Source organism: Lepisma saccharinum, chromosome 20, assembly GCF_977018435.1.
Source record: "Lepisma saccharinum chromosome 20, izLepSacc3.1, whole genome shotgun sequence".
Classification (NCBI taxonomy): domain Eukaryota; kingdom Metazoa; phylum Arthropoda; class Insecta; order Zygentoma; family Lepismatidae; genus Lepisma; species Lepisma saccharinum.
In genome coordinates this window covers 16,496,266-16,640,444 of record NC_139248.1, presented here as the reverse complement: position 1 = coordinate 16,640,444, position 144,179 = coordinate 16,496,266, and the positions used below count along the sequence as shown (strand labels likewise).

Below are 144,179 nucleotides of genomic sequence, written 5' to 3'. Positions count from 1 at the left end.
ACTTATCTGCACAGCTCGCACACAGAAACGAGCTGTTGGAGTGATGGTTCTTTACAAGGTTTGAAAGCACCAATCTCTAAAGGCCAAAGATTGATAATCGTGCATGCAGGTTCTCAAGCAGGTTTCGTGCCCAATGCCTTGTTAGTTTTCAAATCCCACCAAAAAACTGGAGACTATCACGACGAGATGAACTACAAAAACTATGAAAGATGGTTGACAGAGAAATTAATTCCTAATTTGCCACCCAGTTCTGTAGTCGTAATGGATAATGCTTCGTACCTTAATGTGCAATGTGAACGTGCACCTACGTCATCCTCTCGTAAGGCAGTTATGCAGGACTGGTTGACACAGAAGGGAATTCCGTATTCTGATGAGATGTTGAAACCTGAGTTGTACGCCTTGGTTAAGACCCACAAACCCTCATACAAGACATACCAAATTGACAGACTGCTAGCCAGCTATGGCCACACTGTCCTCCGCCTCCCTCCGTATCATCCGGACTTAAACCCGGTGGAAATGATTTGGGCTGAAATTAAAAATTATGTAGCTCAAAAGAATGTCACTTTCAACCTCGATGATGCAAGAACGTTCTTATGGAAAGGATAGAGTCAATTGGAGCAGAGGATTGGGCAGCTCGCTGTAGCCATGTAAACAGCATTTGGAGGAGAGGATTGGGCAGCTCGCTGTAGCCATGTAAACAGCATTGAAAACAAGTACATTGAGAGTGATCATATATTGGATGAAGCATCCGAACGGATTGTCATCAACCTGGGAGCCGACAGCGACACTGATAGCGATAATGATAGCACCATGGATTATGATGGCAGTGAAGATGAAATGAGTTGGATTCATCCACTTCAAGAAGATGCAGACTAGGAACATTATGTAAGTATTATTATTAAAATTTTTACTATTATTCATAATTGTAATAAAGTACTAAATTCGCTGCCCCTCTTACAGTTTTCAATTTGTGTGTTAACATTCAGTCGGTCGAGACCCCTAGATCGGCTGTCGCCTTGCAAACATCCGTCTACGCGTCAACCTTCGTTTGGACGAAGGGCGAAGCTACCGAGTTGACCCGAATGTTGGCGAAAGTCCGCGCAGATTTTTGTGGCAAGCTCTTCTTGTGACTACTCTACCTCATTACTTCCACCTTCCTTATTCAAAACTTTAAGCCCCCCCCCCTCTTTATTCTCCTCATTTCCTCTACTTTGTAACCATTTCTTAACCCCACCTTCATTATCCAATTTTCTTCTTTCTCTCTTTCCTCCCTACAATTACAGAGCCTCCCGGCCCAAGAAGTTCATGTATAGATTACTCTTAATTCTGTTTGCGTGTTCAGAATCTTGGTGTATATATCTATCCCCTGCCACATTCTATATACCCATATACCCTTTTATATATATATATATACCCATATGCCCATATTACATTCTATATCCCAATAACCTTTTTTACCTAATCCTGGATTTATTTATATATATGACAAAGTATTTTATTTACTGATAAGAAAACCTGAAGAAGTGAAGCGTTACGACTATTATACTCACTCATGTAAGTTTTTTATACTTTTTATACTGTGATTATACATTCATATTGTGAATTAACAATGGGCTATATTCACACCGCTATACTTGTGCACGTATGTTACAAAACTTCTCTCAAATTCCAACTACTAGATGACGCGTGTTCATTGTTTCCATTGCTCCGGGGCTGTACTTGTATTTGTGTGAAATTACGTTGAGCTTTTGTTTATGCTCTTTAGAGTGGCACTAAACAGTTTAGATGCTAATCACATTGTATATTCCACTTTGGATTTCAAAGTTAGTGGCAATTTCATTTCTGAAGAGGAAGTGGTGTATTTAGTGTTTAGGTTATTTTTCATTGAATATTTGTAATGGTAACACTGTTAAGCCTTGTTTTCATATTAAAAACATTACATTTGCTGACCAAAGCAGTTTGATTATGAACAAAAAACACTTTACATTTTACACATGACACTTCCACCCTATAGCAGGGTCTTCCTCAGACCAAAACTAATCTAAAATTAAATATAGCACAAACAGAAAGGTATTTATGCACATAGAATGGTGTCTAGGCACACAGAAACTCATGATGTTGCCAGTCCTTGCATGTATGCAAATTCCTTTATAGAAAACATTCAAGATATGGACTGACAACCTCATGTGTTTTTGTGTGTCTAGACACCCTTCTATGTGTATAAATACCTTTCTGTTTGTACTTTATTTAATTTTAGATTAGTTTTTTGTCTGAGGAAGACCCTGATAGAGGGTGGAAATGTCACGTGTAAAGTAGTTTTCTAGTTTACAATAAAACAACCTTGGTTGGCAACTGTAGAGCAATTATTTCTATATTACATATTGAAAACATGTTTTCAATAACTTTCATTACAAAGTTGTAATTTTTCTCAAAAAAAATTGTTAGAGAAAATCGTTCTTAAATGTGACAAAATGTAACATTATATTTAGGGGAAACAGCATGTTTTGTATATTTAGGATAGGTTTGATTAACCCTTAAATGCATGAATTATTTTTTGTCAATGTTTTTCCTGTTTCTAGTCTAATATCTGTTGGTATGTACTAATAATCGATTTTGAATCATTTTTTGAAAATTTTCATTCTTCATTTTCGAATTATGCCCCGTTACCATATGGTAACGCTATGCATTCATGGACGTCTGCAGGATTTTTTCCAGGGAGGGGCAAGGAAGGTATTTTTTTCCAGGGGAGGGGGCAAACAAGTCACATTTTCCCCCCAAATAGTGTAGTTCCCTAAAAAAACATTGCTTAAATTTGAATTTATGATGTTAATGCAATAATTAACACATATTAATGTGGCTAAAATGAAATTATATGAGTGAAATACATAATTTTTGGTTGACTTTCATTTTCCAGGGGGGGGGGGCATGGCCCCCCTAGCCCCCCCTTCCGGACGCCCATGTATGCATTCACCCCTATAAATTGGTTTATTTTTGAACACTTGGAAATTTCTGAATTAACCTTAAAATTACTTTCAAAATTTGATTATTTTTTATATAATACAAATATTATAGATCCATGGTACATTAATCTCCCATTTTGTGACCTAAATGCGCTCAGGTAACTAACTATTTATTACATAATCATTACTCTATATTCACATATTGTATATCACTCTTGAGTATACACTTGTCATACAAACTTCGAATTGATTTGAATTTAAGTTTTAAGTCCACTTTATGCACAGAATAGATAAACGGGACTGGACCTAGAGTTTAAAGTGGGATCGGAACCACTGTGCTAAGTACCTCCACTGTGTATCGAACCTGGGACCCCATGATTACAAAGCATCGACTTTACTACTATGCCATCGAGGATGCCCTTGTCATATGCCATGCGAAGTTCAACAACATATACATGTCCAATGTGAATACTCCTGTTGGACCACCAGCATACCACACATCTTTCAAAACCTTCCCACCATGCCCCCTTCGGTGCAACATGAAATGATGCCACATAGTTTTGAACGATATCCATCCAAATCTAAGCTGGGAGAATTCTTGCCTCTGAAATTCTTGTAGAATATGCATAAGAGGGGCTGCAGTCTTTCTAAATTTGTTTTCAATATCAGTGAAATCTTCTTATACTGTTTTCAAAACAAATTAGGCATCCACGGAAGGTTTTCAACCACAAGGCAGGCTTTGTAACCAAATCTTAACTATCTAATAAATAGCTTGCAGGAATGTTTTCCATAATATGGGGTCACAGACGTTGAGCTACTGAATAGGCACAAAATGTTCCACGAAATAGTAATCTATTATTAGTTTTATTACTATTATTTTATTATATTTATTGTTATTATTATTATTAATAAAATAACAAATTATAAGCAATAGAAAAAAAGAAACCATACAAAAGACGACAAGAGACTTTACAACTTAAATTTCTTGGTCTACATGCAATAATAATAGAATAAATGAAGTAATTGTTGAAAAGGTACTGTATCTGCATAGCGTTATCATATGGTAACGCCATGGTTATGAGCAAAAATTGAACAAGTGATGCAAATTCTTGAACAGAAAACATCATTAGTTTTGAGTTACATGTGTTTACTAAATGCTGAAAACATTCAGAACTCCATAATGAAAGACAATCAGATAAAAACACCATATTTAGTTTCCAGCGTATGACATTTTTAATAATAAAAAATCGAAGGTCGAAATATATCACAACAATGCCGTTGTCTGGATTGAAACTAATGGTCTCAAACACAAGCTTTATGCTTCCTAGAGCGACTTCTGGCAGTAGGTTTGCCTACACACTCAATATAGACTAGCCTCTAGCATGAAAGTGTGCAAATGTTGAGCGTTACCATATGGTAACTCTATGCGTTTAACGGTTAATAACAACAACTTATAGTTGCTGACCAAGGCAGTTTTATTTACACATATACACTAATAACCCTTTACACATGATGTTTCTACCCTATATGAGGGTCTTTGTTTGACGGAGAACTGCAATGGAGATAGGAACTGTAGTTAATTAACTCTGACACACTTACTATTCATTTTTCCACGTAAGTTTTTTTCAGCGAGACAGTTCACGCCTGACGAAGCCACCAGACAAGTGGCGAAATCGATCACTGTAAAAAACTTACGCGGAAAAATTAATAGTAAGTGTATCAGAGTTACGTGTATCTCCACGTAACCGCCAAACTGATATCTTTAGATACAATAGGAACTGTAGTGTTTTTAACATGGATACAAGGCTTGTAGTGTTACTATTGGACAACAACTTAGTAATGTTTTCTATGATGTTTTTTAAAAACAGCAAAAAAAATCCAGTCTACAGAAAAATGTGATATTTTCAGGTTCATCAGTCAGGTCAGTGTGAAAGAACTATTTTCTCAGAATATTGTTTGTTTAATGTAGGTATACTCTTCAAATCTGAGGAGTCATCTTATGCAGAGACAGTTTTAGTCAAAGAAAGTGTTTACCTGTAAAAGATCAGAAATTGTCAACACTATCTCATCTAGTTCTCTCCCAACAATGCTTTGGGCTACATTTTTGTGTTTCAGCTGTCACCATTGTGCTCTCCATGTGAGACAAGTGGTGACAACATGCCTCTTCACACTTTGACAAGATTGTGCGATGATGACAAGGTCCAACTTTTCTTTATATTGGTTTATTCTTACCTGTATTAAAATCAGGACAGAAACACAACACACCATGCAGTACAAAAATAATGTATAGAGCTGCAAAGGGCTATTGATGATTAGGGGATGAGTTAGCCCTTTGTGGCATTACATTTTCATGTTGAGGTGCATTGTGTTTGTGTCCTAATCTGTATGCTTTCACATACAGATTGATGGAGCAGAGTTCACATAGCTCATGTAAGTACTTTAAATAAGCATACTGTCATTTTGCACCCTGACTTCAAAACACTATCACTTCGAAATTTGCAAGTGCAGACACCGGAAAGAAAAATGGGACACCTAGATCCTGAAATACTCGCTTCCCTGCAAAGCATTATGTGTGTTGCCTAAATCTACGGTGGTGGTAGAATATGCCATTGAAATTTTGCTATTAACCTTTAAACAGCCAATGGGTCATATATGACCCATAGAAAGTATAGGTGAAAACAGCCAATGGGTCATATATGACCCATGGTGCCGATTACAACATTCACATGCTTTTAGGACCTTCATACTTGTATGTGAGGTTGTAAACGCTGACAGATGTTGAGATAAGACTTTGAAATGTCAAGTGGAAGAAAACCCACCCCCTCCCCCTTTCTCTAATATGCAAATTAGCTATTTTTTAGCCAAAATCCAGGATTGTACATATTGCATCATATTTCAGCCTGTATGAGAACTAGGGACTTGAAACAAGTTTCACTTTGTTGCAAAAGGTCTACTCTTTGAAAACAATGCAAAAGTTTGCATTCTCTTTCCAAAATAACGGGAGAAGAGGGGGCGTTGCCAGATTTTTTTCATTGAAATTTGGGGACTTGGCCTCTCACAACCCCGTTTTTCTCACTTGGGCTTTCTGAATTGTACACGGTCGTGTGCTCCGATGTTTTTGCTTTCAAACAAAAGCAAATCCCATGGCAAGAGAGGGGTTGCTTTCGAAAACCGGCTCGGCTGTTTAAAGGTTAAATATTCTATTATCACCGTAGAGTTAGGCAACACACACAATGCCTTGCAGGGAAGTGGGCATTTCAGGATCTAGGCATCCCATTTTTATTGCAGTGACTACATATCATGAAGCAATGATCACTTCTAAATAGTACCTGCTATGCCAATATTCATTGTAATCCTGAATTTATTTTACAACAAAAATATAATGAAAATAAAAGTCTAATAGCATTATATCATGAGATGGAGTACGTTGAAATTCACCCAACAAAAAGCACTGCAACTAATACTGGGTGATCTAGTACCAGAGATCTTGCTAATGTAACATTTTCCAAAGATATGTACTTAAATGCATCTTCTCTGATATGCTAAAACTAAAGTACAATCCATAGAGTAACGACCTGTTGAAGGCCTGACCTGCAAAGTGTCTTTCTTTCTGTGGGTGGTGCATGATCAACATAATAAGAGTACTTAAAAAATACTATAAAATGAACTACTTACGATTTGTGAGTATACGTTTTTACAAAAAAAAACAGCATTTCAAGACCCAACTGGTCCCTTCATCAGGTGCACAATCTTGGCGAGTGGAATCACTTCATGGCCACGTCAATTAGAATAAAAGACAAGGAGTAAGGTAATGGTAAAAATTATAGATAAAAAGGTATTTCGTAAGAACTGGCCCCTGTACACATAAAACTTCATATTCCCTTCTTTCCCTTGTAAGAACTTCGAATCTAAAAATGAACCATAAAACTTCATTACATTAACATGTTGAAACCCCACATCGTGCCATGCATGACCGTATGGCAACACTTGAGTCTTGAAACGTTGTTTTTTTTTTAAAAAAAATGTATACTCACAAATCGTAAGTAGTTCATTTTATAGTATTTTTTAAGTACTTTTATTATATTATCGTGAGTAAGTCGCACACGCCTTAAATATGAGCATCATCAACACATTGAGTTCCATCACAGCTGTGTTATTGCTGTCCAGACCAGAACCATTTTGGAGCCCCTACCACCGAATGCTCATACTATAGGCATGAATGATAACTGTTTGAACAAAAATGAATGTTTTTATTCTTCGTGCACAATACTGGTCACATGTTTTTGCTATCGTTTATGTAAATTTCATAAATAAAATAATTGAATATTGTATTTTTCTATTCTATTATATGTAAGTAGCGTCATAAATAAGGTAATAAGTTCTGTCCTGTGAATAAGAAACCTTATTTATTGAAGTCCTTGTACTTTTATAAATTAGGATTTATGTTCGTTTTATTTATTTCAGGGAATCGTTGAAGATAACTATCTTGAAATAAAAAACAGATGAAGTGGAGGAAAGAGTGTCCATTGTGTACATAATGTACTTATACCAGTGTGTACAGGTTAATGTTTTCTAATGCATATAAGAAAAATAAATAAATGAGTGCAGTGAAGTTTCTGGAACTAACAAACCAAGGCATGGGTAACCAAGCCAGAACTGCAAAGAAGATAAGGATTTTTTTTACACTTTATGCTTCATTCATCATTGTGGTTGCATTTAGTGTATTTTATGTTTAGGAAACTGTCATCATGGCTAATAATAAAAAAATAAACTGAGTGTAAGAAATTTATCAGGAGATGGAAACGCTGTGTTGTAGTGGCGGGGATTAGTGTTGGTGGAACTCTTACGGTGTGGTTAGTGAGCATTAGCGCGAAGAACTCCTGCTGAAGTATCTCTGGCATTGGGTGTACAAGTGTGAGTGTATATGACAAGTGTGTAAATGTGTTCGTGTGCCTGCATGCGGTGTGTTAACTGCCAGTGGTGACACCAAGACTGGTCAAGAGACAAACGAGCGTTCTTTCCCTTTTGCGTTCCTTGTCATTTTTAGTATTGTTTAATGATGTTAGTGTCATCGGAACACTGAACAATAGTGACGTATGTGATTTGTCGGTCGATGCAGCCAGGTGATTGAAAGTAGAATACAGTGACCATTTTATTTTAAAACAAAATGTCTATAAAATGGACAGTAGTGATTCATTCACGAGGCAAGGCAAAAAATCCTATATTTAATTACATTACAACATCTTCCAAAGTAAGATCAGCATTGTATCCAGGCTACAGTGTAGAGTGAGTAATGCAAAAATATGGTGGAAGAAGACAAAATTGACAAATTTATCAAAACAAAAAAATCTTATAAAATGTTTGCAGAAAAAGGAAAGGTGTGCAGGATTTTTTGGGCTTTGCTGGACCATTAGCCAAAGCCCTTTTTGAAATTTCCTATCCTTTCGAAACATTGTTGTGATATTCCAAAATCTGAAAATTTTGTTCTGCTTAGAATTCCTTCCAGAGAATTTACTTGAATATTTGTGGGGTTTGCGTTCACTTTTGTCGATATTTTCAATAGTTTAATATGCTTAAGAGCCACGAAACTGTTGTGAACATCTAGACAACAGCCAAAGCAAACCATGTAATGAATGCTCTAGAAAGGACTCTAAGCAGATGTAATTTCAGATTTTAGAATATCATAGCAGAGTGGAAATTTCGAAATCAGCTTGGCCAAAGGTCGAGCCGAGCCTTAAACATCACAAGTGAAAGAAAGATATTCATTCATGAGGCAAGGTAAAAGGTGTTATATTTTGTAGCATTACCACATCTTTCAATGCAGGATAAAGATTCTATCCACACTACAGTGTATTTGGATCTATCTAACCTTCTAATTCAACTACCATATTTAACCTTACCTTGGAAGTTTCACAATATATGACTTTTTGAATTGTCTGGTAAATATATCTTTCTTTCACGCAGCTAGGATGTGGATGATACCATATTTTTTTAAAAAAATTATATTTGGACTGTTGAGTGTTAACTATTTCCTTTACTTCGTTTTATTTATTTTTACCTTTCTGCCACTCTCCTTGCTCGCACTTACCTAAATATATGAGGGTAAGTCATTAAATAACAGGAATTTTATTCTAAACTTCATGAAGATTTATGCACAATGAAAACTTGTATTTCGGGACTCAAAATGGTTCCTTAGCAACACGCCTAAAGGTGCTGTGACGATCGAGCATTATGCACCTGTGCAGTAGCTCGTACAACATGGCTGCTCCACTGTTGACTTGCACCGTAGAAGAGCAACAAAGTGTTATTCGTTTTTTGTAGTCAAAGGGGGTGAAACTTTTTGAAATCTACAGCAGAATAAAGGTTCAGTACGGAGACAAATGTTTGTCAGGGGAGAGTGTATGAATAGGTTTAAAAACTGAAGACGAAATGTCAGTGATGAACACCAGAGTGGGAGGCCAGTTTGCGTGGCAACTGAGGCAGTGAAACAGAAGATAGACCAGCGAATCTGTTAATTTAATTTAGTACACTCTCGCCTGACGTAAACAATTGTCTCCGTACTGAACTTTCATTTTGCTGTAGATTTCAGAAGATTTTACTCCCTCAGATCACAAAAAAATGATAACACTTCGTTGCTCTTCTATGGTGCAAGTCAACAGTGGAGCAGCCATGTTGCATGAGCTACTGCGCAGGTGTATACTGCTCGGTTGTCAAGACACCTTTATGGTGTGTTTCTAAGGAACCACTTCAAGGCCCGAAATACAAATTTTCATTGTGCATAAATCTCCATGAAGTTTAAAATAAAAATTCCTGTTATTTAATGACTTACCCTCATATATGTAAGTTCATACAGAGAAAAGGGAACTAAAAGAGGTAAAACAAAATATAAAAATTGGGAAGGAATTTGAAAAAAAGAACTATTTTGTTGCCTTGCACATTGGTATATGCACACAATATAATTTTATAACAAATTTTCACACACTTGAAAAATTATACTTGTTGCATTTTGTTTTGAAGAAACGATGTCATTTGACATCACCTGCCTACATCATAAGTGTTACAAATCAACTACTGTATTATGTGGATAGTTCATATTCTCTTGACGGACAGCATTGAAAAATCTCTCGTATAGGAATGTTCAAAAAGTATTTGAAACTTAGAATAATGCTATAAAGAATGCATGTAACGTCAGGGCAGAGTATGTATTGTGCTACATACATTCTGTTAGCAGACTTCTAGAAATTGAAGAGTTTATATACTTTTCTTGATATAATACAAGAGTTCTTTCTTTTTGTTTGTTTCTTCATTTTGTATGTGCGTGAGTGGCTGTGTGTGTCTTTTATATGTTTATGAAGCCAAACTTGTTTGTGCTATACAGCAAATCGTTGTTAGTTGATAAAGTTTAATAGCATGAAAACAAAGAATTTTTAAGGATTATAATATTCTTTTCTATCGTATGAAATTTTTTTAGAGATACTGAAAGAGTAAAGTATTCTGAGACATAAAATTACCAAAAAAAATGTATAGTTATCATTGTTTTCATCCAAACATTTTGTCAAATTAACAGAATAACAAAGGTACACCTGTGTAGTTTTGTGTGAAATAAATACAAGGAAGACTGCTATATACATATATATATAAATATATCTACTATCATATGCCTTTAATGTGTTCATAGGCAATATTTGCCATGTTACATGTCTGTCTTGTCTCGTACAATAATCTATCATTATAACTTCTTGTGGCATGTTTAATATTAAAAGGAAAGATACATTGTATTTCCTCTGTCGAATTGCATAATCTTCTTATATTTTTTTTCGAACTTAGAATGTTTTACCTCTGTTTGGAGATAATATGTTGTGTTCCTGGACATCGCTCGATTAAATTTCAAATGGCTTTATTTAATGTTGTGCAACAGTTTCAACATATATAAGTATTGTAAAAGTAAATATTGTACGCTCTTTCATCTTAGAGAAACACTAAATAAATGCTGTAAAAATTCTTTGTAGGACATTCTCTACTCGTGCAAATATTTTAAAGTTATTATTAGTTTTCTCGAACTTGCATTTACAGTATTAAAGACACAAATAATAATAAAAAAATGCTTTGTATAATATCTTTGCTCTAAATAGTGTCTCCCTCGCTTTCTACTTCCTTTTCTTGGAGACAAATTTTTACATCTGACTGTTTCACCATTTGTGCATTTTCTTCTCATGTGACTGCCATTTTCCACATATATTTGCAACATTGCATTAATTTTAATCAAGACACAAAGAAAGAAATTTGTCATACAGGTTGTGCACATCAGCTTATCAATCTTACATTTATTTTGATTAAAAATCTTTAACTGTTACAAAATAAAGCATAGTTCAAATCTTGAAAATATAATATTTCTTACCAAAGTGTATATCTATAACTAGCAAGCACTCATCATTCTTACATTGAAGTCATGATATATTTCTTCATATCCCATTTATTCTACATGATGAGGCATCATTTTTTAATTTGAATTTGAGATATAACTATTAAAATTGTTTTAAAAGTTGTTGTTAATACATTTAATTCAAAATGTGTGTAAATTTTCCAAGTGATACAATATTGGTGAATAATAAGAAAGTGTGGTAAATGAAAAATCACCCAATTTATAAAATAAAACAAATAATGTTTTTTATCTTATACAAAGGAAATCGAGTAAACTGACACTTCCAAGAATTTTACAGTAATTACAGTTTTCCATTCAATACTATAAAAATGTACACATTATCAGTATTAGTAAACTTACTTTGAGGTTATTTAAAGAAAGTAAATCTATACAGTAAAAATAATTAAATGCAAAAATATGGAATATATTAATAAGTGTGTTTTACTTTTTATTATTTTTAAAACCAAGCAGTTCAAAAAATTAAGAAACAGATTTTTTTTTTAAAAAAAATATATATTCTTTTCATAATTGGGAAAAGAGATGCGGTAGTATATAAATATGGAGAAACTAGTACTACTCACTTTATCCGCAAAACTATTTTTTTCTTCTTTGATCTATTAATTTCAGTGGCCACTGCCACCATCCTCATTGAAACTCGCTATACTATTACACACCAAGCAAAGTGAGTACTAGTTTCTCTACATTTAAGTATCCTTGTTCACATATTTCTCAGACATTTAAGTATTCTTGTTCACATATTTCTCAGACATTTGCTTTAGAAGTTATGTAACTGCCAAGATAGGAATAAGAAACAATGAATTTTGATAAACACACAAAGATCAAATTTGATATAATTTAACTACATAACTGTATATTTACCAATCATTAGTTAATATGTCTGTTCGGAATGACAGTAAGAAAATAACATTTTAGTTGTTAATGAGAGTCTGAAAATCTACTGCGTATGTATATTATTTTTAAAAATTGTTTTCTTTTTTTTTACATGATTTGAACTGAGTGTATATGACCATGTTTTATGATAATAATATTTGAAGAAAAGGTGTAAATATATGTGTGTCACTTAATTCTCAAAATCAATTCTATCTACAGACATAATTAATTTTGCCCAATCAGTATGTTGTGGTATGCAGTTTTCCTCATGAACAATGAATGACATCTGTTGACTTATTTTATACTTGCCATGACAGATGTGTGTCTTGGACTGTATAGTGGATTAAGTTATAATAAATAACTACAGTATCTATATGTTATGTTATTTTGTATATAGTGCATGTACTAACCCTGTTTATTGTTAGTTCGAAAAGCTGAAAAATCCTAAGAAATAGCTTATTCACGAATTTTACTCATGAAACTATTTTACTGGATGTGTCCATAATGGAATATTGTATAGTATTTTTATAGTCTCAATCCTCCGTAGATTTGGGAGCTCAGTAATTAGCAAAAAATGGCAAAAAATGGACCCAAATCAATCAATCAAGCAACTTTCAGACCATAATGTGGCTTAAATAATGTTAGGCGTTCGTGTTTCTATTGGTTCTTGAGCTTCAGGGTGTGCCATGACTTTTATCGTAGAGCCATATGGCATATAGGGGTGTGCAGGAACCTGCAACTGGATGACCACCTGTTCAATGTAAACAAGACACCTGAACTTGGTTTGCTTTCCTAAGCAAACAGATGACCCCCCCCCCTTCCCCTCCATTCAATGATGTAGTGATAACATCGTCACCCTGTAATCATGAGGTCTCTGGCTCAATGTGGAAGCACATAGTGGTTCAGATCCCACTTTAAACTGTAGGTCCAGTCGCAATTAACCTTTCTGTGCATGAAGTGGATCCAAGCAGGAAAACAGGTGGAGGGGAGATAGAAGGGTTGCAGTGAGGAGAAGACTTCAGTTGTGGAGGAGAAACGCATGCCATAACTTACACCACGTGCCATCATTTTACTAAGTAGCTGACGTCCTGATTAGGCATGTACTTACTTTTCAGTTACTCAAGCTTTCACCACATCATGTGACTTTGTAAGGAGTTAGGACAAGAACAGTGAGTTTAAAACATGTGAAGGTAAGTTGGATTAAAAAAGGTTAAAGACAATACATGTCACTACTCCTTACTCCATCTTAGGCACAAAGATAAATGTACGTTATGTGTCGTCAGAAAATATGCACCTTTTTGTAGAGTACATCCAACAATCCCACTAACATCATCGGGCTATTTTTCTTCAAAGAGCTGACAATCGGAAAATTCCTATCTGTATATCCTTCAAGAATTTACAGTACTACAGTTAGCCTTTGTGCCACCAACTGTTATCTTGAAAGCATTCCCCAGATAGAGAATCAGAAATGGGAATTTTACATGCATTATGTGATACGGTTACATGGTGTTTATGGTCACCAATACTTCTAGGAGACAATGCATGCATTCAGTAGTGCACCTGAGAGTTTATTTGCGAGGGGCTGAGTCTGGAGTGTAATGTATCCCATGTAGGAAAAGCTGGTACAAAATTCAAGTACAAATGAATTGGTGCAATTGTAATTAAATATAACCTCTGAGCAATTTGCTGGTGTAAAAGATGCACTTCTTTCCTTTAAAAGCAGGTCTGAAGAACAGGGTGTGTCTTTCATGCCGTTACTCCGTTTTTCATTACATTAATTTCTGCAAATTTTATCTCTTCTGAGTTAGAAGATTTCCTTACAGTGCATGACGAAGAAGATTAAAATGTATTCTTTCCCAGTTACATGTTGAATGTAGTCCTACATATTACATTAAATTTGAAATACTGTAAATTAATTATAAATTCAGTGATAAAGATTTTTCCTCAAAAATGCATATGAAAAAAGAAGAATGCGTCGGCGAGTCTTGTACATCGGCAAATACAGTATATCCCATTTGATTTTGAGTTAACTAGCTTCCCCCATGATGCACAAATAACAGTGTCACCTTGTAATAATTGGGTCTCACGTTTGATCCCTTGTGCAGATACATTGCACACGGTGGTTAAGATTTTTTTCCACTGGTTCAAGCGGCTCCGGTGCCGACCCAACGTCTTATAAACTGGGTACCTGGAGGGAACTTTGGGGGTTAAATGTGGCCAGGGGCATGGTGCTGATCACATCAGTGAACCATTATATGTAGGCCATGTTAAAAGTGTAAACATCAACATTGTTGCAGGCCCGTAGTTAGAATTGATCTCAAGGTGGGGGCTTTGTAAACAAAGTCAATTTTTAAAAGTTAGCAGTATTAAATGAAGGTAAATTATGTGTGTAGGGGGGGTCATTAAGTTAATTTAAAATTTAGAAATATCATACAAATACTACCGTTTTTCTCTGTATCTTCTAAAAGATCTCTATGAAGTGGTAATCGACTGCTACTGAAATCATCCTTTACTACACGCTACTTTTGATGATACAGATATTTATATCGAACAAGAAAAAATGCACAATATTCAATAATAGCGATTAACATATATTCCACCCATAGCAATAAAACTCCCATTTGTTCCCCAAACGTCAGATCTGTTGACCTTGGATGCAGATGTGGAAGGAATGTGGATGATGACGTCGAAGTCAACAGATTTCTGTCCAAGCTGAAGGCCACAACTGGGGCAGCAGAGGTACAGATAAAGAAGCTCCCCTATGAAAGAACTTTCTACAATCTAGAGAATCTTCTAAATACTTGCCTCTACTTACACTTCGGCTCATAAACAAGATGAACGAAAGTAATAGCTGCTGTTCACATTATCTTTCACCAAAAGCAAAATAGTATCTGCTGTCTATATTTTTACTGCATACAAATTATATAAAATAGTTTTATCTAATATCAAGGGGGCTGACGGCAGTGCCAGGGATGACTGAGCCCCACCTTTGACCTACCATGCTACAGGCCTGAGTTGGTGATGTTTTTCTGGTATCCCCCAGAACTTCTGGTTTAGGCCAGTCGCATTGTTTCCAGTGCAGATACAGCGGCATAAGAAGGAAGAAATGAGCACTTATTTTCAGCAGTTGTGTGATGATTGTCAAGAAAAGTATTTGTTAAAGCTTTACCATGAAGGAGCAAACTTTTTCAGCAATTGTGTGATGATTGTCAAGAAAAGTATTTGTTAAAGCTTTACCATGAAGGAGCGAACTTTTTGAATTCTTTCGATGATCACATGCGGTGCAGATTATTCATAAATATAGCCCGGAAGTTTGGCAAAATGCCTCTTTTTATCTACTGCATATATTGATAAAATTTTTCCGGATATATGTTTTTTATGTTGTTTCGAATGTTTTAGAAGCCTTTTCATTTTGCCTATTTGGGACCCTACTGCCTATTTTTAATTATAATGCCTTTTTTTGCCTTTTTTAATGAAATTTGACCTTTTTAAAAAAAACCGTTGTTGGCATTTATTTTTCTTCCGTTTATTATGTGAATAATTTTTGCCTTATTTAAGTAATATTGAACTCATGCATGTTTCAACATTGCTGAAGGGGCCTTCCCCATGGTGTAGTGGTAGCGTCATTGCCTTGTAATCTAGGGGTCCCGGGTTCGATACCCGGTACAAGTGGTTCGGATCCCACTTTAAACTGTAGGTCTAGTCCTGATTAGCCTTACTGTGCATAAAGTGGACTTAAAACACCAACTCAAACCAAAACATTGCTGAAGGAGAAAAGTGTGAGAAAAATGTATTTCATGCTGAGTTAGGATATTGCCTTTCAGTTAACATTTCCTTGTGCATGATTGACTGCTGAAGTGGAGAGGTTGATTTCGAACACAAAGAGATATTTCTGAAATCTCCCTCTCAAACCCGAAAATTTAAGGAAGTTGCATCTGAGCTTAGTTTACCTCCGCAACCAGTCTTGACAAGATGGGGAACCTGGATATCAGCAGCTATATATTATGCTAACAACCTTGAAAAAATCATTGAGTTGATAGATGCTCTTCCAGAAAATGAAGCAGCTTCAATTCGTGAAGTGAAAAAACTCCTGTGCTATTCAAGTTTATTTTTGCACATTATGGTGCATTGCCAGAGACAATTACAATTATAGCATCCATGAAAATCTACGAGGAATCTATGCAGCAGATGATGGAAGTGCCAGGAGAAAAGGGGTCGGCTGTTGCGGAAAAGTGCAAACGGGTAGTGAGTGCAAATGAGGACTTGAAACAATTGAAAACAATTTGTGATATTCTAATAGGTGAAAATGCTGTTACCAAAATGAGTACAGCTACATTAGATTGTTATATGTATGCTCCAATAACTTCTGTCCAAGTAGAAAGATCATTTTCTATTATGAAAAACATTCTCTCTGACAGACTACTATCAATGAATGTTGAGAACTTTAAAAAACACCTTGTAGTTATATGCAATCAAGACGGAGAGAATTGAAATGCTCTTCCCAATGTAGATTTTAACATTTTGCCAGAAATTATAGATAAAAGTAAGCGACTTCCAAATGTGCCTTTTTTCAGTTTATTTTGCCTTTTTTTCATTTTTAGTGCCTATTTTCCACATTATAAATGCCTTTTAGCCTGCCTATTTTAACGAAAATAAATGCCTGAACTTCCGAGCTCTATTCATAAACAATGGGTCTTTGTGGCTGATAATTGTATATGCAGACAAATGCAAGTATATCATGTACACTGCGGGGCAGTGCATGCACAATGAACTCAAAGCATACAAAAATTTAGATAGAATTTTCAGCGAAAACTGCAGGCTCTACCAGAACTCTAACCTGAGTCTCTGGCATACCGTGCCATTGCTCACCTGCTGAGCTACCGAGCTGGCCTGGCTTGCCTGATTTTTTGCTGTCTCTGTTTTACCTGCGTGGAAGCATCTCTGTCCAAGCAGGGAAAATGGAGACAGCAAAAAATCACGTGAAGCTAGGCCGGCTCAGTAGCTCACTGGTTGAGCAATGGCACGGTATGCCAGAGATCCAAACGTATGCTAAAGTGGAGCCTTGGTAACAAATCTGAAGGAGAAATAATAAATGATACAAATGCTGGTAAATTATGTGAGATATCAACTTCGCCTTTGCACCTGAGGTGTTTAGACAAAACATACCACCTTTTCCTGCATGAAATTACTTAAAAGAGTAAGGGAGCTCTCAGACCCAAGGGACACGCAACATGCAGATTTCACACTGTAGCGACAAGCAAAATGGGCCCCTTCAATCTAAAGCAAACCATATTTGCCTCAGCAGTGGCATGCCCAAGGTGGTTTTGTGGGGGTCATAACCCCCCCCCACCCCTTTTGGCTCAGTATTCCTAAAAAAAAAGAACAAAGGCAGAAAAATATGTCAAAATGAGAGCAGACTTCCAAAAAAAGTGTACATAACCCATCCCTCTCGAAAATCCTAGGCACGCCACTGCACCATAACATAATCAAAGTAAACTTTGAAATCAAAGCAACAAGACAAGAGCTGCACTTCCTGCTTGCATGTTGCTCAGTGTGTGCCGTTTTTTCAATGGTGCTGTTACCCTGCCCCCGTGTCAGGGCAACAGTGTTTCTTTTCCTTATTGAAATATTTATAAATAAGTTAATTAATTGGGTAATCAAGTGTATAAACATATATATGTGTGATTAGTGTAAATCAATTTATTATGCATTTTTAGGTTCGTATTATTCCATGTATAAATACCATGTAGCTCTCTGTTCTTTCTTCGTGTTTCGAACGTTCAAAAAAAAGGCAAGCAGTTTAGGTGTTAAAGCTTAAAAATTTTGAAAGAAGGGCAACAGACGCCAACAAAACGTATATAAACTCCCAGATGAGAGTGGGTGAGGTCGGCTGTTGGAACTGAGACTTGGAAGGGAGAGGCTGTTTTTGCTTCGGTCAGCTAGGACCGGAGGACAGGTCTCCCGAAACGGATGCTGTAAGAGATTGGATTGCCGGGCAAGCTAGTGCCTTGGTATCCAGTTTACAGGTAAAAAGGTAGTTTGTACTGGATGTTATTTTGAAGTAATTATGGTGCGCCGGGCAGCCTAGTGCCTTGTCACCGTGGAGGTTGAGAAATGTACACGTCGGGCGGCCTCGCGCCTGTTAAGACGTTTCTTGGAGTAACGCGAGTCTAACTTGTGACATGCGTACTTCAGATGTAATTCATGAAATGTAAAGCATACAGGTACAAAGAATAGAGATTCCAACATCAAAATTGGAGTTTTGGCCCGATAATTAGAAATGAACGTTCGGATACGACTTGTATATACTTCAAACTTTACGTTAATTAAATTATAGAAAATATCCAAAATTTCCGTTTTTAATTTCACAGATGCTGGACAAGGTAATTTATCCCCCTATAGCAATAAGGTTTCGCAAAAGTTATCCGTTATCTCTTGTAGTTAATTATATAATTATGTTGACTTGTAGCAACCCACGTGCATTGTCGTACAAAGAAAGATACCCCTAGACACATCTGAGCCGAGTACGAAGTGCACCGAACCTAGAGTACGGAGGTAAAGTGTGTGTGTGGGGGGGGGGGGGGTTCAGGCGAGTAACATAATTAATGGGGGCCTGTCGCAGGATATTGAACTAGATTTTTGAATTGAAAGTTAAGGAGAGAAACGGACGAGGATCGAACCGATGATCTTGCGAAACAGAAAAGGGGAAGTTACAAGAATGTCGCTTGGTAACTCGAGCAGGTCCCGCTCGACCGCGACAGAATTTTCTGTTGTTGAGGAACAGAGGTGCGTTCCAAGAGTGACAGTGGAGGAAATTCGTTTGCCGCTTCCGACATTTGAGGGAAATGTAAGGAAGGAAGATGCTTTTTCGTATCTTGACAGGATTCAAGATTAAGCGAGAACGCTGAAAATTGCTGAAGATGATCTTCTGAAGCAGTTTATTCCTCTTTCGTTGCGAAAGGAAGCGAGAGAGTGGTTTTTGTTCACAGAACCGTTCGGTGATTTTTCACAATTCAGGCATAAATTCTTGCAGGCATTTCATGGATTGGATTATCAGAGAGAAGCAGAGTTATTTTTGTCGCAACGGTTTCAACTTGCTAACGAGGGATTGACGGAATACGTTCGCAAAGTTGACAGGCATTTTAGCAGGATAAGGAATTCGGTTTCTGCACAGGAGAGAATTGACTTTGTGAAATCGCACTGCAATCCGGTATTTAGGGATTATTTGTACAACAAGACATTTACTTCTATGTGAGAAATGAACGAATACGCGCTGGAATTGCAAGCGGAGTTTTTGGAAAGGCAGAGATTCAAGTCTTTCGTTTCGGAAGACGAAATTCGCAGCTGGTCGCTAAGAAAGTCAGTTAATCAGGAATGCGAAGAGGAGGGGGGAAGAAAGAAATCTGATATTTTCTTGGACCCTGTGAGCATTGCTTTTGACCGCCCGAAAGTCGAGCGCTTGAGGGCTGAACATGTGGTTTCACGCCCTCCACCCTCGCGGCTTGCGGTGAGGGATGAAATCAAACAGAACCGCTTTTCGAAGGAAGATTGCCAGAGAAATAAATTATGCTACACTTGTGGACAAAAAGGTTGCAGAACTTCAAATCACAAATCAAATCAAAACAAGATAAATGAACGTGGAAAAGAAGTAACAAAAAACGCGTAGAGTCGCCACGAATTTGTCAAGTTCGTGGCGTGGAAACAGCAAATTTTACACAAAAGGAAAATTTTTCACCTCACAATGTAAATGTTAAAGAGATAAGGGAACCTATCGTTTTATGCAACGTGGCTAACGTGGAAGTACACGCATGTATTGATACGGCGTCGTCCAATAACTTTGTGTCTTTGGAGGTTTTCGAGAAGATGAAGACTAATGGAGTGAAATTGAAGGGTTGTAAAACTAAAGTAATACTTGCGGAAGGAAATGTGGAATCTCTGGGAAGCGCTTACGTGAATATTAAGTTTCACGGACACAAGGCTCGGGATCAGATATTTGTGTTATCTAATGCTAATCATGAAATGTTAATGGGAAGGACATTAATGGCTAAGCTGGGACCTATACCCATGATTCATCGCAACGGGTGGGCAATTGAGCCTGATCTTTCGAAAATCGTGCCTTTTGATGCGCCGCCGACACTTGACAGCGTTGATGCTGTTGGTTCTAGGGGACTGGGTTCGACCACGGATGGAGTCGAAGGAGTCCGAGAGAACGTTTATGCTTGCGGAGCGGAGACACGTAGCAGCGACATCAAGGAGGAGGGGGTTAAAGAAGAGAGAAGGATTGCCATGTTGATGGAGGGTACTGATATCTCAGAGGAAAACAAGCCGAAATTGATTGCCATACTGAGAAGGCATATTGATGTTTTTCAAGATAAACCGGGATTAGCAAAGGATTACGAGGTTCGTTTGGATGTGAATAATGAGAAGCCGTTCCGAGCGAAACCTAGGCCACTTTCTAAGCAAAAGAAGGAATTAATGAATCAGGCGATTGAGCAGATGCTTGAAGGAGGAATTCTCCGAGAGGGAGAATTACATTGGATCTTCGGATGCAGAAGAGAATTATCCGATAGAGGATATCAAGCCTGAAGGATATTTCAGATTAGAGATGCCGGATGGGACGATAAAGGAACACCATGAGATTCCTAAAGTCGAAGGCAAAGTGTGTCAGAAATTCTACCAGAAACAGAAAAGGAAAACGGAAGCGATGTTTACAGATGCAGCTGGCAACACTGTAAGCGGAAGACAGAAAGAAACTTCGCCGCCCGTAGATCTTAACGATAAAGAAATGTGGAAAAGAGGACAACAGAGTGATCCTTATTTGTCAAAATTAATTGGATGGAGAAGAAATTGAAATAAAGGATGCTCGAGAGAAGAAAAAATTTGACTTTTATCTGAAACATTCCTGTCTCGATGATTTTGCACTGTTTTACCGTTTCGTTGACGAAAACACTGGACTTTATCCACCGTTTAGCTCCAGATTGAAGCTGTGGGTACAAGAGAAGTTGAAGAGTGAAGTACTTAAATATTCGCATGATGATTTATTATCTGCGCACTTAGGACATGGAAAGACATTGTTTAAGGTCCTAGAGAATTATACTTGGGACGGAGTAGTCAGAGATGTCAGTAACTATTGCAAAAGTTGTATCATTTGTCTTCAGTATAATCCTGACAACAGCAGAAAGATGGGATTTATGAACTCGAGAAAATCTACTGCGCCTGGATACAAAGTGTTTCTGGACATTTTTGGGCTACAAGTACGAAGGGGAGATACAAGTACTGTTTAGTCATTCAAGATGAGTTCTCAAGGCACATTAGTTTGACACCACTTAGAACTACAACGGCGAGGACGATCTCGCAAGCATTCTTGAAGTACTGTTTTCAGTCAGGTTCCCGAAATACGTTGTCAGTGACAACCAGAGTGTATTTCGAAGCAAACTGTATTCACAAACGTTGCGTTCTGTGAATTGCAAGCCTGTCTATATTACGCCATATAGACCGAAGGGAAACAAATCAGAAGCAGCTATTAAGATAATCAAGCAAGCACTAGGGACGTTCTGCAAGGAACACTCGTCGTGGGCTGAAAACTTGGACACGATAAGTTTTGCCATTAATAATGCAACGAATTCGATGACTGGATTGAAGCCGTCATTCTTGTTCTTTGGACGTGATTTGTACACGCCGCATGACACTCGGAAAATGGAGCTTCAGAGGGAAGATGGAACCGGGGAGGACGTCACGGCGGAGAGACAGATGGATTACGTCATGCAGTTAAAGGAAAGAATGGGCGCGGCTTTTGAATTTGCAAGAGAAAAAGAAGAAAAGACGAGGCAAAAAGCGTCAAACGCCTACAATAAGGGCAGAAGAAGGGTTAATCTTCGTGTCGGAAATAGAGTACAGCTTCAAGAGCATAGAATTTCGTCTGCTTTTAATAAGCAAACTGCGTGCTTTTTCCCGAAGTTCAAAGGGATCTACAGAATTCTGAATTTCACTACTCCAAATAATGTTGTCTTGGAAAAGGAGGGTGAGGGGAAGAGAGTTCTGGCTAACGTTGACCAGCTGAAGGTCATTCCGAGAAGAAATTTGAGAAGTGAGAGAGGAAAGCACTCGTCCCTGAATTCTACCCTGAGAATACATCTCAATGGGGAGGGGGTAGAACGGCAGTGAAAAATGATGGAAAGGAAGCCGAGTGACCGACTTCTAGTTTGTACAGTAGTAATTAAGTTCCTGATTTATTGTAGCTACACATTAGAGTTCTTGTAAATTTATTTCTTCTGAATGATAGATTTAAATTACGGACTGTTGGATTTTATGTTATGTCAACCTTTTGCCGATAAAGGGTGGTGACAATTGTGAACATGAAGCCATGAGATTTTCATCGATAAGAAAATGCTGAGGATGGCAGTTTGATGCCCGGAAAAGGAAGGGAAGGTTTCCTTATAGATGAAAAATGGGAAAGCCAATTTCAAGTCGGGTCGTGTGATCGAACGATAGAACTTTTTGTAAGCATTTGAAGCTGAAATTCGGCAGGAGTCGAACCGAGTACAAGGACTAGGGGACTAAGGAGCCGGTGAATCTTCGGATGGACCGAGGAGGAGGCTGAGTCGACCCTAGAGCGGGAGCCGGACATGTTCTTTGGAAGGTGGAGGAGCTGAATCCGTCTGCACCTGGGAGCAGTCCTGCGGCGCGATTCACGAACTGTTAGTAGTCCGATATGTAGTCTAATATGTAGCCGCGTCAGGCTTGTGGTCAAATTTGTAGTCATTTCCTGAATTTGCGATTCTTGAAACTGTCTACAGCGGTCTACAGGCTACAGTCGACTACATATCGGGCTACAGTTGTAGACAGTTCTTGTAGGACCCTTTTTAACCCTCCTAGAGCGGGCTACAGCGAACTACATTCGTCATATTCTGTGTTTGTGTATGACATCCAACTTCAAAGAAGAAAATAGAGCTTCCAAAATGGCCCATAATCTGTGTTTTCACGTTTTCGAAAAGCAGAAGGAAATGACAGTGGGCATTTGCGTGTACTTAAAACACATCTTAGAGATATCGGAAATCCTTTTTCTGTTTCGAAAATATCTTCATAGTAATTTGTCACTGAACAGGAGGTGCCGGATTGATCAAAATTGTGGAACCTCATTTTCCCAACAAAAGGATTGTTTCTCTCTCAACCTCCTGTAATCCAAGTTAGTAATAATAATAATTATCCATATCTTGCACTAATTTATATGAAAATACACTTCCACGAGCAGATTAAGTTTGGTAGGCATAATTTGTTAGCACCTCTTTGCAGGCATTCCTGCTCTTGCACAATACATTTCAAAACATAATTTATCTTGTAATTAATACTTTGTGCAACTTTTAACTGTGCTAATTAGTTTCTCCAAGTTTCTAACTTACTCCCACAATCATTTCCAGTTTTGTAAACACTTCCTAATACTCCTATAAAATTTGTGAAAAATCATGAAACATTCGGAACTGTTACCTAGGATTTCATGCGATTTAAAAACAGCAATTTCATCTTCTACAGACCATAAATAATAACGACTCATTTTGAATCTTATGCATCCCATAAGCCATGACAAAATCGTAATTATACGGAAGTCAAGCCCTAACAGTATGCAGTTTGGTTTTGTACGAACGTGCTTCCAGGCAGACGGATGAGAAGCAGCAGCACAAACTTAAGTGAAAAAAAAATGTGCATAGGTTATTGATGGCTGTAACAGGACAAAAGTAAATAGTGAAAACATTTCTGAAAAGAAATGAAAACTCTTGATAGGCTACTTAAGGTTGCTAAATCATACAAACGCATGCATCGAAAATGTTCACAGTACACACACCACTTATCATAGCAGCCTATATTTTTGCCAGTTATGTACAATCGTTGTGATGATGTTTTTATTATTGTTATTTATCCATGCCATTCCATTCGCCTTCTCAATTGCCAACGATGTGGTTAGCACATCGTGCTATGATGCTAGGGGTCCCGGGTTCGAATCCTGACCTGGGCATGGCTGTTTCTGATTGTTCATCCATCAATTTCATCATATCATCCCTCATTCCAATCTTCGCAAATTAGCCAAAAGTGAAGCAAAATAAAGCAAATCAAATCAACCTAACCGTCTCAATTGTTAACATGGGCTTCAATGAAGTCCCATGAGAGCTATTTTTCTTCTTTGTGCAGTGCTCAAGATTTGTGTGAAATATAGTTTTACTTTTACATAAATTTATTAAGCATTTACTTAATTTATAACTAAATTTCACAGCACAATAATTATGCATTTATTATGAAATAATTTTTATAATGATCATGCATTAATACAAATTGTTGAAACATATGTCATTTAAAAATTAGATGTGGATAAAAATTGTACTTTACAGCAGGTTTTATTTACACATTGTATACTTAGGACATAGTGTAGATAGAGCACGTTGTATACTTAGGGCATAGTGTAGATAGAGCACATATTATCTGCTAGAACAAAACAGTACACTGTACTGACACAAACACATGTAAACATTTAGAGTTTGTTGTGTCGATTATGTGTTCATTACCATGTGCAAACTATATATATATTTTTTATTTTTCTCAGGTTCCAAGTTCATTCTGGCTTCCCTGGGATCCAGACTCAGAAGCATTAATGCAAGGCACGGTATGGGATTTGTGCTTGGGAAGTGTATTGTACATAAACTTCTCAGTTCAAATCCTGTATCAGCCAGCATAAAACATCTTTCGATGCATATAAAATATTAGGGATATCACTATTATAAACAAGAAGCACTATATTTCCTCTATTGGCAACCCCTCAGCACATTCATGTTTAATTATGTAACACTACTTATCTTTTAACGGTTAAAAAATTGTGGTAGCAATTATTGTAAAACAACATAACTTTCAAAATAGTTAATACATGAGAGGAAATATTTTCCTGTAGTTTACGGTTATTACAAGCATAAGAAAACAGTTTTTCTTTCTGACGTTTCAGGAGAACACACGCTCCTTTCATCAGACATTTATTTTTGTTTTGACTAAAGATACAGTTATAACAATGGTTAGTATTTTTTTAAACAATGAGAGGAAATTGCATTAGAACATGATTTTTAAAAAATTAATTTGGTGCACCAAAGCATTCTAGTGTAAATAGGTAAAGAGTTTAGGGTAACAGTTCGTTATATCGGAGACACATTAAAATTGGATATTTTGTGTTTCGCATGGTTCGTACTTACCAATTGTGTATTGTGAAACATAGTTCAAGGTGCCATTATGCTTTTTACACAAAAACAAACACAATTTTTCATAGAGAGTAGTTTTTATTATTCCTTTTTTCGCTTCCATAACACACAATATGGTGGGCAGAGGTTGACTACTGTTGTAGGTATGCAGTGTTTCCAACCTTCTTTACCGAAAAATACCTACTATCATGTTCGTCACGTGTGCAAATTGTATATTATTCATGGGTAGCTGACGGATAGCCCCACAAACCATTTCTGATAAGGTTAGGTTAGGTTAGGCAAGCTTAGTTAAAAAAAGGGGGGTTGGAAACTGACGGGGTTACATCATCAAACGTATGTAGCATCCAGTTCACGTAGCAAAAGCAATGGCACTTGTGCGTTGCTGAGATGTTTCTCTTGAAAAATACATGATTTCCCTTTCAAATAGATTCCAGGATGAAAGAAAATACCTCGACGAACGTTGTAAGTAGTTTCTTCTGTAAAAATTAAGAAATGTGTCTCCGATATAACGAACTGTTATCGAGGTTAGCAAAGTTTGCTATGATGCCAGGAGTTAAGGCTTCAAATCCTTCCCAGGACATGGATGTTATTGTGAGTGTCCTTTCGTCAATTTAAATATGTCATTCCTCATCCCCATCTTCATGATTAGCCAAAAGTAGCAGAAGACCAATGCAATAAATAAATCAATAAATAGGTTAAAAAAATATGTGAACAGAGCATTTTTATTTTAAATCTATAATCCCATATAGTTGGTTCTTTCATTATTGTGTGATTTTAGGTATGACTTGAGATGACCGGACCCCTCTCCGATTTTCTTCATATTTGACATACTCACTAATTGAGGCCTCCTAAACACGAATCTGAAGTTAAAATTTGTCGGTCACGTCTAGAAATTGCGAACCATTGACGCTAGCCTCACGAACCATTGGCACGTGATTAGGTTAGTTTCGGTTAGGTTAGGCAAACATAGTTAAAATTTGGTGTCGTGGTAGTATCAGGATCTAGAAATTGGAAATAATTGCGAACCATTGGCACATGGTTAGGATAGTTCTGTTAGGTTAGGCAAACATAGTTAAAATTTGGTGTCGTGGTAGTATCAGGCATATATATATTTGTTTGTGAAACAAAAAAATTCTCGAAAATCGACAGTTTCCATTCCGAAAACTAACGCCTTATTTTAGCTTATTTTGCAATTTCTAGACGTTTCCGACAAATTTTAACTTCAGATTCGTGATTTGGAGGCCTCAATTAGTGAGTATGCCAAATGTGAAGAAAATCGGAGAGGGGTCCGGTCATCTCAAGTCGTTCCGTGATTTCTAATCCAAATTGTTACAAATGTCAACATTTCTTTTTTGTTATCAACAGGAATGCAAGGTATATTCTGGAGTGTATCAAATTGTGATGTGTGTAACTTTTAAGAATTTCTTGAAATTCTCATTGAATGAAATTTCTGTAAATTTGAGGTGTAAGCAAATGTGATGTAAGTGGTTGTCTTATACATAGATATTACATGAGCAGCTAACAGCAGCTTGGTGTTACATGCTAAAAACACCAAACCTACTAGCATATGCATCTGATAGCAAAAACAAACATCTGAAAAGATTAGGGTGGTTATGTTTGATTTATTTCTGATCTCAGATGCAGGTGTGAGTAGGTTAGGTATGTCACGGTTTGGTGCTTTTACCATACTCCAAGTTGCTGTCACTAGCTGCTTATAGATAATGCAAATGTATGTTGTTGTTTTTTTGCCAGGTGGTGGCAGTAGTAGTCCATCTTCTTGGCAACAAACAATGAATAACTGTCTGCTGAGAATTCCATACAGTATAACATGGGATATGAAAATCGTCCTTAAAGAAAAAAGAAGTAACATGTAGGCCTATCTTTTATGTTTCCGTAGTATGTGCATTCAGTCAGAAATGAAATTCATATGTACAAATGTAGCATGTAACATGACAATATTTTATTCATCAATTAAAAGTTTGGCCAAGTTCAAGGCATGAACAATTTTTGAGCACAAAAACATTCAAATGTTTGTTCTAATAATTAGTGACATTTGTAATCCGTGAACCTTGAACTTAATTTTCGCTAGTGATTCCAATTGTTCAGATTCTACTTTACTAGGTTTGATACTCAGTGGAGGTACATAGTGGCCCGATTAGCTGGGAATTTCTATTTACAACTGTTAGGCCTATCAATTGTACTCTACTGTTTTCTTGGAAATCTACTGAAACTGAATGGTTTTCTACCAAACACCTACAGTAGATCTAATGTACAGTAAAGAGAAAAAAATAATAGGCAAATAGTTCATATCTTTTAATTTTTTTCATTCCACATCATATGTTGCTTTAAAGAATGGAATTCTGTTGAAGTGAAGCACATATTGTCCTCCACTTTTTTTACATTTTCATTTAAATTTCACATTGTGTAGAACAGACCAAATAAAAACTGTTATGGACAACTCGCCTACCATTTCTTTAACATATTGGCTGTAAATATAAATTGTCATTCCTCATGATAAACGATTTGTTTTCATATCTGCTTGAAAATCTACACACAGTAGATGTTTCAAAACACCTGTTGATGTACTGAAAACAGTACAGAAGAGACACTAAAAGTGTAAATAATTTCTTTAGTATTATTTTTAATGTGTATGTCATGTGCTTAGCATAAGATGATGGCTGCTCAGCAGGGCTATTTGTGCATAAAGTTGAGTAAAGAGAAACAGTTCGTACAAAACTGGCAACGTCAATCTTAATGGGTTTGAACAGGTTAAGAAAACGTAGACGTTCCTGCTATGAATGACTAACTTAAGAAAATGTAATGCCAAACAACTAAAAATTTGACATTTGTAAAAAGAAGAAAATTGAGTTTTCACGAGATATTCAATGGGTGGATAATTTAATGGTTTCTTACTCCCTGCATTATAGATAATAATGGCAAAGCATGAAAAATCAGCTGCCTGATCCTGTGGCCGAGTGGTTAGCACATCGCGCTGCGATGCCAAGGGTCCCGGGTTCAAATCCCGGTCGGGCTTGGTTGTTTGTGAATGTCCATTCATCTATTTCATCACTCATCCCATCTTCGCAAATTAGCCAAGAGGCACAACACGCGAAGTAAAATAAACTGGTACTACTTTACTATACCGGAGACACCTATCAATGTTTTATTTCGCAAATTTTTTACATTGCTAACGTACTATTCTGCATTGCGGAACATTTGTTTAGGTGAAATAATGAATTTCTAACGAAAATAATGTATATATTTCTTACAATAATGAGTACTTACTGTTGTTCCTTATTTCCCACAAACTTTCACGGGCAGCCCCAAAAATTCACGATAGCCTCACGAACCATCACGGGGACGAGGTATGCCTATTAGGTTAGGTTAGGCCTGTTAGGTTAGGTTCCATTAGCACTCCTTTCGTTCAATTTAGCATATACGGAAAATACGAGAGCGTATTGTGCTCTCGTGCAGAAAGGAAATGGCGGCAGCAGCAATAGCGCGTCGGAAATAGATTTTCGTAGAAAACCACATGCTTTCGCATTAAAATGGATCAAAACTACATTCCCGAACATCAACAACGCTACAGAAAATGATTTGCGTAAGTACTTTCTCCTGTAAATTTGAAGAACTCCGTCTCCGGTATAGTAAAGTGTTACCAATAAACTAAATCAATCAATCATGAAAAATCAGCTGCCTTTACATTTTGCATCATCATCATTCAATTGCAACACATAAGAAAAATAGTATTCCTTAGTTCTGCCGCATATTGTTTCAAGGTAAGGTAAAACCATAGGTAAAACATTGCATCTGTTATTAAATTTCGTGTATTTACACACAATTGCTTTAATTCAAAGAGTATTTTCACTTTATACAAATTACTTTACGGTTACGCGTACATTACGATTACTTCGCAGTTTTAACAAACTAAACTAGTTTTCTATTCATTCTGCCTAAACAAACAACTCTCGGAATCTCGAAGTACGACATGCATCGATAATGTCAAGGAAATAGCACAACAATCGATAAAAATATCGATTATTTCCATAGATATTGCTTAGTTTCGCCAAGTTCACCACTTTCCTTGTAGCCGTGCGCTGTAGACAATTAAAGATGTAGTCGATTCTTAGTAGACGGTTTCGTGAATCGCACTTTACTACATCTTTTACTACTAAAAACGACTACTTCGTTGTAGACTCGATTTTGTAGTCATTTTCGTGAATCGCCCTGCTGATGACCACATGACCGAGATGTCCAGGAGATTCCAGGATTCCCGAAGGAAGAATCCGTGTGGAAATACGATATTTAGTGAAGTGAAATCGAGACTCTTCTGTTTCAGAGAGACGGTTGTGATGTGTAGTGAAAATTACATTTTTCGGTGAACTTTTCTTTTCAGATACAGTGCTTAACTTTTCTCAGTGATTTTAAGACAATTCACATAGACTGAAATTTAAATTTCAAATTGAATTGTAACGCTGGGGAAGGGGAATCTTGTTACCCTGCCCCCTGTCAGGGCAACAATGTTTCTTTTCTTTATTGAAATATTTATTAATATGTTAATTAATTGGGTAATCAAGTGTATAAACATATATATGTGTGTGATTAGTGTAAATCAATTTATTATGCATTTTTAGGTTCGTATTATTCCATGTATAAATACCATGTAGCTCTCTGTTCTTTCTTCGTGTTTCGAACGTTCAAAAAAAAGGCAAGCAGTTTAGGTGTTAAAGCTTAAAAATTTTGAAAGAAGGGCAACAGACGCCAACAAAACGTATATAAACTCCCAGATGAGAGTGGGTGAGGTCGGCTGTTGGAACTGAGACTTGGAAGGGAGAGGCTGTTTTTGCTTCGGTCAGCTAGGACCGGAGGACAGGTCTCCCGAAACGGATGCTGTAAGAGATTGGATTGCCGGGCAAGCTAGCCAACATCCTTCACCGAAAAATACCTACTATCGTGTTTGTCACTTGTGCAAATTGTACATTATGCACAAGTAGTTGACGGATAGCCCCACAAACCATTCATAGATAGCCCCACGAACCAATATGAACGTTAGCTGACCGATAGCCCCACGAACCATTTCCGACAAGGTTAGGTTTGGTTACGTTAGGCAAGCATAGTAAAAAAAAGGTGGGTTGAAACACTGACAGGGGCTGACGTCATCAAACGTATGCAGCGTCTGGTTGTCGTAGGGCAAGCAAATGAAAGCAATGGCAATTGTGTGTCGGTGAGATATTGCTCTTGAAAAATAAATGATTTCCAGGTCAAATATATTCCACCATGAAAGAAAATACCTCGACGAACGTTGTAAACCTTGGAGAAACTCATTTCCGTAAGTAGTTTCTTGTGTAAAATTGAAGAAATGTGTCTCCGATGTATGAAACTGTTACCAACTTTTGATATCGCCTTCTAGACCATTTTCTAGACGTCAAATATTTGTGCACATGGGCATAATTTGAGACCTAACCAACTTTGGGGTCACAGGATCCAACTTGGGGCTTGACCTTAGAGGGGCAGAATCGAAAAGCTTTCTATTCTATAAAAAATAGCGTCCAGGAATATTCTGCTACTGTTAAATTTGCAAAATCATAAAAAATTACTCCTTACTTTACTTCTCAGCTCAGGTGCGAGAAGATTAACAAAAGTGTCCATAACTTCTTAATAAACCTGCAAATTTAGAAAGGGGGTCAGGTTCCCTCATTGCCTCAGATAAGTTATGCCTAAATTTGTGGGGAAATATAGCAGTTCTCGAAAATATGACAGGAGGGTCTATGGAGAACATACCGTGCGCGCCGCAATCGCACACACACGCACACAAACACGGCGGTGTTTGTGTGATTCAGATCAGAGAGGTCTCATCGCACAATTCCCAAACACCACTTGAGTGAACTCGCACTCTTTCCGATTAAAATTAACCGATATGCCATCTGGTGGGATTTCCAGGAAGTACTCTAAGTAGGATACGTTGTGTTGAAGTCGTTTAAAGCATGGGGGATATGCGAGAGAGTAAGGTCTACTGTTCAGTTTTTTTTTGCTCTAATTCGTTTTTTGAGTCAGAACAAATTAAAAGTTTTCATGTGTTTCCACTCCGTGGAATCAACAAAATGAAATTTGTTAATAAATCAGGGAAAACGTAATTGACAGAAGATTGGTATGGGGGATATCTATAACACTGTAATTCGGCAAGGAAATTACGAAGATGCACGAGTGTGCTTACTTTATTTTTCGAGAGATAAATATATGTTACCATGAAAGTAAAGTTTTAAATTGTACTTTATAAATAAAGCTTTTTTTAAAAAAAAATCATGAAGCGTCTTAACCAATGCGTCCATGTATTACCGGTGTTACGTATGTGTGAAATTTGGAACAGGTGCAAGTCGACTAAGAGCGAAGATGAAAATAGTTTGAGAATGAATTAATGTCAAATGTAACCAGAAAAAAGGTGGACATGCTAATGTTACTGTTTCATTCAGTACGATGTCCTTTTTCAGTGAGTATAGCCTGGTCATGAAATCGTGAATATTATTATTAAACCAGCCTTTCTCTTTTGAGAAAGAACTGCAGCGATATGTTTGCAATTTTCTCCTGTCCCAGCTTTTCAAGTACAGGCCAATTTCAATTCCTTTATTTTCAAATAATTTCCGAGAACCCCAGTTACAACATGACGTGCAGATGATACAGCACTGCTTTGGACAACCAGTGCGTATACAGAGTTTCGTCTGCATTTTCCGTGTTATTTTTGCCTATCATAATTAAATGCTTCGTTCTCAGTACAGCCATAGAAACTATTCTATGGTACAGCTTCACGTTCGTTAGAGTACCTGCAATTCACATCGCATTCGCAATATTTAAAAATAATGCGTAATTTAAACGTTTTCTACCATACCAGTCATGACAACACGCTGCTATTTTGCAAGGTTATTAGAAGTATATATTTTGTACTACTGCTGAATGTAAACAAAGATTTATCCTACTTAGAGGGGCCATATTGGAAGCGACACTAGCGCTCAGGTGGTAATTTTTGAAGGGAAATTCAGACCGAAATATTAGCTAAAAGGGAAAAGGGAATTTTGATTAAAAATATCACAATTTCAGGGAAATTTTAAGACTTCTGACTCTACATTATTACAGTTTATGTAAAGTTCCAGTTTCATATTCACATTTTTTTCCTGTTCCTTCTTATTTCTGCTCTCTTGAATATAAGCCTGTATCTATTTATATTTCTTTTAAGTTTATTGAACGTCGCTTTTCTGTATCTTCGGATAATTGTAACGATGAGAATTAACGATTTAATGGATTCATGACCATGATTCAAACCTGGTACATCTGACCAGAAAGCAATGAAGATGACATGTATGCAGGGACGTCGTTAGGGGGGACACGCGGGGCACTGGCCCCAGCAAACGTCCACGTGGCCCCGGGAAACTGATCTGTATTTACTGGAAATTTTACTTTGATGACAAATATTGCAAAATAATCCTTCATTAAATTTTGCTTGCAGTTTGAAACACTTCTTCAATTTTCAGTAGCACGAACCCAAGCAAGGCATTTCTTTCCTATTTCCCTGTTTTTTGCTTGTTGAATACAAAGAGATGTATTGGGAGAGGATGCAGTTAATGGTTTTGTGGTCCGCCCCGGTCAGGGAAGTCTGAGATCTATTGAAAATGCACGTTTCTTCCCTGCTGCACACCATATCCAGGATCCCCCAAAACCCGCACTTTCTCTTCATCTGGCCCTGCACTGGCACCATGGGCGCTGAAAAGAGGACACAAATAGGAAGATTTAGCTTCGAGTGGCTAGAACTTTCTGGGTTAATTATTTTATGGTTCAGAAAAGATATCCCCATGCGTTTCAAATCCCAAGAACGGAATTCTATTGCATGTCCCTTTTTCGGCGCGGGAATGAATGACATAGCGGTTCTTCTCACATGCACTCAACCCTCTTGCTAATGACCTGTTCTGCAAATTATGGGAAAGGCCACGTTCTGAAAATTCGGAGAAACATCGAAGCGGTCGGTTTGACGAAGTGTTTGTGATCTCGTTTTCCTACATCGCGAGTAAAATGTCGAATGAGAAGCTGCCAGATTGTCTTCCTCTGCAAACAATGGATCAGGATCTACTGATCGACCAAATATCCAACATATTGGCATTCTAAAAGAGAGTCTGGCTACCACAAAAGATCCTGGGTTCGACTCCCAGGGTGGTTGATCTCGTGTATAATGAAGAATAAACCACGTTTCAATTAAGGAAGGAAACTAGGCATAGCAATTATTTTTACAGCCGTCTGTATGCTCTTTAAGTATTATGTTACAAAATTTGTATATCTTTTTGACATTCTGTGATTTGTCTTCATTTAGCCTCCACCTGCAAATGCGGAAGCTGCTGCTGCTTAGGTTGCTAGGTTGGCTAGACATACAAATATAATTAATGTCTAGTCATGCAGCGAATAATACTTATAATATAATCATGAGTTATGGAAAAGCAAATAACTTATCAAGCATTATCTGTTTCAATTTGTTGTGCAGTGGTTAACAAGGTGCATTACGATGCCAGGAGTCCTGGTTGGAATCCCGGACTGGGCGTGTGTGTTCTTTATCATGGTCCTCTCATCAATTTCACATCACTCTTTGTAATCTTCATCTTCATAATTAGCCAAAAGTGTCAGAAAAGCGAAGTAAAATAAACCAAATCAATGATTTATATATTTCTATATTACGTCGCTTTTCTACCTCTTGGGTTAAATGCGACGATGAGGATGAATGATGAGCCGAAGGAATGGCGATGGGACAGACATGATTCAACCATACTTGTCCAATGTCCGAACCTTGGACCTCTGGTTTCGTAGCGTGTTATACTCAGTGGAATTCTTAGGAAGAAAAACTGTAAAATTAGGGTGAAAAGAAAGTTGTACGATGCATAAAAAGCCATGTTTAGTTCTTCTAAAACCTTCCAATTATCGAGTTCGTGTTTTAAGTCTACTGTATGCACAGTAAGGCTAATCGGGGATCCGAACCACTATGTGCCTCCACCGGGTACCGAATCCGGGACCCCTTGATTACAAGGTGGCGACGCTACCACTGCGTCATCGAGGAGGTCAAGAAAAACTTACAATTAGTCAGTAAAATTAATATTGAGGGACAAGGCCTGTGAAGAGTTCTTTCATTCGGTTGCACGTGGTCATCACATCGAGTCCCATAGTTTCGAGAGCAGAATTTGCTTCCATATCGCTTTCAAGGAATTGCCAAATTGTCCTCACGATGTTGGAACAGCACAGAAATTTTGGAACTAATACAAGCAGGCACATACCCAGGGAAGGGGCTCGGGGACTGCAGTCCTCTCCCGAAATCATACAAATATCTGATTTTAATAATGTGTAGTAGTAATTAAATTTACTTCATTAACAGGATTAAACATCTTGTATATGGTAAGTTGCAATATACCAAGAAATTCATCTTCAGCGCATTTACTCCTCCCCCCAACCTTTTCGTCTTTAGATGGCGGCTGCCGATAAGGTATAAGCCTCTTCCGAAATCAAATTCTGGCTACCGGCCTGACCACCAGGGATCGAACCTTGAACCTTTCGATTGATTGATTAATTGAACTGGTGTTTTAAGTCCACTTTATACACAGTAAGGCTAATCGGGAGTGGACCTACAGTTTAAAATGAGATCCGAACAACTATGTGCCTCCATCGGGAATCGAATCCGGGCAGGTTCTTGAACCTGCCGAACCAAAGACGAGAGTGTAATCATTTGAGCGTGTGGGAACTTTGTTTTATCCAGTGCCATCATATATTCAGTTTTCCACACACAAATAAGATTAATTTTAAGGAATTAGACGTGTGCATATAATTTCTTATCGTCATCATTTCCGAAGTGAACAATCAGTCGCCTCGCCTTGAACTAAGAGATACCGTATTCGATTCCGGTATGAACTGTATATATGAGAAGCCTAGCTTGAACTCATTACGCACACATTTCATATTTGCACTGTTGCCAATACTTGTAAACCTGCTTACAGCATTTTATATCTAAAACCACGGAAAAGGGTTTTATCTACTTCTCAATTTTCTTCCAGCAAATTTACAAATCTAAAAACTAATAACATTGTTTTTGGTGTATCAGCCATTAAGCTAATGAGTTCATTCTGCATTTAGTTTCCCGAATAATGGCTGTGGATTTCGCGAGAGTATATCCGTAGACTGTTGGGGGCTACAGAAGAAAATGATGTTCCTTTCCAATTTATTGATTGATTTTGGTGTTTTAACCCCACTTTATACACAGTAAGGCTTATCGGGACTGGTTCTACAGTGTAAAGTGGGATCCGAATCACTATGAGCATCCACCGGGTATCGAACTCGGAACCCCTTGAATACAAGGCGACGATGCTACCATGCACCACCGAGGAGGACCTTGCTCCTTTTCTTTCCAAGACTATATACATAGGCGTAGCTACGGGGTGTGCCGGGTGTGCCTAGGCACACCCTAATGGGCTCCTTTATCAAAGAGAATTAAAGACATATTTAAATAAGAGAGAAAATAAGCGACAGTTTGTAAGAAGTTGAAAATGTCATTACTTGGTACAAACGTGTGCATTATCGCTGATGAAACGAGTGTTTATAGATTTTCGATTTTTTGATGTCATTGGAGAAAGAAGATATTTACTGCATTCTACTCTGTACTACAAAGCTTTCTTCTATACCTGTCACAAGCTACACGTGTGAGAGAGCTTTCTCCAAGCTTATGCAAGTTAAAACTAAATTAAGAGCAACTCAGAAGCAGGATAGATTGGAAGCCCTGCTCTTGCTATTTGTGGAACAGGAAAAAGCTTCGTCTATTGATATAAGTTAAGTTATTGATGAGTTTAAGAACATTGTACCTTTTGACAGACGTCTCTTGTTATAGATGACATGTATTTTGATGTATTTGTTTGTAACATTTATGAACATTTTGCGTGTGTGTAATTTCTATGCAATTTGATTTTTCTACTACATATATTCAGAAATTTTCAACACTGTCATTTAGTGAATTTATATTCCTTTACAAACATCAGTGCAGTTAAAGAGCCAAGTGATTGTGTTGCAAAATAGGCTATTAAAAAGGTCCAAGACCTCAGTTTTTTCTCTTTGTGCACACTCAAATATAAAGTTCTAGCTACGCCTATGACTGTATATATACACACACACAAACAAACACATACATATATAATGTATGTATATAGTATAGGCCTATATGGTGTATAAATAGTTTGTTAATTTATAATAGTTTGATAGAAAAAAATCTTACGTTTGGGCCCTCCCAAACTGATCAACGTAGCTACGTCCCTGCATGTATGTGAAAAATTTGTGGAACATTTTTTATTCATACGAACATGGACCAACGGAAATTTTACTACTACTGCTTCTGCTGCTGCTGCTACTACTACTACTACTACCTCTGCTAATAATAATTATTATTATTATTATATTTGTTTAGGTGAAGGCAAAAAATGGTCCAAAAAGGGAAATTGTGTCCTCAGATTGGGGCAACACTGACTCTTTCTCCTCTGACGTCAGGTGAAATAAGTTTGATGTTAGGTTAGGCATGTTATTTAAGGTTTATTAGCATAAATAATACCTTTCTGAGTAAGACTAAAAAATTGTAGTGTATTTATGGTAAGATCCCTAACCATGACATGCCTTATGTAACCATATGACCAAACATCGAAATCAAAATCCAATTACGTCAGATGGCGAAGGGCGGGACTTGACCAGAAAAAAAGGGTTTGAGAAGCCTACGATAAGTGAGACCATAGACATACTAAGTGAGACCTGCTAAGAGAACTGGTAACACTGGAGAAGAGGGCATTTGATGTAGAAGTTTCATTATCAGTTTTGTAGCAGATATACTCGCCTTTACATAGTTAAATAGTTATTAAGTACGCAATTGACATAAAACCGCACAATTCTACTGTTGGTAAAAATTTACTATTCCACTAACACCTTTAACTTCTTCGTTTCGTCACTTTTAACATTCGTACTTATCTATCTGCTTCGCGGAACATTCTTTAAGGTGTATTCACGTTTTTTTGATGAAAGTAATGTTAGTCTTTCACATTACGAGTACTTCTTTATGTGCGTTGTCTCGCTTGCGTATGACAGTATGACGCGTACACCTTCGTAGATAATCGCGCGTCGTGCTTGTGTTTTGTGGATTTTCATTCGGTATCCAGTGTTTCCAACCTTCGTAACACAAAAAACACCATTCACGGATAGCCCCACGAACCATTTCCGGCAAGGTTAGGTTAGGCAAGCATAGTTAAAATTTTGGTTAACAGTTTCATATATCGGAGACACATTTCTTCAATTTTACACAATATACTATTTACGGAAATGAGAGTTTCTCGAAGGTTTACAACGTTCGTCGAGGTATTTTCTTTCATTGTGTAATATATTTGACCTGGAAGTCATGTATTTTTTAAGAGCAATATCTCACCGACGTACAATTATCATTGCTTTCATTTGCTTGCCCTACGACAACCGGATGCTGCGTGTGTTTGATGACCAGGCTAGTGTGAGAGAGAGAAAAAGAAGAGAAAAGTGGTTTCTCACTACCATACAAGGATTAAATGTGCCATGTTTCATCAAAATCTAAGTGCATTGGTTCTGAAACCCCCTTTTTTCAGTTGAATTGACATGGAACGACCCTTACTCCAACACTAGAATCACTTTAATGTAGCTATACTTTCTTATTTTCTTCTAGGTACATTGCACATCACTGAATTTGTAACTGAAGGAAATAGTTCACTAGAAAATGCTGCGGAGTTTAGGACTTTTGCTGTGGAAAAACCATGCAAGTCGCACAAGGCATTGTGTGTGGACATTGGTAGAGATATTTCTACCAACAATAATTTGCTTTATAGTGTGTTACAGCTATGCAATGAGTAATGAAAGCATGTATGATCCAGTGGACACACTTATCGTCCACCCAATGAAAAATAGTTCTCTCACAAGTTCTTCTGGGCTTAAAAGTGGTATGTGTGTATATTTTTGTTATTTTATGTTGTTTTTCTGCTTCTTTGTGCTAATGATGATTGTAAGTATGAATAATGATTAGATTTTGTTGATGAAGAGATACATGCACTCACGTTCAGTTCCACCAACCTCCATGGTGTAGTGGTTAGCATAGGAAGCTATGATGCCAGGAATCCTCGCCTGGGCATGAGTATTCTATGCGAGTGTTCTTTCATCAATTTCATTATATCTTTACTCATTCTCATTCTCGTGATTAGCCAAAAGTGGCAGAAAAGCAAAGTAGCTAATATAAAGCAAATCAATAATGTTCAGTTCCGAACCTTAAGACTTTAGTGGTAAGTTAATGGGTTAACTAACAACTCCATGAACTTGACCAGGGGTAGACAAATACACTATGGTACCTGAAAATCTTCACCTAGTGCCTGAATTTTCAAATCCAGTTAAGAAAAAAAATGGATTGGCCTATTGATATTTCCATTACCTTTTTTTTGTATAATGACCACAGTATATATGCTTTCTTAGTGAATCTGTGTCACGTGTATAATTAAATCAGAATTATAAGCATGGCATTATATATTTTTCACTGTTGTTAGTCGAATTTTAAAATCTGCAGTCATGTGATGGAGTCATCCTTTTTTTTGGCCACCCTGTATTTGAATGTATCATGTAGTTATATATGCTGTTGAGACTTCTATGGGAAGTCCACTCCAGCACTACAATTAATTACTTTTAATCTAATCTTATTTTAATTAATAAGTGAAATGTTTTAAGATTACATTTCAAAATGTGTAGCTTTCTCTTCATTGGATTAGCTCATATTTAAAAAAAAAAAAAAAATATGCTGGCTCCTGAGAAAAATGGGCTGGCACCTGAATTATTTAAAGTTTTGTATACTCCTACCCGTGAACTTGACAATCGAAGTAGTATGCAATGTTGTGGGGGAAAAAATTAAGGGGAGGATAGGTTTGGAAATGTAGCCTTGCTTCTTAATTGAGTTGTTTGTCAGAAATGCGACTTGTAGCTTTCCTGGTGACATGATTCAAACAAGTGTTCTCGGGTTACCAGTCAAGTTATGACAGCGTTACTTCCAATGTTCCATCAGTTAAGGAATGTAAACAATACCCATATATTTATTCTATACTTATTAAACTTATTGTTGTTATTTTCTGCAGGATTGAACACACAGCCTAGAGTGCCAGATAAATTTTCATCTTTAGTTCCATTGACTCGTCAGGTAAGTAGGGGAAATCGGAGATAGACTAATACAGTCTTTACTACCACTGTGAACCGATACCAATACTCTTATAAATTCCCACCGATACCCATGCTTCAAAATTGTAACATTTAAAAGTTGTTCAAAATATTGATTAATATTACAGTGCTTTTCACAGTCGAGTCGTCCGTGGAGTGGCGGCTAGCATACCAGGCAGTGAGAGCGCATCTGCTGCCAAACTGGATGCAACATCCGCGTAACTTGAACCACTAGCTATATAATGAAATAAGCTTGTACAATTACATTGACAGTTACAATTAAAGTGAGCATGTACCTTCTTACAAAAAGTGTTGGAAGTGTCATCCACACATTTACAGCATCTTTTTTAGGAAATTTTCACTAACACATATCAGTTCCTCTTCCGAAATTGCTTCAATTTCTCTCCTCACATTTACTTTCAATTTTTCTAATGTGTGGCTTCAGGTTTATAAGCTTGGTAGTTCGGCACACATATGTCATGGAAATTTCTGTTTCTTGTGCATGACGCCAGAGGGAACAGATCTTGTTTTCCTAAATTTGTTCACAAGTATTCGAACACTGTCTCTGTGTGAAACATGGACGTCTTGGAATTTTGATGCAAATCGTCTTCCAACCACAAGAATTCGTAATGACTTAAGAGTCACACATAAAAATACATTGTTTTAAATTTCATGTGTAGTGTGCCATTATTCGAGTGCAGAAGAGCACCAGTAATATGCCAAGTAAAACAAAACAATCTAAAACACATTAACTCTTCACAAACATGTGCAAACTGGACACCAGCTATCTGGATACTGAAGCACTGACGCATCCAGTGCCAAGGTCAGTGTAAAGCTGTGGGTATAAATGCTGGCAGAAGAGTTCTCGCTGCCTGGCATGCTAGCTGCCTTTCCAGAGACAACTCGACAGTGAAAAATACTGTATTATAATACAGGGTGTCCATTAATTATCTTTACAACTTTAGACTTGAATAACTTGAAAACTATACTAGATAATGACAAACGGTTTTCAACAAGTGACAAGAAAACTCATAAAGTTTTTTTTTAATTTCCAGGTGATGCAGATTTGACGAAAAATGTGGATGCCACAGGAAAAAGCTCAGTGTGTATCCTGGTTTATAGAGACAAAGTCCGATACCCAAGTGCAATGAAACTTTCGGACAGTATGGAAGGGAACCACCATCCTGACCCACCATTTGGGCTTGGCATACGTCATTCATGGAAACGAGTAATGTCCTCCATAAACAGGGGGCGGGTCGGCCATCTGTGTCAGATGCCAACGTGGACATGGTGTGGCGAGCGTTTGCAAGGAGTCCGACGAAATCAGTGCATACGGTGGCCAGAGAGTTGGCAATGCCACGAGCAACAGTACACAAAGTCTTGCATAAGAGGTTACGTCTGTATGTCTACAAGGTTTCAGCTGCTTCAGGCACTAAAGCCTACGGACAAATCTCTATAAATCAGGCTACACACTGAGCTTTTTCCTGTGGAATCCACATTTTTCGTCAAATCTGCATCACCTGGAAAATAAAATACTTTGTGAGTTTTCTTGTCACATGTTGAAAACTGCTTGTCATTATCTAGTATAGTTTTCAAGTTATTCACATCTAAAGTTGTAAAGATAATTTATGGACACCCTGTACATTATTGGAGTATTCAACTACATTTATAGGCATAAATATGCCATTGTTTTTCTTTAAAATATTAAGAAAAGAAAGTATCAGAGTATTAAAATACACATACTATTGGTGCAAAATCAATTGAAACTGATTTTTGCAGAACTTCCAAGATAATCGACTCTGCGAAAGTGTCACACAGCATGTTTTGAGTACCCTGTGTATGATCAAAGTGCCGGAAAAGTATTAGTAAATAAAATGCAATGGATACCTTCAGATACAAATACAGCTGGTATCGGCCGAAACCGATATATCGGCACAGCACTAACTAACATACCAAATTCTTGTACAATTCTTACGCCAAACTATTTCCATGTCATCTACACGTGTACAAGCTAGTTTGAATTACAGTTAATTATGTGATAGTCATATGTATGAATTATGTTTAATATTCAATATCCATGTGCCGGCCCCTGCGACGGAGTGGGTAGCACATCGTGCTACGACGCCAGGGGTCCCGATTCTAATCCCGGCCTGGTCATGGATGTTTGTGAGTGTCCATTTATCAATTTCATCATATCATCACTCATTCCTATCTTCGCAAATTAACCTAAAGTGGCACAAGAAGCTAAGTAAAATTAAGCAAATCAATCAATCAATGTCGATGTGTAAATTTAGTTACATGAAAATGTGCCTTCTCTAAAGAATAACACTCATTTGCCGACCTCTGTGGCAGAGTGGTTAGCACAGCATGCTAGCTGTATTCAAATCCCAGCTTGGGCATGACTGTTCTTTCTGTGTCTTCCTTCATCAATTCCTTCATCATCCCCATCTTCGCAATTAGCCTAAAGTGGTAGAGAAGTGAAGTAAAATAAATCAATCAATCAGTCTAAACCAAACGTACATTGTCTCAATATTGCTGCAAATTAATTACCATAACATTGATAACCATTGAATTTCTATTTCCTCTGAATTACATAAGGCTGTAAATGCTGTGACGAACTACAAGGCATCTGATAAGTCACATCCTATTTTTTAAATGACTACAACTTCTTTGTTTGCTAGTAAATTTTGTTGAAACTACTTTTATTGTGCACGTAAATGCTATTTTAAATATCTCTAGGTGATGCATTTATAGTGAAAACAATACTTTTTTTTTTTAGGGATGTTCAAATGGTGTGCTCAATGATGCTCAATATAAGTACGATGCCTTTGAATACCATGCTGCTCAACGATCAAAAACATTCTCTGTTGTTATAGTAATAGCGTACCTTTTACTTATACCTTCAGTGACGAAGAGAGTCGTTGAGGAGGAGGAAAAGGGAATTAAGGTTAGATTGCTATTTAACCTTCAGTAGCTAGGTCATTTGTTATTATTGTAAATCTCTTTGGTTTGTGTTTGTTTCTTTTAACCCCTTAATTGTGCATATATATGTGCCATTCACAATATGCTGTTGCAGTGAGGAAGGCTTATACGTGGGCTGTTCAAAAAGAAGGCCAGACTTTTGCAATACCACATTACACATGCTTGTCCCCTTCAAACTACTCCCCCCATGCTTGCAATGCAGTGTTCCCATTGTTTCTGCCAATGTTCAGATGCCTCCTGGGCCGCGTTTTTTGGATTAGCTCTCATGTTTGTTGTCACGTTCTTCTGAATTTCATCTATTCTTTCAAGGTTTTTCAACTAGGGAAACAAAGAAATCCACAGGGGCCAAGTCTGGAGAGTAAGGTGGACAGGGGACAATGGTTATCACATTAGCAGTCAAAAGCTGGCCGACAAGCAGTGATGTGTGACTTGGCATGTTTTCATGGTGCAACAATAACTCTTGTTTTTCCACAGCTAGGCATTTCTCTGCGCACAGCATCCCTCAAAATTGTGTGACATTACCCGATCCTGATGTTGACTTCTTCAGCAACCCTTCTGACAGTCAAACAACGATTTGCACGAATAATGGACCGAACAGCATCAATGTGTTCATTGTTTGTTGACATCGAAGGTCATCCCGATCTTGAATTTACCTTGATCGATGGTCTGCCTTCTTTGAAACACTGATACCACTCATGACACTGCAGTCGGCTAATACAGTCCCTCCCATAGGCTTTCTGTAGCATTTGCAGTTACACTTACATATTTACCCAGTTTAAAGCAAAATTTTGCACAAACACGCTGCTCCGCCTGGACCTTCATATTCACTGCTGTGAAGCGAATACGACGAGAACTTACTGCACGTGTTTACTTTGGTGGCTCTAACTGGGCTACTGGTGATCGTAGCTTGTTTCTGAAGGTTTCTGCTGGAGAATGCCACCTGCCGGAACTCACTACGAATAATGGTTCGCGCACTATGACAAAAGTCTGGTCTTTTTTTTAACAGGCCACGTATACGAGGGGGTGCCCAAAAAACCCTGGAATAACGCTATCCTGGGCGGAGCTTCCGTAGTACGAATTTTTCCCTCTAGGCAAGCATTGAGCAACTCGTTGGGAGTTCAGTGCATCCAGTGTCTTTGCCGGGGAAGGTTGTCTCTGGTCACGGTGATTTTTTCGTAAAAGCAGTTTCGCTCGCACCTCGTTTTTTGAGATGGCCGCAGAAATGATTGTGATGTTGAACACATCTTACAAGGACAGTGCTATGGGGAAAACTCAAGTGTACGAGTGGTTTTCTCGCTTCAAGAAAAGTGACATGTCGATTGAAGATAAACCCCGTTCTGGACATCCGTCAACTTCCAGAACGGACGAAAATGTCGATAAAATTCGTGAACTTGTGCTCGAAGACCGACGACGGACCATTGAAGAGCTGGTGAAGTTGTCTGGACTATCTTGTACCTCGGCTTAGCGAATTTTAACAGAATGAAAAGGGTCACTGCAAAATTTGTGCCTCGGAATCTGAGTGACCAGCAAAAAGTGTGTCAAGTGGAAACATGCCTTGCTTTGAAAGAAGATCTCCGAAGCCCAAGTTTTTGGCAAGGAACAGCATGACTCTCTTGCACCACGCCCCTTACTCACCTGACCTTGCTCCGTGCAACTTTTTTTGTTTCCCCGAATGAAGAGGGATATGAAGGGACAGCAATTTGACGACGTAGAAGAGGTGAAGAAAAAAACGAGGAAGGAGCTGTCAGCCATCACAACAGATGAGTTTAAAAAATGTTTCCAAGAATGGAATCACAGATTGCACAAATGTATTAAGTGTCATGGAGAGTACTTTGAAGGTGATAAGGTTGTTTTGTAAAATAAAAGAAAAATAACAGCTTTTTTAAAAAAAAATCTGGTTTCTTTTGGGTACACCCTCGTATATGCTTTGTGTTTGCTTTGACTAGATACGACTTCGGGTGGCATATATATACACCCAGTTGTTGAGAACATAACCATCATGCTAGGTGAGATTATGCTAGCTGTAGTAAAAGTAAAAAAAGTAGCAGAAGTGGAACAAGATAAGGAAAGAAAATAAAAGTTAAAAGTAAGAAAAGTTGTATTCTATTGTATGGTGTAGTTCGTGCATAATAGAAAACCGAAATATGGCTCCGAAATCAAATATTTGTGATTCGAACATTGGGTTACACTTGTTTGAAGTTTTGTTATAAGTATACTTTATGCACATATAGGCTAATCAGGACTGAACCTACATTTAAAGTGGAATCTGAACCACTGTGCAATGTGAATCCACTGGGTATCGAACCCTGAACCTCTTGATTACAAGGTAACGATGTTACCATTACACCGTTGAAAAGCCTGAGTTCCACTTGTTGTTGACCTCTGAATGTAGTGATATTGAATCTCAATTGGAAAATGAAAAAGAAGAAGAGTATTGAAAGGGAATTTTTCTAAAAAAAAAAAACTAAAAAAAAACAAGTTGACTTGTTCAGACAATTCCACACTTAAGGGGTTAAGGTCACTTTTTTCACATAAAGACTATTCCGAAATGGACCTACAGTTCAAAGTACGATCCGTACAAGTATGTACCTCACTGGGCATCTTACCTGGGTCCCCTTGATTACAAGGCAACTACAATTACAACTATGCCATCGAGGAGACATGTAGGCTTGTCTGGATGGCAGGGTTTCAACCTTTTGAAACGTGTAGTGGGTATATAATCATTGAATTATCACCTGTAGTTTTCAAGAAATGATGTGTGAAAGGCATGAGGGAAGGTTTCTTCGAAGTTCTTCCCTCTGTGGCAGCTGCGTGCACTGTTGCCAAATTAGCTCTTTTGGAGCCAGGACTGGTTCTTTCATGCAATTGTTTGGCTGTGAACTGGGATCCCTGCCCCACTATGGTGCCATCACTGGCTCTTGCCCACATAGGCCAACTTTTGCCATAAATATACATTTTGCATCTTGATATTGTTATATTGAAGAACAGAGTGTTCAGTATAAGCAATGGATGCATTTAACATAGAGGTGGGGAAGAAGATAGGAGAGGAAGAGATGAAGACCCTGTTGTTCGCTGATGACTTAGTAATAAGGAGAAACAGGAAAGAAGTCTGAATGAAGAAGATAAGAGAGAGAGAGAGAGAGACGTCTTTCTTTCCTTCGTGTTTGAGGGTCTCTCTCTGTCTGTAAGATATCTTTTTTTCCTTTCTCAATGAAGGAAGAAAGAAGAAAAGAAAAGTACAGAGACAGCTTGATAGTTGGAATGGGAAATCAGAAGAGCAGGACTGAAATTCAGTGCAGAGAAGAGCGAGGTGCTAATAACAACAAGAAACAGAGCCAGAAATGAACCAAGAATAAAGATTGACACGGAATAGTTGAGGGTAGTGGAGAGCTACAAATATCTAGGAAGCATAATTGAGAGAAGTGGAAGAATAGATGAGGGGGTAAACAGAAGAGGACAATTGGTGATGCACTATATCAAAGCGTTCGAAGATTAATATGGAATAGGGATGTACTATGAAATGCAAGAAGATAATATGTAATACATACTATGTGCCAATAATTATGTACGGAGCAGAGACTTGGACAATGACAGAGAGACAAAGGAAAGATGCCGGCAGTGGAGATGACATTTTTAAGGAGTATAGTGGGGACGACTAGAAGGGATGGAATAAAGAATGAGGCGATCCGACAGTGGGTGTGGTCAAGCTTCAGGACTGGATAGATGAGGCACAGATGAGATGGTTTGGACACATGAAGAAGATGGACGCAGAAAGACTATCCGTAAGAACTTACAATGCACAAGGAGTGGGAATAAGGCCATGGGGGGAGACCAAGATGTCTGTGGAAAGAGCAGATAGCGGAGAGTGTTAGGAGAAGAGGACAAGATTAGAACACCGTGGAAAGAGAGGAGTGGTGGAAGACCAGGAAAAAATGGAGAGGTTTGACTTCTATGCCGATCCAGCCAGAGGCAGGAAACGGCAGAGGATGATGATGATCGTTATATTAGCTATCGCCCCACCCCCTGTTATCTCCCCAGCTATTTTTTTATTGCACGGTGGCTGATGTGTAGATGATGCAATATTGTTATCCGGGAATACTTTGTTTTCGATTTCATACAACCATCAGTGGGTTATTGAGATGGGTGATGCTGCCAGATCTAGACGGTGAAAACTAAAAATTAATGTCTGGTGAAGAAAGCATGTGTTCTCTTGAAATGTCACAAGAAAAACTGTATTTTTATGCTTGTGAGAGAAATAATTGTCTTCACTTTAAAGTTAATGATAGTAGCAGCAGCTCCTTCCCCTTTTCCTCCCTTTGGAAGCTAAAATTACCCTAGCAGGCACTTTATCGAGCATTCAAGAATCTAGTCAGTTTTAACTCCAGTTAAGGTGAAATTTAGCTCTTTTATGCACATCAGGTTTGGCAACACTGTTGCAGAGAGAAATACACTACACTTATGGGTGTATCAAACTTGCAGTGGCGTAGAAAAGTACATGAATGGAAAAAGGATACGTTGGACAATTTCTTGGTAGTTGGAAAAGTTGAAACTCCCATTTGATTAGTCGTAACTTCATAAGGAATACATGATATTCTGTAAACACTTGTTCATCATATTTTTACACATCGTATCTCGCTTAATAATCAACTTTAAAAAATGTGTGCACTTGCAACATGGGGAGAAATTCATACTCTTGCATACTGGTGTTTTTTTTTTTGGTAGCAGTTCCCATTCTGATGATACTCAAATCAATGTAGAACTGGTGCGTAACTGTCACTCCTCCCCTTAATTGTTGCCATGTAGTGCTGGTTTTGTTCAAAACCAACTGCCCCAAAGTGTCAACCCCTATAGTACTTACTGTGAGTTTTTCCTCACTGATTAATTCAAATTTTTATAAATCGCTAATGAAATGTGAGCAGTATTTCACCATATTTTTCTTTCTTTATTTATTTCAGCAACTGTTGGTTGTTATGGGTTTCCAAGTGCAAATAATCTGGCTGGCCTGGCTCATTCACTACATGCTCATCGTAATTGTGTCTGCGTCGCTCATCACTGTTTTGTGGACAGCCCCATTCAACAAGAGTTTGGGTGCATTTATTCCCCACACAGACTGGAGTCTCTTGTGGACCTTTCTCATGCTGTATGGTATAGCAGGAGTTGTCTTCTGTTTTGCTCTGAGCACATTCTTTTCAAATCGTAAGTTTTCGCTGAAAAAGTTCATCAATAGAACCCAGGTGGCATTGAAGTGATGTTGTGCTCATTTCATAATGTTCTTCGGTGTTAGGATAATTTATTACAAGAAGAGTATTGCACATACCGAAGTGAAACCAGTACCAGGAAACAACGGGATGATACATCGTGTCGACGGTCCAGAGCTCGGCCAATGGATTAGGACGAATACATTCCTTATACATTGGTCTTCATTCACGAGCCAAGTTCATGCCAAAATTATTATTACAAGAAGAAATCAGAACACTGAAACATATTATAACATAGTACTTAATAGACTGAAGTTGACATACTTACAACACCTCGCCACTCATCTCCACACACACACCTTGCAGACAAAACACGATCACTTAACAGTGATACACTGGGTCAAAACAATTTAGCAGCGGAGATCGCTGATGGCCAGCGTTGCATACAAACACTAGTCTTTACTTACGCACCATTTCCTAACAAGTTAAAAAGTTAAAGTTGAAAACTGAGTTCAAAACCAAAAGTCTAAACTTTGTCGGGTGAGGAGAAAATATTTTCCTCTCCGATACGTAAAGGTGCTGGAGCGAGAGTGTTTTTGAAGTTCTTTCTTCATTCTTTATTTCCAGACAATTCCTTGCTGCGTTAGGAATTATCCCCTTTCTCTATTGGTCGTCGAACTTTTAACTCCTCCCACACGTAGTCATGTTTACACTGAAGAGTGATAATCGCGTAGCACAAAAACACAATAACACCTTGTTTGAGAGCTGATTTCGAGGACGAAAAGTATCTCGCTCGAATTAATTTTTACTGCTCACAGCTCAACACTTCGTTAAAGTTATGCTTTCTGTGGCTGTCTAAACTTCACTGAGGCGAAGATATATTTTTGGGCAGGGTTGTAGTTCAAGATTCCATATTATTATTTACCCTTGTCACTTCACTGTCACTGAGCCAGACTGGCGGACACGCTTGCCGAAATTATGTCGTCTCTTCGAGCCTGTTATGTGTAGGATGATTGTTTTGATTCCGGACCTGACCGGCTGCGCACTCCCTTGAGAACAGAGGGTCCTTGTTCAGGACGAGGGCAAGAGTCTCGTTAGGGGTTTTAAATTTTAAAATGCCTGAAGTTCCGTGATTAGCTGCTTCTCTAAATTTCAACCATCACGCTGAACTTGAATTGATGGTGACGTGAGCCGAATGTGGACTGGATGGATATCAGAGTTTATTGCGGGAACACACTGGCTTCTTTCTGTGGAAGTAGGTGCGGTGATATATTGCTGGGCTTCATGGGAAAGAATGCTGGTTTGTTTGAAACTGTTGTCCTTTTCTGAGAGAGCAGAAATAATGAAATCTTGGGCAGAAGTGCATAGAAAGACCGATGGTAATGGTAAATGGTAATTTGTACATCGGTTATATATTTCTTTCTTTTCTTTTCTCCCACTCATGCCGTCATGCCATATTTCGCATGCCCGAAACTATACAAAGCTACTTTTGTGCATTATTGAAATTGGTTGCTACACCTGTCAAGAAATGTTTTTGCATGTTGGAATTCCATGCAACAAAGTCCGCAATCAGCATGCATTTCCATTGAAATTTGGTAAGGACCCACCTAGTGACAATTCAATTCATGCCTGGTATAAACAGTTTAGTGAAACAGGATGCTTGTGTATGTGCAAATCAACTGGTCACCCGTCTATGACCTCAGAAGAAGACATGGAATGCATTTGCACAAGTTTTCTGCATAGCCCAAAGAAATCATTTGCACGTGCAGCTACAGAGCTGGACATGTCAAAAACCATTGTGTGGAAGCTTCTTCACAAACTTTTGTGCTTCATACCATACTGACTTCAAATACTGCAATTTTTCGACAATTGTAGCAGCCATTTTCACGAATGCACTAAACTAGCTCCACATAGTGGCAGGTATGTGAACTATGGTGCGATGACGTGAGCTTCTGTTTCGACTTGTGCTGGTTTCATTGCGGTAATTTCCAATATTCTTCTTGTAATGAATTATCCTAACTGTGAAGAACATTATGAAACATCCTGTATATAGGATTGGGTTATAAAAACTAGGGCTAAGCCGAAACCCATAACGATATTGATTCTCACCAATAGCGATGCTTGGAAATTGTAATAATTAAAAGTTGTTCAATATATTTATTAATATTAGTGTGTAAGTATTCCACTACAATACACATGCTTCAAAATATTCAAGAATTACATCAGAATATTAAAGTACCTTTTATGTAATCTCAAAATCCATTTTTTCACATTACTGATGCAAAATAAACAGGAATTGAGCATGTGACTACTAATAACAAAGGAAAAGGTCCTAACCATTTGGCTATGAGGGAGCTCCACATTATTCTTATGAAACCATGGCCACTCAAGTGGCTCTGGCAATGTAAGTGACTCTCAGCCAATCTGGCAGCCTGGGAACATCTTATTGAGATATACTGACATCATCAAACTCATGATCGCATAGGTTTGATGATATCGAGCAATAAAAATGAGTTTTACAGATATTCACCATTTTTTTCATTCTTTGAAACATTAACATTGATGTCAGTTCAACCCAAACAGTACAAGGTTCCAGGCTAAACGTATCCAAAAATAACAAATTATAATACAAGAACAACACTGTATATTCTCACTTGTGAGGTCACTGGTGCAGGCACATCTCCACAAGTCGATGGTTATCGGTGTAACATATGTGTAATCTACAGTGCCTTGAGTCGGGGGGAACTGGCAGCACTGCCAGAGGAAGATGGCTGAGGGTGAAGGTGTGGATCGGACAGAGAGCAGCTCGATTGCTTGTAGAGGTCTTGTGATAATAAAGTATGTTGGTGACTAAGGGAAGTCTTTTTTAAGAGATAGAAGACCACGAGACATGGCGCAGTCGTGTGGAAATGTTGCGAACCGAAAATAAAACTCGGGCTTCAGACAGGCGGAAGAACGGGTGAGTTGAGTGCCTACGTGTGAATTTTGTTCGCCGTCATGGAATCGGCCAAGATTCCCAAGGAATTGCAGCTTTCGGGTAATCTAAGTGAAAACTGGCGTCGCTTTCGACAGAACTTCGAAATATATATGAAAGCAGCAGGGCATAACACGAAGTCTAGTGACGTAAAAGTTGCCATATTACTTAATGCAATAGGTGAGGAGGCTGTTGACTTGTTGAGTACTTTTAGTTTGTCGGAAGAGTCCAAGAGTAATTATGAACACGTTTTGCTAGCATATGAAAATTACGCAAATCCGAGAAAAAATACTGTGGTGGAGAGGTATGTTTTCAACTCTCGTGTACAAAGTGAAGGAGAGTTCTTCGATAATTTTGTAACTGATCTCAAAAAACTGGTAAAGTCGTGTAATTTTGGTGACCAAGCAGATAGCGTGGTCCGAGATCGTATAGTTTTGGGTGTTCATGACAGAAGCCTACAAGAAAGAATGTTACGAGAGGGAGACTTGTCACTCGAAAAAGCTGTGGAAATGGGACGTTCAGCAGAAAGAAGCAAGCAACAAGCAACCACGATTCAGAATAGGAATCCAGGTATGAATGCTGTGATGGTCGTGAAAGCCCATAAGGAAGAAGAAACTCGTCCAGTAGGAGGTATGGTAAATCCTCATAAGTCGTACCAGAATAAGACGAACAGGAATAAGAAAAATGAAGAGGAATTATATCAGTGCAAGAGGTGTGGTTATAAGCATAAAAAATCAGCATGCCCAGCATTTGGTAAGCGTTGTAAAAAGTGTAATCGGTATAATCATTTTGCAGTTGGGTGTAAAGTGAAACAAGTAAAAAATGTGGAATTGCAAGATGACACGTCAGACAGTGGTGGTGAGGTGTTAAGTGTTACTGCTGTATTTGCAGCAAGTGGAAGTGCAAGTACCCACAATAAAGAAGACGGTCGGAAGGAGTGGTTAGAAAAAATAATGGTAGAGAATGAGGAGATTCAGTTCAAACTAGATACTGGTGCTGAAGTTAATGTGATGCCACTAAGGGTATTGAGTGAAATTAAAAGTAAGGACAAGCTAAGGCCAACAAGGGTGGTCATAGAAAGCTTTGGAGGTGCAAAAATTCGTCCATTAGGTGTGGCAAAGTTAAGCTGTGCGTCACAATTGTCTGAAATGGAGTTAGAGTTTGTAATAATTAAAGATGAGTTCAGGCAATGTAAGCCAATATTAGGTGTAAATGCATGTGTCAGCCTAAATCTAGTGAAAAGGGTGCAGGTTAATCCAGTATCCGCAAGTGACAAAATTGAGTTCATTGAAAGTAATAAAGATGTTTTTGAAGGAGTAGGTAAATGCTCAGGTAAATTAAGAATAGAAATAGATGAAAATGTAAAACCAGTTGCTAAGCCTCCACGAAGAGTGCCTCATTCATTGAGGCCTAAATTAAAACAAAGCTTAGAAGTGTTGGAAAAACAAGGTATAATAGTTAAAGAGGAGAATCCTCAAGCATGGGTCAGTAATTTAGTAATTATTGAAAAACCAAATGGCTCACTAAGGTTGTGTTTAGATCCTCAGGATTTGAATAAGGCCATTAAAAGAAACTTTGTGTTAATACCAACAGTGGAAGAGTTAAGTGCAAGGCTAAGTAACAAGTCACTTTATTCAGTACTTGACTTGAAAGATGGATTTTACCATGTAGAGTTAGATGAAGATTCAAGTAAATTGTGTACCTTCAATACTCCTTTTGGGTGCTACAGGTTTACTAGATTGGCATTTGGTTTGTCAATAGCACCGGAGGTTTTTCAGAAAATCAATGAAAAGAATTTTGGTGATATTTCAGGTGTAAGTATATACTTTGATGATTTGTTAATCGCTGCAAAAAGTGAGACTGAGCATGATATAATATTGCAACAAGTGTTAGAAAGAGCTAGAAAGTTGAATATAAAATTCAATCCAGCAAAAGTACAGTACAAGGTCAGTGAAGTGAAGTATGTGGGTCATGTGTTTTGCAAAGAAGGTGTAAAGGCAGATCAAGAACAAGTCAAAGCCATTATCAGCATTGAGGAACCCCGAGGTAGGAAAGAATTACAAAGAATTCTAGGTATGGTGAATTACTTAAGTAAGTTTATATCAGGTATGTCTACTGTAACAGCTCCACTACGAGAACTTCTTAAAGATAAAGTTCATTGGCAATGGTTATCTCATCATAGTCAAGCATTACGGAAGTTAAAAGACAAGGTGTCTACAACTCCAGTGCTAGCCGTGTTTAATAACAAAAGGAAAGTTGTCATTCAGTGCGATGCCTCTAGTGAAGGGCTAGGGTGTTGCTTATTGCAAGAAGGTAGACCAGTAGCGTATGCTTCTCGTAGTCTAACAGAGACTGAAAAGTCATATGCTCAAATAGAAAAAGAAATGTTAGCAATTGTGTTTGCAGTAGAAAAGTTTCATTATTACATTTATGGTAGGCAAACTGAAATTCATACAGATCATAAGCCATTAGTCTCTATAATGCAGAAATATGTAGCAAATGTTATGTCAAATAGGTTACAAAGGATGAAGGTGAGATTGTTGAAGTATAATCTGAATGTGGTGTATATTCCAGGTGTAAATATGCACATTGCAGACTTGTTGTCTAGGTCGTTCATAAAGGACAAAGTACAGAGTGATCCATTCTTAGCAGAAGTTGTCCATAGTGTAACCAACCATTTGCAAATCAGTGAATCACGAAAACAAGAATTTTGTGAACACACCAAAAAAGATCCAGTTCTTTGTAAAATAATGGAGTACCATACAAATGGTTGGCCAGTGGAAAAGAAATATGTGCCAGATGAAGTAAAAGTGTACTACAAGTTACGTAGTGATATTCATGTAGAAGGTGGATTAGTGTTTTTGGGACATAAAGTAGTTGTACCATTAAACTTAAGAGAAAAGGTTCTAATGTTACTGCATGAAGGTCATTTTGGCATTGCTAAAACTAAACTGAAAGCAAGAAAAGTGGTATATTGGCCAGGGCTAGCAACAGATATTCAAAATTTAGTCCAAAATTGTAGAGTATGTGAAAAACATCAGAGGTCAAATTGTAAAGAACCATTAATCTCGCATACTATTCCAGAATTGCCATTTGAAAGGTTAGGGGTAGATATTTGTGAGTATGGAGGTAGATCTTATCTAGTAGTTATGGATTATTACTCTAAGTGGTTGGAAATTAGGCCACTAAAGTCTAAAACATCGACAGAAATAATAGATAAACTGAAGTCTATATTTGTAACTCCTGGGATTCCACAAGTTGTAGTTGGTGATAATATGCCTTTTGGATCATTAGAGTGTAAAAAATTTGCAAAACAATGGGATTTTAATTTTATAACCAGCAGTCCCAGGTATCCGCAATCAAATGGACTTGCTGAGAAAGCTGTAGGAATTGCTAAGTCATTGTTTAAAAAATGTAATGAAGAAAACAGTGATGTGTTGTTAGCTCTTCTAGAGTACAGGAATTCTCCTGTAGCTGGTTTAGATATAACACCAGCTCAGATGTTGATGAGTCGAAGAGTAAGAACTGGTTTAGATATAACACCAGCTCAGATGTTGATGAGTCGAAGAGTAAGAACTAGGTTGCCTATTCATAAAGAATTATTAAATCCGGAAGTACAGTTGAATGTAAAAAAAGTACTAAAGGAAAAACAGGATAAATCTAGGAGTTACTATAATAAGTCAGCTCATGAAAGACCTAAGTTTAAGCCTGGTGAAAACTGTTTAATTCAGAGGGATAAGGTGTGGGTACCAGGTCAGGTAGTTGCAAGTCATGATTCTCCAAGGTCATACATGGTTAGAGATGAAAACAATCAATTGCTTAGAAGAAATAAGGTACATTTAAAAAAATCTAACAATGCTCCAATTTTTAAAAATGTCTTAGATGATGAACCTTGTAATGTCAAGACATCTGTAGTGTGTCCAACATATGAACCTTGTAATGTCAGAACGTCAGTAGAATCTCCAAACTCTGTAAAAAGTGGAACTGAGACTGAAACAAACAGCAGTAAAAATATGTATGTAACCAGGTCTGGTCGAACTGTAAAACAGCCAGTCAGACTTCATGATTATGTTTAGTAATTTGTGTATAAGGAATTATTGTAAAGGGGAAGATGTAACATATGTGTAATCTACAGTGCCTTGAGTCGGGGGGAACTGGCAGCACTGCCAGAGGAAGATGGCTGAGGGTGAAGGTGTGGATCGGACAGAGAGCAGCTCGATTGCTTGTAGAGGTCTTGTGATAATAAAGTATGTTGTTGACTAAGGGAAGTCTTTTTTAAGAGATAGAAGACCACGAGACAATCGGGTCAGTCAAGATGCGAATGCCACAGCAAAAGGTTCGAACCAAAGAGACATAACAAGTTGCATGTCGCTCTAACTGGGCTGTTTTCTCAGTCTGTTCGCACATGCACAATGAATGTTTTGCTTTAGACTGAAAGGGCTTTTGTCAATTGCCAGTTCAGTCTGAATCTTGTGCGTCACCTGTCGCTTCGGTCTAAAACATCCCTAAAACCTGGTGCGTTATCTTTTGTAGTAATCAAATATGCATTTTAATAAACCTTATACTGGCTGACAGTGCTGAAAGTGGCGATTCCTAGCTGGGGGAATGCTTGTTTGAGTTTGGGGATAGGAGGGGGGTGCATGTATATATCAACATGGAGACAGTGCTGACATCCACGGTGGAGTGGTCAGAACAGCGTTCTACAATGCCAAGGAATCGCGGAGTCAAATCCAAGCCTGAGCGTACGTGTTTTTCATGATTGTCCATTCATCATATCATCACCCATCCTCATTGTCGTGATTACCCAAAAGTAGCAGAAAAGCGACGCTAAATAACAAAAATTATATCAAAACATGAAGACAATGCAGTATGTGGGGCTGAGTGCTTATACAAATTATGCTAGTTGGAGGGATACTTTGTAAATATTTTACATGTTCAGTTCTGTATACCTTTATCCCTTATACCCTGTAATAATAGTGCAGACAGTTATAATACTTTCTTTCCCCCACCTGCTATCAGCACATTGTACTAAAACATGCTTCTCTGTTCTAGCATCCAATGCTATGGTGCTTGGTGTATTACTGTGGAACATAACCTTAATCATGCCTCTTCTGCCAGCTGAAGAAATGTCAATGTCTCTCTCCAGGATGCTCATATTTTGTATCCTGCCAAATGAAGCTCTTTACATAGGTTTTCATCTTTTCTATGAATTCGAAGTAGAAAGTAAGTCATAACATCCAAATACGCAGTATGACTAAACTAATGTAAGATCTGTCACATGGTTACATAGAAATTTAAGCGAAAAATGAGGTCTCGACCAGGACTTGGGCCTGGATCTCTGACCAACTGTTTGCATGATTTTTCGCTCTTGTTGATTTACCTGTGTGAAATTGTCCCCGTCGGTGCTAATTGCAGAGTGTCTACCAGTCTGGAAAACTGGTATATCCTGGAAGATCGTGGAAATGTCAGGGAAATTTACTGTCTTTTTGGAAAAAATCAACATTTTTGTAGCAGTGCACTAAAAGTAGGTTTCTCGGCAACGAAGAAAAGGACAAGCAAGACATTTTGAATTTGCTGTAGACAAACTTATTTCAATTTTATGTACTGAATATTACCGGTAGTTACAGTATTAAACTGCATTTAGTGCAACCTGTCACGTTTCTCACACTTGTCGATTGGTGGCATTTCTAGCAGAAGCGAAATGGCGTTGCCACTGTAGTCCATGTGAATTCATCACTGGGGGAAGCCGAGGCCAGGATGCAATTAAGATACGCTTATTAAGATTACACCACACTAACCAGCAGCGCAGTTACAAAACAAGTTTCTTCAACAGGACACAAACAAAGCATGTGTGAGTTACACTACAATCTGAGTAACCACCTCTCTTCTGGCTTCCATTCACTCCTCGCAGTGTAGAAGATGACTTTTTCCTTGTTTCCCATTGGTGCAGAACCTGTCGAGCAATTGATGGAGTGGGAAACATGACAGGTTGTACCAAACACAGTTTAAATACTAGGAAATGGGGTTATGTTCTGAACTGTACTGTAATTATATATTATTTATGCTATAATTGTATTTTTTTTAAAGAAAGTAATTCTTTATTAACCATTAGTCAATACATGGCAAGCATTATGCAAAAGCTCACCTCTGATGTTCCTATCCAACAATCACTTTCTGTTCAATTTTCCTTCTCATTGTTAATTTTATCATGTGAAGTGAATATTCTAAAACACTTGGTTAAACGGGATTCTAAGTGTTGTACTTAGCTAAAATGTAGCGACATTCTTACATACATGTTTAACCTTTTGCCGCCCAAGGCCTTTTCACATGTAAGCCTCTCTGGCCCGAGCCGATTTTGAGCAAAATGCAGAGTTTCAATTAAATGAGTGTAGATCGGAGGCTAATTGCCCTAGAGAGATGAGTGTATACCGTTGTACGCGGAATGAACCAGAGATTCAGACTATATGAAATTTTTGCAAATTCGGCGTATATGTGGTGGGGGGAGGGGGCTAACTCTCAAAATTCCAAAATTTCGGGAAAAAAATTTAGTTCCCCCACTCTCCCCCCAAGAAAAAAGTACATGACAGTGTCGACATGCACATGGAAATGATCGCTGACATGTAAGAAACACAAAAATATTTGCATTATTATCATATGACCAATGTAACTTGAGTTGTAACCCCAAGCTTCAAAATGCAGCGGTACCTTGAAATGACTATAGCTCAGAAACTAAATGCCCTAGAGATATAAAAGATATACCGTTGTACGCAGAATGAATCACATATTCAGACGATATATAATTTATGCACATTTGGCGTATATATGGAGGGGGAAAGGGGGAAAATTCCCTGAAAATACTTTTTTTTAAAATGGGGTTTCGCCCCCCCCCCCCCCCCCCCGCCCGCACGAAAAAAAGGATATGAAAAGTTCAAAATGCACATACAAATTATCGCTGGCATGTAAGAAACAGAAAAATATTTGCATCATTGTCCTCCTCCGTAGTCGAGCGGGTTAAGGCGTTCACTCGTCTTGAGATCGTTCGCTGCGGGATGGCGTAGGTTCGAATCCGGCTCTGGTCGGAATTTATTCGGCCTACGTATAGGGCCGGTGGCAACCCACCATCGTGAGGAAATTGGGAAGCTCCGAGTGAGTGAGCGTAACCCAATCAAGAAGACCTGCAACGTCTGGGGGCTCGTCGGGCTGATCCCCCGACACTCCAATACTGGTCTAAGATCTCCACGCTACAACAGGTGACGGAGGAACAGTGTGGGAGGGAGACCAGCAGTCGGTAGGTAAGCCAAGGCCCTCACGGGCTGTAGAGCTATGGGTTATTATGTCGTATGACCAATGTAACTTGAGTTGTACCCCCAAAAGGAATGGCCACTGATTCAAGTTTCAAAATGCAGCGGTATCTTGAAATGACTATAGCTCAGAAACTAAATGCCCTAGAGATATGAAAGAAATACCGTTGTACGCAGAATGAATCACAGATTCAGACGATATATAATTTATGCACATTCGGCGGGGGGAAAGGGGGGAAATCCCCTCAAAAATACTTTTCTTTAAAAAAAATGGTGTTTCCCCCCGCCCCCCGAAAAATGTCAAAATGCACAAAATGCAAAATTTATGCAAATTTGGTGTATATATGGAGGGGGAAGGGAGAAAACCCCCAAAAATTATTTTAAAAAAATTGTCACTTCACCCAAAAAATGTCCTCGCACTTGTGCACAAAACGACACCTACGCACAACATTCACGGACGAAAATCTAGAACGTAGTGAAAAATGAGCACCAATTCTTGCAGCTGCTTGAAATTCTATTTTTTAGACAATGCTGGGTAACCCCTGTTGCCACTTGTGGACACTTGTGCTAAAAAAAAAAAAACAAAGGTTTCCTTCAGCACGCTTCAAAATTCCATTCTCACAACGCAGATTCAACAACCAGTCTTCCCCCTCCCCCCTGTTTGCGCCCTCACGGAAAACTTTCATTTTGACATCGGATACTGATAAACAAGCTTCCTTCGAATGCAGTTCACAGGAGGGAGTGAAAAGCATTGCTTTAGAACAACAAAGCAGGTCTTCCTTTGTCGGAAAAATTTAACCTTGAAAAGAGACGCAAAAGAGAAGTCCCTTTTCCCACCTTTCCCCCTCCATTTTCATGACAAAAAAATGCAAAAACCCATTTCTGTTAAATACATGTGTTAGGAACAATATAAAAAAATAAAATCGAAATTCTAGCCAAAAATAGAAAAGTTATAACGTAAAAACTACAACCTTGACAGCATCTCGACCTTGGGCCATTGGGTATCTCGTTCGAGACGCTTGGGCAGCAAAAGGTTAAATATGAGGGGCATGTAAAAAAAGGGCCGATTGGTTATTATAGAGAATAAAATCAAGCAAGAAAATTTTTATTTTGATGCTATACAAGTGCATACCCTGGCTATTTTTCTACGTAGTCACCATGATGCTCCAAGCAGTTTTGGTACCGTGGGACAAGTTTACATAGACCCTCTGTGTAGAAATCTGCCGCCTGGGATCTCAGCCAGTCGAGAACTGATGTCTTGAGAACATTACTATCATCGAAACGTTGCGAAGAAAGCCACTTTTTGAGATGAAGGAACAGAAAGTAATCACTTGGTGCAAGATCGAGACTGTGTGATGGGTGATTAAAACGTTCCCATCGGAATTTTTGAATTGTCGCAACAGTACTGTCATCTGTGTGTGGCCGGGCGTTGTCATGAATAAGCAGAATTCCAGACCGAAACATTCCTCTTTGCCGGTTTGGGATGGCACGTCGCAGATTAGACAGTGTTTGGGAATACACATCTGCTGTGATGGTTCGTCCCGGTTCCAGGAATTCCACGAGGATTACACCTTTTTGGTCCCAAAACACGGTTGCCATGGTTTTGCAATGTGATGGTGTTTGCTTGAATTTCTTCGGTTTCGGTGAACTGGAGTGACACCATTGCATGGACTGCTGCTTCGACTCACCTGTGACGTACGATATCCTGGCTTTGTCTCCAGTCACTATGTGAGAAAACAAGTCATCCCCATCCTTCTCCCAGAAAATCATGTGCTGATTTCATTCTTTCATCTTTGTGAGTGTTTGTCAATATTTTTTGCACCAACCTCGCACACAGTTTGCGATAACCGAGATTGTCCGTTACAGTTCGGTGCAATGTTTTATCAGACACTTCAGGAAACTCCTTGCCTAGATCAGTAATGGTGAAACGGCGATTGGATCCCACTTTCTCATCAACATGTTGAAAAAGTTTGTCTGTCTGAACACTAGGCCTGCCACTCCGCTCGTCATCATGAACATTTGAACGTCCTTCCCGAAAAGCACAGCACCATTGTCTTACATTTCCTTCACTCATTACTGTTGGTCCGTAAATGCCACACAATTCCCAATGAATGTCAGCTGCACTCAGTCCTTTTGCATTGAGATATCTAATTACTGACCTCACCTCGCATTTGGCAGGATTTTCTATTACAGCAGCCATTTCAACTTCCTGCTACTCGCACGTACGCACCTCCATGCTTAGAAATATACCTCTGTTGCAGGCACAGAATACTAAAGCATGCTTCCGTGCACGCGCAGTGTTGCCAGTCCCAAGTAAAAAAAAATTATCGACCCTTTTTTTTTTGACATGTGCCTCGTATATGAATTGTCCTAATGACTTGATCTGGAATATTTTGGTTCTTTGTCTGGAAAACCAGGAATAGTCGGGGAATTTTGTTTCACAAAATTGTAGGAACCCTCTAATGCAACAGGATCTATTTGTTGCCTTTGAAACACTGTTGACGTTGACTGTGCCTGGTTTCTCCTAGCATAGAGTGTAAATTACATACCTCTGTCGGTAGAGCAATAGCACGTTATGCCAGACACCCAGGTTCAAGGGAAGGTTGAGCTTGCATTTTTCACTGAAACTTCTGTGTGTGCCAAACAATAACATCCTTTTTTGTTGTGATATTTAAGCTTAAAGTGAAAATCAATTATATTTATTAGAAATTGGGCAGATTAATCAGTATTCTATTTATTTGTATTGGCCAATAATACGTTTATTCGTAAAATTAGCAATAACTTTAGTGATCCATAAATAGATTGAAAATTAGTGCTATTTTGTTAGTATTCTAATGGATAGAAAGTGGTAATTCAAATAACTGTTTGGCTGCCTTAGCTGAGACATGGACAGAAGTGCTCATGCGCCAACTGGACGTGTTGGGTGGCTAAGTAGGGGTGAGTAGGTAAAGTGGATTTTGGGCAGGAAGAGGAGTTCAGTGAAAATCGTCTCCTCATGAAAGAACAATGAAAGAACATCGCTGGCAAAATACGCTGAGAGATATTTATGAAGGAAAGAGCTTGGAATTAAATTAAGCAAACAGAACATATCTGGAAAGTATTCATCATGTCACATTAGCAAATTAATTTGTTTGTAAACTAGTAACTTAATTTTAGATCCTTCAATTAAATTGATCTCTTTAGCAAATATTAGGTGCATCCAGAAAGTGAGTTTCCAACTCACCCACAGGTGGCAGGCCATGCGTATTGAAACCGGTTTTGCCCATGTGTGAGAGGGACATGCCTTGGCTAGTGAATGTCCTAGAACATGCCTCCCGAAAGTCATCAGTAGTGTTGCGGCAGCGACGAAACATGGTGGCTCTTATTCCATATCCCGCCACGTGCGAGGTTTGATCAGGGATCAAGTTCTTGAATGCTCTTATGGACAAGCTTGTGGAGAGGTGCAGCAGCAAATATTGGAGGATTGTCGCGTCACGTTCACGGAACTCAGCAGCCATTTCCCGCAGATTTCTTGGTCGTCGTTGCACGACATTGTTACCAAACGCCTCTTGTTCCAAAAATTGTGTGCCTGGTGGGTGCCGAAACAACTAACACCCGAACACAAAGGAAAATGCATGGGCACGGTGCTGACATTTCTGCACCGTTACCATGATGATGATGATTTTCTCAACCGGATCATCACAGGGGACGAAACGTGGGTTGCATACAGCACCCCAGAAAGCAACGGCAGTCCATGCATTGGACGAAGTTCAAACAGAATGTGTCTGCACGAAAAGTGATGTGCACGGTGTTCTGGGACAGACAAGGCATTCCATTCATAGACTTTCTGCCCAGAGGTGAGACTGTAAACGCTAACCATTACTGTGAAACACTGGGGACATTGCGACAAGCCATTCAGAATAAGCGACTCAATAAGCTCAGTGCCGGGGTGATCTTGCTGCACGACAATGCGAAGCCGCATATGGCTAGGCACACTGCAGCCCTTCTGGACAGGTTCGGTTGGGAGGTGTTCGATCATCCATCATACAGCCTGGATCTCGCTCCCAGTGATTACCACCTGTTCTTGCACCTGAAAAAGTTCCTGTTCAGTCAACATTTTCACAGCGATGAAGAGGTTCAGATGGCTGTCACACAGTGGTTCGGTGCCCAGGTGGCGAACTTCTATGATGCAGGTATACAGAAGTTGGTCCCACACTATGACAAGTGCCTGAATTCCGGTGGGAATTATGTTTACAAGTAACTGGACAAGTGCTGTATCTGTGCCACTAAATCATTGAATGAAATAATGTTTCCTTTTTGTGCATGACCCCAGGGAAACTTACTTTTTAGATGCGCCTTATATAATGAACACAAATGCGGTACATGTGATGTGTGTGTATGATGTGTTTGTATATTTGCATGTAATTTGTACTGTATGAACAAAAAACAGCCTACGCCTTCTGTGATTGTATGTTTAATCCTCTGTAGAAGTGTAAAGAATAAATCAATAAATTTACGCAACGTTAATCAGGATAATCACTAATAATATCTAACTGTTATAAATATCATGAGTTAAAAAAAGGGTAGTTACTGAATGGTTTGTGGCATTATCTATTATAACAAGGGCATTTTGTGCCAAATTTGGGACGAGTTTTTATTTTGCTTATTCGGACTTGCTATGTTTTGTAGAATATGCAACAGGGACCAAAACGTCACCGTTCTTGTTCCACTTCGAAATGGTTTGTTACGAATTGTAAGAGCCATCACAAACACAACAGAGTGAGCTATAATAAACAAAACAAGCGAACCCATGCAAGCAAAATATCACTGCATAGTTTCACGAGTGCTTCTACCTGCATCCTCTGTCACGTTTGGAATCGTCCTTTCCTGCTAGTTTTGTCTTCCGACTATATGCCCATGGCTTTCAATGACGATTAAACCTGGGACCACTTGCATCAGAGATAAGGACAACAACCATTTAGTTATACTGGGTCTCTCTTATACTTTATATTATTCACATCCAATGAATCATGGTGCATGTTACATCCTGGCTTGGTAATGTTGTACATGTATTATGTATTTCAGAGAATGGGCTCTTTTGGCATCATTTCCTGGAAGGTGCACCTGGGCACAGAGGCACTTCAATGGCACATGTATTCCTTATGTTCATAACTGGCATCATCATCTTTGGATTAATCACGTTCTGTGCAGAACGAGCAAAAATGGGGAAGTCGGAGATACCAAGAGCATGGTACAAGTTACGTTCAGTAAGTAATTAAAACAGAATTTTTCTAGGGGATGTATTGATACAAAGAAAGGTGTTAGTATCAGCCCATACAGAATCACTGAAATCGGGCAGAGTGCTCCCGTGTAGCCAAGTGGTTAGTGATCTTGCCTTTGCTGCACATGATTCTAGGTTCAATTTATTATTATTATTATTATTATTATTATTATTATTTATTATTTCCATAGGGTTACAATTAAGCCATACAACATTTCATTTTGAACAAAATTAATACAAATAATGACTTGATGCCCTATATAGTAAAAAAAAAATTGCAAAAGATACATCTAAGGAAAATGTGATGAATTTACATTAGTGTATATATAGTGTTCTATAGTAGCAATGAAATAAAGAAAGTTTGAGAGTTATACACATTTAGAAGAAAAGAAAGTGTAAAGGTTTGTGGGTTTGGATATGAGTGTGTACGGAATTGCTGTTCGAAGTACAGGGATGAAAATTTTAAAATATATGTGTGTGGGTGGGGGATGGTGAGAGGGGGGGGGTAAGCACTGAAAACAATATTACTGGAGTTAGAATTTATAGACATGTGAACGTAGAAGATGCCAGAACTGCGCTTTGCTGGTACTGAGTTTGATCTTTGTCGGGAGTGAATTCCAGGTTACCGCTGCTAAGTACGAGAAAGACTTCTGACCAAATCTGCTTTTGTTGGGTTTGGGGATTACTAGGTCTCTATGTAAGGACGATCTGGTGTTTCGGGTGCTGAACTCTGAGAAGAGCTTAATCCTATGATGCAATGGAGATGATTTGTTATGTATTCTATGGAATACCTTATTCAAGTAGATGTAGTATATTCTCGAAGTGACTGTAGGTATATTGTAAATCTTGCGCAATTGTTGGGAATTATATTCTTGGGGGTGCATGTGTATGATTCTTAAGCAAATGTTTTGGATAGTTTCAAGTTTCTTCAGATGAGTTATGTTACTGCCAAAAATAAGACTAGCACCATACTCGAATACGGGACGAATAAATGAAAGGTAGAAATGTCTACTCAGATTTCTATTGAGATATTTACGAATTTTTCGAAATATGTAAATATGGTGATAGATTCTACGAATATAGTTATTATAGTTAATATAGTTAGCCGGGATTCCCTTACCGGTGTGAAGCACTATGGCCTTCGTCTTTGCAACGTTAAGTTTCAGGTTGTTCATGTTGTACCACGTTAATACTTTGGGGAATGAGTTTTCCATTTTCTCCTTTACATCCTGGTACGTATCTCCAACATGGACGAGAAGGCAGTCATCTACGTACAGAGTAATCGATGAATCTGAATTTATTAGTGTGATATCATCAATAAATAGGTTGAATAATTTTGGGCCAAGTATAGAGCCTTGTGGAATGCCTGCAGACACTGACTGCTCGGTGGAAAGTGAACATCCTACTTTCGTTGAGATTTTTCTATTCGCGAGAAAAGTTTCCATCCAGAGAATTGTTTTGCTATTGAAACCAAATCTGTTCTTTAATTTTTCTATTAGCAAATTGTGATCAACGGTATCGAAGGCTTTGCATACCTCCAGGGAAATTAATCCAACTGGGGAATTGCTTTTTTTTTGTCCAGTGTCTCGCGCATTCATTAATTAAACTAAGTAATAATAATTCCGAGGATACATCCTTCCTGAATCCATACTGTCGATCAGACATCAGATTGTTGGCTTCCAGGAAAGTTGTCAGTTGCTTCTCTATTACTTTTTCCATAACTCGACTTAATGTTGGGGTTAAGGAAATCGGCCTGTAGTTACACGCTAGGGTAGGAGATCCAGATTTGTGAATTGGGGTTATTATGGAGTGCTTCCAGCTCGTTGGAAATTGGCCACGTTTGAAGGACGTGTTTATTATGTCGGCGAGGGGCTCCGCTATAAGTGGGGCCAAAACCACCAGAACGCTGTTGGGAATGCCGTCCGAACCTCCTGCCTTTTTTACGTTTAATTTATTAAGAATTGCCAAAACTTCATCGACTGTAACAGATTTTAATGTGAACTCTTCAATTTGTTGGACAACAGCTGAATTGGAGTCTTTTCTTAGAATATTTATGTTCGAATTGCGAGGATTAACGTGCGCTGATGCTTTGCATATATTAGAAAAATGAATATTTAAATAATGAGCTATGTCGGACGGGCTCGTTAGGAGGACATTGTCGACTAGTAAATGATTAATTGTAGTTTTTGATTCTCTACCCGTGATTTCATTGATAACCTTCCATTTGCAGTTGTTATTGCTAGTGGTCTGGTTCACCATATCTCCTTTTGCCTGCCTAGTAATTGTTGTGCAATGATTTCTAAAAGATTTGTATTGCTCCCGCGTATAGTCACAAGAAGGATCCACCGCTTTCTTGAAAAAGCGGTTCTTCTGTGAAATTAATTTAATAATTTGAGGGGTGCAGCTGTGAGCTGCAAAATATCGATATTCCAGCATAGCTAAGACAATTGGGGAGCTATTTTAAAAGAAGTAGCAGACTGTGTCTTCGAAACACAAAGAACAGCAGCGAACGGACTTATTTCTCCTACTCCCTTCTTTCTTAAATTCTTCCCTAAAAGAAACCCTATGACACAACAATCCTTTGAGGGCCAGGACTTGCCAAGCATCTCTTTCGTTGGGTGCATGAGGCCCATTGCCACTGTTTTCTGACTGTGAAGCACAAAGCCCACTCTTTCTTTTCAAGTAGCTCTCCACTTGTCCTCTCAATGCTGCGTCAACACTGAAATTTTTGAACTCCCATCGGGAATCGAACCTGGGACCTAGAGAGTGCTAACTAGGGATGGCCAGATATGAATCCTGAAATATACGGATCCCAGGTAATAATGGAACCAGCATCCTTACCTTGTAATCAAGGGGTCCTGGGTTCAATACCCTGTGGAGGTTTGGATCCCACTTTAAACTGTAGGTCCAATCCCGAGTAGCCTATCTGTGCATAAAGTGGACTTAGAACAAAGATTCAAAATTCAAATGATGGAATCAGCTACTCAGTTCTTGGATCTGGCTCCAGATACCCAGTTCTCTGATCCAGATTGAGGTACCCGGTTGTGGGATCCAATTTAAATAGTGAAAGTGAGCAGCTTAAAAACTTTGGTTTCAGTACGCTTGGCAAGTTCAGCATTATTCAACTGAATTAATGTTTTATTGCTGGGCAAGGTTCAGCATACACTGGTCTACCACCTAGACCCCCCTCCCACTATTTTAAATTTCTAGGACAAAATCTCGACATACAAGGGTCGTTCAATAAATAAATTTCCCTGTAGCATAAAATTTGTTACAAAAATAATTGAATTACACTATGCACATGGTTGACGAGCCCTATCTGTTGCCTTCAAGAAACAATAGCTATTTCTCCCGCAGACATGAAGGTGCATGCGCAGAGGGGAAGGAAATGACGGAACATCGTGAAACGTCCGGCTCGCACCATTAGAGAGGTGGGCTGCATGGCAGGTGCACATGTATTGGACAGCTGGTGTCAGGAAGAAGTGCATGCTGTGATTCGGTACGAATGGGCAAATGGCTCGACATCCACAGGAAGCTGGTTGCCGTGTACGGTGACACTGTGGCCAACACATTTAACATTTCCCTTGGGACCACTCACGGCATCATCCATGAGGACTTGCGTGGAGGAGTGTTGCAAGGCCTGAGCCCGGACTTTTTGCACAGGACTCGATAAGCTGGTGCAGCGTTAGGACAAATGCCTCAATGTGCAAGGCGATTATGTTGAAAAGTAGTACAGGTATGTACTTATCTGGACATGTAAAGTTTGCATGTATACAGGGTGTATCATAAGTGATGGTCATAATTGAAACCAGAGAGCACATAAGTTTCCTTTATGATTTCTTTGGAACCGCCTTTCTAACTTCAATACTACTCGTCCTACAGAGATGTGAACTCTACTTTCCCACACTTTCGGTGGTGTCTAGCTCCGACACTGAGCATCTCTCGGAAAAGTGGAAGAGGAACTTTCATCTGGGTTTGATGCGTTGTATCTCTGGTTTCATTTATGACCATCACTTATGATACACCCTGTATATTACCAAATAAAAATATTACAACATAGGGAAACTTATTTTTTTGAACAACCCTCGTAATACTACTTGCAACCAAAAAGCAAGTGTGAGTGTGTGTTCATAATTTTCAAAAATAATATAAAAATCTAATCATGTGTTCCCTTATGTGAGCCAAATCTGCAGAAAATAGAGCTCATGAGAACTGCAAGGGAATATTTCTTATGAGAAAATAAAATAATGTAATCAGAGGACAGATGGACATTGATACTGCATTTCTAATGTATTATAGTGTCAGTATTGGAATTGAAATATTACATTGGCATAAATACGTTGATTTCCTATCTATAATGTTTCATCTCAGTAGTGATAGGAGCATTGGACATTATTGCTCTGGGAGGGTCAAGTGTTGGTCTCAATGTATCATTCATGTAAAATTCATATACCAAAATCCAGGTAACATGGAAAATCGTTGCAAGGGGATGGTGGGGGTGGGGGTGGGGGGTAGGGCCCCACACATTCTTCGATCTCAACCATTTTGGAGCTGATGTGATCATCACCATGCTCCATCTGCCTTTACCACCCAGGGTTGCCCAAGTACCCATTTAATGTAACTAAGCAAGAACTTTTACAGTCTTCCCTGCCTTCTCTAATTTATTTCTTTTCTGTTCATTAGATGTGTACAGAAAAGTTTAGTCCGAGCCTGCGTAGCCGTTGTAGTGATATAGAGGTTGCCCCAAGTGATGAAGAGATATGCATGAGGGTAGAAAATATCAGCAAGGCATTTTTTTCTCTTGGAGGAGACATGAAAATTATAGTGGATGGAATCTGCATGAATATCTACAAGAACAAGATAACTGTCATTCTTGGTCATAATGGGGCAGGGAAGACCACTTTTCTGTCTTTACTTTCTGGTAATTATGTATTAAGTACCGTATTTCACCATGTAATTGTTGCACCCTGTTTTTTGAGTTCAAAAATTGGTTTGTTAAGTTTCATTGCATCAGCATGTCAGATAACGAAACCAATGATAGTAGTGCATAATCTTTAGACTAACTAAAGTGTAAATCACCAACTTTGAGACCTGTAAACAAACCGTCTCACCGATTTGATGTATCACTCCGCGTCAGCTGATTCATGACCGCTGACTACCGCATAGAACTCGCCATGTTGAAAGTGTCACTACTTCCTTGCTGTTCACATGATTATTTTTAGAAAATAACCAATGTTATAAAATATCATTATGTACACAAATCTCTAAGCTCATTGAAAGTTACAATGCATATTCCTACAAAATGTTCACACTTATCTTGCCTTGCCATGTCACAAAGTTATTTTACGAAGTACTCTATATTTGGCAGAACAAAAATCGTTATTAGGATGCTTGTCAAAGTTTCCAACTGCAATAAATTTACGAACTTTCTTTGTCTTGTTTTGATCATCATCATCAATATATTTATTGGACTTACAGCATTGCATATGGCTGTTTATGCCCATTACATATTTTATTTACATAAGATACAATTTACATAAAATCTACAAACAAATTTCAAATACACTCCTATCTACATATATCAAACCTTAGAAATATACATTACCATGTTATATCATTTTGTCTAAAAAAAATGCAAGTAAAATATATTCAATTCGCATGCAAGAAAGAAGCCAAATTTATGGGAAATGATTACTGGTACAAAGAGTTAACCATAAAGGTGAAACAATAAGTACAAGGAAAGAGCATTGGGTTTAAAGTGAGACGTCACTTGCGGCGGCGTATCCCATACTACAAATTGGCCGTTGTTTTACCTTACGTAATGAATCCTGTAACAACGCTGGATTTTCGTGTGGATTATTTTACTTCTATGAGTTTGCAATGCTTTCTGCATGCACGTGGTTTTGTTTACAGAAGGTCTCAGGGTTGGTGATTTGAACTTTAACTAACTCTCTAGTCAACACAAATATTTATGGTTGGAGCAACACAAGCCTTCCATCTGTCCCAATCCTGGACAAGTTCAAGCAAATCTTTTCCATCCTTACCAATTTCATTTAAATCTCAACATTATGCTTCCATCTTCGTCTTGGCCTTCCTACAGGTCTCTTACCATCAGGTTTGCCAACAAGAATCCTGTACACCAGTGGTTCTCAAACTGTGGTACGCGTACCCCAAGGGGTACATGAACAACTTAAAGGGGGTATGCGATCAGCTAGGAAGAGAAAAGTTGAGAATACGCACTTGACAATATTTGTGTAGAGCAGACTTCATAGCTTTAACACGCAACAGGAAAATAAGGCTGATTCTGTCACTGACACTTATCTTTGTTTCACATGTTTTGAAACAAAATACTCATTTGAAATCAATAATAGACTAAATTTGAAGCCGGGTCTCCACTTTAAAGTTTCAAGTGCACAGCCAGACATCAAGAAACTGTGTCAGGCTATGCAGGCACATCCTTCTCACTAGAAACTCTGAGGATTTACGATAACTCCAAAATTGTGCTTGGTGGTATGTTTACAAACTTATTTTTGTTCTTCACTTTTTGTTCACCCAAAAAAATAATAAACATAGGATTCTAATGTTTATTTGTTTACAGCTCAAATGCCATTTTCCTCTATTGCATATACATGCCTCCAACATATCGAAAACGCCTCACCTATCAGGGAGTCAAAAAAATTCCCCAAAACCCACTATTCGGAGAAAACGTATAGTGGGAATACATTAGACATTTAGTTACGACTAAAGGGTACAATGAGAAAAACGTTTGAGAACCACTGCTGTACACTCTTCTTTCCTATCTCATTCATGCCACATGGCATGACCACCTAAGTCTTCATGATTTAATCTTCTTCTTCCGACACAGAAGATTAAATTTTGTAATTCCAAACTTTGCAACACTGTAGTAAATTTTCTACAGTACAATATTTCAAGTATAATGCACAAAATCAATAACAACAAATGTATTAACTTTTTATTTTCAGACCAGAAATATGTTCGCTAAACTGTCAACAAAGAAATTATGTGTGTCAAGTTGGACTATTCAATTCTAACATGTATTCCATTCATCGTGATCTTGCACTGAAGTTTTAATGCGATGATGTTCACTTTATGCACAGAAAGGGTAATCAATACTGGACTGACAGTTTAAAATGCTATCCGAACCATTGTGCAATGTTCTCCCACTGGTGATCAAATGAGGCATCTAATTTGTAGATTGTTCTTGTAGTTACAAAATAATTAAAAATTGGCAAAGTATCCAGTTGAGAACGACTTCATTTGCAAAAGTGTGGGCTTTGGTGCTCATAAATACACATTATGTATCTTTAGGAATGCGAAGGGCAACCTCTGGCACTGTGTTCATAAATGAAGTGGACATCTTAAAGAAACGGCATAAAATAAGACAGAGCATTGGATTTTGTCCCCAGGAGAGTATATTTTTGCCAGACTTAACTGTGTTCTTGTAGTTACAAAATAATTAAAAATTGGCAAAGTATCCAGTTGAGAACGACTTCATTTGCAAAAGTGTTGGCTTTGGTGCTCATAAATACACTTTCTGTATCTTTAGGAATGCGAAGGGCAACCTCTGGCACTGTGTTCATAAATGAAGTGGACATCTTAAAGAAACGGCATAAAATAAGACAGAGCATTGGATTTTGTCCCCAGGAGAGTATATTTTTGCCAGACTTAACTGTGTTCTTGTAGTTACAAAATAATTAAAAATTGGCAAAGTATCCAGTTGAGAACGACTTCATTTGCAAAAGTGTTGGCTTTGGTGCTCATAAATACACTTTCTGTATCTTTAGGAATGCGAAGGGCAACCTCTGGCACTGTGTTCATAAATGAAGTGGACATCTTAAAGAAACGGCATAAAATAAGACAGAGCATTGGATTTTGTCCCCAGGAGAGTATATTTTTGCCAGACTTAACTGTGTTGGAACAAATTCAATTTTTTGCAATGGTAAGTCATAATATCTATTAATGTTCGAGATAAAAATTACTAGCTGGGGGGATGGTGTTCACCTAGTTTGAGAATATGTAAGGGATGCTTGTATGGATCAACATGGAGACAGTGCATTAAGTGGGGGATGATAGCATCCCCCCACTCCATTGCTAGCACTGACGGAGAGAGAAATATCCTAATGAGATATGATTAGGAGGTGGATTTATAAACAGCATACAGTGTGTTTCTGTGACCTTGAGTGAAACTGGCAAGGTGGATGGAGACTGACCCAAGTACCAATATGAGTTACAAAACACCGGTCCGGAAATGCAACATTAAAAAGTTATAAGCGAAAACTAATTGGGGCTGCCTATGACAGTGAAGTAAGACAACTGAAAGATGCGGTTTGTAGATATAATACAGAAATTACTACAGTGTATCGTAACACTTTATGATGAAAGCGTTAGAGCAGGGACACTCCTTGCGTCCCCTCCTGGCAAGAATCCTTGCTGCCTGTGATATCGTCAGAACGTCTCCAAGGATGTTAGAGCGAATGCGACAGAGCTTCTTATGATGCTGTTATGCCTGCATCGACGCTGGGGGCAACCATTTTGAATACCTACTGTAACATTTTTGTCATAGAGTTCTACGATACAGTGTACTAACGTCCGTATTAAATCTACAAGCCGCATCTTTCAGTTATCTTATTCCACTGTCTGTAACGTAGTAGGTGGGCAATTACAAATACCAAGTGGAAGGTGACCCAGAGCAAATGAATCGTAATTAATATGCCACTAACCTACCCCTCACTAAGTCGTATGCAGTCTATGGGACACTTGGCACGTTGTTCATATCGCCCCAGTCTCTTTAGAGAACCAACGATCCAACAAATACATGCGATCCTAACAAAAAAAACTATTTTTATGGACAACAATAGTACGATTAAATTGACATTTAAGACACGTTCTCCAAAATTGCATTGTAGTAAACTCCCAATGCTGCAAGCCCTCCTCAAGAGTCACGCATACATTTAAATGGACATCAAAGTATACGATTAAGAAGGCTGTCAATAGCATACATTAAAGAAAATGGTTTAAGACCAGTCTGTGTTATACAGGCTAACAAAAGGCACAACTCAAAGGTGTATATAAGATGTAAACAAGTTACTAAATATATATCCGCGAAACTTGAACCGGAAGTCAACTTAGCAGTGAAGCATCGAGTTCCCAAGTGGATGGTGGCAGAGGCCACCGAAATTAATAGAACATTTACAAGTAAGTTTCACGGATATATCTTTAGTAACTCATTTACATCTCATATTATCAACCGCGTTGTTTATTCCCCTCAACATGAAATCAAAGGTTTAATCGTCAATTTTACTTTTATTCCGAATAGTCGGCTATACGAAGTATGACTATCGGCTATCAACAATACATTCATAAACAAACATCATTTTTTAACATCCAGCATTTTCATTCAAACCGTATATTACAACACATCATTCAAGATTGTAATTTCAATCAACAATTATTACAATATCTATCAATTATGAAAATCAACAAAGGCGTTGCAACCTGTCATAGAGATATTGAATGAATTTAAAGGTTATATTTAATTATCAATTACCAGTAATACAACTAGCTTAAGTGAGTTATCTGATGCTCTCGACAACCTTTACATGATAGTGATTGTTCTCTTGATTTAAGGGGAAATTAACAATTCTTTCATTCCATAATGTATTTGACAAAAGGCCACCGCATTAACTGATACTCGTAAGGGATTTTTCACTATCCAAAACTCACGCAACACTTCGCTGAATTACGCATCGTGATGAAAAATCAACACGTTCAAAAATCTAGTTTAGAATCGTCGAACGTGAGTTGGGAATTACAAAACATATTTAATCGTTCACACTCAATTCAATACAGTCGGAGCAATTTAGAATGCAATCACAGTACATACCTCAATTAACTTTCGATGACTCGTGGTCGTTTTCTTTAAACCTTGGCTCCACTCATTCTCGACCACAGTAGCAAACTTTGTTGCATAATCTTCCTTTCCTGGATTAAGCGGCTACATCTAATTGAATGGCTTCATGGGTTGCTCGTCTATTCGGGGTAACCTTTTCCCTTATGGTTACGTTTCTTGACTCGAAGAATATGTCGTCTATTTTCGGTAACCTCTTCCGTTACGGTTACGTTTTCTTGACTCGAAGAATCGGTTGTCTAACTGCTGTAACCTCTTCCCATACAGTTACGTTTCTTGACTCAAAGAATATATTATCTACTGGCTTCGCTACAATTCAACGACGTCCAATTTGGCTTATAAAACACAGTCAAAAGTTTGTATCGTCTACGACATATCCTATTCGACGAACGGTCAAAAACTGGCACTTATTTACAATTGCTTAATTATTGGTGATGCCGTCAAAATATGATCTAGCAGTACCAACAGTTCAAAATGCACCAAACACTGTCTGTTCATTTTACTAACCCAGATTAGTATCAAGTGACGAAAAGATACCAAACTTGCACTTTAAAATAGCACTAAACGCAACTTTCGACAAAACAATACCTGGTTCACAAGACATTTATTCATTCACCAATTCGTGCACAATACTTTGTTGTGGAAATAACTAGTAAAGTTCCATTTCATTGGTAACATCACCACAAACCAAGATGCATTCGACTTCCAATATCCCCCCCCCCCCCCCAAACGTGACTCCACGCTGCCATGTTGCGAGTAAGAGCAGTCAGGCTGGTCGCTGCGAACATCCTGTGTTCGTGCAGAATCGAACGGTAGTTGCCGGGGCAAGAAGAGACTGTGAGGACCTCTATCGGAGCTTTCTAAAACTGTGTCAACAAATGACTGATGCATACTGCATACGAGTCGTAAGAGTCGAACGAAGTTGTGAAGCGTTTTGGGAGATGATTTAATATTTTAATTCTCTCTTTTTTGGAATTCTAGACCAAAATGCGTCACATGTCGTAGTCAGCCCAAACTATTTTTGGATTATAACTTTTAAATGAAGTGTTTCTTGACCTGGGATCCTTATATTGGTACTTGGGTCAGTCTCCATCTGACATAGTGTTAGGCAAAGACAATATTCACAGCACAGAGAAATAAAATCACATTATTGCAGTATATATAAACTGAAAGGTTTTATTCTTTATTCATTGCAATTATAATGCGAATATACTTGAGATGAAAGCGAGGATTTCGCTTTGTCGATGAATTGACTCAACTAAAACGCATAAACTCAATGCGTGGCTATCGGCAAGCCTATGATCACATAGACCTAGCTTGCGCCCCGAACTACCACACCAAGAGATAAGAGATATGCAATGATAACTGAGCCAATATTTGCTCTTTAGCCTTTTATTTCCAAATTAATCTTTAGGCTAGCTTTATTATTTAACATAGAATGGTTGCAGTATTGTGCATATCATCAATGCATGGCTATCGGCGTACCTATGTTCACATAGGCCTAGCTTGCGCCCCGAACTACCATACCAGGATGTATGCACAACACCGAGGAGTTCTTTTTAAGTTAAAAAGCTTCGACGATCCGTGGCGAAAGTGTGATGATTCTTACGCGATATCCTCGCTTTTATACTATTTTTGAGAACACAGATTAAAGTACAGATGAATCACTCACTATCTACAAAAGGATACTACAACAAAACTGACATCTATACATGTTTAGAAATACAAATTCGTATAGTGAACTCTCGCAAACATGAAGATACATTAAATTACCCATAATGTAGCATAAAATACAATAAACATTAAACAAAAAATATAAATTACTAATAAGGCGCAATATTACATAGAATAACAAGGAGGTTACGCTTTCTTTCACAAAATAAATATATTAGTGACACATTTTCTACTGATGACGTCACACAAAAATATGGATCATATCACATCCACCCTGCCAGCTTGATTCAAGGTCACGGAAACACCCTGTATGAGTCACTTAAAAAGGCACCATAAAATAAAAAAGTTACTAAATTATTCAGTGAACATAAACTTCTTTTTTTTTCAGTTGCGCACTTATTGATTGCATTTGCATTATGATTCTAAATTTTAAAATCATTATGTTTCTAAATTTTAAAATTTTTACATTGTAATTGCTGTAGAGTCTGTTAAAATGTTCTTAAATTGTGAAAGAGTTGTGTCCACTTTACACAAAGTTGGGGAACAATACTTGAAGTACTTGTACTTTTATAATTTTGCTTTATCTTCTATTTCAGCTGAAAGGTGTTCGTCGCCCAAGAGCAAAGAAAAGAGCCAAGAAAATCACAAGGGTCTTACAGCTCGATTATGGAAATAACCTTTTGCCTCAAGAACTTTCGCTGGAGGCCCGGAGAGGCCTTAGCCTTGCAATCGCATTGGCTGGAAAGCCTGATGTAAGTAAATTTGACTTCAAAAACAAGTACACTTATTAACATCAGAGAAGTTTTCAGTTTTCATGCAGATTGATTTTTTTCATGGAAGATTGATGCTGTGTGTCGTCATTATTTTCAGCCTAAAGTATGTTTCGTTAACATTCTGAGAAGAATTAAGTGTAGTCGTTAAGTAGGGGCATTGTACTTAATTGGCACTACCTGATTTCATTTTTGTTATTTATCATCTCTTTTCTGCCACTTTTGGGTAATTGTAACGTTGAGGATGATGATGAAATTTATGAAAGGACACTCACAAAGAATGTCCATGCTCGGCTGGATTCCAACCCAGGACCCCTTGCATTGTAGCATGCTGTGTTTACCACTCCATCACGAGGTCAGCAAGAATCATCTTGTACACCATTTTATAAATTCCTCATCGTAGATACACCTGCATGTTGAAACCTCAAATTTTCGTACACACATGTATTCCTGACAAGATGGAGGGTAACAATCTTCTGCCTCCCTGATTGCATAGTGGTAAAGTCATCACCCTATAATCAAGGGTCCCACGTTCGGCACAAGTGGTTTGAATCCCACTTTAAATTGTAGGTCCAGTCCCAATTAAACCAAAACTCAAACTTTTGAAGTTGATCATTGACGTAACAATTCTCAAATGCATAAGTAAATCTGTTTTAATGGTTAATTTTGTCTCCTCTTTGACTTATCTAAATCATATATCGCATGGAATTGGTCAGAGTTTTATTTAGTCTCTTTATTGTTTAATATTACGTATAGTACTATATGTCCAGAGACCAAATGCTCAGTGGCTGTGGCCAAATCTGGAACTAACGATGGTATGACAAATTTTTTGCAACATGTAACAATGCCCCTTCATATTTACAATACGTGAGTTTTGTCACAGTAATGTAGACATGAGAGAATAAATTGCCACAGAAGTCTAGTTCTGAGTTGCAGACTTTGTCTATTCCAGCTTGTAAAAATAAACTAATGTATGTTAACAAAGTTTGCAAGATTGCTGACGATCTGTAAGACAAAATTTCAAGTTATTTTGTTGGAGTGGGAAAGTGGTAAAGGCCTGGCCCAGTTGTCTGAAGAACACACGTTCAAATCTCTTTTAGAGCCGATTGTTTTTTTTATTAAGTAGAATTAGTGTATTGTCTACATTTATAAGATGCAAAATACGATAAATTAATTCCTTGTCGATGCCACTTAGGATGTGTTTTTCGTGTAGTTTCTCCAAAACTAAATTACTTCTAACAGGAGGCAATAGGGTGGACAGAGAAATATTGTCAAAAATCTTAACCCTTTGAGGCCCACCCTGTGAGGTAAAATATGAGTTGATTGTTTTTAAATAAAATATAAGAACAATGACAACCCACATACCCAGTGGTGTAGCAACATATCGCGAGGTCCTGGGTGAGATGATAATACAAGCCTCCAACCTGTTGTTAAATTTGAAATCTCAATGTGACTCGATAGAAAATCTTCAGAGATACGTCAGCAAATTATCATATTTATTGTAATAATAAATTATTCAAGAAAATTATATTTAATAATTTCACTCACTCTAATAATGTATTTCTTTGTTTTCCGGGAACTGAAATATGAAGCTGTAGGAAGGAAGTATTATTGTATTATCAATTGCCTTCTTGAGTTGCAAAAGACCCAAGCATTTAAATGCCTTGCACTTGCTTCATGGCAGTTGGAGGTGCTTTATTGTTAACATATTAAAATCGGGAGTGCAAGGTCGGGAGAAAGAAGAAAAGACAAGACAAATTGCTTTTTATTTGAGAAATGAATAAATGGGTAAAAATGTCCACGCAAGATATTGTGAATTTTTGCGAAAATGTTATACATGAGAAATATGACAATAATTTTTCCGGGCACCCTTAGGCTTAGAGCCTGTATTGTAACTTTTAACTAGAGTTTAAATCCAGATAAAAACAGAATGTTTTAATTTTATTGCCTACAAAAATTAGCCTGTTCCATCTTTTTCCCCCCTCACTTCTATTTAATACATTTTTTGTATCATCCCCATGAGACGCGTGGCCCCGGATGGTTGCCCACTTCACCCACCCCTTGATACGCCACTGCATATACCTCCTTTACAAATTCTTGAGCACCCCGCTGCAATACAGCCAAGGATGACGTCATACTGCTGAGAGAACCTTCGCGTTCACTGTGTGAATTGTGGGCTCAGACAGAGATCACGAAGCTTGCCAATCGTAGAACTGTGCATGCTCAGCTCGCAGTCTTCTTAGGTATACTTTTGAATCATACACGACATGGGCCATCCTACATGTGACCGAATTCTAAATGTACTCGTTTACAATATGTAGAGTTATCAAGAAAACATTGTTTCTTAGTTTCAAGGAACACTAATATAATTGTAATATACTTTTATGAATAGCAGATAGAATAGTGCAATATGGTTTCAACACATGGGTAGTTGCATATAAGCGATAAACTAAGAAGGACGGTGTGGTCCGGTCACTAAGATACCTGTTCACCACACGAAGGGTCCCTGGTTCTATTCTCCCCATAGCACTGTTTTTTTTAAAGGATAGAATGCCAACTAATGCAAGCCTGTAAAAAATTTTATTGCGTATTTGGTGACAAATGCATTTATTTTTAATACAAATTGCAAATAGTTTTGAAACTGCCCAATACAAACCTACTTTAAATAAAGTTGAAACCATAAAATGAAACTTGTATAAAGTAAATGTAATAATAAAAATTATAAATAGTGTATTATTTAAATCTAGTGTTTGATGTAACTATATTATTTTCTTGTGCATCATGGGTTTACTATGCTATTAAATCTTGCCTCTAAATCCATAAACCCCTTATTTTCTTTAAAAAATATATATTTTTCAGGGGATTTCCCCCCTTTCCCACTCCATATGTACGCCGAATGTGCATAAATTATATTTCGTCCAAATCTGTGATTCATTCTGCGTACAATGGTATATTGTTCATATCTCCAGGGCAAATAGTCTCCAAGCTAAAGCCATTTCAAGGTACCACTGCATTTTGAAGCTTGAATCAGTGGTGTGCCGACCATTGCTTTTTGGGGCACAACTCACGTTACATTGGTCATATGATAATAATGCAAATATTTATGTGTTCCTTACATGTCAGCGATCATTTCCATGTGCATGTCGACACTGTCATGTATTTTTTCTTGGGGTGGGGGAGGGGGGACCCCATTTTTTCCCCGAAATTTTGGAATTTTTAGAGTTAGCCCCCGGTATATCACTCATCTCTCTAGGGCAATTAGCCTCCGATTTACACTCATTTAATTGAAACTCTGCATTTTGCTCAAAATTGGCTCGGGACCAAGGGGGTTACATGTCAAAATGGCCTTGGGACTCAAAAGGTTAAGGTGCTTTTCGAAATTTGCAGGTGAAATCATGCATTTAAAATGCATGTGCTGTGGTTACAGATTTAAAAAAAAATCACTGTCTAAATTACGGATTCGAACACACACATGTTGGTGTCTCATAGGCAACTAAAAAAAAATAATGTTAATCTGTAACGGCGCTCGAACACGCATCCTTCAGAGTGTGAAGCCGTAACACAAACCACTCACCTACATCTTCTATTGGTATGTATTTATTTACTTATCATGTAAGTTTTCGAATTGTTTCACTACTTGCGACGCAAATTTCTTTTCGCTTATTTTCTTTCAGATGTAGTTGTTTTTCAAGACTGATACATTTCTTCACCTTCTGCCACCCATGGAGATCCTTATGGAATATATTATTGGGATGCAACTCACAGAAAAGAGAATATCTTAGTTTAAAAAAAACTTGAGGTGGGAATCATGTGTTCAGTTACACATTTGACCTCAAAATTTATCATTTTCCAAGTTTTGTTTCCAATGCCACCATCAACTGATCATTTATTTTCTGGACATATAGTACATAAAAATGTATTTTTCTAGCTTGTGAAATTGCTCTAATTGTGCTTAATTATATATGTGTGCCTGTATGTGTTTATATAATTAGGAAATTATTTTGTTTCAGATTTTGATGCTGGATGAACCTACAGCAAATGTAAAAAATATTCAGCGAATGTGGAATTTGTTTTTGGTAAGCTTCAGCCGTAGAAACATAGCTGTAGTTTTTGTCATTCTAGATTTAGTAATTACAGTCCTTTAGATTGGATTGATTTGGTTATTTTACATTACTTATCTACCACTTTTGGCTAATTGTGGCAATGAGGATGAATTTGATGAGGGGACACCCACAAAGAACACCCATGCCAAGGCCAGGATTCGAACCATGGACCCCGGGCATCGTAGTGTGCTGTGCTAACGACTTCACCATGGAGGTCAGTGATATAATTACAGGAAAACCTCATTTATTTGATATTGAAACTATCTTCTGGTATGTAGTTATATTCATTCCCAACTGATATGTTAAAATTTTGTAGTGTACTTCACAACAGATCAATGTATATGTGGGTAATTTTTAATTGAAAGCTATTTGAAAGTCTTAGTTTCTTGTAGAGAGAGAGAGGCGTGGGAGGGGCACAATCAGTTTTTATGTTCAGAATGATTCGGCAAACTAAGTAGTCAATCTCGGTACTGGATTCTTCTTACATACTTAGTTGGGTGGTGATGAAACTGAGAAGTTTCTGAAATGTTACCTGTTATGAAACAATCAATGGGCTGAAATGCTTTCAGATTGTCCATATAGTCAACGTTTGAAGTTAAAAGTGTTAGCCGGGGGATGTTTGGTTGAGGCTTGCGGTTATCTGGGTAGATGCTTCTATGATTTAACATGGTGACAATGAGACAAGTGGGGAGATGCTTTGCGAAAATTTTGTCAAGCACTGCATGTAGTCGCATTCATATTAGTGCTCATTAAAATTTAAAAAATATAATTTTTCTTTGCAGTAACTAAACTTAGTAGTTAGCATTTTGACATAATTTCAGATATATCCCTTTCTAGAGTTTGTGAAGAATGAAAAACAGTATGAGTTAACTAACTAACTCTCTAGCCTTCTTAAACCCGAAGGTTCATGGCTGCAGCAACACAGGCTTTCCATCTGTCCTATCTTGAGCAAAATCTATATATGCTTTTCCATCCCTACCGATTTCCTTTAGGTCTATATCAACGTTGCCCCTCCATCTTCGTTTTGGCCTTCCTACAGGTCTCTTACCATCAGGTTTCCCAACAAGAATCCTGTAAACTCCTCTTTCCTCTCATATTCGTGCCACATGGCCTGCCCACCTAAGTCTTCTAGATTTAATTATTCTAATAATATCTGGACATGAATACAAATTATGTAGTTCTGAATTATGTAACATTCTCCACTCACCTGTCTCCCCATCCATTTTAAGTCCAAATATTTTCCTAAGGATCTTATTTTCAAATACTCTCAATTTATGTTCCTCTTTCAATGTAAGGGACCAAGTTTCACACCCATATAATACTACAGGCAAAATTACTGTTTTGTATATTTTAACTTTTAGTTTCTTAGATATTAAATGAGAAGACAAAAGTTTATGAAGAGAGAAGTAACATGCATTTCCTGAATTAAGCCTACTTTTTATTTCCTCTTTAATATAATTTTCACTTGTTAATATTACTCCTAAGTATTTGAATTTGTAAACTGGTTCAAACGATTTGTTATCAATAATTAGATTTTGATTATTACCTAACACTTGGTTCCAGCCTGTAAGCATATATTTAGTGTTCTCTTTGTTAACTTCCAAACCTATCTCTCTAGCAGTTTTGAAAAATATTTTAGCATTATTATTAATTGTATTTATATCATCCCCTATTAAGTCTACATCATCTGCATATGCTAACAACTGAGTCACACCATTTAATTTTAGTCCTTCATTAGTTTCTTTTACCTTCCTAACAGAGCAATGGAGATAATGCATCTCCTTGTTTTAACCCATGATTTGAAACAAATAATCATCAACAAAGGAATGATAATAAGAACCTGTGATGCAACAGCCCGTGAGGGCCAGGGCCCACCTACCCACTGCTGGCCTCACTCCTACCTGTCGAGCTGGCAGATCATTCAACCAGTTAAGGGATGACGTATGGTCAGCACGGGTTATACCGTAACATTCTGCATTAAGGGTTACGAGAAAAGATAACGTGCTAAAACCTGCATCTATCACCACCTAACATACCCTATGGTATGTGGGATCAAATCTTGTGGGTGTAGCTCATTCATCCCCTATACTATGGAGCAACTCGCTATTCATGGTAAGCTCGATGGTAAGGTGCGAGAGGTAACAATTATACACTTAGATGGCAAAACACAACACTTGAGCTTTAAACCCCCAAAGACTGGATCAGCATGGCTAATGGAAATGGTATTCCTGTCTCTGCACAGCAGCTGAAGTTCTGCGAGGTATGGTTTTGGTTGTGACTAAACAAAGAATCTTGACTTGCGAATCGCCTCAACACGGTCTTGCCCAAATATATATTTCTCTCTCTCTCTCTCTCTCTCTCTCTCTCTCTCTCTCTCTCTCTCTCTCTCTCTCTCTCTCTCTCTCTCTCTCCCTCCCTCCCTCTCTCCCTCCCTCCCTCCCTCCCTCCCTCCTCTCTCTCTCTCTCTCTCTCTCTCTCTCTCTCTCTCTCTCTCTCTCTCTCTCTCTCTCTCAAAACAATGCCGACTCACTTACCTGTAGTCTCTTCCTTTCGTTGCGATTGTTTACACCTGTTTACAACGATGGCGATCAAGGAAGCTCGGCAATGTCTGACAAGACATTCCTCAGATGTTTCTAGATATTTCCTGTCTGGAAAAGTGATGGCTAAATATCTGGGATTTGGAGTATTTTGTACTTAACATTTTCAGATTCTATAGATTTGATACATTCACGTTTTAATTTTAAAACGTATTATTATTAGATTTGTTAGTATGTCATTGAATTATTCTTATTATTAATAACTCAGTAATACTCAGCGGTGAACGATGAGACTCTGCGAAGTACACAGACTCCACTCAGGTACAGGGATAGTGTTAGGCACAGCACAGAGGAATAAAACCACATTATTGCAGTAGACAAAAACGAAAAGATTTATTGTTTATTTATTGCGATTTTGATGCAAACAGGCTTAGTACGAAGGTGAGGATTTCGCTTCAACGATGTCTTGACTCAACTAAAATGCATAATCTCAATGCATGGCTATCGGCATGCCTATGATCACATAGACCTAGCTTGCACCCCGAACTACCACACCAAGAGATATGCAATAATAACCGAGTCAATATTTGCTCTTTAGCCTTCTATTCCAAATTAATCCTTAGGCTAGCTTTATTTCTTAACGTAGAATGGTTGCAGTATTGTGCATAGCATCAATGCATGGCCATCGACATATCTATGATCACATAGTCTTAGCTTGCGCCCCGAACTACCATACCAAGATGTATGCACAACACGAGGAGTTTTCTTTTAAGTTAAAAATCTTCTACGATCTGTGGCGAATGTGTGTTATTTCTTACGCAATATTCTCGCTTTTATACTATAGTTGAGAACACAGATTCAAGTACAGATGAATCACTCACTATCTACAAAAGGAAGCTATCAACAAAACTGACATCTATACATGTTTAGAAATACAAATTCACATAATAGAGCATAAAATACAATAAATATTAAACAAAAGATATACATTACAAACAAGGTGTAATATTACATATAATATTTGCTCAAAGTAAATATATTAGTGACATATTTCGAAATTGTGACGTCAGATAAAAATATGGATCATATCAGATTGTTACGATACTAATCTTCATAGCTCCACAGTCTCCTAACAATGGTGGGTGGCCCCCAGTCCCATACACTGGCCGAAATCTCAGGAGAAAAGTTGTTATGCTTCCTCCGCGAGACTCGAACCTGCACGTGTTCTGTAGCCGGAGCCCAAAGCACAACACCTTCCACAGTGCCGGACAACAAACGGATAAACTGATACCAACATGTCAGCATTGTATCTGCTCATCTCTTTTACCAAGTTTATATTACATGAGTAATAACAAGTGTCCATCAAATCTGAAATTACTTATCTTGTTAATATTTGAGATCATTGAAATGCAAGTTATGGCGTATATTTTTGCATGATTCAGATCTAATCTTAATTACTAAATATAGTAATCACTCTCTACAGAAGCTGAAAGAAGACCGTACCATTGTCCTAACAACCAACAGCATGAAAGAAGCAGAGGTCCTTGCTGATTATATTGCCATTTTAGCACATGGCAAACTTCTGTGCTATGGAAGCAGTTCTTTTCTCAGAAACATGTACTGTAAGTAAACAGCAACATCGTAGTATGTTTCAGTTGTATTGTATCTCTTTTAGGTGCTGTGAGCTTGCTATATTGAGTGCCATGTTGTAGTAATAATAGTGACCAATACTAGATAGAATGATATTTCCAATTACACATCTCTGTACAGTTCTGTCCCATAATGAACCATTAGCTCCAATGTGTTTTGTACCCTTAAAAACAATTATTAGCTTATCCTTGCCTTGCTTATTGTAATTTTATGAGAAAAAACCCTGGTAAAGCAGCTCTGAGGTTAACTCAGACTCTAATAAATACACTGTGTTTCAAAATGATTTGAACAATTTCAACTTGTTATATTTTATTCATAAGTTGCTAAAATAAGATACAATTTCACACATATGTAATGTAACTGTCCTAGTTTAAATGTGAATGGTTGTTGCGAAGTTAACTAACAAATGCTCAATGTGAGCACCCTTCGTTACTCTGCACAAGTCAATACATAATCTAACTCCATCCAGACATGTTTCAGCATGTTCTCATCAATGGCTTGCACCGCAGCACTAATGCAATAGAGTTCTCTGCTGGTGGATCTTTATGAAATTGCGTAAGAAACTGGATCTTCATGAAATTGCATAAGAAACTGACGTTGCACACTCACGACTGATCTACTCTCACAAAATGCTTTCTCGTCGCTACTGGCAGCCATTTTACAACTGGTCAGCCTGGGGTTCCAAAAAAACTTAAGGATGTGCTTGAATGTACTTCACGGGATATTTGATCGGTGATTTTGTTGTATTGCTCATGGAACACGTTTTCATTGTTCAAATCATTTTGAAACATGCTGTAAAAAAGCTGGGGCAACCATGGGAGGGGTTAAAGGTGTCTGGAGCATAGTGCTGATCACATCACCTCCAAAAATTTCTGAGTTTAAGAATGTTTTGGGGTTCTACCTTGACATCCGCCTATGGCTCTTCATTACATGGGAAACTGAAAAAAAAATCAATATGCTGACCAAGGTAGTAATTTAATTTTATTATAAAACATAAACTAAACGTAACATTTCAACCTTATAGCAAGGTCTTCTTCAGACTCTGCACCAAGTACAAATGTCTAAAGAAGACCTTGCTATAAGGTTGAAATGTTACGTTTAGTTTATGTTTTATAATAAAATTAAATTACTGCCTTGGTCAGCATATTGAATTTTTCTATCATGGAAAAAAGGCTTAATGGTGTTATAATGGGAAACTGCATCTACTTCCTTATCTCATAATACACACACACACACACACAGATATTAATCATACTCTATTTGTTTCAGCCAATATAGGCGTATTGGTGTATCAGGAAAATATAACTATAAATAGCTTGTAATTTAGTGCAAATTTCTACCATTTCAGTATTATTTTTAAGGTAAAATGTAAGAACCTATTTCAGTCACCTAGTTACTTACAATCATTTGTTAGGAAGGCTAATGAACCATTGAGGTTCTTAAATGAAGATTTGCAATTTGATAACAGATCAATAGAATATTGGCATTGTCAAACATTTCATATCAAGCTGTCTAATGTACAGTTGAGACTGCTTTATACACAACTCAGTTCTGCATAATTCTATACGTAAATTACTGTATGTCCCGGCAAAATATAATTTAGAAACTTGTTAATTATACCTTATTTGTACATGATGCATTTATACATACATACTAATTCTCATACAATATAATTGATTTGTACGTACCCAAGATACAAAATGTCATAGAAGTGACAATTTTCAGGTGCTACTGGTCGGCCATGGGGAACAAAAATGGTTAAAGTTACATGCTTGACCAGAAAGTAAAATTTATATGGACGCTAATCCACATAAAAGTAAATCTGATAGCTGCAGATTTAGGCATCGCTTATACCAAACTTAGCACAGTAATTTGTTAAAGAAATTCTATTTTAAACTATTTTTAAAAATTGGGTAGAAAAACTGTAAAACTACAGGGTGGGGCAAAATTCAGTTCACCCAAACAGTCACAATCATGCTACATCTGTCGGTTGTGAGGAGTACACCATATCCTTAACCATTCCTCATAAAGCAAAATAGCATGACAGCCCCAACCTATCAGTGATCACGAAATGTCACTATCACTGAACTTTTTCGACCATTATTTCCTTATTCCATCATTAGTTCCATGGGTCAACTGACTTATGCGCCACTCTGTATAGTCCCTACTGTAATATTTCAGTATCAAAGTGTTCACTAATAAAGTGGCAAATGTGTATTTAAGAATCAAACTTTTATATTCATTAATTTACCACTTTATAACAGAAATAACCTGTATTACGTATATCTTGTATATCATGTTCCTCAAAATAGATACAATTACAGTATTTTAATAATGATATGACAGGGTATCGAAATCTGACTTGTAATTAATTCTCAGTTATATGTATTATTTTCTCTTCACCTTGGCATACGTGTAACTCAGGTTCAACTGTATGAGTGAGAATACACAACACATAGTTTTTTTATTATTATTATAATCAAAGTTCTCTTTGGACCTCCTTCATGGTGGTAGTAATATTGTCACCTTATAATTAAGGGGTCCCGGGTACAATACCAGGTAGAGGCACATTGCACAGTAGTTCAGATCTCACTTTAAACTGCAGATCCAGCCCTGCATTAAGTGAACTTAAAAACTGAAGCTCAAAAACTTCGAAGTTCCCTTTTTCATTATACGTGGGTCTGTCAAAAAATTAGTTGCACACCCCCGTCAAAAATTTTGGTACAGGGATATTTTCTTGCAACGGGTTGGCAACACCTCAGACATGTATCTGTGGTGTGTGACGTAGCGGCATTGACGTGCCAGTTGGAGGTTGCTTGCTAGCCAGTCGTGAACATGTTTCGGCAGCTGCAGGTGGCGTCCAAAGTGGAAGTGCGTGCAGTGATTCGTTTTTTGTGGGCAAGAGGGTGTAACTGCACAGAAATTTATCGGCAGGTGCACAAAGTGTATGGTGAAAATGCAATATTGCAACATATATTGCAATGTGGTGCACCATGTTTGAGAACGGATGTACAGATATCGACGACGCTTACCATGAGGTAAGACCATCAACTTCGACAAATGCAGAGATCGGCGCTTGCTTGAATGAACTCATTCTTGCAAACAGACGCGTAACAATAGACAAAATCGCAAATGAACTCGGTATTTCACATGGAAGTTTGCATACGATCATTGCCGAGCATCTCGAATTCCGTAAAGTTTGTGCACGATGGGTGCCTCGGCTATTGACGGACGAACACAAAGGGAAGCATTTTGACAGTGCTTATGCATTTTTGAAATGATATCAACATGAAGAACAGGAGCTTTTAGACCAAATTGTGACCGGAGACGAGTCATGGGTTCATCATTTCTCACCTGAAATGAAATGCAGCTCTCTCGAATGGGAACATCCCACGTCCCTGACTCGAACAACGTGCTGAATAGTTCCATCTGCAGGGAAGGTAATGCTGCCGCTGTTTTTCAACAGAGAAGGTGTTGGGTATACCGAATTCATGCCAAAGGGTGCCATGATTAATGCATCGTCTTATTGTGAAACCTTAAAATGATTGCGAAATGCACTTAAAGATCGACAGCCAGGTAAACTTTCAAAGGCATTGTGCTCCTGCATTACAATGTGAGACCACATGTGGCAAGACTAACATCGTATCTTCTAGGCAAGTTTTGGTGGGAAGTGTTGGATCACCCCTTATAGCCCAGATCTTGCACCTTGTGATTTCCATGTTTTCGGACCCATGAAAGAAGGACTTGCAAAGCGATGATATCACTCTGATGACGAGGTGCAAGCTGCAACCTGTCAATGGTTATTGGACGTTAGACGTGACTTCTTCGCAGCAGGCATAGACAAACTTGTGACACTCCTCGACAAATGTTTAAATATAGGAGGTGATTACGTCGAAAAGTAGCTTCTGTATGGAACTTTTATGTGCAAATAAAAGTTTCGTGCAAGTTCGCTCCTGGTTTGTTTTCTCATGCTGTGCAACTAACTTTTTGACTGACCCACGTATTCGCTGATACGGTAAAATTTGATGTTTAAGAAAAATAATAAAATTAATAAGTTTGAATTTTTGTTAGCCGATTTTCAGCTTTAGCAAAACAGATTTCATTTCAAGTTACATCATAGTTCATATTTAAAATACTACTTTCTTTCAGGCACAGATTATCACTTGAGTGTCAGAATGAAAGCATCTGGTGATCTACAAATGTACAAACTGGGAACTGAAATCAAAAAGTTTGTGCCTGATGCAGAGGTGAACCCACTTTGTGCAAAATCTCTGGTTTGCACCCTGCCATCGCAGCAGAAGAATAATTTCCCCAAGCTGCTCACCTTTCTTGAGAAGGATCCGTCAGTGGCCAATATGGAAATGTCAGCTGCAACCATAGAGGATATCTTTCTCAGGTGATTTCCATCAAACGTTGTTCAGTACTTATACATAGAAGTCCAGGAAAATCTGGAAAATCATAGAAATTAACTTATAAGTCAGGGAATTTTATAATAAAACATTCATGAACCTGGAAAATCAGGGAAATTACTGCTAGTAGTACTACTACTAGATAAAGAAACTAGTTTGGGTGCGGTGAAATCTGTTTTCAGTTCCCAATCCTGGCTCCACCACCACTATGACTAGTAGTAGTAGTATAGTAGATTCATAATTTATGATGTGTGCAACTTACTCACTTTTATATAGATTAATTCGTATTCTCAATAAATTAATCAAAAATACAAAACTTTTGTACTTACGTCTATCGAGTATCTATTATTTCAAACGACGTTTCGGGAACAACTGTTCCCTTCTTCAGGTTCTTTTTCTCGGCTACCATAAATATGACATAGCCACGTCAAATCATCTCAAACGTCAGGAAACAAGGAAACTGTACAGTTTAGGTTAAGGCAGAATTTGGAATTTTTTTCTAAAACCTTTACTATCCCCATATTTTCTCGTTTGTTCAAAACCAACACTGTAAAAACCTATTTACAATTAAAACGTTAAAAAGACGCCTGCCTGTTCACTTGCCCGTGTATTTTTGATTAATTTATTGAGAATACGAATAATCTATAGTAATAGTAGAAGAAGAAGAATAGATTTTCATGCCAGAATTGGGAACTGAAAATGCATTTCACTTTTCCTTACAAACTAGTTCCTCGAAGAACTGTTGTTGTTGTTGTCCTACAACCTCCTGCCTCCTCCCTGCTTAAATCTTTTTTTGTCATTGGGAACATATTTTTGATTGTACCCAGTGGAAATCAATGAACAAGTTTAATTTTAAGAGTCATTATTCAGTATCTTTTAGTTATATTGTAAATGCCAGATGTTAGCTTAAGTAGTTAAAATAAAAATAATCCATGAGGGTCAAGGCCTACCTACCGACTGCCAGCCTCACTCCCACCTGCTGAGGTAGGAGATCATCCGACCGGTTACTAGGTGACGTGTGTTTCCATGACTGTGTTACACTACTCTTTCGTAGCTCCCTAATTTCCTCATTATGGTGGGTGGCCACCAGTCCCATACCCTGGCTGAAATCTCAGGAGAAAAGTTGTTATGCTTAAACCAGGAAACTCTAACCTCCATGCATGTAGCCAGAACCAAAGCATGATGCCTTGGACCGCACAGCTACGGTGTGGGACTTAAAGCAGTTATACTAACTTTTTTTGTACATAGGCATAGGTTCATGATAACTAAAATTATTTACATGAAATTTATACGTGATAATTAAATACAGTAAAGTCAATGTCTAATCTCCATGAGGTGATAAACGACATCCTCCTCTGTGTCAATGTAAGCTCAAGGTAAATTCTGTTCTTTAACTCTCCATTAGGCACGTGGGTACAGGTGTCATCCATCGATATTCATTGTAAAATTGTAATGCTGTGAACTATACTGCACATGGGTGCTTTTGTGTAGCTGATCGTTCTTTCTTTATCTTCTAAGCATAGATCTCCTGCATTTCTAAACCACTTAATGTTACAATGCTAAGGTCAGTTGCATGTTTGGTGTACACCTGTCCCCCCTGCACCAAAATACATGACAAGAAAAATATCAATGCATCGAAAGCCAGAGCACACTGCAGATTCCATTCTTCTATGAAAGTGGGATAGTGAGGAAGGAGAGGACATGTAGCTCGTAGCTATGTATTAGTGCCGAAAGTGAACATGACACTGCTTTGGTTGTTATGTATTTAGGTGCATGGGGATAACTGTACACCAAGCACGCGTTAACTTTACAATATTACATCATTTTAAAAGAGCAGCAGAAAATTGCAGCTGATTGCAGAAAAAAGACAAAGAAAAGACATTTTGCATGCACAATCTGTATAATTCATGGTATATTTCATACTTTACCAGGTGTGCTGGTTAATAATTCTTAATTGATCCGAAAGAAAACAAGTGTATCTGGGGAGAAAGGTAACAAATGCTTTATTCAAAGTATGCACCATCGCTAACTATACATTTTGCCCATTTGTCCATCAAATTGTGGATGCCCTACCAGAAAAATCATTAACATTTTGTGGTGATCCAGTCAGCAAGCCATTGTTCGACATCTTCGTAATTGTTGAAGTGTTGCTGGGAAAGTGAGTAAGATATTGATGAAAACAAGTGGTAGTCCGAAGGGGTTAAGTCTGGTGCGTATGGCGGGTGGGGCAAGAATTCCCAGCCAAGTGCAGAAATGGTGTCTCTGACGCCTTTCACTGTGTGTGATGAGGGATTGTCATGCTGCAAAATCACTTTTCCGTGTCTTTTCACCCAATCTGGATCTTTGCCATGGCATGAAGACGATCAGATATGGTTTGGCGACCAACAGTGCTTGCAATTCGGCGTCTTGGAATTTTTTCGGCTGGCCCAGGCGATTTTTGTGTTTCAAGCCGAAATCACTTTTGAATCATTGGAACCAACGCACACACGCGTCTTGTGTTAGGACATTGTCACCGTACGTTTCCACAAGGATACGATGGCTTTCACTCGCGTTTTTCTTTTGATTGAACAAGAAAAGCAAACTGTGCTGCACATGCTCCTTATTTGGTTTGAAGGTCAACATGTTTCCCACACAAACCCAATATCACGATCACTCGCACTCGGTTGCACATCCACGCCGTTTTGACAGGTACTGTCCTGGCAACACACTGACGTAACAGTTGAGACTGTGCACCAACCGTTGCTTCCAGCACCATCCAGTGACGAAATTAAGAATTATTAACTGGCACACCTGGTCAACATAGTTAAAGGGTTGGGGCACAGTTGTATCCCACGTGCCTATGCATGTTACAGAAAATGGTGTGCCTAACAGAGGGTTAAGTAGTTGCATAGAAAGAAATTGTGTTTTGCATGAGGGCATGGCAGATTGAAACCATGATTGTGTTCTTATTTATGCCACACCCAGTACATGCATAGGTAATTAAAACTATAAAAGTTTTAGCATGCATTATTGATGATGCAAGATCAGTGTTTCAATCTAAGACAGACTTATTTTCAGGGTATTGAAGTTGGAACAGAAGGATGTGGCCATTTCAGTGGAGGAGAAAGAGGATGATGATGCTTTGCTGAAAGCCTACATTACAGGTTGGTTCCCTCTGTTCTTCCTTGTAGTGTTACAGAGAAGACTCATATACATTTTGGAGGCTCCTTTAAGACAAAGCTCTACAGTGGCATGCTCATGATTTTTGAAAGGGAGGGGTTACTTGTTTTAGTTGTCACCTCTAATTTTAACAACCAATAGCGATAGCGAACTTACTAATCTGTTACATCCCTAACATACCGGGCGTATCAGAAAGAATTGAAGGGTTCCTAAAATTCATTTCGCATAAAGTATTGAACTATTGAAGTTACGCTAGTGAAACCAGTCCAGAACGTTTGAGGAACACAGTTTTTTTGACACCTACAAATGTTCAATGTGTGCACCACTGGTGACACGGTGGTACATATCGACACAATAGTCCAACTCTTGCCACACTCGTATCATCATGGGCCTGTTGACAATGTCTATCGCTGCAATGTTACACATGCTCCCTTAGGTAGGAATGTGAACTCTCCGTTTAACAAAAAAAAAGGTACAAACTAGGGATGTGCCGAAGCCGATTAAAGATGTATGAAAATCGGCCGAAATTGACACATCGACATCGGTATCGGAATCGGCAAAAATCCGATATTTAAACCGGTACAGATTATACTAGAGTTTTTACCTTCTAATAAGTTTTATATTCTAGTTTTGTAAGATTTATTGAAAATTTGGTTATGATTCATCATTATTGTAGAGTTTTTGTAATAAAATTATTGCAAACTCAACCTAACTATAAATCGGAAATAAAACAGTACATTGCTGAACCAGGATCTGCTGTTGTATTGGAAATTCAAAAATGATTATTCAAACCTGAAGCAAGTCCTGAGAAAATACTTGGGCATACCTGCTGCATCAGTATTCAGTGATTGAGTGTTCAGTGTTGCTGAACAGATTTGAGATAAGAGAAGAAGCAGGTTATTCCTGAAGTGCTTCCAAATCTCGTGTTTCTGAAGTTGAATCTGGCAGAACAGGAATTCATTTTGCATTTGAAAGAACTGCTGCTGTACTAATGTTTAATCTCTTGAGAATACATGTTCTTCTTAAAGGTTCACATAACATTTTGTAGATGCAAATGTACATTCGCATCTCTTGAGAATGTATATGTATATACATATGATATGCAATAGAAATGTACATAGCAAATTTATTTTTGTCATGCTGAAAATAACATCCCATTTCTGTTTAATAATCTTATGTATCGGAATTGGTTAAATATCGGCATCGGTATCGGTTCCAAAAGTTATCGGTGAGTACATCGGCATCGGTAAATTTTCAGCTTCGTCACATCCCTAGTACAAACTGTTTCCTTCCCTCGTTCGTTCTGGACTGGTTTTATTATAATATAATTAAGCCTTGTTTCCATATTAAAAACACTAAGTTGCTGACCAAAGCAGTTTATTAAGATAAAAACACTTAACTTAGTGTTTTTGGTTTTATTAGCGTAAGTTCAGTAGTTTACTTGCGATAAATTTTTGTAACCCCTCAATTATTTCTGGAACACCTGGTATATTAATATGCTGGAGTTTTGTTTAAAAATATTGCTAGATTAACATAGAAGGTAATAGGAATATTAAAGTAACTGACACCCAGTCACAAAATCTACTTTAGTCACACAATATTGGGCCAAAAGTTAACGAAAATGGAACATTTTTTCTGTGATTCAAAGATCGTAAAAGTGCATGTTGCCATTTTGAATAAATTAAAAAAGTATCAGTAATTATATATGAAGTCCTGCTTTGTAATATTGATACATCAGTATCAGTTTGACCCTATACCTTGTCCCAGCTAACTGTGGAGCAGGGCCGTGCATAGCAGCAGAGGAGGAGGAGGGAAATCGAGTGGTGAAAGCGCAGTGTTGCCAACCGTACGGTCCTGACTGTACATGTATGGAAATTTCATGGCATGTACGGACCTACGGTCCAGACCTTAGTCTGTATGCTAAATGTACGGCTTATCAAAATTTGCACTTGCTGTTTTATCCCTAATATTTACCTAAGAAATTCTTAAACCAAGCGTACGGACCTGGAGACAAAACTACAGTCCGTTTGTCATGTGTGTACGGTATTGTCACTTTGAAAAGTTTGCAACGCTTACAGAACGAAGCAGGGAAATTGGGTAACTCCAGTCGTCCATTATGCAATCCCGTTTCTCTCACTGTTCATTGGTGGAGCTGTCTCGTGTCACTACTTGCGCAGAGACTTGTTCTCGTTTGCCTGGTCTACAGTTAGCTGAGTTCAATATTTAAGTTGAAAACTTATTATATATTTTCATTGAGTAGGTACAGTACATGATTCGTGTTGTGGGGAGCAGATTCAGGTGTGTGTAACTCCAGCCTGTATGACAAGTGTAAGACGTGGAGTGGAATTTGATTTTTTTTTCTCAGTTCCGTCAATTGTTTACCATTAATTTGTCATGGTTGATAACATTCAGGATTTTTTAAAAAATCAAAGGGTTTAAAATGTCAAAAGAAGGCATTGCTCAGAGTGTTAATTTTTCAAAAAATCTTCAACTTGATGTCTTTTGTTACTCTAAACATTTAACTGTTTTCAATGATACAGTATTTATTGTCTAAGAAGTGAAAGAGGAAGGGATTATCTACGAAGTTAAATGTAAAGAATGTCAGAGTATGTACATAGGAGAAACGAAAAAGGGGCTGAAAGACAGGTTGAAACAACATAGGGATGACGTACGACTTAAGAGAGAGAGAAATGCAATATTTAAACATACGAGAGAAACAGGACATGACATAGAGTGTGATGAGGCTAAGCAGATAGGAAGGAAGAAGAGAATACTAGTGAGAAAATGGAAGGAGGTCAAGGAAATAGAGAAGAAAGGTGAAGAAGGCACAATGAACTGGAATGGGGGAGTGAAGTAAACAAAGAATGGAAGAAGGTGTTAGAAAGAGTGGGAAGGACAAGAGAGAAAGAGGAGAGAAGAAGGAAGAAGAAAGAAGGAAAAAGAGTGTGAGATAAAGAGTCCAATCACATTCACTTTTAGGTGAAAGTAGGGTTGACAAGGGAAAGCCACCTGCTAGAATGTTCCAGAACAACTTTCTAATAGTCTGGAGGGGAGTATTTTTGTGTATATATATTGTCCTGTTTTGTACCTTGTTACATTTGTACTTGGTGCAGAGTCTGAAGAAGACCTTGCTAGAAGGTTGAAACGTTATGTTTAGTTTATGTTTTATAATGAAATAAATTTCTGCCTTGGTCAGCATCTTGAGTTTTTCAACAAAACTTGTGAATGACTGAAAACTGTCTTTGTGAAGCTTGCTCATGCTTTCCTTTCCCTAAATTCACTGTGAAGTATAAATGTACGTGATCAACATCTATAATTTCTCCAATTAATCTTTCCAGGCACTTCTGAAAGGAAATTGAAAGGGTGCATGTTATTCTGTCAACATTTACTAGCCCTGAACTTAAAGAAGTGTATACATGTGCATAGAAGATGGCTAGTCAGTTTTTTACTGGTTTGTATTATGTGTAACCACCACAAGTTCTGTCCCTAAATATTAGGCTCAGTCAATAAATAATGAGGCAGACGATATTTCACAGTACTTACATAACGAACCTCAGAAGTATTGTCCGCCACTGTTTAGGCATTTATCCCATTGTGACACCAGTCGCAATATGGCATGCTCGTAGAACTCCTTTGGCTGCTGTTGGAACCAATTGCACACATATACTCCTTGACGTCATCATCCGATTGAAACTGTTGTCCCCGCAGTGATTTGTGAGCTCACCGAAAATGTGGAAGTCACACGGGGACAGATCCGGACTATAGGGGAGCAGGAGGCTTAGGACTTCCCACTTGAATTTTTTCAGACATTCCTTTGTTGCATTAGCTGTGTGTGGTTTAGCATTGTCATGCAATAGGACAACACCACGAGAAAGGTGACAAGGAGGTTTCGATTTGATTGCCTTCCTGAGCTTCGTTAACGCTTCATTGACCGTAGCTCAATGCTCCAGAAAGTCGATGAGGAGCGGTCCCTTGCAATCGAAGAAGAATGAAAGCATGACTTTGCCGGCACTAGTGTAGAGGATCTTGAACTGTTTTGGTGGAGGGGAATCTGCGTGCTACCACTGACGACTGGACACGGCCGCTGCTCGGTTAGCAGCCTTTGCGCATACCTTGCCAGACACGTAACGCCATCTAGAGAAAAAACCTGAACGAATCAGTTTCGTCACACCTTCATCTCCCTTTCAGGCCCATCGACCCATTTCTCACTACTATAGTTTTGGTGTAATATCCTCTGCCTCGTTATTTATTGACTGAGCCTCATATATTAGTTCCGCTTGCTTCTAATTCCAGATAGATGCTAGATGTTTTATGTAATTGTTTCACTCTTGGTTATCGGTATTAGTAAATTTCAAATCAGTATTGCATTTGTAAAATGCACAAATTGTAGATGGGACTTCTGATTATCATTTGGGTGACCGGAGTTCCATTCCCAGAGTGAGGGCTTAGTGGTAATGCTGTCACCTTGTAATCAAGGGGTCAATACTTAGTGGAGGCACATGGTGGTTTGGATCCCACTTTAAAATGTATGTCTAGTCTCGATTAGCCTTTCTGTGCATAACGTGGACTTAGGCCCACTTTAGACGAAAGCATTTTCCTTAGCAGTTTTCTTAACATTTATGCCATGACCGAAATGCTATCATGTAAAGTGAAAAATCTTCTGGCATTTCAGATGCCATGGCATATTTCATAGGATAGAATTGGTCCTATTTCCGTAGCATTTTTCAAAGCATAACCAATCAGAAGTGACCTGTAGGTCATGAGTGCAGATGTAATGGTGCATGAGTGAGATGTAAACAATGTATCACTTTACATTTTTAAAAGCCGATAACTATTCAGTCAAGAGCAATAATGTTTCCTAGAAAAAGGTGTTAGGTACAAAGCAATGGCCCAACTTAAATACATACTTTATAGTGTATACATTACACGCATGTAAGAATAAATTAGTTGTTTCAATTGTAAACACAGGGCACTGGCTCATCTCATACGCCTTTTGTACTGTATATATTATCTAATGTTCTCTGCACGCTTCACATTGCAATCGCAAATGCTAACTGGAATGTTACAGGAAATGCTTCTGTGTACAGTATTGTCTGCTACAAAAAGTGCTATAAGATTTTTAGAAGCATTTATGCTAGCAAAAATGCTTCTGTCTAAAGCTTTAAGAAGAAACGCAAGGTGGGTGAATGATCACATGAATTGTAACTTTAGTTAGTGTAAATTTGACTACTTATCTAGCTTCCGCCCCTGTAGTAGCATAAATGCTCTTTTCTTACATTGTAGATTTTTCTCGTTCTCCTTTTAATTGTCCCAACGGTGCTCGAAACGGAGAGGCGTGCTGACATGGGATCCTACTGGACCAAACCTGAGGATATCATGAAACATTTGAACATGACAGGAAAAGGAAGTACTGGTTCGAGAGGCTTTTATTACTATGCATTGTCACCTGATTGCTTGTACCTGTGGCCTTATGGAGAAACGTGCAGTGAGGCATGGCAAATTCCAATAAGTGATAAGGAAGTAAGTCCGGTACTGGAACATGTTTTCTTAAATATTTAATTTTATGTAATATGTTTTTGTCTTTAATCAGAGAAATTATATAAGGTATGCCCAAATGAAAAGGTGACCTTTGCTGTTGCGGCGTTGTACCTAATCGAAGAAGGCAAATATGGAACACACAAATTTTGTGAAAATTGACAAACTACCAACCACATGATTAGGTGTAAAACGAAGCAAGAAATGCATCCAGTAGACCGAACATCATAGCCTACCAGTCAGAAGGTCAGCAGTCATCTCAGGGGAAGTGGGAAGTGAACCAACGATATGAGAAATGGTAAAAACGTATTCAAAATGAAGTGTCAATATCGGATTTTGTCTCAGCCTACATGTCAAATATCAACAACAATACATTTTATTGGACTTACAGCTTACATGTGGCTGTTTGCGCCCAGCTACATGTCAAATATTTGCAGATCTCGTTGCAAGGTTGATATCTACAGGTTTGTGTCCAGATGCCTTGTGGTACTTTTGTGCTGATAACGGAAGTATCCAAGGTTCACATTGTTACATTACGGCTAAAACATTTACAACCACAGTAACAATCTAATTATGAATCAGTAGCAAATATACTGCTCTGTTCACAGTTGCAAACTATTACATGTGTATCTGGTGCATAGATAAACACAGTCGTCGAAGAGCTTGTTTTATTACTATTTATATCCCTGTATTTTCAACCAATTTTGTCACTTGCCCCATAATGCCCTGAATAAACATTATATTATGTGTTACTTACCTTTGGAATTTTGAGTTCTTTCATTTCTATTTTGTCATGTGTTCAGTGTGTCACAGACAACTAGTATCAGAAGGACGAAGTGGATAGACTTAATTTTAGATGCCAACTTGGTAACTAGATTTGCAAATATTTGACATGTAAGCTGAGACAAAATTCGATATGACCACTTCCACTTGAATTCTATTTTCTTTCTACCATTTTTCGTGTCGTTTGTTTACTTCCTGTTAGGTTAAAGAACGTGTTTTCTTGCTTTCTTTTACGGTACATAATGTGGCTGATTGTAGCTATGTCATTTTTCACAGAATATGAGTGTTCCTGGCAACTCTGGAATGCATAGCTTCACAACGGGATATGACATCACAAATGCAATCAAATATTGCGTGTGGTTGCCACCATTCAGGTGGCAAAACGGGCTTTTTTGAACAACTGTAGCACTGAAATGATGCATCAACGAGAAAAATGTTACTGAGAAATGTTGTTTGTTTTGATGTCCTCTATACGTTTCCGTGGTCCATGGGTGCCATTAAAATGACACCCTGTATAAAAGAAAAAAGGTTTGATCTAAAGTTGTGCCATAGTTTTCATGGAACCAATTGAGCTACCAAGTAGTCTGACATAGGGTGACCATAATATTTTGACCCAAAAACAGGACATCTCAAGGAGATCAGTTTACCTCCCCCGCTCCTGAAAAATTATTGTTATTATTACCGTATTATTATTATTGTTTATTAAAGGATGGATCACATAAATGATACATCATAAACAAAAAAAAAAGGGAAAATATGATCTCCCATTGTCAAAAGGTATTAATTATTGTAATCTCGGCGTGACTTACATATATAACATTTCCCGTCCTTTCTGATCAGCCTTTGATGTTAGTCCTATGCTGAAGTTGAGTAATGCCAGAAGTATTCAGCAGAACAACCAATCTTCTTGAGAGCACCTTTATTCTTCATCAACCGTTTATAAATCTCGCCAAAAACCTTACCCCACATATCAGACACATAACTCTAGATTTTTCTTTTGAGTTTGTGTCAAGATGCAGGAACCTTAAATTCTTGTTGCAATTCCGTAAAGAAACTGCATGCTTATTCACTGCTCTCCAAATAAAGGAATCCATACAAACAATACATCTATTTTAGCATGAAATGTCAGGGGATACACCTCTGAAATGGTACTGTCCCGGTCAAAACGGGATATATGGTCATCCTAGTCTGACAGTATTTTCCAATTCTGAGTTGGCAGTGAAGATTGAAAGAGTAACCTTTTGTTTGTTTTAGAATTCTGTTCTCACTTAAGTGTATGTTTTCACCCCTGACAGACAAATCTACCTCATTCGGACATTGAACTGCAAATGCTGTGGATATGGGGGCCTCCAGGTGCTTTCATATTCCTTGTAGCAAGCTTCATAGAATTGCCGCAGAAGGAAGCCTCGTCAAAATTCAAGGAACTGCAATTCATGGCTGGTGTCAGTCCATCTGTTTACTGGATCGTTAATTTCTTCTGGGATTTTATGATGTACGAGATTGCTGTAGCTCTTGGTGTGCTTGTCTTGTACATGGTGGACACAAAATTTATCCTGTTTCAGCCAGAGAGCATGTGTGAGTATTGTCTTTAATTCCTGTATGTACAGTGGGAACCATTCTAATTCCCGGACGACGGGAGGGAAGCTTCTCCTTCCAGACAGCTGTGGCTGCGAGCCTGTCGCTGGGGACGAGCCAAGTCAGGTGGTTTCTACCTGCCTGCTACATCACAAGGGCATCGCGCTACATGGAGCTCAGAAGCCCCAACTGCGAAGGTTGCGGGAAAGAAATGAAAATATGTTTTTGCACATTATGTGTGCACATTTCGGCAAGGGGATATGTGCATGATGACTATCATATGACCACGCCGATACATACTGCATTTAGGACATTTTAGGGTTAATTTCCGATTGAAACTAAATAAGAATTATCGAAATAGAGGGCAAGTATTCTCGAGTAATACAGAGTTCGAAACTCTAGATGCATTTTTTTAATTAAAGTGTATTGATTACTGAAGTGATAACAAGATCAAAGAACCTGGCAAGGGGTGGGAAAAAAACATGGGAGGGAATAGTGAAGTTAGTGGCTTTTTTAACATTTTCATTCATCTCATTCTATATACGCCTACATACGAATAATGGTGATATAATTTCTCAGTTTGGTTCCTCCCTTTCCCTATTCATTTCAATTTTGAGAAGTGTGAGTTTTATTAGCACAGAATATTGACCTAGGGTAAAGATATCTGAAAACCTGTTTCTTCTTGTTTTGGTGACTTTGATTCCAATCTGCGCTGCATGTTGAATGGAAGGATCAAGGTGTTATTCAAACTGGTAAAATATGTTCAAATTATGGCTGCTCTCAAACTCTTTGACATATACTCTGAGGTAATAATTTTCCCAGAAGCTCACATTTCTGGAAAAATTATTCAGTTCTTATTATTATTAACTTTATTAATATTAAATTCTGTTTTTATACTGTGAAATACACATTATATAAAATGAAAGACGACTGATTCCCTTAAAGAAAAACAATAAACAAATCTGTGTTTGATTGGACTTGAATTCTACCGCTCATTCTAATGGCTTGAACACGTAGCTGGGAAAATGCTAAGAATTTGTATACATGAAGGCTGAACAGTTTTTTGGTATGAACCGCAACATAATGTTATCCTTTGTTGTTTACTATAATCACTGGGTTTTCCGAGGTACAAGAGGGAGGGTTGTATTGACGTTTTATTATCTAGGCTGTTCTCGCTTAGGCCCAAAGCTACACTTGACCGACCAGGTGGGGGGGGGGGGGCACAAGTTGTTTCCAGTTACTATATGTAGATGGTTACTCTACAATACATAAAGTTATGGTATATATATTGCATATATTTCTGAATATACATACCTCAATATAAACTTGTTTTTGTAATTTTGCCTAATTTGTAAGAAATAATTTTAAACCATTTATGTTGTCAGTTAAAAATTGCTCCTTAGTTTGGCGTAGCAGTAACATCGTCGTCTCGGTTTCGACACTTGGTGGAGACACATAGTTCTTCTGATCTCACTTTAAACTGTAAATCCAGTCTGCAATTAGTATAAAATTCCGCACACGTATTTATATTAAGTTTACAGAAGGATGGTAATTTATTTCAATGGTTTAAAAAGAAAAGGGTTACATCCCGGGGAAGCACCTCCCCTCCACAACCGTTATCACTTTGAAATGCCACCTAAGATTATATGAATTTCAGTAATTCTTTGTTCTGTATTGGGACTGCGAACCTTACTTTTATTGCCTTTTCTGACAATAAAATGAAGGAATGATTCGGAAGTCAATCTAGAAGATGAAAACCAATACAATGTCAGGAAGGTGCATGTGAGGAGGGGGACATTCTCCCACCTAACTACAGGATAGGCTCTTTTCCTGGCATTTTTAACTTTTGATTTTCCACTAAGGATGGAAATTTATACTTTGATATGATATCAGGAAATAATTGAATTGGATTGATTTGATGTTTTAAGTCCACTTTACGCACAGTAAGGCTAATCGGGACTGGACACACAGTTTATATTGTGATCCGAACCACTATGTTCCTCCACCGGGACCCCTTGATTACAAGGTGACAACGCTACCACTGTGCCATCGGGAAGACCTGATATGATGTCAGGAAATGAGAATTGATAAGTCACAAATGGGAGAGATGAAGCCAGACACGTTTCATTTAGTTCAATTATATCCATAGAAAACACTTGTTCAGGACGTAATTCAAAACCGCCCACGGTTTGAACCAGAGACTAGTTCAATCTGTCCTTAATGACATTATAGATTGTGATGTGATTAATGGTGAAACATGATTGATTATTGCAAACTGAAATCTGTCTTCTCTATTAGTGCAGAGAGCATGAAAATTTCGCATCATAAATTTTATTTATTAGAATAATACTTAAATGACAAGAACATGTTGCATTCTATTTTCTCTACATTTCTTCAAATAAATGAAATTATGAGAGGCATTCAATCAAGCCTGGAGTTTTGATTACTCAGAATAACGGAACACATTTGGACGAATAGCAAATACTTTTATTTCTCATGTCATCCTCCTCTACACTAATTCCAGCGTATCACCGGTGCTTGGATACCAACAGCGTAGAAAGGTTTGTCGGTGTGTCTAGGCCTTGAGGGCAAGGAAATTCATTGACAAATATATTTTCTGTGCATCAAACGTGTGAGGGGTAGCCTATATACCAAAAGTATGTTAGTTATGCTTTAAAGTGTGCCAATAGCTAACCATCCTTCGAAGTATCCGACTGCTATAACAATTCCAGATAAAATGATCTACACTTGTTGCAGTTATCGTGAACACAAATTTGGTGACGTCATCTTAGCATCACGGGCCTCATCTAAACTATGCACAATATTTGAGTTTCTTTTAATTCCATAATCTAACACTCTTGTGAGTCTCCGTCTCTAAGCTTCCCAATAATCTAATCTTGGCAGTGATTGAAAATGTACAAACTGACCAAAATTTACAGGTGTGTGTGTGTGCAGGTTTTGTTGGTAGAAATTCGCTCTCACCGAAGCAAATTCAGGCAGGGTTTGAAAATAACTAGTTTCAAATAACAGTTACTTTCTCGAGTAACTGTAAGTAGATACTTTGTGAAACGATAAACTGTGCCTCGGTTACGTTTTCAGGTAAGGAGCATGGGCGTCGTGAGAGGGGATCGAACAGGTACGTACGCCCCCTGGAATTTCGTTTCATTCACACAAAGTTGCATGAACTTTGCTATTTTTTATTGTAAATGACAGAAATAAAGTTCACTTAGTTAGTATTCGAACAGAATAATAAAAGAAAAAGAGGCATTAGATAGAAAGCATTGGGTTTTGAAAAAGGAAAGGGTTACATCCTGAGGAAGCACCTGCAGAAACTAGGTTATGTTTTACATACTTTACTTTTTTTATAACAAGAATAAATGGTTCTACACTTTCCTTCCAAAACTTAGTGGTATGTGAAAGGCAAACAACAGACATTGTATGAGTAAAATATCCATCTAACTTTTAAAGCTTTCACTTGAACAAGGTGTGTAAATGATAAGATCGCATAACTGTACATTTCAGTGCACGAACTGTAGGAAATGTAAAAAAGATAATTAAGTCAGTTGTGCTGGACATTCACTCATCTGGTGGATCAAGTAGAAAAGTCACCCAATGATAATACTAATATTAATAAATTAGGAATAAAATTGATATATTTTTATTAGTATTTAATTGATATTGTGTGAATGATTTGTGTATGTGTGGCCACTGATGAACCAAAATGTGCTTGCCTGTTGGGCCAAGATGGGTCTGCCTAATTTGTACGATGCACGCCAAGGAAAATGATGGTACTTACTGCGTGTCGCTTATCACAAACCCATGCCTCTGGAGTGGAGGACCATATTGTATTCCATAAGGTGATTCGACTCGGATGATTGCAAATGACACTCATTGATAATAACGATGATATATTGACTAAAACAAAAGATTACATGTATGTACAAACTTGCTGCAATGCAACGCGATGGACGGAATGAAATCACCTCGCACACTCGGCCATATTGTCTCGCGAACTGACTGAGCGTCACTCTCTCTTTGTTCGAGATTAAACATAAAACAAAACTGAAAGCCCCTGACATCTATTGATAAAAATATCAAACATATCAATTATGACTTGAGACATTGTGTAATAATCATAACCATGATGATCGTTATTATTAACATTTCTGGGCCTCACAGATGGCGTAGTGGCCACGTCATCGACTTGTAATCAAGGGGTCTGGGCTTCGATTCCCGGTGGAGGCATTTAGTGGTTTGCATCTCATTTTAAATTGTAGGTCCGGTCCCGATTACCCATTCTGTGCATGAAGTGGAATTAAAGCAACAATTCAATCAAACGGTTCAATTCTATATTATTTCTACTATAGATTGCCTGACTCCCCCTTCCATTCACAAAAATTTCTGGCGACAACCATGGTAAGGAGTTCACTAATAAAAAAAACAACAACTATGATTTGCTCAAACTTTTTTAAAAAGTTAATAGTTATGCGTAGACGTTTTTGCAACGTGGATTCTTAGATGTGGTTATTCAGGTCCACCTTGAATTTTATGTCTATTTTCATGGGCGTTTAAAATAATTTATTGAAAATGAATGTTCACTTTTGAGGATAAAGTCAAGGAAAGCTTGCCTTCAGTTCAAGCATGTTGAATGTTCTACGAGGTTTAGCTTATCTACAAATAACATCGTTACTCTTTAAAGTAACGGTAAAGTCTCGAAGTCAGTTAAATTCCATAAACAAGTAACTGGGCAAAATACTACAACTGGCTTACTTTTACGAAGTAACTTTACAAAGTCTGAATGCAACAAGCACACGATCTTTCATCTGTCTGTAGAGGATACTTTGTTTAAAAAAAATTCAACTTGGTTTTCAATAATTCATTTTCATTTCTTATATGTTGGAAAATAGTTCAACAAAGTAAAATTAATACGTAAAACTACTCGTCCAGGGAGACTCGAACTTATAACGAATAGTTATTTTATTAGCTTGAGATACTCTAGTATTTCGCCTTTAGCAAAGTTGATCTGTTACATTAATTACGTGCATATGCTACATGTATACTCTCCTAGCTATGTATTGTAACTATTTATAATAAAATACTTTGGGAAAATGATGGAAATTAACACGGTCTTATCAGGTTGCCGCCCGGTGATTTTGTTGAAATACAGCATTGTGTAATCTATGAACTTCCCTTTCTAAACATAAAAACAAATTGATGATATTGAATAAAAAAGATCATTTTCACAGGATTCAAACTCTCAAACAAACACCCCTCTGGTCTACTGGCAGACGCATCATCAATCTTGCCTTGACATTCCGCAATGTAGTGTTGAGTTACAATCGTATTATTTTAAAATATATAATCACGTGTTTTGAAAGTAATAAATCCTTTATTCCTCTCAAAATCCATGCATTCCCTTTGGTGAATGCTGTTAGAGGAGTGTTGTTAGTACGCAAAAACCGGTTCTGCAGCTTGCCTGGGATTTCAAGCATGCCAGATGTTCATTGCAGACACCACTTGGCTCGTACCTAGCGACAGTATCCTACCTGCCTGGAGGGGAAAACTTCCCCGCTGTTTAGGAATAGAAATAATTCCCACTGTACATATTGCTTGCATGTTTTTCGATACATCATTTCAGGAGAACACACTTCTTTCTGCACACATTTATTTGTAATTTTATCAATGCCATCTGCAGTTAAAACAATTGAAGAGATTTAATAATAAAGAAACAGTAATGTTGTATATTTCAATTTTTGTTATTTATAGGGATGGGAGAGATTATCGATGCTCTATCGTTATCAGCCGATATAGACATATCCGTAAAATTGCTGATTATTTTACCGATCCGATATATCTGAGGTTAATTTTAAGGTTAAAGTATTATATTTTTCTGTTAAAATCATCTTGTAATTTAGTGCAAATTTCTGCCATTTTGTTATAATTTTTATGGATAATCTCCATGCCCTACATTTTAAAAAAGTGAATGTCTAAACATGCAACTTCTTTTGCACTGCAGTCACCTGGAAACAAACCTTTATTAAAAAGGTCAATGAACCATTCAGGTTCTTCAAGTACCATATGGAATTTTATATCTGATCGGTAGAATATCGGTTATTGGTATCAGTAAATTTTTATCGTTACGTTATTGGTATCAGCCAAAATTTCATATCGGCCCATCCCAAGTTATTTAGCATCACTTTTCTGCCAGTTTTGACAAATTGCAATGATGAGGTTGATTGATGATGAGATAAAATTTATGAAAGAACCCTAACAAGAAACACTTATACGATGCTCCACCTTTTCTTTATCTCACACACTGAGAATTATTCGTTATTGGCCAACATGTTGCAGCCTGTTGATTGCAATGTGCACCAACTTAGAATAAAGCAACATGTGGTTTTGCAAAACAGAATAGGAACAACATGACAAGGTGAATCGCTTAAAATTAATATAAATACCCTTTCAACATTTCTGCTTAGATGCATGGCTGAGGAGAGTCCTGCTCTCGACAAAAATGTCTAGCAACTCTACTCCTGCAAATTGGTTTCTCCTACTTACCGTATTTACTTGTGTATAATGTGCACTTTTTTCCAAAATTTTTGCCCCCAAAAACTGTGGTGCGTATTATGCATGGAATAATTCAGACAGCCAACATGAAACTGTACAGGGTCATTCAATGATTTGGAGACACTTGCATTGATTTTTCATGTTTAGGGAACCCTATCATGTTATATATTGTTGTAAAGCTTGAATCCTGCAGTTTATGAATATGGAAACAGTATTCCATTCAAGATAATGACACTAATGTGAAATGCGGTTGAAATAAGTTCATCAAAAAATGAAGAAACGTTCTGATTTTTATGGTACTTTGGATAAAAGAAAACAAGAAAAAATATAATAAAAATTAAAATGTATTACTGGCCAAATAATATGACATACATGGAGTGTGTAAATTCCTTAATGAAATAAATCTTGTGGTGCTAACTGCTATTTGGAAGGTCCTGAATGTGCCTCGTATAAATGTTACATTAGTCACGGAAAGAAAAAGTATATATTTTGAAAAAGAAGGAATGAACAATTGAATAGATATGTCATCATTCACTCTTGATCAGCATAGCAACAGATTTACAACCTACAACTAAGAAAGCCATTTCTTGAATCTGGATTGTACTGCGCATTTTATTCGAGATATAATTTTTTGTCACTTTTACCCATCTAAAACCAGAGTGCGCATTATACATGCACGCACACTATACACGCGTAAATACGGTATATTCCTTTGATCATAAGCCATTCTGTGACTGGCAGGATCGTCATTTAATCTAAGGCCAGAGCTTGACAAAGTGGCTTTTTCATTGGACCATGCATAGTCAGTGCATCCAATCCCATCGCTGCTGTTTTCTGGCTTTCAAGATGGGGGCCCTATACTTCTTTTCAAGTAGCTCTCCAGTTTTCCTCATAACACTGGGTCAAGACCTAAATTTTAAGAGCTTACGCTGGAAATTAAACCCAGGAACACTAGTCCTAAAGGCAAGAGCGCTAACCATTTGACTACATATGAACCAGTGTGCAAGTATCGTTCAACGTTGACCGAGCCATTTGTGATAAATAAGTGGTAAATAGCTGGAGAACGATAAAACTGCCAGACGATATACCTTCATCCTTTGTGAATATTGCGTGTTCACCCCGATGCATTTGGTGCATGCACTGTAGTGTTAGCAAAAATGGCAGCAAGTAGTGTGTCTGTAGGTGTGGAGCAGTGGTGTATGATCAAATTTCTTGTGAAGGAGAACCAGAAGCCAGCTGAAATTTTGAGAAGGTTGCAAGCACAGTATGGGAAACAAACAATGTTACAGGCAAGAATGTACGAATGATGTCGACAGTTTCGTGATGAATGCTAGTTGCTGATGAATGAACTGCATGGATACATTTATCCGACTGGGATATACAAAGTGCTCTTTACGTATGTGGATTTTTTTTGGGGAAAGGTTCATGATTAATGCCCAGTATTTCTGCACATCGATGAGGGATGCCGTACATAATGCCATTCACAAGAAAAGACCAGGGATGTTGTCTACAAATATCATTGTTCACCATGACAATGCATGGCCCCACATCCTCAGTTTGACAGCAACAATCTCTGAAAGGGTTTTGCTCCATGTTCTTACACTGGTCTTGGTCGTTGGTGATCATGAAATTTGTTTGAGCTGCTTAAGGAGCATATGGGAAGGAAGAAATTGAAGACAGATGAAGTACTGACAAAAGATATCCTGCAGCTTCTACGACACCAATCAACTTCCTTCTATGCCAGAGGACTCAGAGAACTGATAAAATGATGACAGTGGTTCTTGGATGCTCAGGGGGATTCCTTTTAAAATCTCGCATAGTTTGGTGCTTGTAGGACTTTCCAATTTTTTCATAGAAATAAAAGTCTCGGTCAACCTTGAAGGACCCTTGTATGAATTAAATATTTGAGGAAAGAGAGAGAGAGAGCATGTGAGAGTGAGAGAGATCTATTTATTCATATGCTGGCATAAGATTTAAGCTATTCTTTAATTAAATACGTGGATGGATATATTTATTATTTCTGTTTCAGTCTCATTGTTCCTTGTTTTGACACTATATGGAATTTCTGGATCAGCATCGGCGTACTATTCAAGTCTATTAGCCAAGACACTTAGTTCAGGATTTGCAGTGTTCATTCTTGTGAATGTGTTTGGTATGTAATTTTTCTGCATTCTTGTATTAGAATTTGAATTGCAAAGTATTTTTCACGTTACATTGTTATTATTTTGCATCACTTTTCTGCCCCTCTTTGAATGACGGTGATGAAGAGTTGAAATAACATTTGTAACTTCAGAACAAGTTGCCATAATATTGAAGTGTTAGCATTAGTTCATAGCAGTATCACTTCAGCTGGACACTGACCTTCGTAGGTATTCCTGGCTCTTTCTCTCCCCCAGTTGTCTTCAGAGGAGGAGAGGTATTTCTCGATGGGTGTCAACACACTCAGTTACAGAGTAAAAATTGTAGGGGTAAAATCGCTCTCCCAAAGCAATGTTGCCAAGCATCCTTCTGTTTTTTGAAAGTTGTTCTTATTTGTGTTTTTGTAGAATGTTTGCATGTTTTTTGTACTATTTTTATATGCTTTTTTGAGGTGCTCACCATATTGTTGGAGAAAACTCTCTCTCGCTTTACAGTATGTGTGGCAACATGTGGTGTATCTGACGCTCATTTGTTTCATCCCACTAGCAACATTGTGCCTTGTGACTCAAAAATGCCCGATGTCAGTCAAAGAAAATTCCACAGATCCAGTGTTTCCCAGATGCCAGCTGGAAATGCGACCAGTGTAATGTAGAAAGCAGGCAATTTACTTAAAATTTATGGTTTCTCTTCACAGTGTGTGTGTGTGTGTTACTTGCTAACAGGGTGGATAAAATTAATGATTTTTATTTTTAATCATTTTTTATTACTTTTTTATTTTAATCTATTTTTTATTTTAAAAAAATCATAAAATTGCGTGTATGTTTTTTGGCACTGTAATGTAGATATATGTTTTTCGTAGAAAGGGTTTTTCTGGTAGAAGGCCCTGTAAAATATTTAAACAGTTTGATTAAAGCAAATAAAAAATTATATGTAAATATACATTTTTCTGTTTCCGATACTGTATAAATGAACCTACTATGGAAATGTGTGTTGATGAAACCATAATAATTTCAGTAACTTTTCTTCCAGTGAAAATAAAACATTATGGGTGTACTGTTTAATTGTAACTTAAAATAGTTTTTGTAGCTGAATGTTGGTGATTTTTTAAATGATAATTTGCGAAATATCAGGTACCATGTTTATTTATAGCTTAATGATAATGATGCTATTTACGGTTTAAGACTATTAGTATTTTGTATATTATTCTACACAAAATGTTAGCTATTTTTGCCTATGAATTTTAAATCGAGAGAAATTGAAGTGTGTTTATAGTTTACACATTGCATTTCCTTTGGTGTGAGCTTCAACCCATCAGTACATGTATTTTGATACCTTTCTTTTCTTTTCTTAGAGACTCATAAACTCTATTCAATGATTACAAGATTAATGTACTTCTATCAAAAGTGATTCTGATATCTACACATTCCTTATGTATACTTTTCTATAAATGATTTCATTAAAGTGATTTAAATCAGACCACCTTTCTTTCTAGGTATGATATTTGTGCAACTCGGAGATCCAATCAATGGTAAAGAGGAGTTCTTTGGAACGGCAATTCTACTCTTGTACCCTATACCTGCTGTCCCATTTGTGCATGCTATAAGAAACATCCATCTGATAGCTGAACAAAACTACAAGTGCAAATATCTCTCATGGATAATTTGTCCTTTATCCTCAGATGTGAATGTGACTTCTGATGTTTGCTGTGGTTAGTTTCATACTTATGTCTGTAGATGTAACTTTTTTTTCTTTTGGTGGTGGAGATTTCAATGGGATGTAACATGTTAATTATTTTTTTTTAAAAAATCCCAAATGTTACTACATTAATCTGAATTCCATATGATTAATTGTCAACATGGCCTTAAAATCATAGAAAAATTCTACACTTTTTTCAGCATTACCTATTTCCATCATTATGAAGTGAAACAAATATGCACCGTGGACCAAAAGTTACAATGGGATATTATTTATAGTGCAACAATGTATTATTCCCAAGTGATTCATTGATTGATTGATTGATTTCGTGTTTTAAGTCCACTTTATGCACAGTAAGGCTAATCGAGACTGGACAGTTTAAAGTGGAATCCGAACCACTATGTGCCTCCACCGGGAATCAAATCCCGGGACCCCTTGATTACAAGGTGACGACGCAACCACTGCCCCATCGGGAGGCCCTATTCGCAAGTGAGATTGAAATAAAAGTTGTAGGTTGAGATTAGTGTTTATCCTGCACACATATCATCATGTGGGACCCAGAGGGATGTAACTCCAATTTATGAAATTTACAGGAGAGAGGAAATAATATATTCTTAAGAGTAAATTAGAGATACTTGACTCCACCTTACTGCTAAGAATTGGAAATTAAGATATGTCAGTCCAACTCCAAATAGAGCCCTTCAGAGGAGTTAATTTAAACTAGGGCTGAGCTGATACTGATGTATCAGTATCAGCTGATACCAGTGGTATCGGTATCAGAAAGTATCGATTAAAATTTATTAGCCGATACTTTACCGGCATTTTGGTCTTTGACAGACTCCACAAAAATGCCTCGCAGCAATTTCGCGGAGACTAATTATCCTGGAAATTATCCAAAATTCGAAGTTTTCTTATATTTTGCACCAGTTTTGTGTGAAAATCTAAATTTTGTGATAAGGTAACATGTAATTTTATATTCTGATGTCATTCTCAAATATTTAAAGCAAAAATCCTGGTAATTTGATGCATATAATTAGAGTTTTCGTTTGAAGTCGACTTGATGCGGAGAAAGGCTAATCCTGACTGGACCTACAGTTTAAAATGGGATCCAACCACCATATGGCATATAATTAGCACACTAGCATTAATATAAATTTTGAACAACTTTAATTATTACAATTTTTTTCAATCATCGGTATCGGTGGGAATCGGTAAGAGTATTGGCATCGGTTCAAATTGATATCGGCTCAGCCCTAATTTAAACAAAACTGAAAACTGCAATATTAGAGTTTCGTTCCTCTGGTTTTCATGCAACAATATGTTGTGTGGTAATAATTCTTCTGTTTTCTGATAGAGGTCAGTCAATCCCAATACTATTGTTAGGAGTCAGGTTTCCCAATAGAGGTAACATACTGAGAATTGAGATCTGCACTGGCATTTATCTTACAGATCCTTGTTGTGTTTTACTCCTTGATGTGTCTTGTTCAGTTCAGTTCAGTTCAGTTTCTGCATTGATTACCTCATTTTCTTTCACAGTAATAATACTGGTGTATCAGTATCTGGTGGTGATTTTTGATCCACCCAGTACATGAGTAACTATGTTTAAAAAGATAAAAGTACGTATTAACTCATTTATAAATTATGGAATTTTCTGTGATTGTGGTAGGTGTTAGTAAATAAATATGTCCTTAACAAAAATATAACTTTTCTTCTCTGGATATTGAGAGTGGACAAATTGCGGAAATTTGTCAAAATATGTGATTTGTTCCTTTGATAGTAATGTAATGAATATAATCCTTCTTGATAGCATTCATTGTTTGTTGCACTTTACTTCAAAACAATAAAATTATGTATGTTATGTAAACAAGCACTATGTTTCGTGAATTGGCAATGTTTCAACACCAACAGTTTTTCTGCCTTTGTTTCTGTAAGGACTGAAAAACTATGAATATGTATTTACATTATTCATGATTCATTTCTATTTGCAGTGAACATAGATATACATTATCTGTGCTGAAAAGGTTAAAAAGGTCTGCAACTGCGTTCTAGTTTTTAACATTGTGTATTTACTCATGTGTAATGCACACCTTTTGCAAAATTTTTGGCACCCAAAACTGTGGTGCGTATTATGCACAGAATAATTCAAACAGCCTACATGAAACCACGAATGTTTTCACTATGTCACTGCATATAACACGTATATATCAGCAGACACAATTACAAATTACCAGGTTAGATTTCTCTAGTAATGGGGGGTGGGGGACACTACGAAAGTAAAATGGCCATTTCCTATAATTTTTCACTTTGTAACAGAACATTTTGCTACACCAATCATCACACGGGATGTTTATCAGTGGTATTTGTCAGGCAAGAAATAAGAGAAAATAACTTTCTGAGCACTGCAAATCCATAACATAATTTTGATCTCACTTTCTTCTAAAAAGTGCTCCCCTGTGCATAGCACCATGCCATGAAGGCGTATAGGGGGTGTGGGGGTAATGCCCCACACTTTCTTGATCCGGTCGTGAGTGAGGGTAATGTGATCAGCATCACGCCCCTGCCCACCTTTACCCCCCAGAGTTTTCCCCAGGTACCCATGTTATTCGATGCTGGGTGGACGCCGGGGCCGCTTCCATCATTAGAAAAGTTCCCGGATTTGAACCGGTCGGGGATCGAACCCGGGACCTTTAGCATGGTAGTCAGACGCGTTACCGACTGAGCCACCGTGGCCAACTCTCACTTTCTTCTACTACAGAATAAACAAGGTGGTTACAGAAGTGAAAGCTTTGGGATGCACAGTGGAGGGAGAGGGGGAAGGTGTGGGTTGATGACTCATTGATAGGGAGACAAATTTATGGTAAATAAAAACTGAGGAGAGTGGTAAATAAAATGTTAGATCAGCGATGGAAAAAAAAATTGGCACACACTTTTTCATCATGAGAGGAAACAACATACAAAGGAGCTATAAATTGATAAACTACTTCATTTTTATATACTGTACACATACACAAGTACTTAGATGTCCAACCAAAAAGAAAACATCAACACAAAATCACTTCATTTCTAAATTGCATATCTCAAGTGATTTATTCATTGTATGTATTTAAAGGATATCCTTGCTGTCCAACAAATAAAATAATCACTACTGCACACACACAAACACATGTTGAAAATCACTTGATGATAAACAAAATTCACTCATGACTGAACACGCATGACACCATTGTTTCCCTTGATGTGCGGGAACAGACTAATCTTCTTGCTGCTACAGCTAGCAAGTTCAATGAAACTGGAAGTTGAGTAGACATTCGGGGGAAGAAAGGAATGCAGCTTGACAGGAAACGAAGTTTTCGAACTGAGATTATGTGCATGGGAAATCCCAATTTGCAGCATCTTCCTGGCGTGATCGAAGATAAAACGTTCTTCAGCTGCAAGTGGTAGGAAACTTTAGGCAAGCGTTTCGTTACAAATCAACAGTTTGCGCGCACAACCTCGATTGCCGGTTTTTGCGTGTTTTCTACTTTGATGATATTTCACGGTTATTTCACGAAAAAGCATTCATTTTGTGGAAAAGCACACATTTTGCATTACTTCGCGAATAAAACTCATGCATATTTCATCATTCATCATTGGGGGTGTAGTTACGTGCAGAATGTTCAAAATTGCATCTTTTTTTCACATTTCGCGATTTCACGCATCGCGAAAATTCAATGTCCCTACTCATTGAATAGGTATGATGTCATTTGCTCTGATCAGCATAACATCAATGTCATGACGTACAACTAAGAAAGCTATTTCTTGAACCTGAATTGTACTGCACATTATATACAATCTGTAATTGTTTGTCACTTTTCCATATCAAAAACCAGGGTGCGCATTATACATGCGTAAATATGGTATGTTTGTAGAAGCCACATGATGTGCTCAAAGCATGATAGGTTAGTCTTTCTACCTTCGTTAAGAGACTCAAATGATCTGTTTTTCTCCTTGTAGATGATAACTGCACAACTGCAGGATGTTACACCCCACTGAAGTATCTGGAGTGGCCGACAAAACAGAATCCACTTGGAGTGTTGCGTCAGGCAGTTTATTTGGTTCTGGATGCAGTACTGTATTGGATTCTTGTGTTCATTATTGACCTTAGATGGTATATTGCTTTTTCTGATTGGGTGACTAACACCTTTTCTGAAATACATAAGGGTGAGTCCCACGATGAAGACGTCATCCAGGAAAAGGAAAGGATTGAAATTCTTACAGGTACACTTGAAATGATGCTTATTCTGTTACACTTACTGCGGGCCTCCATGGCAGAGTGGTTAGCATAACATGCTAAGATGCCAGAGGTGCCGGATTTGAATCCCAACCTTGGCATGGGTGTTATTTGTGAGTGTCCATTAATCAATTTCATCATATCATCACTCATCCTCATGATGGATGTGATAAACGTGGTTTAAGTGGTATGTACATGAGGTTTTGTGTTTCCATGTTGCACAATTGGATAGGTTTTTTTTTTCGATTAATTTTGCTCCAAAAGCTGTACCCTTAGCATGTGAAGGCAGTGAGCCTTTCAAATTAATCGGAAAGAAACTATCCAATTGTGCAACGTGGAAAACATGAAACCTCATGTATGTATCACTCATACTTATCTTCGCGATTAGCCAAAAATTGCAGATATGTGAAGTAAAGTAAACCAAATGAACAACAACCTTTACCAATTCCCACCAATACCTATGCTTGAATGCTGCAACTTGTAAAGGGAAGCAAGAGAATAGTGAAGAATAGGTTCCTGGATAGTTATGCACTTGAAATTCCCAAACTATGCACTAAAAAGGTGTAAAATATGCACTGATACACTGATATGCCTATATCGGCCGATACTGATAGAGTACCTGCTGGCCCCGTGGCGGAGTGGTTAGCACATTGTGCTACAACGTCAGGGGTCCCAGGTTCAAATCCCGGCCTAGGCATGGATGTTCGCGAGTGTCAATTCATCATGTCATCACTCATCCCCATCTTCGCAAATTAGCCAAAAGTGGCACAATTAGCGAAGTAAAATAATGCAAATCAATGATAGACTACTAATTAATCTGTCCCTTCCCTACTTTAAACTAACGCTACGTTTCGAGAGAGCACCTCTTCTCTCGTCTTCAGGTGAACAGATTTATTTTGCCAGTGGTGGGAATCGCACTGAATTATGGAGGGTGCCATGGAGTAGTTGGTTAGCACAATTTATAGTAAAATCACAGGTCCGTCTTAGGTTCGATTCACACCACCTGAAGACGAGGGAAGAAGTGCTCTCTCGAAATGTAATGTTAGAGTAAGTATAGTTTAAAGTAGGGATGGGACGGATCCATCAGTACTTTTATCAGTATCAGCAGATATAGGCATATCGGTGTATCTGTAAAATTACTGATTTCCTTACCGATCTGAAATGTCTATAATTATCTTATAATTTGGTGCAAAATTATGCTAGTATAGACGCTTTATTGGTATTTGCCAAAATTTCATATCAGCCAATCCCTAATGCCACGAACAGTAGAAAGAGTATTTAATGTGCTTTTCTTGTCCTTTCCAGAAAGTGAATCTTGGGATGGTGAAAAGGAAGTTCTGATGGTCCGTGAGGTCGCAAGAGAGTATTGCACAACCACTCCTGTGAGAGACGTGAGCTTTTCTGTGTTGGGTGGCGAGTGTATGGGAATTTTGGGAATCGATGGCTCTGGGAAGACTGTACTTATTCAAATGCTTGCGGGACAAATTACACCTTCTAGAGGAGAAATCTACTATTTTGGGAAAATGCTCAGGACAAACCGAAAAGAGGTTAGGCAATGCAGTTAGGTCCATTTCATACAGAAGTAAAGACTGTCTCAAAAATACGAGACATTTTGAAACAGGGGTATAGAGAAGAGATTGATTGATTGATTGATTTGGTGTTTTAAGTCCACTTTATGCTCAGTAAGGCTAATCGGGACTGGACCTACAGTTTAAAGTGGGATCCGAACCACTATGTGCCTCCACCGGCTATCAAACCCGAGACCCCTTGATTACAAGGCGACGACGATACCACTGCACCATCGGGGAGGCCTATAGAGAAGAGAATAAAGAGATTTAATCATGGAAGTGAATAATACAGAGGATGCCATTGCACACATATTGCTGAGGAGATTGGTAGGTTTATAACTTGATGATGACAGTCTTTTCCAAGCAACCACTCCTGCAGTCATAGACCGACATCCTACATAGCTCGACGTAACATGTCCACAGCAATTAGCGATTTTTCAGTTGTAGCAGGTCATGTCGAAAGGATCTGTGAAGAAATTGCCCAGGTTTCTGTAGGCATGTTATATCAAACTATGCAGGATGTCCATAGACAACCGCAGGAATGGTTGTTTTGAAAAGGTCATCATCTAGTAGACGTCATCCACAAGTCATAAACCTACTCATCTCTTCAGCGGTATGTAATTATGTATTTGCATCCTCTGCGCTATTCATTTCCATGATTATATCTCTTGCAACTATTTAATCTCCTCTCCGTACCTCTGTTTCAAAATGTCCCATCTTTTCGAGACACGCTTTATGTAGGTTAAATGTGACCAATGGTGCTGAAACGTATTTGTTTAGGATGGGGACAACTTAACAATATATTCTATGGAGGGATTGGCGAGGTATTTTTAACCAGAAATATAAGTAATCACCTTTCCTATTTTCGTTATTAAATTACTAGATGATATACGATGGTTACTCGCAAAATCAACCTTCAGAGAGCTGGTAAGAAAAAGGGGGGTTAGTATATGCATTGATTACATACATATCTACACCACGGGGCCTCCCCAGTGACCTTGTAATCAAAGGTCCTGGATTTGATATCCAGTGGAGGCATATAGTGGTTCGGATCCCAATTTAAACTGTAGATCCAGTTTCAATTAGCTTTTCTCTTCATAAAATAAACTTAAAACTGCAAACAAACAAATATCTACATTACTCCTCAGCATAATCACTATGCAATTTGAATTTGAATTTGATCTTAAAATTTTGCACCTGTCACATTATACGGGGTCCAGCCCCTTACCAGAACTAAAATAGCATAATTGCAGTGTCGTGTTACTAAAATATTAAAATTTTCTGACTTTCATTAAAAGCTGAGGCTGTAAAGAGGCACTCCACACACACAAGGACAAAAAACAGGACAACACACACAAAATTATACTGGCCATAGTGCCAGTCGCCAGAGCCTCGTTCGCCTGTAAAATGCAGTCCAGGGTGTACTATGTGGAAGCGAGGTTGACTTTTGGGCACCTGTGTGGAAGGTCACCCCTTACACCCCACTATGCAATTTGAGATCCTTGTCATAACAGGGTCAACTGATGTGGGTAGAGTACAAATAAATTGGTTCCACCATTTTGTCATTTTGTTGCCCTTTTAAACTGCATGAACAAAATACATGTACATTTTTAAATATTCAGTAATTTTTTTAAAGACCTACCACAGAATATATTATTGAAGTTTTTCACAAATCATGTGCATTAGCTAGAACTGAGCCAATACCACTATGCAGTGGCACCAACTTACAAGGGCTTGTGGAGCTTGAGCCCACCCAAAAATTTGCCTTGTATTGTTATTATATTTTAGAAACAAATGGTTTCATAATGATACACCTAAAGAATTATCACAACTTGATTACTGTTTATATAATTTGTTAGATCTCCAGTTCAGTGTACTAAATTATTTACACTGTCCAACAACAAATCCCTGAGTCCAGCCCATCCAATGGTTTTCAAAAGTTGTTGCCACTGTGAACCATTATCAATACAGGTGCCAATATTTGTACTGATTCTCATCAATACCAATGCTTGAACATCGTAAAAAAATATTTCAGAATATTGATTAATATTAATCACTATGTCAGGGTTCCGTTACAATTCTGTCACATCAGTTTACCAGTTTTCCTTAAAATATCTTTTAAAAATCATTGGAATATTAAAATAGCTATTATTTAATCACAGAATCTGTTTATTTTCACAGTACTGGTGCAAAATGAACAAAACTTTTCAAATGTGAAACAAGCTATTTATTAACATTATTTTTTTTAATTAAGTTCCAAAAGAGATCAAGAATATTTGTAGAAAGGAGAAGGACTTTAAGTTATCTGATGATATTTGGGATCCATAATGATAAAAGTTGACAAAAACTTCATTAGAAAAAAGAATACTAATAAATTGCTTGTTGCACAGTTTATTTGTTATGTTCAAACGAAGTTGATGACATTCACAAAATTCATTGTATAACTGCTTCTCTATCCTTTTGTTAAATTTATTCTCTTGTTATAACTGTAACATTATTCAAACTAAAAGTAAATGTCTGATGAAAGAAGCATGTGTTCTCCCGAAATGTAACAGCAATAATTGTGTTTATAAGAATGGCAAGTGAAATAATTACAAAGGAAATGTTTCTTTTGCATAATAAGTACAGTTTTCAAAACAAAGTTGGGATTTTATATTTTTATATTTATTTTATATATATTATAAAGCTATATTCACCATTTTAACACCGAAATGCCATTTTATATACCACTTTTGAGCCTGAAATGTGTCCAGTTTTTGTACCGAAATCTTGATGTTTATTCACCATAAATGTATGGCTCTACATCAGTATTGGTTAAGTCCTGGTAGTATTACTTCTATCATGGCTACGGCTACATTAATAGTCTACATGCTTGCTTGTTATGAACCTATCCTCAAATTTATTAGCGTAATCCCTAACTTACTTTTTAATTATTCTGATTATCACAGTGCCTGAAGCAGATAGGATACTGCCCCCAGTCTGATGCTGTGCTGCCTACGCTCACGGGGAAAGAAATGTTAAGTATAATGGCATACCTCCGAGGGATTCAGAGAGATCGGATATCAGTGGAAGTAAATCATTGTCTGAAATTAGTTGGTAAGTCCCTACGCAATGCATAAATAGGAATGGGAATCATTAATGTGTACATTTATCTGCATCAGCCGAAATAGGCATATCAGGGTATCGGTTTGTCAGTAATATTGCCAATAATTTTATGATCCAATATTCCTATGATTATTGTATAACTTATGCAAAATTTTGCCATTTTCATTACTTTTTTTATGAATATAAAGCTATATTTTGGAAAGTAATGTCTCAATATACAATTTATTTTTGTAAAGTTTCGGCACTTATCAGTATTGGTCCCAAAATTTTCATATTGGTCCATCCTTTGGTAAGGAATTGCAAATGTGCAAATAAGAAGTTCTGCGTTGTTAGGCTTCGTGAAAAGCAACAAATAGAGAATAATAATATTGATTATTTCTAATGCAATATATAGAAAGATTGTGATGGTTTTGTTATTTTTTATTGATGTTAGTGGCTTTTTCACAAAAAAATGAACACTAAAAAGAGTGAATGCCGATATATAAATTAGGAATGGGACAGATTAATCGGTACTCTATCCGTATTGGTTTATCGGTAAAATTAGCGATCCGATATATCTATAAATACCTTACAATTGTGTAAATATTATACCATTTTGTTGTAATTTTTGAGGATATAATCATGTAATCTCCATTGCGTACTTTTTTAAGAGTAAATTTATACAGGGTGTTGCAAAATACCTGTTACAATGCTTGGGAGGTGATTCGACAAGTAAAAACAAGGACAAAATGCCATGTGAAAAAATGTCGAAATCGGCACCGTTTTCAAGTGACAGGCGTGCGAAAATCGCCTCACACCATGTGTAAAGCACAATAACTCAAGAAGGAAGAAAGATATCAATGTCGGAATAAAATAATACAAAGAAAGTCGTACCTGACGAATACAATGGTGCATCAATTGAGGCCCAATGTAAATTGCGCAAGGGGACTCTCAAAGAAAGTGGGGAATCCCCTGATGGAAAATATAGGAAATGTACTACTATTTTCTACATAATGTTGAAATCGGAATGTAGCCAGTAAAAAATGACGACGTATGTCCACATGTCCCACTACTGCAGGGACACCGTCCCACACTCGGGAAATAGGAAATTCACTCGAAAATGATGCTATGCCGTCAAATTACGCTCAGATTGATTTCAGCTAATTGATACAGAAAGCCCCACTAGAGGCGCTGTGAGTGTAGGTCACCTGTTACGTATTAGTTTTGGTGGATACTACGTAGAGAGTGTAGTCGACCGTTGTTTTTCTTGTCTTGTTCTGCGTCTCGCAGCGTGGAGTTTAGTCTGGCGTGTGTGTATGGCGTTGAATTGCGCCAAGGAATATTGTACGTAGAGTACGTATTCCCGTGTTCATTCTCGGTTTGCAACAACTGCGTGACATTACGTGGGTGCTAATCACGGTAGTTGTGATCCGTCACTCGGAGGGAAAGTGCCCCTGTTGCTGGGCAGTTCTCGTACAGGACAATGGTGGAGTACTCTACCCACGAGCTTGCTGATATGCATCTCGTTTATGGAGAGGCAAACCGAAACAGCCGTGAAGCACGGCGTTCGTATCACGAACGTTTTCCCAATAGGCGGTTACCAGCACATGCACTCTTTCAAAGACTTGATGCTCGACTGCGTGAAACTGGATCTCTACTACCCCGTAGGTGGGATTGTGGAAGACCCCGCACTGTGCAATTTGAAGAGGACGTGTTGGACGCGATACGAGACAGTCCTGACACCAGCACACGTGTCATTGCTCGTACTCAACAAACCCACCATAGCAATGTGTTCCGAGTTCTTCAGGAGGAGAGATTGCACCCATACAAATTGCATAAGGTGCACCACTTACTGCCCATGGACTTTCCCCTACGCATGGATTTCTGCCAATGGTACGTGCAACAAACTCTTGCCATTCCAGATTTCCCAACAAGAGTTTTGTGGACCGATGAGGCAATATTCACCAGGGACGGCATGTTCAATAGCCACAACAGCCACGTCTGGGATATGGACAATCCGCATGCAATCATTGTGCGCCATCATCAACATAGGTTCGCAGTGAATGTGTGTGGTGTGGCGTAGTAGGTGACCACTTGATAGGCCCGTGCATTTTGCCCTCTACTTTGTGTGGTGGGAATTATCGGGTGTTTCTACATGACGTATTACCTGAACTTTTGGAAAACGTGCCACTGGCAGGTAGACAACGTATCTGGTTTCAACACGACGGCGCCCCCGCACATTTCGACCGGGGAGCCAGGGCCTTACTCAACGATATTTTCGGCGATCGTTGGATTAGCAGGGGTGGACCTTTACCGTGGCCACCTCGTTCCCCTGACCTCACACCACTGGATTTCTTTGTGTGGGGAGAAATGAAAAGGCTCGTGTATGAAACCCCTGTGGAAATTGCTGAGGATCTCGTTGCTCGTGTTAGTGCCGCTGCTGGGACAATTGTTGACATGCCAGAGGTATTTGCGCGTACCAGACAATCAGTGCTTCGCCGATGCCATCTTTGTCTTGGAGTCAATGGCGGACATTTTCAACAACGTCTCTGACACCGCATAGTGTTCTTTAGTGAAAGGTGCGACTGAAGATGCTGGATATCGCTGTACTTCATACCGTCGATCTGCATGTGCGGAGGTTGTGCGCTTCTCAGTGGAATCCCTTCCAGATGTGCTGTGCCTGGAAATGTTACATGCCATTGTGTGCGTTTTCTCGCCATTCTCCGTCTTCATTCCTTCGAGGATTACCCACTTTCTTTGGGGAGCTCTCTTGTATTATATGCACAGCCTGACGACATGTGGCCATTGTTTAACTTTTGTTTTTCGTACTGCAAAGTAGTGTGTCAACATTAAGGGATTGAAAACGTTTTTTAATGATTTTACCGTATTTTTTTCCATTTGGGATGGTGTCCCAGCAGTAGTGAGACATGCGACAAATTGGTTTCTTTTCTTCTTCGTACCGCAATGTGAACCGTGTACAACAGCAGATTTGCAGTTATTTTCCTATTTCCCGGGTGTAGGACGGTGTCCCAGCAGTAGTGGGACATGTGGACATACGTCGCCATTTTTTACTGGCTACATTCCGATCTCAACATTATGTAGAAGATAGTAGTAAATTTCTTGTATTTTCCATCAGGGGATTCCCCACTTTCTTTGAGAGTCCCCTTGCGCAATTTACACTGGGCCTCAATTGATGCACCATAGTATTCGCCAGGTACGATTTTGTTTGTATTATTTTATTCCGACATTGATATCTTTCTTCCTTCTTGAGTTATTGTACTTTACACATGGTGTGAGGCGATTTTCGCACGCCTGTCACTCGAAAACGGTGCCGATTTCGACATTTTTTCACATGGCATTTATTCCTTGTTTTTACTTGTCGAATCACCTCCTAAGCGGTGTAACAGGTATTTTGCAACACCCTGTATATGCTGCTTCTTGTGCATTAAAATGTTTTGTTCAATTGGTACCATACATTGATTAAGGAGGTCAATGAAACAATTTGAATTTTATATCGGATCAGCGGAATATTGTTTATCACAGAAGTGTGCGGTAAAGGAAGGTGGAGCAAGCACTTCTTGCGTTGTTTTTTTAAAAACAATTTTGATATCTTAAGTTCGTGTTTTTCAATGCCTTTATACACCTCGGAATGGAATTTATCTACTTTAACATATTTACATCTCCAGACTTTTCATTTTCCCTATTTCCATCGTATTGGCTGCAAACATAGAGCGGCTGCAGCCTTCACGAGGCTCAGTAACACAGCACAGCTGATCCACGTTAGAAGAAAGAGGGCTGCTCTTCACGCTTTAGGAGTGACCTATGCAGTTCTTGCATGGTCACTGTCCCTCCTTCACAAAAAAAAAAAAAAAAAAAGTCGATGGAAAGCGATCCCCAGCCTGCTTCATCTTTGGCAAGGTTGTTGAAAACACCTCGTCCACGCTAACCACAAGTGTTGCTAACTTCCAGAATTTTCTATGCCTCCATAGCACCACCCAACTCAGTACGATTATTCACGTGTGAAACTTAACAGTAACGAACAAATTAGCTTATGAAGTTAGTCAATGAGTACCGGTATGGTATTTATAAGAAACAAAGTCACCAGCCAATAATTGGACATATCCGTCATGTAGTCAGTAAGTTCGAAATATAGAGGGTATGTAACACTGCAAACAGGGTGAGGAACAGTGTTTTGTCTTTACTGTAGCAATCGTGCTGTGTTATTCTGTTCTTTTTTGTTGTTTTTGCTGTTTTGTGTTAAAGCATGGTCTTGAAAATAACCACCAGGGCTGACAAAAAGGACTCGATTAGGGATCTTCTTTCATTCAGAACTTCTACCAAAAAGTTGGAGATGGTGAATTATGAGAGACCGTGTCCTGAACTATGCATAATCAAAACAAGTAAGAAAAACAGGAAAGTTTTCATTAGGCAGTTAAAAGCGTTTCAGTAAAAATCAATATGTTTGAATTTGTTTCAGTACACTTTATGTACAGAAAGACTAATTGGGATTCGACCTACAGTTTAAAGTGGGATGCGAACCATTCGACTGAGTATCGAATCCAGGGCACCTTCATTACAAGGCAACGATGTTATGTATTGTGTGGTTATGCAGTAGGAATGTTATTAATAAATAATTTTGTTCGAAGATGGAATGATGCAGGTATGGACGTCTGCAGGATTTTTTCCAGGGAGGGGCAAGGAAGGTATTTTTTTCCAGGGGGGGGGGCAAACGAAGGCAAATTTTACCCAAAAGTAGTGTTGTTTCCTAAAAAACATTGCTTAAATTTGAAGTTATGGTGTTCAAGCAATAATTAACACATATTATTGTGGCTAAAATGAAATTATATTGAAACCAATAAGTTGCTGACCAAGGCAGTTTATTAAGGTAAAAACACTTAACACGTAACGTTTCGACCCTGTATCAGGGTCTTCCTCAGACGAAGAACTAAACTAAAATGATGAAATAAACTACACACAGAAAGATTTCATACACATAGCAGGGTCACAAGCCACACAACAACAAATCAAATTGACAGTCCTTATCTAGGAAGATTTCTACAAAGGAATTAAACATATCACCTCCTGACAGTTGTTGACTAATGGGTCTACTACACTGACAGGTGATTGGCAGGTCAAGATCAGCAAGAGTCTAAGAACCACCTGCTCACCACTCCCCCACCCCTCCTGCCTTTCTGGTTATGGGTGAATACCTCCTCCTCCTCCTTCACCCATAACCAGAAAGGCAGGAGGGGTGGGGGAGTGGTGAGCAGGTGGTTCTTAGACTCTTGCTGATCTTGACCTGCCAATCACCTGTCAGTGTAGTAGACCCATTAGTCAACAACTGTCAGGAGGTGATATGTTTAATTCCTTTGTAGAAATCTTCCTAGATAAGGACTGTCAATTTGATTTGTTGTTGTGTGGCTTGTGACCCTGCTATGTGTATGAAATCTTTCTGTGTGTAGTTTATTTCATCATTTTAGTTTAGTTCTTCGTCTGAGGAAGACCCTGATACAGGGTCGAAACGTTACGTGTTAAGTGTTTTTACCTTAATAAACTGCCTTGGTCAGCAACTTATTGGTTTCAATATGGAAACAAGGCTTAATTATATTACAATTGAAATTATATGTGTGAAATACATATTTCTTGGTTGACTTTAATTTTCCAGGGGGGCACGGTTCCCCTTGCCCCCCCCTTCCTTCCGGACGAAAATGGATGCAGGCCAGAATGACTAGTAATTTCCATAATGCAATGCAAAGACATGAACATTTCCAAAATCACGCTCCTGCATTGACATACAAAAGGGGGGATTGGTGGGGGTCATAACCCTCTCTTGGCACAGTATTAATAAAAAAAGAAGGACTAGAGGCAGGAAAAATATGACAAAGGGCTGGGTTAGCAGGGGGGGAAGCAAGAACCCACTTTACAATTCCAGTCCCCTCCTGTGTGTATACCAGTGATTTATCCACACACACACCCAACAACTCCCCTCCCAAATTTCCTCAATACCCTCCTAAAAGTTCTCACCAATGCCAAATTTTTGGTAATTTTGGCTCCAAATTTACCCTTACACCCCCCTATTATACATAGATATTACATTTGAAAATGTTGTAATTGGCTGAAAATCGCTATGCTATCATGAAAATTCATGGCATGCCCCTGGTTTATCAATAATAGTTAGTAAATTTGGCATATTGGTAAATTTTATGTCGGTGCTTTGTCAGTATCAGCCAAATTTTAATATCAACCCAACCCTAATATATTTCATGAATAAGAAGGGGGGAGGGTGAGAAGGGTGAAAAGAAAATAAGAAACACTCATGAAACACTGGAAAATGTAAGTTGTCAAGGAGGAAAGAGAGATGGTGGAAACAAAAGTGAGAGTTCAACTTGCAAAATTGCCAGGTCCAGATGAAATATATAGTCCATGTGGAAAAATCTGATTATCTCCCCAGGTTTGTTGAAAACTGTGAGTGGTAGGGGGAGGGCAGTATGAGGAGAAGGGAGTGTTGGACAGGGAGATGAGGTGATGGTTGGGAATGTTACTAGGAGGCCTTGGGTGCAGTCACACTCCTGGCTGTTATTTAGGCCCTCTCCCATCTGAGATATTGGTGGATTGAGTTAAGGGTGCATAATTTCCATCTGGAAGCAATCTTTGAGGAGATTGGGCTCATTAGCAACAGTCAAGACTCGATTTTGAGTGAAGGAGTGGTTGTTGTTGATCCTGAGGTTTAGAGCTGTGGGTAAACATGCATGGGCAAATGGATAGGTGGATGGATTGGTTTTATTTTTGAGGCTCATTGCACAAAGGGTTTTGTAGAAAACCCAGAATAGGTGGAGTAGAAAGTAGAAACACCAATGGGCAAACTTTTTTTCATGATTCATAATCATCCTTCGCCGTTTCCTGTCTCTGGCTGGGTTGGATCGGCATGGAAGTCAAGCCTCTCCATTTTTTTCTGGTCTTCCACCACTCCTCTCTTTCCACGGTGTTCCAATCTTGTCCTCTTCTCTAACACTCTCCGCTATCTGTTCTTTCCACTGGCATCTTAGTCTCCCCCTTTAGCCTTATTCCCACTTCTTGTGCGTTGTAAGCTCTTTCTGGTTGTCTTTCTGCACCCATCCTCTTCATATGTCCCGAAACTTCTCATCTGTGCCTGATCCATTCTGTCCTGAAGCTTCGCCACCCCCACTGTCTGTCGTATCTCCTCATTCCTTTTCCTATTCCTTCTAGTCTTCCCCAATATACTCCTTAAAAAAATTTCATCTCCACTGTCTGCATCTTTCTTTTGTCTCTCTGTTATTGTCCAAGTCTCTGCTCCTTACCTTCTTGCATTTCATAGGTACATCCCTGTTCCATAATGCTTTGCTAGAGCCCACCACACATTTGTCCTCTTCTGTTTACCTCCTCATCTATTCTTCCACTTCTCTCAATTATGCTTGCTAGATATTTGAACTCTCCACTACCCTCATCTCTTCCGTGTCTACCTTTATTCATTTCTGGCTCTGTTTCTTGTTGTTATTAGCACCTCGCTCTTTTCTGAACTGAATTTCATTCCTGCTCTTCTGATTTCCTCATTCCAACTATCAAGCTGTCTATGTACTTCTTCTTTCCTGTTTCCCCATATTTCTAAGTCATCGCAAACAACAGGACCTTCATTTCTTCCTCTCCTATCTTCTTCCCCAACTGTTCATTAGGGGCCTCCCCGATGGCACAGTGGTAGCGTCGTCGCCTTGTAATCAAGGGGTCCCGGGTTCGATACCCGGTGGAGGCACACAGTGGTTTGGATCCCCCTTTAAACTGTAGGTCCAGTCCCGATTAGCTTTACTGTGCATAAAGTGGACTTAAAACACCAACTCAAATGAAATTAAAAGAAAACTCTTCATTAATTGCATCCATTGTAATTATGAAGAGCAGTGGGGAAAGAGCACTTCCCTGTGTTAGTTCATTACTTATACTGAACCACTCCGTTCTTCCCACTGGTGTCTTCACACAGCTCTGGTTGGCCTTGTATGTGCTCTGCATTCTACACACTATCTCTTCCTCGACTACTTTCTCTCTTAGAACCTTCCAAATCTTTGTTTTGTCCATGCTTTCATATGTCTTTCCTATATGTCCATGCTCTCATATGTCTTTTCTATATTTAGGAATGCCATAATCAAATCATTTCCATACTCGTAGTGCTTTTCCTGTAATTGCCTTCTGCTGAATATCATATCTAATGTTGATCATGAGTATAGCTGAAACTTTACTTCCTATTTTTTTGTGGGCCCTTTAGTTGTAATTTGTTTAAAAAAGAAGAGATTAAAAGAAAATGTTTATTTCTATTCAAGATTTGGAAGAGTATTGCGATCTAATGTGTGGCATTTATGCATGTGGTAACAGAAGGAGGGTGAGCGTTGCAATGGCTCTCATAGGAAACCCATCAATCGTTCTCCTGGACCAGCCAACTAATAGCTTAGACCCTGTAGCAAGAAGAAAGGTGTGGGATCTTATTGTGGCTGCTAGGCATGCTGGGCAGACTATTGTTCTCATATCAAGCAGGTTTGTTCTTCTGTTGGAATTCAGCATATGTCCTGTTTATAGAATCAGTGGTTAGCAGCCTGAATATTTGTTTTTTGATGGAAACTCAAAATGTTTGGCTTGTTCTTTTAAGTCTACTTTATGCACAGAAAGATTAATCGGGATTGGACCTACAGTTTAAAGTGGGATCCGAACCACTGTGCCCTGTGTCTCCACTAGGTATCAAACCTGGGACCCCTTGGTTACAAGGCAGAAACGCGAAATGTGGAATAATACAATGTAATGTTAATTTTTTATGATTCTGAAAAGGAGTGAGGTGCATTTTCCATCCATGTTTTGTCACGAAATCATGCGTGGAGGCACATAGGTTCAGATCCCACTTTAAACTGTAGGCCCAGTCCCGGTTAGCTTTACTGTGCATAAGGTGGACTTAAAACACCAACTCAATCAATCACGAAATGATGTGAAATGAACTGTAAAATGCAAAATAAACTCTTAAACACAAAATTTAGAGTGAAGTCTGAATTATCCTGTGAGTTATGCAAATCATGGAAAATTGATTAATTCTGCTGTACTAAATATTTGAGAAGTGTGGACTTCTTTACAAAGGAATAAGCTTAATACTCTGCTATTAGGAGGGAGACATTTATTTTGTGTGATGACTAAAGCTTTTAAATCAAATTAGGGTTTTATTCACAATTTTAACACCAAAATGCAATTTTATATACTGATTTTGATCCCGAAAGATGCCCAGCTTTTGTACCGAAATCTTTGATCTTGTATTCACCATAAATGTGTGGCTCTATCAATGGTGTATTTATGGTTTCAAGAAGAGGCTTCCTTCTTAATCAGAGCCAGAAAAAAATATGTGTGTGTAGTCCACACATGACAATTTCACTGGCATTTTACTTGAAAATAGTCATATCATCAAGTTGACTCATAAATTTGTAACATTTTGTGGTATAGAGGTAGGTAGGCCCCCAAATTTGTGTTACATGCACAGTACAGTAGACCATGTACTGCTCGTAATGAGGTCATGTGTCTGTCTTATCAGACAGGCATCCATGTGACATGGCCAACATCAGTGGACTTACAAGCAAGATGAGAATGTTGGAGATGACAAGGGGCATTGTATAGCTGTTTCTCTTTTGTTTTTGTTAAATTTGGCCTACTGTTATAACCAGGGCTATACAATTACAGGCTGCCTGAATTTTCAAATTCAGTTCTACTCCCTCTGTCCCATAATTATTGTCCGGTATGCCAAAATGGTAAATTTTTATTTAGGTTCTTTTGGATACTTGATCGACCAATATGTACTGATCCTTGAGTAATAACGTTGTATGACACATTCCCTTGTTTCATGTTCTTCTTCTGTATACACCAATGTCACAGTTTGAATATCGGACAATTATTATGGGACAACAAAAAAAAAGTGTACCGGACGAAAATTATGGGACAGAGGGAGTATTTTTTTTCAATATTTTGAGTATGGAAATTACTATTACCTATTTCTGAAATAAAAAGTACAGTATGTGTTTTCTGTATTACATAAGGTAAAAGTAAAGTTCCCCGTGCATATAGCACTTTGCCATGAAGGCACATTTCGGGGACGGTGGGGGTAGGGTCCAACACATTCTCGATCTCGGCCATTTTTGAGGTGATGTGATCAGCATCACACTCTGGCCACCTTTACCTCCCCCAGGGTTGCCCCCAGTTACCCATTGATTTGAGGCTGTGTGAGCCCCAGAGCCACTATATGCAGGCAGGGGAGGGGTCCGGAAAATTTCCGACCTTTGATCACCCACCCCGGGAATCGAACCCTGGTCTCCCACGTTCAGTCAGACGCCCTACCGACTAAAGCACCGCAGCTCAATTCTGTATTATGTGTATTATTATAATAAACATGCTATTATACTTTTTTCACTGTTGCTAGCCAAATTTTAAAATAGAGTTGCACATATATTAAATTTATTACATGCTGTTACTGGTTGAGCCTTCGTTAGGAAGGTCACTCTGCCATAGTTCTTTTAAACCAGTCTTGCACTTGAATTATTTATAGTTTTGTCTACCCCTGGTTATAACTAACCACAACTAAATGTCTGAAGAAAGGTGTGTGCGCTCCAGAAAACATTACATCAAAAAACATGTTTAAAATGGTTGTAGCAACTGTTAACTGATTTTGGACAATGTGCAAAACTGCAGAATTTCACATCTTCTGTTTTCTATTCCAGTATTGCAGAGTGTGAGACTCTGTGTGACAAAATTGCAATTATCTCGGAGGGACAATTCTCATGTATAGGAAACACTGAGTACTTGAAGAAGAAATTTGCAAGTGGGTTTGCAATCTTCATGAGACTAAATGCAAGGATTCCCAAGTATTCTGAGCAATTGAAAGCTCTAACATCTGAGATGGCAAATTCGTTTCAGCAGATAGACCTCATTGAAGAGCATCACGTAAGATTTTTTTTTTTAAAATTACAGTGGCTATTTGTTAATCTTTCATGCTCTTGCCTGTTGATGTCAAGCAATAAGAGATAAAACACAGCACAAAATAACAAATGCCAGATGTTTCATGAGTTTCTCCAATGTCAAGGGAGTTATGAAAGCAGTGTGCCAACCGTATAACATGTTGAAACTAGGTCTGAGCTGATGCCTATGTATCGGTTGGATTTTATTTACTGATACTGGCCAATACTTTTCCGTCATTTTGGTCTTTCACTGGGTCTACAAAAATGCTATGTAATACTTTTTAATTATCCTGGAAGTTATGCAGCATCTCTTACTTTTCACTTATCCTGAAGTTATGCAGCATCTCTTACTTTTCACTTATCCTGAAGTTATGCAAATTCTCGTACTTTTCACTTATTTCGCACAAATATTGTATGACAAACTGTTTTATGATTTCACAATAGGTATTTTAACATTCTGGTGTAATTCTCGAGTATTTTGAAGCAAGACTCTAGTAAAGTAATGCTTAGAGTGGAATACTCTCCCACTAATGTTAATCAATATTTTGAACAATTGTTACAATTTTCAAGCATAAGTATTGGTGGGAATGAATAAGTTTGTAGCCATGGGTATAGGTATCAGGTCAAGATGATATTGGCCAGCTCTAGTTCAAACCATACTGGTATCTTTTTTTTTGCCTCCAGGGCAGAACCCTTTCATTTTAGAAATTCTTGTATGTATGCATGTGTGTGTGTGTAGCAATACCTTTGACGTATAATACATATATTGTTGTATCAATGGTATTAATAAAGTTGAACCCCAAAATATACGAAGTCAGTAAATAGGTCACAAACTTATGTGGGATAGCAGAAAACAGTAGTGAGTAGCATCTAAAGGTGTCATCAGGTGACAGCACAATCCAGCTTCATGATACAGTCGGTCAGCAGTTGCTAGATAGCAGACACACGCATGGGAAGCTCACTTTAAAAGTGGCGACGGTACTTGAGGACTGTACGTGAAGATGGTACAGGTGGAGGAGATGATTCAAGCTAACAGGCAAGTGACAATAGACAGCATAACAACTGCAATGGTGTGTTCTCGTGGTTTAGCTTACAGCATAATGCATGATCATTTGAATTTCTGAATAGTGTGAGCATGGTGGCAGAAAACGTTTCACGGATGATATGTATGTATAAATCCATGATGTGAATCAACTTTTAATGTGTGTGTGTGTGTGTGTTGGTTTTTTTGGGGGGGAAATTCATTGTTAACATTATTTTATTTTGATAGGGATTTCTGAATCAGAAATTTTGCTTTTTTCTGTATCTAAATTTCTCTCAAAGCTCCAAGGTCTGAACCATATATATATACATGTGGAACATGAAGTTACTGTACGTGTACAGCTAGTACTGTATGCTTGGAGGTACTGACTCTAGGAAAAGTAAGAACAAAGTAAGAAGTTAGAAAGAAGCAAACAAGATTGACATCAGCAGCCGAAAACCACGTTGTCGGGCATAAAGGAGCTCCTATTCGATTGTGGTTGCTTAATTTTGTGTGTGTTTAATTGTAAATTGCTAAGAATAAATTAGATTACTGCATTTGTTTTCATTCATGCTAAGAGAAGTACCAGGATTGCAAAAACAGTAATACATGGGAAAATTACCTTGGTTAAATACACTGTACTAAAGATTCAGCAGAAAAGTAAATACCATAACAACATAACTTTTTTGGTCACTTTATATAAATAAACGTACGTGAGAAAAAGATAAGAAACATCTATGCAAAGTATGGACTGAGGGCAGCCTTCAAGCCAGCAAAGAGCATTGAGAAATGTTCTAATGTATACAAAGGAGAACAGTAGAGTGATGAATTGACAATGGCAGGGGTATATGAAGTAGAATTTGCTGAATGTAGAAGCAAGTACATAGGAGAGACAGGGAGAAGCATCAACGATAGAATTAAAGAACATAGGAGAGACCTTAAAGAGGAAGATCCAAGAACAACATTGACATATGTCGACACTGTTAAGTGTGCGTAATATCTGAATCGATATTCAATTGTTTGTAAAGTTGTTTTCAGGATCGTGTGTTCAGTCATCTTAGAAATGGTTATTGTAAGTTTAGCATTAAATTGTTGTTATTTTGTATCCTCGTGTTAATCTTTATATTATCAAGTACCTAGGTGTGTGAATCATTTAACCTCTGCCTGTGCATACACGACAGACACATGGGCACAGGATTATGAAAGTACATATGAAGGAGAAGAGGGAAAATGATATAGAGAGAAATGTGGCAGAGACAAAGCACATATGCATAAACAGGGGAGAGAAAATGAACAAAATGGGTGGAATTAATAAAAAAGAATGTTCATAGTAAGTTGGTTAAGTTTCCAGAGCTACCTTCAATTTTCTGCAGAAAAGTGGAAGATTTCAACTTGCCAGATCAGTTAAAGGAGAAAGGGAAGGACAGTGCTACCAGAAGTAGAAGGGGAGGGAAGACAAGAAGAGTAGGTCACAGGAGGGGAAGAAAGGGCCAGCTATGACACCTGCAAGGTGAAAAACACAGTTTGCCTAGGAGGAAATAAAGACAAACTTACTCATTTCCTTAGAAGTGTAGAGTGACTAGCCATGTGAGGTTGTGTGGAGTGTGTGTGTTTATCCTGGTGTTATGACAGTAATGGTCATAATTGCACTCCCGAGAGGAGAGATTCCTTTTTTTTTTAAGTATTCAGTGACTGAATTAATTACGAATTATTAGTGTGTTAATATTGTAATTCAATTTGAACAAGTGTTCTCGGGTTACCAGCCAGGTTAAATTGGAGTTGGCTTCCAACGTTTCGAGGGCATACATTGCTCTCATCATTAGGGAATATAGAAATGGAAACCAATGTAGGTTAATATACAGGACTATGATGTGGTGGAGTTTGGATCCTGGTGTTCTCATTGGCTGGTCTTCTTTTTACGGAGGAGTGGGTTCCAGGCGTGACTGAGCTGGAGTCCCCACGTCCCTGTTGAGATTGGTGCTTTCCCATGATATGGCTATGCTTCCTTTACTGCCCTGTGGGATAGAGTGTTCAGAATGGATACCACATCAGAGATATCAACAGGGCGATCAACAAGGCAGTTTCATTTCAGCAGAGACCAAGCACGGATAACAGTGTGGCCCTTAGAAGGGCCGATTCTTCACAGCCAAGAGAAGCCGAACATGAGGATGAGGCCCTTGCAAGGACTGATACTGCACCGCCCAGCCCCTCTACCAGTAGCAACACAGGACAGGAACACCCTACTGTAACAGTTTTACCATTCGTAGGACACACCTCAGGGAAGTTAAGCAGAATTCTTAGCCAGGCACTGGGTGAAGACCATTCACAGGCCACCACTGACAACCAAGGCCCTACACCGTTCAGTCAAAGATGACCTGGAGTATACCGAATACCCTGTGAGTGTGGGACACCATACCTAGGCCAAACGGGATGCACCATTGAGCAGCGGCGGAATGAACATCAACGTAATATCTGATTATTCCAACCGGAAAAGTCAGGACTTGCGGAACACAGCATCACCGAGGGGGACAGAATTTTATTTGCCGACACCAAAATAATAGCAAAGTGTGCCGGTTACTAGGACCGAAGGGTAAAGGAAGCCATAGCCATATCACGGGAAAGCACCAATCTCAACAGGGACGTGGGACTCCAGCTCAGTCACGCCTGGAACCCACTCCTCTGTAAAAACAAGACCAGCCAATGATAACATCAGGATCCAGAGAGAGCCAATAGGAAGAGAGAATCCAAACTCCGCCACATCATAGTCCTGTATATTAATCTACATTGGTCTCCATTTCTCCATTCCCTGAAGATGAGAGCAATGTATGCCCTCGAAACGTTGGAAGCCAACTCCAATTTAACATGGCTAGTAACCCGAGAACACTTGTTCGAATCTCGTCGCCAGGAAAGCTACAATTCCTATTTGTAATTCAATTGTCTTGTTTGTCCATTGAATGCACACTTACTTAAGAAAGTTCACGAGAGATGTCACTAGCTCTCAATCATTAACAGTACTGATTCTGAATTTTCTCACGAGATGTCATTCCATTGTAAAGGAAAGACATCGCATTCATCTCTCATAAAGCAATCTAAAAACTGCATTACCTTTAAAGAAATATACTCGACAATTGAATACATAATGTATTAATTTTGTCGTTGATCCTTAACGCACCAATATTAGTGAATAAAGTTTGTTAACAGTTAAGATCTTTCTGCAACTGTACAAGCTGCAGAAGTTGAGTGTGTGTGAGGATCTGAAACTGAAGTGCAAGTGGAATGGAGGAACAGAGTTCAATGCTCGCAGCGGGTGCATATAATTTTCTCTGATAGCACTGTTGAATTGTAGTACCTTACAAATTACTTGACTATAAGGAGGGAAAAGGGGGGAGGTTATGCTTGCACTCATCTTGCTTATGTTTCCACATTAGCTATGAGTCCTTGCCAATATCACTTTTATGAGAAGTAATGTCCCGTGTTAATACATTTTGAGGGTGGTTCCAAGACTTCCAAATTAAATTGGTACCTTGTCCAAGAAGGGTCAGATGGCATGTAGTGTGTAAGCTCACCTAACTGAAGAAAGAATAATTAAGGGTATTTAATACACATTGTAAATACGTGGAATGTGGAACAAGTTGGTAACCAACCGCTATAGTTCCAAACAAATAGCATTGTCTTGTTTGATATGCAGGGTGTCCATAAGTGGTGTCACGCCATTCCTCGATATCTCTAAAAATGGAAAGCAAGAAACAAACATAGACCAATACGCGCAGAGGGATAGTTAACGTGGACAATGATAAATCGACGAATCACAATTACAATTCCAACTTGTTACGGGGTTCGCCGATATACGGAATAATTCCCACAATAACAACAGTTTGAACATATGTGCATATATCCAGACCCTTTTTTACCCTTCCAAAAATCAGTAATTTATACAACAAACTATTATATGTTATACCCTTGCCAACCGTGCCTCACACCAATGAAAAGTATCACGTTCAATTGCATACGTTCATTTCTTAATTTTTGTGTTTCAACATTCATTTCAATGATTTCCTAGTTTCAATAACTCTTTTCACAATAAAATTCTAGTATTTTGGTATTTTAGCCAGAATACATTATAATCAAAATTACAATTGAATTAAAACATGCCTTTTTACCTTCGGCAATATTGCATGATTTTATTTACTTCATTCAATGTTTTTTTTAGCATTTTAGAATTGAACACATGAATTTCAATAAATTATCAAATACGTAAATTTGCAATTACTTACAAATTAGATTTCTGCCTGTATTAAGAGAATGAGTAGATGCTCGGGAATTTCTAGATAAGCTATTGGGAGTTTATACGTCTCGTTTTTGTTGTCGTTGCAATAAATCTTTCATTACGATTTTTCAAGTTGAATGGTTATTCACTGAAATTACAATCAAGGTTAAACATGGATTGATTTACAATTGGCTTGCTCTGGTAACGCACTTCCACACTATTACAATATAAATGCAACAAGTACATTTCTCTCGCGGTATTTACTTATTCGCATGGTGCGTTCAGAAATGCACCAACAGTTATCACATCTTTTATTAATATTAAGTCACTTCTGCAAATCGGCGGTATATTAAAGTTCACAATTTTAAACAGTCATAAAGGAGAACGAGTATCAAAAGCATTCACATGAATAGTAAAAATATCCAATTGTAGCTCCTATTACTGTAGGAGAGACGCACAAAGGGCGTGGGAAACTAGGGCAAAACGTCCCAAAAAATATATAAAAACCACTAAGAATAACTGTTGCATCTAACAGTATATACAAAGTGTATTAGTAATTTATCTTTAAATATTATCTTTACAGTTTATTCTTCATTATCTTGTGTCCAAGACAGATGTCCCATGGTCACATTTGTTTGGGTTGATGCAAGACATTGTTCAGAAGCATCCCATCGTGTTGGATTACTCAATTGGACATGAATCCTTGGAAGAAACTTTTGTAAGTGTCACATCGAAGAGAGGCGAGGGAACAGATTTCAACTAATAGTAATTTTTAGGTTTTCTCATAATGTGAGAGTGTGACATGATTATTTTCCTATTTAATAAATCTTTAGAAAGAATTGAATGACTTTATTGAAGTTGTTGTTGTTTTTCCTTCTTGTAAGGGGGTAAGACACCCAAAAATCAACATCCCTTCCTTGTTACACACCTCAGTAACTGCTTTTTGCAGGCTAATGAGGCTCTGGTGTCTGGGTGTGGAGCCATGTTGTCCTTGTGCGTGCTGAGTGCCCCTTTACAGCCTCTGCTTTTAATAGGTAAGGAGATTTTATCCTTGGAAATAGTATATTTCTTGTTGGGGGTCTTTCCTCAATTTTGTTTTAGTTAAGAGGCTTGTCCCTGTATTGTGTGACGGTCAAGAATGGCTTATGTGCTGATATGTCCTTAATATCAAAATCAATCAATTGCATTCTTGCATGCATATACAAGGGTTCGATAAAAAGTAATGGCAACACTGGTATAATTGGTACTTGACTGTATTGGCAGAGGAGCACGTGTTACATTCCTTCAAAGTAATCGCCCCTCATCTCTACGACCTTCTGTCACACGTATGGAAGGCGTCGTACACCGTCAGCGCGTCCATCTTTGTCGATGTCCCGCAGTGACCACCCTATAGCACGTATGATGGCTTCGCGCGTGTCATAGTGCTTCCCGCCCAGTGGTTCCTTCATTTTGACAAAATGGTCATAATCACACGGTCCCATACCGGTGAATACGGCGGATGTTCCAGTACCTCCCACTACCAGTTATGAGGAGCGCCGTCACATTGTTCGCAGTGTGACACCTTGCATTGTCAAGCAGGATGATGGGACACCGTGCCGTCGCTTCCTTCTTAATGCGAGACGAAGGTGGTGTTGCAAGAAGGTGCAGAAGTAGGCTGCGTTGACCGTCTGCCTGAGAGACGTTGTTCTTCTTGCCTAAACATATTGTTAGGGTGCTTGCACTCTCATCCTCTGCTTCAGAGCACTGCTGTTTTTGACTGAATAACATACAATTGCTCCCACTCACTGTACTTCCTCGTCTGACATTCCTTTATCAGCCACGAAACGCTTGTGGTGCTGTGACTCACCCCTTTCACGGGACAGCAGTGTTGCCATTACTTTTTATCCAACCCTTGTACATGCTTATTGAGATCTGTTTTTGCATGAAAGGATGCTAAACCTTATGTATGAAGGGATAGTAAACTGTCCTTGCCCCACTAGTTTTTGAGATCAATCGCCGCCGCTATTTTCAGGGATCCGAGGATAAAGAACTAATTGCAGGAAAATGAAAAGAAAATCCAATGTTTTGTAGTGTTACAACCAAGATGATGTACATTATATGGGAACCCAGGAACATGAAATAAGGGCTCCACAGGAGAAGATAGGTTAACATACAGACCTCGACCTTTGTAAATGCTTTCTGTTTCACCAAGAGAAAACTACAGCTATAAATCTAGACTGTAGTACCCACTGACAAAAGAAGGCTAGTTCAGAGTTGCCAAGCATCTTGCTCCCCCCCTTTACATAAAACAGGACAGGAAAAGGGGGTGGGTGAAGTTGGACATCCTTCCCTTGAGCATTAAGTCCAGTCCCTTTCTTTTTTAACCTTCAAGTCTTCATCCCTCCCTCATATATCCTCGTACATGCCACTGAGCGATACAGTGACCACGAGAAGACGAAAAGAAGGAAAATGTAAGTCTGCTTTTCTGCCACCTGTGGGTAATTGCGATGATGTGGATGAGTGATGATATGATGAAGTGGATGAAGAGAGATTCACAGGGAGGGCGATTGACCCTCCCAACTGCCAGGTTTTCTGATATATTATTATGCCTAATATTCTTGAAGACTCAAATGGCCCCAGGATTTTATCCACCTGGTCAAGCGGCTCTGGCGCCCACCCAGCATCGTATAAAGTGGGTACCTGGAGGAAACTGGGGGGGGGGGTAAAAGCAGCCAGGGGCATGGTGCTGGTCACATCACCCCCACCTTCAGCCGTGATCAAGAAAGTGTGGGGCCCTAACTCCACACCGCCTATACGCCTTCATGGCGTGGTGGAAAGCACAGGGGAGCACTTTACCTTTATCAAATGGTCTCTTATCATAAAGTTTATTTAACAGGCTTGAGCATACTTTTTTTTAAAGTTTAATTTAAGTCCACTCATGACAGGGTACTCGGAACTGAGCCTGGATTTTAAATTTGCACCACTGTATAATATGCCTCAAAAGTGGATTGAACCCGACACCTATTGAGAACCAACCTTCATGGCAGAGTGGTAACCACAAGGTGCTACGACACCAGAGATCCTGGGTTCGAATTCCAGCCTAGGCATGAGTGTTCTTTGTTTGTCCTTTCATGAATTTCATCGTATCACTCATCCCCATCTTCGTGATTAGCAAAAAAGTAGCAGAAATGCGAAGTAAAATACAAAGGCTGTCACAGAGAAGGTGAGACTAATTCCTGTATAGGAAAACAGTGACCTCCATTGGCTAGCAAATGTACTAGGGTGAAAATTTGGTTCAGTAGCTGCCGACTGAGACCAAAATGAGAGCAATAGGTCAAAAAGTCGTGACTGCGTAGCAGTTAAAAGACTAGCATGTACATGGACCCCTCCAAGAATCATTAAAATGAAACAAAAAAATTACAAACCACAAAATGTTTATTCAGAATCACCCATATCGAGTCGACGTACATCTTTTTCAAAACAGGCACCATTGACAGCTAAGCAAGCGTCCAAACGCTCCTGCCACTTTGTGAATGTCTGAAAATTCGTCGTCAGGTAGCGAACTGAAGCTGCGGTGATCACTTCTTTGTTCGTCATGAATGACGACCACGTAAAGCGGCCTTTAAAAGTTGAAATAGCCAAAAGTCACAGGGTGCAAGGTCCGGACTGTATGCTGAATGCAGGAAAATTTCTATTTTTCTCTTCGTCACGTAATCCTGAAAAGCCTGCGCGGTATGCGGGCATGCATTATCTTGGTGCAATATGAAGGAGTTCTTCAAATGCGGTCTCTTTTTGCTACATGCCGGCGCAGAGTCTCAATGACTCCTTGGTAATACTGTGGCTCTACTCAGTCTGTCTTGATCGGCATATGCCTGTTGAAACATTGCATATGTTTCCCAGCACTTTTCCCTAAACGCCAACAAAATTTTATGGCATGTCACTGTTCATCTTGAATACTCATTGTGAAAAGCAATGTTATACACAAAAACCTGGAGGGGTAAACGAAACACGTTCCATGTAAATCAACACAGCTGCTGAATGAGTCATCCTACACGACGCGACTAGTGCCAAAACCATAGGCAGTGTTGCCAAGCCTATTGTTTGTTGTCTCACCTTCTCTGTGACAGCCTTTGTAAATTAAATAAATACAAAACCGACACCACTTGAGAGAATGTATAATTATTTATTTGTCTTTCTACAAGGGTCGTTCAAGGTTGACCGGGATTTTCGTACGTAAAAAATCAATGAATAGCTGATTATGCCCAGTATTACTCCACATTGTTGAGTGGTGCTGTACGAAAGTCCATTCGCAAGAAAAGACCTGGGATGTTGTCTGGAAATGTCATTCTTCTCCATGACAATGCCCGCCCTCATACGGCCAATGTGACAACAACAACTCTGGCCGACATGCGCTGGGAAGTTCTGCCCCATCCCCCCTACAGTCCGGATTTAGCCCCCAGTGATTATCATTTGTTTGCACCCCTTAAAGACCATCTGGGAGGGAAGAAATTCACGACAGACGAAGCACTGCGGAGCGATGTCCTCCAGTGGCTACAACAACAACCAAGTTCTTTCTACGCCAAAGGAATTTGGGAGCTGCCAGAACGATGGCAACGGTGCCTCGGTGCGCACGCAGAATACTTTGACAAACTGACATAGTTTGGTGTTTCTTCTGCTACCTATTTCCTCTGCAGAAATAAAAGTCCCGGTCAACCTTGAACGACCCTTGTATTTACTCCTCATCCAATCGTGCAGTTTACAGTAGCAATAGGAGGAATTATGATGACAGCATTCAATAATAAGCATCTATTCCAGACCTGAACCCCATTTTTGCACAACAATATGCCAACCTCTAGAACATGGGAATCAGCTTGTTTCCTGTTTATATGACGTATTTTGTTTACGTAAAACATTGCAAGTCTTGGGTTTGAATCCTGGTCTGGACTTTTTTTTGCTAGTGTCCCTTCAAAGATTTCTTCATCTCTCACCCTCATCGTCGTGATTAGCCAAAAGTGGAAGAAAAGTGACACTAAATAACAAAAATATAATATATAGGTTAGAGTTTGCCCCTCCCAAATGCAACTTCTGGATCCGCCACTGCTCACAAACAACGCACTTTCTCAGGCTCGGATTCGAACTCGGGACACTTAGTGTCGAAGCAATCTGTGCTAACCACTCCACCACAGAGGTCAGGGCATCCTTCAGGCATCATCATACATTATACATGTTACAGTATAATCTATATTTTTTTCACCAAGGGACCTCAAGTATTGTAAAGAGGAACGGTGGGGCAGAAAAGTATGCTGCTGTCCTCTACACACCGTGAAATATGTCAGTGTTGTGTATTTATGTTTAATAAAATTGCAAATAGCTTTTTTAAAAAATTCTAGCAATTCTCCTAATGTTAAGCTGATATTGAAAGCTTATATTTTTTAACTGTAAGCAATCCTGTGACTGGCATCTGTTGAAGAAGGAACCTAATGTTTAGAAGAGGTTGTGATTTGTAAGCTTCTGCTCAGTGGCAGCAATAAGATGGAAGGAGAGGCAGGGTGCAATATCCCTGGGGGGACAGGGGGAATTCCCCCCACCAACAATCTTGTCCTGAAATTTCCCCTCCACCAAACTCTTCCCGGGGGCGGGGGGAGGAGTTTTTGTTTTAACACCGAACATAAACAATTAGTTTGGGTTTCGAATATACTTGACTGGAATAATATCGATAACATACAAAAAGAATGGACATGAAAGCCTCATATCTTAGGACACTGAATCCAGCAATCCACAGAAATTAAACCGACTTATTTCTTCTCCATTCCTCATCGACTTTCGTTAGCAACCACGAAGTATATAAATATATTAGTAAAACACGTAATAGCACTTATATGAGAATTTTATATAGGAAACTATTATCTTATTATTATTTTTATTAATTTTTGTCCCTCCTCTCTTACGCAAATAATTGTTCATAGCATCAGTAGTACATCAAAATCTTCAATTTGCAATTACATTTTGAATGAAAGACAGTTGATATAATATATTGTATATTTTATAATATAATTTGATTATTTAATAATTGACACATATTTAATGACATTATACATATATATATAGTGTCTGTCTGCAGTGATTTCATGCCCTGGGGGGAGGTTTTGTACCCCAGTCATCAAGAAACCTTGTTCCATAAAATCAAGAGCACACAAAATTCCCCCCTATGGATGTAAATGTTTTTGACCAAAAAAAAAAAACTCAATTCTAACAATGCAAGCAATATTTTCCAGTATTTCCATATCCAGTACAATTTAGAGCTTAGTGTAGCAAATAGGGTCTGAGGTAGACTCTTGACACCCATGTTTTAGAGAAGTACAAAAATTTCTAAATTATGATTTTTTTATAGTATTATCCCAGTGTAAATGAAATGTAGCTATATTATTATTATTACATTTATTCAATATTCCTTGCATATCAATGGTTGTGTTGAATTCTTATTAGATCTTGTGTAAAAATCTAGCACACTGGAATAATACGTACTGACTGCTGAGCTTAGTCCCACATGCCTTAACAGAGGTTGGCAGTCATCCAACCAGTTACAAGGTGATGTATGGTCAGCATGACAAATCTTCAACTGGTGTCATAGGTTTCCATGACTGGGTTACGCTACTCATTCATAGCTCCCCAATTTCCTCATGATGGTGGGTGGCCACCAGTCAGTCCCATACACTGGCCAAAATCTCAGGAGAAAAGTTACGCTTCCCCCCAGGAGACTCAAACCTGCATGCATACCGAGCCCAAAGCCTGATGCCCTAGACTGCACGGTCATGGTGCAGGACAGCAAACTGAAAACTACAGGGCTATCTGCAGAACTAATTAATTAGTTCTGTAGGGAAAGGGCAGAAGTGGTATCCCCGCTACCACCTCTTGTGTACATTAACATTATCAACATGTAATCAAAATGTCTAATACTCGATTTTCAAAGAGATCCAGAACCTATTAGCCTACTTTGGCTAAACTTTTTATTGATAGTCTGGAAAATGATATTATTGAAGTTTTCTATTTTATGTTGCTTGAACTTCTCTTTGTTCATTAGGATATAACAATATCATCACTTTTCATAATACTTAGTCATCACTAGGGAACGGAACTTTATGTGCTAAAAAACTCAGAAATATTTATTTTTTATGTGTCATAAATGTTGAAAATATGTGATAAAAACAGGAAAATATGTGACAAAAATAAAAACATTTGGTAAAAAAACAAACTATAACATGCATTTTAAACACCTGAAATCAGTTTCTAAATGATTACCTCTTAGTGAGCTATTATTTGGAAGAGTTGCAGTGGATCACCATAGTTTGTTTCCAAATTCTCCATTGTAAATCTGTCACGATTATCTCTAAAAAGCATCTTATATTGTGAGAAAGATCGCTCCACGTCACAAGAAACAATTCTTGCATATTTGAAGCACGAAATGTCACTAACGCTGAAGTTTTCCAAAGCTTCCTCTTCCTCTACTTCACTTTCCAAAACACGTGCAATTTGGCACAAAGTTTGAAAACCTTGTTTTTTCCCAAAAAATTCTGTACATTTAGACATTTGCACTCGTGCGTTAGATCCAGTGAATTCTTTCAGTTTCGTTTCTACTATACGCGGACGATTCAAGCTTTCGTATGGAATTGGAGAGAAAGGACAGGTTTCTTGAGATGTATGCCAATTCGACTTTTAAGGAGGGCTCCATCAACAGTTCTTGCAGAATTCTTCTTTGTCGAGATCATTTACAACAGATACAATTTTTTCAAAGTTCTGGGCATAACATCTGCATCCAACCAAGTGCCCTATCGCGTAACTACAGGTGTAGGGGGAAGGGGAACTTCAGGACATTTTTGTTTAAAAATGTCTATTCTTCTAGGCGACTTGATAAAAACTTTCTTCCCATTTGAAACCAGTTCATCGACATTGGGATAAAGAGCTCTTATCTTTTCACATATTCTATGCAACGCATGAGCCACACATGTAACGTGCACCATTTTGGGGTAGCTAACAGCAAGGCCTATTGCATGTAAGCTGCAGCATCTGTCAAGAGAAGAACATTGTCAAATTTTATGCCTTCCGGCCACAATAGCTGAATTGCTTCATTAAAAAGCCTTGCTATCGTTACGTGTAGCCAGCCCCAGCTACTTACAGCTATTTTCTCCCAATAGGATCGTAGGCGAGGTGCCAGAAGTCTGCCAGCGAGGGTGCTTAAAGACAAAACAAACCTAACACTCTCGATATGAAAGAGGTGCGGAGAATAAACATTTTTCCTTCGAGGATTTCGAGGTAGATGAAGTCAATGAGCGATTTTATGCATTTAAAATGAAAATTCGCAAAATATGTATTTACATACGGAAAACTGGAAAATATGTGTTTTTATGTAAAATAAAATTTGCTGTGTTGACATATAAGGCTATGATCAGAATTTTGGCAAAAATGAGGGTCTCTATCTTATCGCAGAAAAAACATTTATTTACCTGAAGTTCCTTTCCCTAGTCATCACTTTGGGGGTCATGTACCCTTGTGCCTTAGTTAATGAACCAATAGACTTGTGAAATTCATAAATCTAATTAAAGTTAAAATTTAATTAAATGAATTTGTGAAAATATGTAGTTTTCATATGTGAATATCCTTAGAACTGGACCTTCCAATGATGTGGTAAATGCTATCACCTTGTAATCAAGTGGTTACATGCTTTATTACCAGAATAGGCACATTGCTGTGACTTGAATCCCACTTTAAACTGTAGTTGGTCCCAATTAGGCCAAATTGAACACAGATGCAGTGCGCGAATTAACGAGGGGAATGCCGGGGATTTCACCCCTAACACAATCTTTTATCCCCAGCAAAAGAACATTATTTTTATGTCTGCCAGGGATATTTTTATCCCCCCCCCAAAGAAAATGGAATTGACAGCATACATTTTCTTTACTATGTAACAAGGACGTTAAGTCTGAACTTGGCAATAGAAATTTCAT

The 144,179-nt window shown here is 38.3% G+C and overlaps 3 protein-coding genes across 6 annotated transcripts in view; all 3 read left to right on the top strand.

The window, feature by feature from the left end:
• The window catches only part of LOC146003358 (uncharacterized), a 1,173-nt gene extending 567 nt beyond the window's left edge, over window positions 1-606 (top strand). Inside the window, exon 1 of the mRNA XM_083141637.1 lies at window positions 1-606. This exon is cut by the window's left edge and continues 567 nt beyond it. Coding sequence (XP_082997763.1) covers window positions 1-606 — 606 coding nt within the window.
• The window catches only part of LOC146003359 (uncharacterized), a 545,908-nt gene extending 533,268 nt beyond the window's left edge, over window positions 1-12,640 (top strand). Inside the window, exon 26 of the mRNA XM_083141638.1 lies at window positions 7,425-12,640. The gene's annotated coding sequence lies outside the window, so the exon portion shown is untranslated. The remainder of the gene's footprint in view (window positions 1-7,424) is intronic.
• Window positions 12,641-37,271: 24,631 nt separating this feature from the next.
• On the top strand, window positions 37,272-135,995 carry LOC146003536 (phospholipid-transporting ATPase ABCA3-like). 4 transcript variants are annotated; one of them, XM_083141827.1, is made up of 23 exons: window positions 37,272-37,325; window positions 38,242-38,512; window positions 39,686-39,747; window positions 42,544-42,711; window positions 47,702-47,942; window positions 55,971-56,141; window positions 63,284-63,465; window positions 75,678-75,833; window positions 79,862-79,927; window positions 83,975-84,113; window positions 88,291-88,537; window positions 91,608-91,693; window positions 95,048-95,160; window positions 96,993-97,229; window positions 99,323-99,602; window positions 108,199-108,321; window positions 109,801-110,016; window positions 113,997-114,260; window positions 115,579-115,820; window positions 118,790-118,937; window positions 127,253-127,463; window positions 129,674-129,896; window positions 135,782-135,995. In XM_083141827.1, exons 2-23 carry the CDS (start codon window positions 38,293-38,295, stop codon window positions 135,959-135,961), a joined length of 3,975 nt encoding a protein of 1,324 aa, XP_082997953.1. In that variant the 5' UTR covers window positions 37,272-37,325; window positions 38,242-38,292; the 3' UTR covers window positions 135,962-135,995. The 4 variants fall into 4 exon arrangements, with proteins under 4 accessions (XP_082997953.1, XP_082997955.1, XP_082997956.1 ...); XM_083141828.1 differs by lacking the exon at window positions 37,272-37,325 and adding an exon at window positions 37,342-37,417; XM_083141829.1 differs by lacking the exon at window positions 108,199-108,321.
• The last annotated feature ends 8,184 nt before the right edge of the window (window positions 135,996-144,179 follow it).

Coding starts and splice junctions, on each gene's coding strand:
- LOC146003536 (XM_083141827.1), top strand. CDS start 38,293: ATGCTGCGGAGTTTAGGACTTTTGCTGTGGAAAAACCATGCAAGTCGC. Junction 63,466..75,677: donor CATGGTACAAGTTACGTTCA/GTAAGTAATTAA, acceptor CTTCTATTTCAG/CTGAAAGGTGTTCGTCGCCC. Junction 129,897..135,781: donor ACCTCATTGAAGAGCATCAC/GTAAGATTTTTT, acceptor TTATCTTTACAG/TTTATTCTTCATTATCTTGT.